At 40.7% G+C, this 144179-nt stretch overlaps 1 protein-coding gene, 1 non-coding gene and 2 pseudogenes across 4 annotated transcripts; 2 read left to right on the top strand and 2 right to left on the bottom strand.

Moving 5' to 3' along the window:
* Window positions 1-29974: 29974 nt before the first annotated feature.
* On the top strand, window positions 29975-110620 carry AEBP2 (AE binding protein 2). 3 transcript variants are annotated; one of them, XM_024257201.3, is made up of 9 exons: window positions 29975-30862; window positions 52915-53122; window positions 63640-63747; window positions 84221-84407; window positions 90510-90634; window positions 102787-102854; window positions 105038-105151; window positions 108476-108502; window positions 109068-110620. In XM_024257201.3, the coding sequence occupies exons 1-9, from the start codon at window positions 30192-30194 to the stop codon at window positions 109111-109113; spliced, it is 1554 nt and encodes a 517-aa protein (XP_024112969.1). In that variant the 5' UTR covers window positions 29975-30191; the 3' UTR covers window positions 109114-110620. The 3 variants fall into 3 exon arrangements, with proteins under 3 accessions (XP_024112969.1, XP_024112970.1, XP_054382906.1); XM_054526931.2 differs by lacking the exon at window positions 29975-30862 and adding an exon at window positions 30876-31226; XM_024257202.3 differs by lacking the exon at window positions 105038-105151.
* On the bottom strand, window positions 36422-36525 carry LOC112135894 (U6 spliceosomal RNA). Its single transcript, XR_002917128.1, has one exon. It is a non-coding gene; the product is annotated as a U6 spliceosomal RNA (small nuclear RNA).
* On the bottom strand, window positions 46380-48100 carry LOC100444642 (elongation factor 1-alpha 1-like; annotated as a pseudogene).
* On the top strand, window positions 92253-99727 carry LOC129049072 (large ribosomal subunit protein eL34-like; annotated as a pseudogene).
* Window positions 110621-144179: the final 33559 nt, after the last annotated feature.

Here is a 144179-nt window from a genome sequence, read left to right on the forward strand (position 1 = left end):
TTAGGAGGCTGAGACAGGAGAATCGCTTGAACCCAGGAGGTGGAAGTTGCGGTGAGCCGAGATTGCGCCACTGCGCTCCAGCCTGGGCCACAGAGCAAGGAAAAAAAAAAAAAAAAGAAAGAGTTTTCTCGTATACACTTTCTGAATTTAATGTGAATGAATCGCCTATTTAAAAAATGCAAGGCCAGGCGCGGTGACTCACACCTGTAATCCCAGCACTTTGGGAGGCCAAGGCAGGTGGATCACAAGGTCAGGAGTTCGAGAGCAGCCTAACCAACATGGTGAAACCCCGTCTCTACTAAAAAAATGCAAAAAATTAGCTGGGCATGGTGGGGCACACCTGTAATTCCAGCTGCTCAGGAGGCTGAGGTAGGAGAATTGCTTGAACCCGGGAGGCAGAGGTTGCAGTGACCCGAGATCTCGCCACTGCACTCTAGCCTGGGTGACAGAGCGAGACTCTGTCTCAAAAAAATAAATAAATAAATAAAGTAAAAATAAATAAATAAAGCAAAACAGCAAAAAAAAAATTTTTTTGTTTCTTTTCCGGAAGATATTATTTTATGTAAATATAAGCAAACACATATATATCTTTTTTACCTGGAGTAGAGTTTGGCATAGAATCGGGGAAAAATTGGGCAAGGGAAGTCAGGTACCCCCAGAAGAACCCAACTTGACTACAAAAGCTTGCAGCCTTCAACTAGTGATTTTTTAATTAGTTTATTTAATTTTGCAACACCAAAACAAAAAAATTTTTCCTGTATCATTTAATCTACTTGCATTAGTGTTGCCCTGGGAGGTGGCTGCAAAATCATATTAGTTCAATTACAGAACTTCCCATTATATTAGGCATAACTATTTCCCTTGGGTCCTAATTAAATAAGGTTGAATCAACTTTCTGCCTTCAGCATTTGTGCTAAAAAAAAAAAAAATCCCTATTGCATTATCCTACATACCCTTGGAAAAATAAAAAAAGAGAGAATGAATATCTTGTCCCAAAGGGTTAAAACCTCGGAATCATATTTTTTTAACTCACTGGAAAATGGCTTCCACATTCCACAGGATAAGGAAGGAAAACTGTGAAATCACTTTGAATGGATTTGTTCAGCAGGGGAAGAGCAGGCTCATTTTCCACGTGGGCTGCCAAGTTCACCAGCCGTGGGGGGAAATGATTTTAGTCTTACTTTCTTACTTCACATACATTTTTAAACTGCAGTCTTATGAAAATCCCATTTGGAGATCAGATTCTTCAGATGGATTTAATTTATATACCATTTGACCAAGTCAATCAGACCAGCTTAGTAGAAGGCTTTTTTCATTATAATGTGGGCTTTGCCTATGAGTCTTCTTTTCTAAGTTACAGAAAGTCAATTTAGCAAGTACAGCATCTAATTTAGGCTTTGTACTTAATTACCTTGGGACTGCATTAAAACTTTCTTCTGAGCAATAATTACATTGCTTCTCCTTAAAATGCAAACTCTCTGAATCATAGTCTGATTTAACCTTCCAAAAGCTAGAGTTTCCCTAGGTTGACTGGTAGCTAAAAATGCTCCAGGGACCTGATTTCAACCCATAGCTTTTTTGTGTAGTAGTTATAAAAGTGCAAAAATGGAGCAGACCAGGGCAAGAAAACAGAATATGTAGGGCTTCTCTCTCAAGAAATTAGAACCTCTCTCACTCTAAGATAGGGCCAGCGCCCTAATCTTCACTGCTCAACCTCCTTTTTCTCATCCCCCACTATGGTTGGAAAGTATAAATGAATTAATTTACTCTTATCTGACAGAGCTGGAGCCTGTTGGATTTAACAAAAACTGCAAACCAGCACGTGCACCCACTCTTATATGTGTACCCTGGGGTTCACTGAAGAACTTTCTGCCACTATTCTTTGCCTTCAAGAGAAGCTGGAGTAAACACACTTCCTGCCACTTCATTACATCAGAGGTTTGTCTCTCCCATTAGTAAATCCACAGAGAGTAGGGACTTCCTGTCTGCCAAATGGTGTAGATGGAAGAGATTCAAATATTTGAGACAGAACCTGCATTGTGTCTGGCCCTTTATAGATGTTTTCTCTAGCTGAGACAGCCAATTTGAATACCCTGCGCTCTCCCTAGCTTCCTTGTGCCTCTAGGAACTGCTTCTCTCCTGTTACGTGACCTTCATCTACCCCCTTCCCCAACCAAACGATTTTTGTATTCTTTACCGGAGACCCTACAAAATCCTGGTACATAGTAAGTGTTCAGTAATTATTTGTTGAGTAAATTAAAATACTAAATTATGACTATCTAGGACCTGTTTTCCAGGCTTCTGGAAATAATCAGGATGGTTTCAGCCCATGCGGATCTCAGTATCTAAGAATTCTGGAGCAGGAAACATTTGGAAGACCGTTCAATGCTTGAGCTTGAAGAGACCTGTCAGTGAAATGCTAATAAATGTAAATAGCTGTGTCTGAGGAAGGAGGGACGGCTTAACTTGCATTGCAAGTGCTAAAATGCGTAATTGGTTTTGGGTAAACTAATTTTACTTAAACTAAACTTAACTTCCATATCAATGGCAGAGAAATTGCTGATGTCAGCAATGATTAAGTTCACTGGCTGTGAAGGGGTCACGGCAAGAAAACATTCATTGAAAGCTTATACGGATGTTAACAGATGTGGAACAACACCCATTTTACTGACATAAACTAAAGAAAAGGCAAAGCCATTAGCAAAAGTCACTTGGAAGCTTGGACTACAATTTGAGAGTGGATCTCCTGAAATTATTTAACTCTGTAAAACAAACAAATTAGCCTATTATCATCTATAATCCTTGTTCACTTTTAGCTGGAGTGTTAGAACAACTATCCAGCTGATTTGCTAATTCACAATATTATAGGAAGCTTGGTTCGGAGGGAGGATGTAGCTCACTATTTCAGCCTGGGAACCTCCTCTACCACATCCCGTGCCCTGATGGGGAGACCCAGCCTTGCCAGAGAGCCACACAGACTGAAAATGCAGAGAGAATTTCCTCTTCTGTCTTTGGTTCTTAGCTCTTACTGAGCCAGAGGAGCCCCAGGACTTTTTGGCCAGGGCCTTTTTGCATCTCTAAAAGGGGATTTTACAAATTCCTGCTTCTTAGAGTTGGGAGGATTAAATGAGTTAATCCATGTAAAGTTCTCAGAACAGTGCCTGGCACAAGTAAAGACTTATAATACATACTTGTTATTACTGCTATTATTATTCTTATCTCAGGTTCTGGCACATCTAAGACCTCTACAGTGCTGGAACATCGCCCGAAGGAAACAGATTCATTCAAATTTCTATTAGGCTCTTCCAGGGAAACTAGCATTTAATGAGCAGCAACTATACGACAGAAAGAAAGCACTTGACATAGATTGACTCGTTTACTCCTCATAATAACTCTAAAAATTATTGTGCACATTTTAGAGGTTGGAGAACAGACTCAGTGAGACCATGTATGGTGAAGCTCAGAATTTCCTGGCATAAGGCTGGCTTGGAATTGAAAAGGTATGTCTGACTCTAAATTGGGTCCTCATTCACATCACCCACGTGAAAGGCATGAATCACCAGACTCCTGTCCGTAAGTGCTGCGCAGGTTCTGTACTGCAAGGGCACTTGTGGAGACAGCAAAGCTGAGTTCTTCTTATTCTGCAGCTGCTCTCAGCAGGGCTGTATCTGTCCGGAGGTAGTGCCTTTTCCAAGTCACACAGAGGTGTTCTGTGGACTCTCAGAGGACCTGGAATCTTGTATCTTAAGATTCAAAATTGAAGTCACATACGAACACTAGAGCTGATGTGAAGACTGCATATTTTGATTCCCAAAGTTTTTTATTTTTTTAATTTTTTTTATCTTTTATTTTTGAGACAGAGTCTTGTGCTGTCGCCAGGCTGGAGTGCAGTGATGTGATCTTAGCTCACTACAACCTCCACCTCCTGGGTTCAAGCGATTCTCCTGCCTCAGCCTCCCGAGTAGCTGGGACTATAGGCACACGCCACCACGCCCAGCCAATTTTTTTTGTATTTTTAGTAGAGACGGGGTTTCACCATGTTGGCCAGGATGGTCTCGATGTCTTGACCTCTTGATCTGCCCACCTTGGTCTCCCAAAGTGCTGGGATTACAGGTGTGAGCCACCGCACCCAGCCTCCGAAGGTTATTATTATTATGATTTTTTTTAATTTTATGGAGACAGAATCTCACTATGTTGCCCAGGCTAGTCTCAAACTCCTGGCCTCAAACAATCCTCCTGCCTCGGCCTCCCAAGGTGCTGGTGTTACAGGACAGAGAAATATGTTATGGAAAGGGGTCCCGAACAAGACCCTAAGAGAGGGTTCTTGGATCTCGTGCAAGAAAGAATTCAGGGAGAGTCCGCAGTGCAAAGTGAAAGCAAGTTTATTAAGACAGTAAAGAAATAAAAGAATGGGGAGGCTCTGGGCGCCTCCCCGGGGGCCCGGTCCCTGGTGCTGCCCTGGCGGCCTCATGGCCGGCTCCGAGGTGGCCTCACCGCTTTCCCCGTCACGAGGGGCCCAGGAGGCTTGCGGTGGGGGCCGCCACATGTGGGACCTGCCCTGGCGTTGCAGTGTGGGGTCCCCTGGCCTGGAGCGGGCTCGTCCTGGCAGGTCTGGATCCAAGCACAGTCTCAGCTTTTGGAGCCAGCAGCAGCCGGGCCGAATTCAGTTTTTCCAGAATTCATTTGTTCTGACCCAAGTTTAGCTGACAGGATCCTGGCGATGCAGCCCAACAGGAAGCAAAGCACAGGGAAGCAGAAATGAGAAACAGTATCTTAACCCAAGTTCTGGATCAGTCGGCCGGGCCAGGTTAAGTAACTTAGCACTTGTAAAGCCTGAAAAAACTAAAGCAGTAGAGAATTACCTTATACAGATGGCAAGATATGGACAACTGAGAAGGTGTCAGAACAAGGTTTAATAGAAATCCTTTAAAAAGTAAGCCAACAAACAGAAAAGACAACAACAGTGAAATTCAACAGAAGAAAAGTAATGGACTCTGATGAAGAAGACGATTATTGAACTACAAGTGCTCACAGACTAGAACTTAACGGAACAATTCTAGGACAGAAGTTAAGATCTGATTAAATATTTACTTTGTTTACTGTCTATATGCCTTTTAAAAAATAAACTTGTTATGCAAAATAAAAAAAAAAGAAATAAAAGAATGGCTATTCCATAGACAGAGCAGCCCAGAGGGCTGCTGGTTGTCCATTTTTATGGTTATTTATTGATGATATGCTAAACGAGGGGTGGACTATTCATGCCTCCCCTTTTTAGACCATATTGGGTAACTGCCTGATGTTGCCATGGCATTTGTAACCTGTCATGGTGCTGCTGGGAGTGAGCAGTGAGGACAACTAGAGGTCACTCTTGTGGCCATCTTGGTTTTGGTAGGATTTAGCTGGCTTCCTTACTGCAACCTGTTTTATCAAGGATTTTTTTTTTTTGAGACAGAGTCTCACTGTGTCACCCAGTGCAGCGCTGCCATCTCAGCTCACTGCAACCTCTGCCGCCTAGGTTCAAGCGATTCTCCTGCCTTAGCCTCCCGAGTAGCTGAGATTACAGGTGCCTGCCATTGTGCCTGGCTAATTTTTGTATTTTTAGTAGAGATGTGGTTTCACCATGTTTGCCAGGCTGATCTTGAACCCCTGACCTTGTGATCCTCCTGCCTCAGCCTCCCAAGTGCTGGGATTACAGGCGTGAGCCATTGTGCCCCGCCAACAAGGTCTTTATGACCTGTATCTTGTGCTGACCTCCTATCTCATCCTGTGATTTAGAATGCCTTAACTGTCTGGGAATACAGCCCAGTAGATTTCAGCCCCATTTTACCCAGCTCCTATTCAAGATGGAGTTGTTCTGGTTCACATGCCTCTGACACTGGCATGACAGGCAGCCAGCATACCTGGCCAATTCCCAAAGTTACTTTAAGAGGGCATCTCAAAATCAGTGGGCTTTCAGGATGCCCTGAAATTGTATGTGCATGTGAAGTGCCTAAGATTTTCAGGGAATAGGCCTGTCACTAGGATGAGGTGAGAGAGGCACCCAGGTTGCAAAAGCTAAGGAGGCATCACTCTCAACGTGGGACAAGTGCAGGCTCAGCACTGGAGGGCGATGTCTTTTTCCATTTTGTGCTCTAGGCACCTCACTCTTCTCACCCTAGTCCCAGCTTTATCTGAACAATGAGGAGCTTGGGGACCAGCACAGATAATGTAGGAAAGTGGTTTGAGATCACTTGAGGTCAAAAGTTCGAGACCAACCTGGCCAACATGGTCAAACCTCATCTCTACCAAAAATACAAAAATTAGCCAGGTGTGGTGGTGGGCACCTGTAATCCCAGCTTCTCAGGAGGCTGAGATAGGAGAATTGCTTGAACCTGGAAAGTGGAGGTTTTAGTGAGCCGAGATTGTGCCACTGCACTCCAGCTTGGGCAACAGAATGAGACTCTATCTCCAAAAAAAAAAAAAAAACAGTTTGAGTCCAAATCCCAGAGAACCTTCAGAGTCATACCTGAGAGTTTGCATGTTTCATTATACTAGTCTCTGTACTTTTCTATCTCTATGGATATGGGCCAGGTGTGGTGGCGCATGCCTGTAACTTTGGAAGACTAAGTGGTCTCTGTCTCTACAAAAATAGAAAAGTTAGCTGGGCGTGGTGGTGCGTGCCTGTGGTCTCAACTACTTGGGAGGCTGAGGTGGAAGAATCACTTGACCCTGAGAGGTCAAGGCCGCAGTGAGCCGTGATAGCGTTGCCGTACTCCAGCTTTAGTGACAGAGTGAGACCTTGTCTTTAAAAAACAAAACAAAACAAAACCCAACTTTGGTTACTTGTATCTACCAAACGGAATTTATCTAAAAGTCATTCATGTCCAAATTGGTTCAGGTTAGTTTGGAATAATAGGATTTGCATATAATTGGTATTCAATATTGCTCATTACTTCCATTTCTAAGTTTTGAGGTTTTTGCTATTATAAATAATCTGAGATACAAATGGTCTTAGCTATCTTTTCTTTTTTTTTTTCTTTTTTTGAGACGGAGTTTCACTCTTGTCACCCAGGCTGGAGTGCAATGGCGCCATCTTGGCTCACTGCAACCTCCGCCTCCCGGGCTCAAGCGATTCTCCTGCCTCAGCCTCCCGAGTAGCCGGGATTACAGGCACACACTACCACACACAGCTAATTTTGTATTTTTAGTAGAGATGGGGTTTTACCATGTAGGCCAGGCTGGTTTTTTTTTTTTTTTTTTCTTGAGACAGAGTCTTGTTCTGTTGCTTGGGCTGGAGTGCAGTGGCATGATCTCAACTCACTGCAGCCTCTGCCTCCCGGGTTCAAGCAATTCTCTGGGTTCAGGATTTCTCCATGTTTGCCAGGCTGGTCTTGAACTCCTGACCTCAGGTAATCAGCACACCTCAGCCTCCCAAAGTGTTGGAATTACAGGTGTGAGCCACCACTCCTGGCCTATCTTTTCTTTTCTTTCTTTTTTTTTTTTTTTTGAGATGGAGTCTCGCTCTGTCACCCAAGCTGGAGTGCAGTGGCGTGATCTTGGCTCCCTGCAACCTCCGCCTCCCAGGTTCAAGTGATTCTCCTGCTTCAGCCTCCTGAGTAGCTGGGACTACAGCCATGTGCCACCATGCCTGAATAATTTTTTGTATTTTTAGTAGAGATGGGATTTCACTGTGTTAGCCAGGATGGTCTCGATCTCCTGACCTCATGATCCGGCCCACCTCGGCCTCCCAAAGTGCTGGGATTACAGGCGTAAACCACTGTGCCCAGCCCCTATCCTTTCAAGATAAAAATGCCTCATAATTTCCTTTTACTTACCACACACTCCAGCTAAAGTGATTATTCAAACTACTACCTAGATCTTCTAAATACATGCCATACAACTTTCCTTTCTTTGAAACATCAGACATAAAGTAAACACCAATAAATACTGTGATGTTCTTAAAGAATCATTCTGTATGTATTTCTTAGAAGTTGATGTCATGGATACATGTTACAGTTTTTTTATGATTCTTTCTTTTATTGAGACAGAGTGTCACTCTGTCATCCAGGCTGGAGTGCAGTAATGTGATCTCGGCTCACTGCAACCTCCGCCTCCTGGGCTCAACCGATTCTCCGGCCTTAGCCTCCCAGTGTAGCTGGGATTATAGGCATGCACCACCACACCTGGCCAATTTTTATATTTTTAGTAGTGACAGGGTTTCTCCATGTTGGCCAGCCTGGTCTCGAACTCCTGGCCTCAAGTGATCCTCTTGCCTCAGCCTCCCAAAGTGCTGGGATAACAGGTGTGAGCCACCGAGCCCAGCCTCTTTTTTTTTTTGAGATGGAGTCTCACTCTGTTGCTTAGGCTGGAGTGCAGTGGCATGATCTCGGCTCACTGCAATTTCCGCCTCCTGGGTTCAAACGATTCTCCTGCCTCAGCCTCCTGAGTAGCTGGGACTATAGGCATGTGCCACCACGCCCAGCTAATTTTTGTATTTTTAGTAGAGACGGGGTTTTACCATGTTGGCCAGGATTGTCTCGATCTCCTGACCTCTGATCCACCTGCCTCGGCCTCCCAAAGTGTTGGGATTACAGTCATGAGGCACTGCGCCCGGCCTAAGAATCTCTATTAACACAACTAGATCTTTCCCGTTCCAGGCCCTCCCAATCCTGAAGCGAACGGAGAGTCTAGCTTCTTTTTAAAGGTCTAAATAGGAAACATTTACCATCTGTTGTCTCTAAGGGTGACCCTCTATGAGACTTCATCTACATAATAAGAGCCTTGGTCTGTCTCTACAACCGCTTATCGTAACTGAGACACTCCTTTCTATTGATTACAGGTCTTTATTTTATTTATTTTTTGAGACAGGGTTTCACTTTGTAGCCCAGGCTAGAGTGCAGTGGCACAATTATGGCTCACTGCAGCCTCGACCTCCTGGGCTCAAGTGATCCTCCCACCTCAGCCTCCTGAGTACCTGGGACTACAGGTGCATGCTACCATGCCTGGCTTTTTTTTTTTTTTTTTTTTTTTTTTGTGGATATGAGGTCTCACCATATTGCCCGGGCTAGTCTTGAACTCCTGGGCTCAAGCAGTCTTCTTGCCTTGGCCATCTAATATGCTGAGATTACTGGCATGAGCCACCATACTTGGCCCCAGATCTTTATAATTTAACTCTTTGAACTAACTGCCAATCAGAAAATATTTGAATCTACCCCATATGACTCTATAAGAATCCCCCCACTTTGAGTTGTCCTGCCTTTCCAAACCAAAACAATGTATACATCACATGTATTGATTGATGTCTTATGTATCCCTAAAATGTATAAAGCCAAGCTGTAACCCAACCACCTTAGGCATGTGTGGTCAGGACCTCTTGGCACTGTGCCTCGGGCCATGGTTTCTAGTATTTGGCTCATAATAAACCTCTGTAAATATCCTGACAGGGGAGGATCACTTGAGCCCAGGAGGTTGAGGCTGCAGTGAGCCATGATAGTGCCACTGCACTCTAGCCTGGGTGACAGCCTCTGAGCCAGCCTCTGAGCCAACCTCTCCTACATTGAGCACAAGACAATTTTCATCAATATCTCAAAGATGTGCTTAGTGTAGGAGAGGTTGTCTTTGTCTGGCTAGTGGCTCTTCAGGAAGCTAAACCAGACATCGACAGTAGTGATCTCCTCAGTCTTTTCACTGGGGATGTCCTTCGTACAGGTTGACTTGTGCTGTTTCAGATCTTTAAGGGTGATATTGTTGGTCAGATCCTGGAGGAGGGTCCCGTACCCAGCCATCATGCCTCTGGAGCTGAACACTCAGGGTGCAGGCCCTCATGGGTCCCCAGTTCCTGAGCAGCACCCAGAGCCTCCTCCTCGGCTCCCAGCGCCGCCGCTTCCACCTGCCTCAGTTTCCTTGTAATGATAAGCTATGGCAAATAGGCCGGGTGCAGTGGCTCATGCCTGTAATCCCAGCACATTGGGAGGCCCAGGCTGGCGGATCACGAGGTCAGGAAATCGAGACCATCCTGGCTACAACGGTGAAACCCCGTGTCTACTAAAAATACAAAAAATTAGCCAGGCGTAGTGGCACGCGCCTATAGTCCCAGCTGCTCAGGAGGCTGAGGCAGGAGAATCGCGTGAACCCAGGAGGCAGAGGTTGCAGTGAGCTGAGATCGCGCCACTGCACTCCAGCCTGGGCGACAGAGCGAGACTCCGTCTCAAAAAATAAAAAAACAAAAAGATAGGAAAAACATCTTTGCGTTAAAGTAGCAGTCGGCCGGGCATGGCGGCTCACCCCTGTAATCCCAGCACTTCGGGAGGCCGAAGCGGGCAGATAGACTGAACTCCGGAGTTTGAGACCAGCCTGGCCAACATGGCGAAACCCTGTCTCTACTAAAAATACAAAAATTAGCCGGGCGTGGTGGTGTTGCGTCTGTAATCCCAGCTACTCATGAGGCTGAGGCAGGAGAATCATTTGAACCCGGGAGGTGGAGGTTGCGCTGAGATCGCGCCACTGAGCTCCAGCCTGGGCCACAGAGTGAGACTCCGTCCTCCCAAAACATCAGATTATTCTTGGTACGGTATCTATATACTTATATAAACTGACCATAACCTAGGACGATAATTTCAAGTATGCATTAATAGGTTTTTTTTTTTTTTTGAGATGGAGTTTTGCTTTTGTTGCCCAGGCTGGAGTGCAATGGCACGATCTCAACTCACTGCAACTTACGCCTCCTAGGTTCAAGGGATTCTCCTGCCTCAGCCTCCCCAGTAGCTGGGATTACAGGCACCCGACACCTTGATTGGCTAATTTTTTTTTTTTTTTTTTTGTATTTTTAGTAGAGACAGGGGTTTCACCACGTTGGCCAGGCTGGTCTCGAACTCCTGACCTCAGGTGATCCACCCGCCTTGGCCTCCCAAAGTGCTGGGATTACAGGCATGAGCCACCACGCTGGCCATTTTTTTTTTTTTTGGAGAAAGATTCTCACTCTGTCACCCAGGCTGGAGTACAGTGGTGCAATCTCAGCTCACTACAATCTCCACCTCCCGGGTTCAGGAGATTCTCCTATCTCAGCCTCCTCCCAAGTAGCCAGGATTACAGGTGTGCACCACCTAATTTTTCTATTTCTAGTAGAGACAGGGTTTCACTGTGTTGGCCAGGCTGGTCTCGAACTCCTGTGATCCGCCTGCCTCTGCCTCCCAAAGTGCTGGGATTACAGGCTTGAGCCACTGCGCCCGGCCAATAGCTCTTTTTATGTAAGTAAAATTGTCTATTACACATAATTTAATAAAGTCCTGTTTTTACTTCCCTTTCTATCCAACTTACGTTCCGTGTCCACTATCCTGCTTACACCTTTAACTGTTTTGGTTCTTTGCCCTCTTGATTTACCTTCCTGGCAAAATGCTGACACTGGGGCAATCCAGTAACCCTGCCATGGACACCTGCAGATTGTCTGCAAGCATCTCCATCACCCCACCCCACAAGCAGCCTCCCATGTCAAGGTCCTGTGGCACAGCCAATCCTAGTACATTTTGGCGTAAGTCCCAGGCCCAACCTGGGATGGTGAAAATTTCTTCCCCAAGGTATTTAAGGTTGAGATTCAGAAAATCTTCTCAGTTTCTTCATGGCTGAAGATTTGAGTAAGAGTGCTATTCACTAATTAGAATGGCTTGAGAGGGATTGGGCGAGGTGACTCACACCTGTAATCCAAGCACTTTGGAAGACCGAGGTGGAAGGATCATCTGAGGTCAGGAGTTCGAGACCAGCCTGGCCACATAGTGAAACCCTGTGTCTACTATAAATACAAAAATTAGCTGGGTGTAGTGCTGGACACCTGTAATCCCTGCTACTCAGGATGCTGAGCCAGAAGAATTGCTTGAACCCGGGAAGTGGAAGTTGCAGTGAGCTAAGATTGCACTACTGTACTCCCGCCTGGGTGACAGAGCGAGACTCTGTCTCAAAAAAAAAAAAAAAAAAAAAAAAAAAGAATGGCATGAGAGGGCCCAGTACTTTGGCAGGCTGAGGTGGGTGATTGCTTGAACCCTGGAGTTTGAGACCAGTCTGGGAAACATGGTGAAATGAAACCCTGTCTCTACAAAAAAAAAAAAAAAAAAAGAAAGAAAAGAAAAATTATCTGGGCATGGTGGTATGTGCCTGTGGTCCCAGCTATTTGGGAGGCTGAGGTGGGAGAGTCACTTGAGCCCAGGAGGTTAAGGCTGCAGTAAGCTGTAATCATGCTACTGCACTCCAACATGGATTACAGAGTGAGACTCTGTCTCAAAAAAATAAAACAAAAAAGAAACATTGAAAAAAGAAAACGAAACATTCAGAATGGATGCAAACCATGTCACATAGCAAGGGGGCCTGGAGGCCCCTGATGTGCATGTTGTTGTTCCTGTAGTTAGTTGTTTGATGGTGGGGAGGCTAAGGAAGCTATTTAGGCATGAGGAGGGTGTTCCAGGAACTCACACAGTATAATTTACCTGCAGTACAAATATCTTTCAGTATTTAAAAAACAGTATATCAAGGATAGGTGTGGTGGCTTTTGCCTGTAATCCCAGCACTTTGGGAGGCTGAGACAGGTGGATCACAGGAGCTCGAGACTAGCTTGGCCAACATGGCAAAACCCCACCTCTATTAAAAACACAAAAATTAGCTGGGCGTGGTGGCTCGCACCTGTGGTCCTAGCTACTTGGGAGGCTGAGGCAGGAGAATCCCTTGAACCTGAGAGGCAGAGCTTTCAGTGAGCTGAGATCGCGCCACTGCACTCCGGCCTGGGTGACAGAGCAAGACTCTGGGTGGAGGGGGGAGGGGAAAGAAACTTTATAAAACCGGTATGTCATACTTGGAAGATTTGGGCAACCGTACTTCCTGTCATGTTGTTACATTGCCTTTGTTATAATTTACTTTAAAATACCTACTTATAAACACTGTAATGTACTCGTGTGTAAATTAACTTTAATCTACACTCGAAAGGAAGTTAGCTATTATTAGAGATACCCTATTAGGAATTCACACCCTGGGGCTGGTTGGTTATAGTTTGAAATGCCCTAATCAGAAAATCCATACTCCCCAGGTGGCTACTTAGGCATTTCAAGGATTTTTATTAAAATTTATACCGGAAGGTTCAGTAATTAGCAAAAAGGATGCTAGAAATACATTTTTTTTTTTTGAGACAGAGTTTCGCTGTTGTTGCCCAAGCTGGAGTGCAGTGGTGCAATATTGGCTCACTGCAACATCCACCTCCCAGATTCAAGCGATTCTCCTGCCTCAGCCTCCTGAGTAGCTGGGATTACAGGCATGCGCCACCACGCCTGATTAATTTTTGTAGAAATCCGTTTTCATTGGTGAAATGTATGGTGTTCCAGATATATGGGAGGGTAGCAAGATTTCACAGTCTGATAACTCTTGTGTGAAAGAGCTGTAAAAATATCTTCCCAGGCCGGGTGTGGTGGCTCATGGCTGTAATCACAGCACTTTGGGAGGCCAAGGCGCGCAGATCACCTGAGGTCAGGAGTTCGAGACCAGGCTGGGCAACTTGTTGAGACCCCATCTCTACTAAAAATACAAAATATTAGCTGGGCATGGTGGTGCATGCCTGTAATCCCAGCTACTCAGGAGGTTGAGGCAGGACAATCACTTGAACCCGGAAGGCAGAGGTTGCACTGAGCCGAGATTGTGCCACTGCACTCCAGGCTGGGCGACAGAGTGAGACTCTGTCTCAAAAAAAAAAAAAAAAAAAGAACATCTGACCAGAGTATAAGTTTCATGAGAGCAGAGTTATTAATTGGCTTTATTCACAGCCATATGCCCAGTGCTAAGAGCAGTGCCTCATACATAGTAGACACTCAATTTATGGTGAATAAGCTGCTAGAAAACCCAGCAACCTCCTGCTTTCCAGGTCTAAGTTCTATTTGATTTTATAGTGTTCATCCCTCCTGAATGCCTTCAATTCGGTTTTTGGAAGCCTCTACTGACAGATCTGAATAGAAGATTGGCTGATCCTGCTATTTGGCTAGTGCTGCAGCCACGTCAGAGTGAAGCTCCCATACAAGATGCTTTAGGCATGCTTGAAGACAGAGTGAGGATTTCCTCAAGCGTACATGAGCAGATGAGATTAGTTTTTTTGGGCCCACTTGCTAATACAAGTTAATACATTTGGAATAATTTGGACTAAGACTAACTTGCATGGTAATCTACTACCTGATATCAAGGTCGCAGGGGCAGGCATGTTTAGCTTCCACTTATATAAATCAGTGGGTGCTATTGATCTTTACTAAAATAATCTGACAGCTGCTGAAGGGCCACATAGGCTGAGGTTAATGTAAAATACATGAGAGGGGCCAGGCACCATGGCTTATGCTTGTAATCCCAGCTACTCAGGAGGCTGAAGCAGGAGAATTGCTTGAACCCCAGAGACGGAGGCTGCAGTGAGCCGAGATCGCGCCACTGCACTCCAGCCTGGGCGACAGAGTGAGATTCTGTCTCTAAAACAAATAAATAAATGAATAAATAAAAAATAAAATACATGAGAGGTGTCCAGTCCTCCTCATGTTATGTGAGATGGAAACACATAAAATGTTATATATTGGTCCCAGTATAATTAAGGGTCCCATATCTCAAGGAGGCATCAATACTGTATGGCAGCATGGAGGATGAATCTGGGAGGCTCTCAGCAGAGATCAGCATCATGAGAATGGATGTTAATTACCGGGAAGACCTTGTAGAATAAGAAGAGAGTTGGGCCTAGTAGGTAGACTTGGAAATCAATACTTAAAAAGCAAGGAGATCAAGAAGAAACCATTAAAGCTATAGATCATTGAAATGAGTGTGGTATCAGAGAAATCAAGAGAAGAGTGGCAAGGAGGGAAAAGGAGAGAGGAAAACGTGGCAAAGCATGCAACACAGAAAAGACTTGATCATGCTCATGAACAGCAGAGAAGGAGCCAGTACAGAGGACAGTGTTGAACACACAGTAGAGGAAATGAAAGATGATGGGATCAAGATGCAAAGTAAAGGTTTGTTGAGTAAAGGCTAAGATGTCATTTTTTTTTTTTTTTTTTTTTTGAGACGGAGTCTTGCTCTGTCACCCAGGCTGGAGTGCAGTGGCACGATCTTGGCTCACTGCAAGCTCCGCCTCCCGAGTTCACGCCATTCTCCTGTCTCAGCCTCCTGAGTAGCTGGGACTACAGGCGCCTGCCACCTCGCCCGGCTAATTTTTTGTATTTTTAGTAGAGACGGGGTTTCACCGTGTTAGCCAGGATGGTGTCGATCTCCTGACCTCGTGATCCGCCCGCCTCAGCCTCCCAAAGTGCTGGGATTACAGGTGTGAGCCACTGCGCCCGGCCTAAGATGTCATTTTTTAAAAAAGGACGCTAGCTGGGTGCAGTGGCTCACACCTACAATCCCAGCACTTTGGGAAGTCGAGGTGGGTGGATCACTTGAGGTCAGGAGTTCAAGACCAACCTGGCCAACATGGTGAAGCCCCATCTCTATTAAAAATACAAAAAATTAGCCAGGCATGGTTGTGTGCACCTGTAGTCCCAGCTACTCAGGAGGCTGAGGCGGGAGAATCACTTGAACCCAGGAGGTGGAGGTTGCAGTGAGCTGAGATTGAGCCACTGCACTCTAGCCTGGGTGACAATGTGAGACTCCATCTCAAAACAAACAAACAAACAAACAAAGACCCTAAAATATAGTAGCTTAAATAAGATAGAGGTTTATTTTTCTCTGTCATGTAACAGTCTAGCCACTAAACTGGCATGCAACTTTGCACCACAAGTCACTCAGGGACCCACCTTCCTTCCATATTGTTGCTTCACCATCTCTACATGTTGAAGGTGGGTCAATGACATAGTCCTGTTCCAGCACATGGGAAAGGAAGTCAAGCCAGCATTACATCAGAAAGGCACCATACACAGAGATTACTGCTAATAAATTCTTCTACTGTTAATACCTCTATGACATCATGCTAGCTGGTGTTTTGAATGTAAAAATGTGTTTTGTATTGGTGAAGCTAGTGATTTGTTAAATAGCATGATGAATATTAGAAATAGTGGAATTAGGCCAGGCATGGCAGCTCATGCTGTAATCCCAGCACTTTGGGAAGGCAAGCTGGGTGGATCACCTGAGGTCAGGAGTTTGAGAGTTCGAGACCAGGCTGGCCAACATGGTGAAACCCTGTCTCTACTAAAAATACAAAATTAGCCAGGTGTGATGGCACACCCCTGTAGTCCCAGCTACTTGGAAGGCTGAGACAGGAGAATGGCTCGAACCTGGGAGGTGTAGGCTGCAGCGAACTGAGATCCTGCCACTGCACTCCAGCCTGAGTGAGACAGAGTGAGACTCTGTCTCAAAAAAAAAAAAAAAAATGGTGGAATTAAAGGTATTCAAGGTATGAGGATTATCTATAATAGTTAGGAGACTTTCCTTATGTTTGCATGAACAGCAAATTTTGTTATCTGATATCTTAGGATGCTTTCTGATGCTTGATTCCCAAACTGTCCTGTGGTGGGATTTCTGTTTTTCTTTTTGAGACGGGGTCTTGCTCTGTTTCCCAGGCTGGAATGCAGTGGCACCATCATGGCTCACTGCAACCTTTGCCTCCCGGCTCAAGCGATCCTCCCACCTCAGCCTTCCGAGTAGCTGGGACTACAGGTGTGCACCACCACAACTGGCTAATTTTTATATTTTTTGTAGAAACGGGTTTCACCATGTTGCCCAGGCTGATCTCAAACTCCTGAGCTCAAGTGGTCACCCACTTCAGCCTCCCAAAGTGCTGGGATTACAGGCATGAGCCACCGCAGCTGACCCTATGTTGGGATTTCGAATTCAATGATGGTGACTAGAGGGCACATGATACTGCTCCTGAAATGTGTTTGTCTTGAGTGCATCTGTCATTCAACAGCACCTAAAAGGACAGAGGAGACAGCTGAAATTCCACTGACTTTATGGAATCGGTTATATTCACAATTCTTTGGTAACTACTGTTATCTACCTAAAAAATTCCAACACTTAGATTAACTAAATATGCTTAGGTTAATTAACTGGGTGTAACACAGCATAAAAGAGTCTGGGAAATGTGGTCTCCAGCTGAGCTGCCATATACCGAAGAAGAGAGGTGTGATGGTTAATTTTATGTGTCAACCTTGAATGGACTAAGGGGTCCCCAGATAGCTGGTTAAACATTATTTCTGGCCAGGCGTGGTGGCTCACGCCTGTAATCCCAGCACTTTGGGAGGCCGAGGAGGGAGGGTCACCTGAGGTCAGGAGTTCAAGACCAGCCTGGCCAACACAGTGAAACCCCGTCTCTACTAAAAATACAAAAATTAGCCGGCTGTGGTGTGCACCTGTAATCCCAGCTACTCAGGAGGCTGAGGCAGGAGAATCGCTTGAACCCAAGAAGCGGAGGTTGCAGTGTGCCGAGATCATGCCATTGCACTTCAGCGTGGGCAACAGAGCGAGACTCAAAAACAAACAAAAAAACCCAAAAAACATTATTTTTGAGCCTGTCTGTGAGGACGTTTCCAGAAGAGATTAGTGTTGGAATCTGTAAACTGAGTAAAGATCTACACTCATAAATGTGGGCAAGCATTATCCAATTGATTGAGGATTCGATAGAACAAAAAGGCAGAGGAAGGTCGGGCACGGTGGCTTATGCCTGTAATCCCTTTGGGAGGCTGAGGTGGGTGGATCACATGAGGTCAGGAGTTTGAAACCATCCTTGCCAACATGATGAAACCCCATCTCTACTAAAAATACAAAAATTAGCCGGGTGTGTTGGCATGCGCCTGTAGCCCCAGCTACTCCGGAAGCTGAGGCAGGAGAATCGCTTGAACCCGGGAGGCAGAGGTTGCAGTGAGCCGTGAATGTGCCACTGCTTTCCAGTTTGGCCAACAGAGTGAGTCTGTCTCAAAAAACAAAACAAAACAAAAACGCAGAGGAAGGGTGAACTCTCTCTCTCTGTTCTTGAGGTGGGACATGCATCTTCTCCTATGTTTGAAACTTCTGGTTTAGGCTCTGGGACTTACACCAGTGACCCCATCCAATTCTCAGCCTTTGACCTTGGTCTGAATTACATAACCAGTTTTCCTGGTTCTCTAGCTTGTAGATAGTAGGTTGTTGGACTTCTATGAGCGAATTTCCATAATAAGTAACATCTCCTATTGACCTTGTTTCTCTAAAAATCCCCAACACAAGGAGGCAAAAAACCATACATACATACATACATATGTAGTATTTTTATTATTTTTTTTAGAACACCTAAGAGTCTGTCATAGTAGAAAGCTTTGGCTTTTATAGTGAAGGAAACAATAGGCAAGGACAGAGATGAGTTTGTAGATAGTGGGGTAGGAAGGACAGGAAATTGAAGGATTTTACTCCTGAGAGCCTCCGTTTTCTGGGAATTTAAAAAAATCACATTTGTCTGTTTATTTTACCTGCATTAATTAGGATTTTTTTTTTCTTTTTTTTGAGACGAAGTTTCTCTCTTGTTGCCCAGGCTGGAGTGCAATGGTGTGATCTCCCGTAATCCCAGCACTTTTAGAGGCTGAGGCTGGTGGATCTCTTGAGCTCAGGAGTTCAAGACCAGCCTGGGCAACATGGCAAAACTCTGTCTCCACAAAAAAATACAAAAATTAGCTGGCATGGTGGCATGTGCCTGTAGTCCCTGCTACTTGGAGACAGGCGGGAGGATCACCTGGGTCCTGGGAGGTCAAGGCAGCAATGAGCCGAGATTGCACCACTGCACTCCAGCCTGGGTGAAAAACCAAGACCCTGTCTCAAAAAAATAAAAGAGACAAACTGGATAAAATATTTCTTTTTCCCTTACAAAATATCTGAGTTTTCAGTCCACGGGGTGGATGGCATTGCAAAATGAGGTCATCTAGACGTCCACATTTCTTTTGTGGTTCTGTCCTTCTCCAATGTGGTGATGGTATGCATGGCTGAGGCTGCTTCACCTTCACCACCATGTCTGTGTCCCGGCCCATGAACAGGAAGGAGATAGGAATCAGATACATGTGGTGTTAGGGAAGAGGAAGGAGGATTAGCAGGTTCTGCAAAAACAGAAACAAAAGGCTGGGTGCGGTGGCTCACGCCTGTAATCCCTGCACTTTGGGAGACTGAGGTGGGTGGATCACCTGATGTCAGGAGTTTGAGGCCAGCCTGGCCAACATGGTGAAACCCTGTCTCTACTAAAAATACAACAAATTAGCTGGGTGTGGTGGTGCACACCTGTAGTTCCAGCTACTTGGGAGGGTGAGGCAGGAGAATCCCTTGAACCTGGGAGGCGGAGGTTACAGTGAGCCGACATCACACCATTGCACTGCAGCCTAGGCTATAAGAACGACAGTCCATTTCAAAAAAAAAAAAAGAAAGAAAATTTACTTTAAAAAATCATTTAGGTGGGGCCTGGTGGCACATGCCTGTAATTCCAGCACTTTGGGAGGCCAAAGTGAAAGGACTGCTTGAGCCCAGGAGTTCGAGCCCAGCCTGGGCAACATGACAAAACCCCATCTCTACACATTTTTTTTTATTATACTTTAAGTTTTAGGGTACATGTGCACAACGTGCAGGTTTGTTACATGTGTATACATGTGCCATGTTGGTGTGCTGCACCTATTAACTCGTCATTTAACATTAAGTATATCTCCGAATGCTATCCCTCCCCTCTCCTCTCACCCCACAACAGGCCCCGGTGTGTGATGTTCCCCTTCCTGTGTCCATGTGTTCTCATTGTTCAATTCCCACCTATGAGTGAGAACATGCGGTGTTTGGTTTTTTGTCCTTGCGATAGTTTGCTGAGAATGATGGTTTCCAGCTTCATCCATGTCCCTACAAAGGACATGAACTCATCATTTTTTATGGCTGCATAGTATTCCATGGTGTATATGTGCCACATGTTCTTAATCCAGTCTATCACTGTTGGACGTTTGGATTGGTTCCAAGTCTTTGCTATTGTGAATAGTGCCACAATAAACATGTGTGTGCATGTGTCTTTATAGCAGCATGATTTATAGTCCTTTGGGTATATACCCAGTAATGGGATGGCTGGTTCAAATGGTATTTCTAGTTCTAGATCCCTGAGGAATCGCCACACTGACTTCCACAATGGTTGAACTAGTTTACAGTCCCACCAACAGTGTAAAAGTGTTCCTATTTCTCCACATCCTCTCCAGCACCTGTTGTTTCCTGACTTTTGAATGATCACCATTCTAACTAGTGTGAGATGGTATCTCATTGTGGTTTTGATTTGCATTTCTCTGATGGCCAGTGATGATGAGCATTTTTTCATGTGTCTTTCGGCTGCATAAATGTCTTCTTTTGAGAAGTGTCTGTTCATATCCTTTGCCCACTTGTTGATGGGGTGGTTTTTTTCTTGTAAATTTGTTTGAGTTCATTGTAGATTCTGAATATTAGCCCTTTGTCAGATGAGTAGATTGCAAAAATTTTCTCCCATTTTGTAGGTTTCCTGTTCACTCTGATGGTAGTTTCTTTTGCTGTGCAGAAGCTCTTTAGTTTAATTAGATCCCATTTGTCAATTTTGTCTTTTGTTGCCATTGCTTTTGGTGTTTTAGACATGAAGTCCTTGCCCATGCCTATGTCCTGAATGGTATTGCCTAGGTTTTCTTCTAGGGTTTTTATGGTTTTAGGTCTAACATTTAAGTCTTTAATTCATCTTGAATTAATTTTTGTATAAGGTGTAAGGAAGGGATTCAGTTTCAGCTTTCTACACATGGCTAGCTAGTTTTCCCAGCACCATTTATTAAATAGGGAATCCTTTCCCCATTTCTTGTTTTTGTCAGGTTTGTCAAAGATCAGTTGGTTGTAGATATGTGGCATTATTTCTGAGGGTTCTGTTCTGTTCCATTGGTCTATATCTCTGTTTTGGTGCCAGTACCATGCTGTTTTGGTTACTGTAGCCTTGTAGTATAGTTTGAAGTCAGGTAGTGTGATGCCTCCAGCTTTGTTCCTTTGGCTTAGGATTGACTTGGCAATGCGGGCTCTTTTTTGGTCCATATGAACTTTAAAGTAGTTTTTTCCAATTCTCTGAAGAAAGTCATTGGTAGCTTGATGGGGATGGCATTGAATCTATAAATTACCTTGGGCAGTATGGCCATTTTCACGATATTGATTCTTCCTACCCATGAGCATGGAACGTCCTTCCATCTGTTTGTATCCTCTTTTATTTCCTTGAGCAGTGGTTTGTAGTTCTCCTTGAAGAGGTCCTTCACATCCCTTGTAAGTTGGATTCCTAGGTATTTTATTCTCTTTGAAGCAATTGTGAATGGGAGTTCACTCATGATTTGGCTCTCTGTTTGTCTGTTATTGGTGTATAAGATTGCTTGTGATTTTTGCACATTGATTTTGTATCCTGAGACTTTGCTGAAGTTGCTTATCAGCTTAAGGAGATTTTTAGCCGGGTGTGGTGGCGCATTCCTGTAGTTACAGCTACTCTGGAGGCTGGGGTGGAAGGATAGCTTGAGCCCCAGAGGTTGAGGTTGCAGTGAGCTACCGCACTCCAGTCCAGGCAATAGAGCCAGACCCTGTCTAAAAAAAAAAAAAAAAATTATTTAAGGATTATTTAAGGTAGTTTACCAAGATGTAGACATGACAAAATAGATATACAGGCAAGTAAAGAAATAAGGGAAAAAGTGAAAAAGGAGGAAAAATAGGGGTATGACTAAAGCTAGCAAGGAAAATAGCTGCCATACATACTTAAGAAAGGAGGGCTGGTTGCTTTATTTTGGCTGAAGTCCAAGTTGATTTATCCAGACTGCTGATAGACTTTTTATTTTATATTTCACTTATTAAATATTAAGTTTATGTTTTTCTTCCCTACCTTCCCAGGGATTTGATGGATAAAGTACTAACTGGTATTGTGATTTGTATGTTACAATAAGCAATCTGTCAATTTCAGTTTTTTTTTAATAATCAAGAGAGTTTTGAACATCGAATGAAGTTTTTTGGCAAGTCAGATATAAAATACACGAAAAGACAAAAAATGTGGCGGCTATGCTATTCACCTTTCACATTTGCCTATCTTTTTATCCGAAGTTTATAGAAAAGGCATTTTACTAAATTCAAAGTGAGAACTACTAATACCACACCTACATATGACCTCCTTATGGTGGACAGTTGTCAGCCAAAGCAGTTAAGTTTCAAAATGGCTATACTGATAGACTTTAACTCAAAAACTATAATCATTATTTGGTCATGTTTTGATTGGATTACAATCTACAGAATGGGAAAACTTGCATGAGATTTCTAGTTCTTTCCAGCTTTAAGATGCTATCATTTCCATCATCCTGTAAGATGTTATCTCTTTTTATGCATACTTTCTTTAAAGTCCAAGTCACTCAGGGAATGAGGTCATTATGCTGCTATTGATCTTGCTCACCATGGCAATATCAACATACAGAACCTAAATAAAGGAGCCTAAAATAAAAGTGCAAAATGTAACACAGCTGCCGATTTTAGAGAATTTTTCAGAAGTATCTCATTTGTAGTATAGTAGGAATCTCAGCTCCGGTCTAAGCTGGGTCTGTTGCTGGGCTCAAGCATGTCTGGGCATGTCTGGCAAACTGGCGAGGCAGGACTACAAGAAACCTGCTGCCATGGGGGCTGAAGCTGCTTCCTGGAACAGAACTCATTTTAGTGGAAGAGAGAATTAGAGAAGCCCTACAAGAAAGACTTAGTCATTGGATGGAGAGTAATAAATGCAGTGTGGGGTAGCTGTTACTCAAATCTGTCGCCAATCTAGGCCCATGAAAGCATGTCTGGATCCCTAAGAGAAACAGAGCTCTGAGTAAAAACATAAAGGGCTGTTTTACTGAAAACCATATGATATTGGGCACAAGCAGTCTGCTTCGGGGTTCCCCTAATACAGTGATCTCCATTTCTTCTGACTGTACTATGACTTTGGCTGTTTTGTTTGTATCCCAAATTTTGGCCGGGCATGGTGGCTCATGCTTGTAATCCCAGCACTTTGCTAGGCCAAGGTGGGCGGATCGCTTGAACTTGGGAGTTGGAAACCAGCCTGGGCAACATGGCAAAATCCCATCTCTACAAAAAATGCAAAAATTAGCCCGGCATGATGGCATGCGCCTGTAGTACCAGCTACTCAGGGGGCTGATGTGGGAGGATGGCTTGAATCCAGAAGGTTGAGTCTACAGTGAGCTATGATCGCGTCACTACACTCCAGCCTGGGCAATAGAGCAAGACCCTGTCTCAAGAAAACCCGGAAGACAAAGTAAACACACACACACAAATCCTGGTAGGTGTCTGCAGTACCTAGAATAGCAGAGCAGAGGAAGGGGTCCTGGGAGAGGAGGATTTGAGTGAGAGACGTTGCCCTTCTGGGACTCCCAGAAGGCTGGAGGTGTCCTGACTACCTTAGTAGGCTTGGTAGGTAGACAAACCAATGAAATTCAAACTATTGTTGCTAATTTGACCCCATCAGTGCTGTGGTTGATGAGTTTGAATATGATTCCTAATCAAATAGCCCTTATGCAGTAGTGTGTTATTGGGCAACTTACAATTACCTGTAGCATCACACATTCACCAAGCTGGAAAAAAAGAACTGTAGAACAGTGATTCTCAATTTGTGAAAGACCAGTATTAAAAAAAAAAAAAATTTCTGGGCCGGGCACAGTGGCTCATGCCTGTAATCTTGGCACTTTGGGCGGCCAAGGCGGGTGGATCATTTGAGTTCAGGAATTCGAGACCAGCCTGGCTAACATGGTGAAACTTTGTCTCTACTAAAAATACAAAAAAATGAGCCAGGTATGGTGGTGCATGCCTGTAATCCCAGCTACTTGGGAGGATGAGGCAGGACAATCGCTTGAACCCGGGAGGCAGAGGTTGCAGTGAGCCAGGATCTCCCCACTGCATGCCAGCCTGGGTAACAGAGTGAGACCCCCTTCTCCAAAAAAACAAAAAATTCTAGTGGACCGGTACTTTTGTAAAATACAGTAAAAATGAATTCCCAGTGTAATAAAATAACTGATGACATAGAAAGTATAAACTCTAAGGCCAGGCACGGTGGCTCATGCCTGTAATCCTAGCACTCTGGCAGGCTGAGGCAGGTGGATCACGTTAGGTCAGGAGTTTGAGACCAGCCTGGCCAACATAATGAAACCCCGTCTCTATTAAAAATGCATAAATTAGCTGGGCGTGATGGCAGGCGCCTGTAATCCCAGCTACTCGGGAGGCTGAGGCAGGAGAATCACTTGAACCATGGGTGGAAAGGGGTGGGAGGGTGGTGGGCGGAGGTTGCAGTGAACCGAGATCACGCCACTTTGCTGTAGCCTGCGTGAAAGAGTGAAACTCCGTCTCAAAAAAAAAAAAAAAAAAAGTATAAACTCTAGTTTTTAAATTTTTATTTATTGATTTATTTGTTTGTTTATTTGAGATGGAGTCTCGCTCTGTTGCCTAGGCTGGAGTGCAGTGGTGCGCTCTCGGCTCACTGCAACCTCTGCCTCCTGGGTTCAAGTGATTCCTCTGTTTCAGCCTCCCTAGTAGCTGGGACTACAGGCACACGCCACCATGCCCGACTAATTTTTTGTATTTTAGTAAGGACAAGGTTTTACCATGTTGGCCAGGATGGTCTTGATCTCCTGACCTTGTGATCCACCCACCACGCCCTCCCAAAGTGCTGGGATTATAAGCATGAGCCACCGCGCCCAGCCAACTCTAGTTTTTTTATCGTTAGATTAGTCATTTTTTTTTGTTTTTTTTGAGATGGAGTTTCGCTCTTGTTGCCCAGGCTGGAGTGCAATGGTGTGCTCTTCGCTCACCATAACCTCCACCTCCCGGGTTCAAGCGATTCTCCTGCCTCAGCCTCCCGAGTAGCTGGAGTTACAGGCATGTGCCACCATGCCTGGCTAATTTTGTATTTGTAGTAGAAATGGGGTTTCTCCATGTTGGTCAGGCTGGTCTTGAACTCCCAACCTCAAGTGATCCACTCACCTTGGCCTCCCAAAGTGCTGGGATTACAGGCATAAGCCACCGTGCCCGGCCCTTAGATTAGTAATTTTATGCAGACATATAACTACTCTGTCAAGTTGTTATAAAAGTTTGTGAAAGCTACTTTTAGTACCTATGTAGCTACAAACTAGGAATGCACAGTTTATGAATGGGTACTGAGCTGGGGAATGACTTTGGTCCTCAGGATCATCAAACCTGTCACCTGATGCTGCCAAAAGAAACTGTCACACAGAGGTTCTGCCTCTAGTTCAACACTTCAGTTATTTACATTTTGAGAGTGAAATAATGACATCCTGTCACTGTGGTTATGGAGGAGTGTGGCCTTGTTCTAAGGAGATGCATGCAGAGCAGTGATGTCTGCAACTAAACCAAGAGGATGACAGGGAAACTCTCCAGTGATGGGAAACACAATTTTCTCCAAAATGCCAATTCCGAGACAGTTCATTTTAGTCTTCAAGTATAAATACCACAGCTAAAATATTCGTTTGTGGCTTTGATACTTGCCATTTCCATGTGTCTAATCTCCATTCACTTTTGACACTTTTTTTTCCCTTAATAAATCCTTCACTGGAAACTTTCACACTTTTCATCCTATCTCCTATACATTAGATTCTACAGATGTACAATATAATCTAATCATATCATACCTTTATTAAAATATCTCAGTACCTACCTGTCAGAACTTTTTTTTTTTTTTTTGAGACAAGGTCTCACTCTGTCACCCAGGCTGGAGTGCAGTGGTGCTTGGCTTACTGCAAGCCCGGACCTCCCTAGGCTGAGGTGTGCCACCATGACTGTGTGTGCCACCATGACTGGCTAATTTTTTTTTTTTTTTTCTTGAGACGGAGTCACGCTCCGGCACCCAGGCTGGAGTGCAGTGGCGCAATTTCGGCTCACTGCAACCTCCACCTCCCGGATTCAAGCGACTCTCCTGTGCCTGGCTAATTTTTTTATTTTTTATAGAGATAGGGTTTTGCCTTGTTGGCCAGGCTGGCCTTGAGCTCGTAACCTCAAGTGATTTGTCTGTCTCAGCCCTCCACAGTGCTGGATTACAGGCATGAGCCACTGTGCCTGGTCCCCAACATCAACTTTTTATTCATGTCCTTCTTCAATCTAATATTTAACTATTTTTAGCTTTCTTGCCATGATTTCTTATGGTTAATTAACCTTGTCATGAATCAATGTTGATACTTTTCCATATATTGCTTCTCAGTTTGAGTTCCCCAACACAGAATTCTGTTCACTCTTCAAAATCCAGCTCAAATTAATGAAACCAGATATAGTTATTGTATGTCTTACTATACACTTTGTTGAAATCCCACATTTTTCATGAAGCTTTCCTTGATTAACTCAGCCAAACGTGAACCGTAATCTCCAGGGCTTAACACAGTGTCTGGCACATACATTTGTTGGGGCTCAGAAAATGATACCCCAAAGTATGGTGCTTTGGCATGCTGAATACTTTTGTCAGAGGTGTTCGAACCACAGCGACTCCCATCTTGAATATGGGCTGGGTAAAATAAGGCTGAAACCTACTGGGCTGCATTCCCAGGAGGTTAGGCATTCTAAGTCAGGATGAGATAGCAGGTCAGCACAAGTTACAGGTCACAAAGACCTTGCTGGTAAAAGGATGTGGTAAAGAAGTTGACCAAAACACACAAAAACCAAGATGCGATGAAAGTGACCTCTGGTCATCGTCACTACTCATTATATGCTAATTGTAATACATTAGCATGCTAAGAGACAACTCCCACCAGTGCCATGACAGTTTACAAACGCCATGGCAGTGTCAGGAAGTTACCCTATGGTCTAAAAAATGGAGAAACCCTCATTTCCAGGAACTGCCCACCCTTTTCCTGGAAAACTCACGAATAATCTACCCCTTGTTTAGCATATAATCAGGAGATGACCATAAAAGTGCCCAGCCAGAAGCCCTCAGGGCTGCTCTGTCTATGGAGTAGCCATTCTTTTATTCCTTTACTTTCTTAATAAACTTGTTTTCACTTTACTGTATGGACTTACCCCAAAATCTTTCTTGTGTGAGGTCCAAGAACCCTATCCTGGGGTTGGGATCGGGGCCCCTTTCTGGTAATACTTTGTGTTTTGTTTTCTTTTTTTTTTTTTTTTTTGAGATAAGGTCTTACTCTATTGCCCAAACTGGAGTGCAATGGCTCTTGATCACTCACAGTTCACTGCAGCCTCAATCTCCTGGCTCAAGCTGTCTTCCCACCTCAGCCTCCCAAGTAGCTGGGACTACAGGTGCACACCACCACACCTGGCTAGTTAACAACAAAAAAAATGTTTTGTAGCGATGGAGTTTCATCCCATTGCCCAGGCTGGTCTCGAACTCCTGGGCTCAAGTGATCCCCCTGCTTCAGTTTCCCAAAGTGCTGGGATTACAGAAGTGAGCCACTGCACCTGGCCCCCATGCTGAGTACTTTGAACTAAAGGAGATTGGAAAGCCTGAGAAGCAAAGTCTCTCACTGAACTTCTGTCCTGCTGTCTCCTATCCCTGTTACTCACCCTAAGCTAGTCATATAAACCAGAACTCCTTTCCCCACAAAGTAAGCCATGAAACCAAGAAGGGTCACTCTGTCCCTTCTCATTTGAAGACTCTCATTCCAGAGAAGTCTGCTTTATACCTGGGTGGAAGGAATGCTACACAGAGAGGTCAAGAAGAATCTGAACAGACAGGCCTTGCTGGGTTTCCACACTCAGTCTGTTACTATTAGTTCATTCTCTTTTTGTACAATCACATTTCTACATGGATGTCCACTCTTTGTTGAATCTAAGCATACAAATGGACAGCTTTCTCTGGGTCTTTACTTCTGAAGGCTCCTGTGTCACATAAGACTTCCATTAAATTAATTTGTTACACTTTTCTCTTGTTAACCTGTCTTTTGTTGTAGAAGTGTTGGCCATGACCCTTATGATGGGTGAGGAAAGGTATGGAGTGCAGTGGCATGATCATGGCTCACTGCAGCCTCAACCTCCAGGGCTCAAGTGAACCTCCCACTTCAGCCTCCTGAGTAGCTGGGACTACAGTGTGCCGTAGAGACAGGGTCTCGCTATTTTACCCAGGTTGGTCTCAAACTCCTGGGCTCAAGTGAGCCTCCTACTTTGGCCTCCCAAAGTGCTGGGATTACAGGTATAAGCCACCCTGCCGGGCTTCTGATAGTTTTTAATTTACAGTTTACAGTGTATTTCATTTTAATACATTCCTTATCTAAGATTGCCTTTGAGGTTTAAAATGTTGGAAGTTAATACCTTACATTGTATGTGCCTCTGAAGGTATCTGTAAATGATGTCTCATGTTATTTATTATTTTTGCATTCCCTTAGAGGCAACATTTTACATAACAGCTGTCCAAAGGCCTAAGGCAGACGATGTAATACTGGGTACTCATGGTATATGAAGACTTTCCCAAATGGGAAATGAGCATGGAGGCTCTGTTTTCAGGCAGTCAGTTCTATCCTCATTTTCCTTGAGTAGAAGCATCCCTAAAATTGGCCTGAAAATGTGTCCTTGGGTCAGGGTGTAATGTGGGCTCTTTTCCAGTCTCCTTTCTTCCAGTGACCTCTTCCCTACTTTACAAAAGAAAGGCATAATTCTTCCTCATGCTAAATCTTAGTAAGGTGCAATACCCGGGTATGCAAAAACCTCCAGGACACCAAAGAAAGGCACAATTGACTGGTGAATAAGAATGGGTAACACATCCTTTCACAAGTCGGGTGGTTTTCAGTTGCTTGCTTTCAACAAGTTGAAAGAGAACCTAATCAGAGTTGTCAGCTGACAGATCATTAAAAGTATTTTTTCTTTGTTAGATCTTTATGCGATTTTTGGGCATATAATTCGAAAGGCATTCAAAGAATTGTGTGGCATTACTATAACAAAACTCCATTCATTCTCATCTGCTTTTTTATGCGAACAAGTTTTCTCAACACTTATATCCATGGAATTGAAAACTTGGAATAGAACTGATGCTGAACTATTTCTCAAAAAAATCCATCCACTGAAGGTCATAATGTATATTAGAAAAAAGTCCACCCAAGTTCATTTCTGCAAGATGCATTGCCAATAAAATTCTGCTTTTGTGTTTAGTACTTACAAACACTTGAAATAGATTTGTTTTGATCGGTTGAAATAAGAGCTTTATGATCACAGAAAATATAAAAAACAACCCAGATACTTCAATTTATGTTCACATTTTTATTACAAGTAAGACGTTCAAAATAGTTCAAATATAAAATATATTTTTAGGATAAAATTCTAGAGGAGATATGGAACGTCAATATGAGTTCCAGAAGACAATATTTGGAAATTGTATTTTCCAAACTGTATTTAAAAAAAATGGATATTAGTGGGTATTAAATCCCTGTGGTATTTAGAATCCATTGGCTATACAGTATTTAAAAAATGCGACAGATGAAATATTTATAAGCCGGAAGAAATGTAGCTGTCATTCTAAACTGTATAAGAACATACACAGCTTTACAAAATTGTTTTAGAAGGCTCATGAAGTAAAAAGTTTGAGGACCTTGAACCAAGATGTTTGCTCTGGGTTCAGGATGTCAACATCCCCAGGGGTATTCAAACATAGGGTGTATTAAAACCTGTCGCCCTGTGTTGCGCATAAAAATTTAGTACCTTACACCGTAGTGTTTTAATTTTTGCCCATTTTAAACGGCTCTCTTCGTAGACTGTAGGCTCGTTCTATTCCTGGCTCAGCGCCTGTACAGAGGGGACACTCCCCAAACACCCCCGGAATGAATGAGTTTATCGTGAGAACTCGGAAGGCTGCTAAAATCCCCGGCCAGCGTTGGAGTTTTCAGTCCTCGTGTCCCTGGGCTTCGAAGCCCGGCAGGGCGTGGGAAGGCCCCAAGGAAACGCTGAGCACTTGCCGGGGCCGGGGCCGCGGGGGGGCGCGGGGCAGCGGGGCGGGCGCCGGGCGGGGGCGCGGGCGCAGAACCCGCAGCCGGGGGAGGTGCCGCCTCGTGCCGCCGCGCAGGCGCGCAGCCGTCTCCGTGTGAGTGCGCGTAGTCGCGCGCCTGTCCCCGCGCGGGCTCCGTAGCGCGTGTGCAGGCTGACGCAGCCCGCGGGCCCTCCTCCTGCTCTGCAGCGGCGTCGGCGGAGTTTTGGGCGTTTGGGAGGGGGGCGAGGGAGCGAGAGTCGAGAGAGGGAGGCGGCGGCGGCGGCGGCGGGGAGGAGGAGGAGGAGGAGGAGTAGGCGCCGCCATGGCCGCCGCTATCACCGACATGGCCGACCTGGAGGAGCTCTCCCGCCTGAGCCCTCTGCCCCCCGGCAGCCCGGGTTCGGCGGCGCGGGGCCGGGCTGAGCCCCCCGAGGAGGAGGAGGAAGAGGAGGAGGAGGAGGAAGAGGAGGCGGAGGCCGAGGCGGTGGCGGCGCTGCTGCTGAACGGCGGCAGCGGTGGGGGCGGCGGAGGCGGCGGCGGAGTGGGGGGCGGCGAGGCAGAGACGATGTCGGAGCCGAGCCCCGAGAGCGCCAGCCAGGCCGGGGAGGACGAAGACGAGGAGGACGACGACGAGGAGGAGGAAGATGAGAGCAGCAGCAGCGGCGGGGGTGAGGAGGAGAGTAGCGCCGAGAGCCTGGTGGGCAGCAGCGGCGGGAGCAGCAGCGACGAGACCCGCTCATTGAGCCCCGGCGCCGCCAGCAGCAGCAGCGGGGATGGGGACGGCAAGGAGGGCCTGGAGGAGCCCAAGGGACCGCGGGGCAGCCAGGGCGGCGGCGGGGGCGGCAGCAGTAGCAGCAGCGTCGTCTCCAGCGGCGGCGACGAGGGCTACGGGACTGGGGGAGGCGGAAGCAGCGCGACCTCCGGGGGCCGGCGAGGCAGCTTGGAGATGTCGTCGGATGGGGAACCCCTGAGCCGCATGGACTCGGAGGACAGGTCAGTGCTCTGAAGCGTTTCCCCTTCCCTTCCTCCTCTTGAACTCCCGGGCCCCTCGGAGGGGGGGACCAAGGCGACTTTTTGCCGCGGTCCCCCTGCTCCCCGAATCCTCGGCCCCTCCCCCAGACTCTCAACTCGGAAATCTCTCGCCGTCGCCGCCGCGCCCCTCTCGCAGCGCATCGCGGCTTCCAACTCTCAAACCGTTCCCCCCCCCCCACACTCTCCTTTCCCCGCCCTCTTTCCCCTCGGCGCTTCGCTCCTCACGGACCTCAGGACGGCTCTAACTCGGAAACAGTCCCCAAACGGGCCCAGATCCTCTGGCGGAGCAGAAGAGGGCCTTGATGTACACACGTCGGTACTCAAGGTTAGCTTCTTCCAACCGTGTTCGGGAACACTTGTCAGAACTATAATTGACAAGTGTTTCCAATATGGCTGGTCTCGCCTGGATTTAACAGAACTTCCTTGTCCAGGGGGGAGACCCCAGCTATCACTTTTCTCTACTTAAACAAAAAAAGGACTGTTCTTTTATATGAAATCATTGCCTCCCAGATCCCTCATTTGTAGTCAGTCATGTGGTTTCCAACGTGATTTTAACAATCTTTTCTATTTGTTTTGGGAGCATAGCTGGGAAAAAGTTTTAAACACGTATAGATGGTTGTGGAAAAGAATAGTGAATTGATGGCCTTTTAAGATAGCGGAATCAGAGAGTTGGAATCGTAACAAAATACAGTCTTGAAGGTGCAACGTAGTTTGCGGCTTTATAGTAGTGCTTAAACGTGAGAGTCATGATTTTAAATGATTTAAGTCATGCATTGGAGAGGTCTCGGAAGGAATGAGTATTATTTTTCTTACTAAAGCTTGTTAGAAGTAACTGGAGAGTGACAAAAATGCGCATTTTTTCAGAACATTTAAAAAGTGTGATAGTGTATGTTTAATTGTCTTACCATTACTTTTGATCTGTTTGGGTTAGTTGGTTTTTAATGTACTTTTTAAAAAACGAGAATCATATGCATATTATGCCACTTCTAAAGTGTATTAGCGTTTATTTTGACCATCTGCCTATGTTTTGACAATCAGATTTTTTTTTAGACATGCTCCCCAGAAAAGTTTAGCAATGGAAATTTTAGTGGTCGATAGTGATTTTCATTTAAGAGTTTAATATTCTAAAGTTCTAGGAATTCTGATTAATTGATTAAAAACGAACATCTTAGTATTTACATGCTACAAGTAATACAGAGTCCTGGGTATTTTGAAAATCTGGCATTAGATTGTGTTTGACATTAACGTCTAGTTAAGAAAATATCTTCGGGTAAAGTAGACTGTACAAACCTTAGACAGATTGTGTTGAACTGTGTAGGCATGGGTAGGAAGGAGAATGCCTTCAAGAAAATTAAAAATCGACGTAAACTGCACAATGAAGCATGTGCTATTTTTACCATTTTATTCTCCTCTAATACCATTACATATCTGAAAGTTGACATTAGTTTATAAAATCAGCGTTTTTCATTTACTCAGTATACACGTATTATGTTTGCCTACCGCTGTACAAATTAGATGTCTTCCATTTCATTCCCACAACTATGGTGCAAGATAGGTATTATTTTGACTTCGGTTTAACAGATGAAGAAGCAAGTTGAGTATCTTACTCAGGACAGTAAATACAGCATGGAAATGGTGGGCTGGATATGAGCAAAGGTTCTCAAGTCCCCTATTATTTCCACTTAAGAGTTAGAATAATTCGCCTTAAGTAAGTTGAGGCCGGGCGCGGTGGCTCACGCCTGTTAACCCCAGCACTTTGGGAGGCTGAGGTGGGCGGATCACCTGAGTTGGGAGTTTTTGAGATCAGCCTGGCCAACACAGTGAAACCTTATCTACATTAAAAATACAAAAATTACCCGAGAATGGTGGCCCGCGCCTGTGTTCCTAGCTACTCGGGAGGCTGAGGCAGGAGAATCGCTTGAACCAGGGAGGCAGAGGTTGCATTGAGCTGAGATGGTGCCACTGCACTCTAGCCTGGGCGACAGAGCGAGACTCCGTCTCAAAAAAAACCAAGTGATATGTGTCAGAGTTTTGTTTTTAGTTAGTGTCTATTTACTACATCACTTCAGGAGACGAATTATTGGTTAAGTACATTTAGGAAGTGGAGTTGTGGCTTTCATTTGACATTTATGAGATATTTACTTGAGTATATAATTTTTACATCTTATTTCAGAATAAGAAGTAAAATACGGGTGTCACAAATCCAACTACAGTTAAAACTTGATAACCAAGCAAACTTGGTTTTCTTAATGCTTAATTTTAGAGACTACAAAATACTGTTTTTAATGTCACCATTTCAGGGTAATAGATTTGTCACTTATATGAAGAAGGCTTACTAGTGAAACTGGCTTGGGGTCTTAATAATCTTAATTCTGAAACATCTTCTTGTTGCCTTTGAGATTTTTCTCCCAGTTATTTTGAGTTTGGAAAGGATCCGTAATTCTTATAAATTACTGTAGATTACATCAATCTATGGATTTTATAGATTGATTTCATGGTAAGAAAACATTTTTGTAACTAATGGAAGGATAATCTTAGTTTTAATATGCTCTATAACATTTTTAGGCATTCCTGTTACAAGGATTCTATTATAATGCCCATTTACCTTTCCCATCGTTTTGATTACGTTGTACTTTTTAGTTTATCTGATATGCTCTAGAATTTGATGAACATCTTTGTTAAATATCTTTTTCTTTTTTTTTTTTGAGACGAGTCTCACTCTGTCGCCCAGGCTGGAGTGCAGTGGTGCGATCTCGGCTCACTGCATCTTCTGCCTCGTGGGTTCAAGCGATTCTCCTGCCTCAGCCTCCTGAGTAACTGGGATTACAGGTGAGTGCCACCACCCCTGGCTAATTTTTTGTTTTTAGTAGAGATGGGATTTCACCATGTTGTCCAGGCTAGTCTTGGAATTCCTGGACCTCAGACGATCCTCCCACCTCGGTCTTTGAAAGTGCTGGGATTACAGGAGTGAGCCACCACTGCAGGCCATGTTAAATATCTTAAGTGCTACTTTTAAAAAGATAATTAGGCCAGGCATGGTGGCTCACCCCTGTAATCCCAGCACTTTGGGAGGCCCAGTTGGGCGGATCATTTGAGGCCAAGGAATTCCAAGACCAGCCTGGACAACATGGTGAAACCCCATCTCTACTAAAAATACAAAAAAATGAGCCAGGCATGATGGTGCAGGCATGTAATCCCAGCTACTCAGGAGGCTGGGGCAGGAGAATGGCTTGAACCTGGGAGGCGGAGGTTACAGTGAGCTGAGATTGCACCACTGCACTCCAGCGTGGGCGGCAGAGCAAGACTCCATCTCAAAAAAAGATAAAGACATAGATATTAGAGGTTATGACCTGAGATGTCATTTATGGTATTGGAAGGTTTTGCGGTAAAAAGTGACTAATTTATGAAATGATTAAATACCACTTGGTACAAAAAGTTGATTTTTTTCCCCCCAGAAGAAAGTTGTTCAAAACCAGTGTAAGTTTATAGCGTGTTTATTTTAGTAAATTTAGAAAATCTTGAAATTTATATGTAATTTTATTTTTACTTTGGTTATAAAGATAGGAAGAAGTATTTTGGTTATAAAGATAGTAGGGAGAAGTATTTAGCTGTGTGAAACCACTAAAAACTAGCTTTTTTTTTACTTTGAACTTTTTTTCTCTTCAGTGAAGCTGAAGTACTCTTTAAAAATTATGCTCTTAGGTTAATTTCAGAGGCTATGGTAACTTTAAAAAATAAAAATAAAAAAATTTTTAAACATAATTTTATTTTCGTTCTTCCAACACAGTATCATGTAAAAATAGTTTAAAATATAGTTGAATGAATGAGTCATCCAAAAAGTGATCAAATGTCAGCACTTGTTACTGAACGTGTATTTATGCTAAAAAAGTTAATGCCAAGAAAATAGAAGACAGTCTCAAGTTCAAGTAGTAAATTAGCTTTTAAATGGAATTTTAATATTTAAAATGCCTGTGGAGTTAGTTTACAAATTAGTACTAGCTATTGAATCAGTTAATATATGAAAGTAAGTACTCTTGGCCAGGCATGTGGCCCACACCTGTGATTCCAGCACTTTGGGAGGCTGAGGAGGGCAGATCACATGAGGTCAGGAGACCAGCCTGAGCATGAACCACCACACCTGGCCTAAATCTTAATATTACTACCTATATTTCGATTTTTGAGTAGTATCTTTGAACTTTAGTTCCTCAACCACGAAACAGGTATTACTCTGAAGTGTTGTTTTGTGGTTCAAGTGAAATAATTTCTGTTAAAGAGTGCTGTGAACTGTTTTGAGGAATCCATCCACGTTGCTTGAATGTGTGCATCTTTTCTGTTGTAGAATGGTATTTTGGAGGGCAGGGACATTTTTGCTTTTTTAGGATCTTTGTAAGTATCTAACATAATATCTTGGGTGTGGTGAATACTCCATTAATTACTAGCATTAAATTGAAAATACCAACAGTAGTATGTATCTATGCATTTATGTATTTATTTTGGGACAGAGTCTTGCTCTGTCACCCAGGCTGGAGTGCAGTGGCGCGATCTCAGCTCACTGCAGCCTCTGCCTCCCGAGTAGCTGGGACCACAGGCACCTGGCCCAACAGTAGTATTTATTTAACGTCTTACTACTTCAGGTCTCTTGTCTATGAAAGGGGGACAATAATGGGTTCCTATCCTGTAAGATTATGTGAATTGTAGAGCATTTGGTACACGTTTATTAAGTGTTTACTATGTGATGGGTATATTCTACAGATGTATATAGAATCCCTGTTATGTGACAGGTGCTTTATTTTTTTTGATATAGGGTCTCACTCTGTCACCCAGGCTGGAGTGCAGTGGTGCAATCTTGGCTCATGGCAGCCTCTGCCTCCCGGGTTCAAGCAATTCTCCTGCCTCAGCCTCCTGAGTACCTGGGATTACAGGCACATGCCACCATGCCCTGCTCATTTTTTTTTTTTGTATTTTTGGTAGAGAGGGTTTCACCATGTTGGCCAGGCTGGTCTCAAACTCTTGACCTTAAATGATCCACTTGCCTCGGCCTCCCAAAGTGCCGGGATTACAGTCATGAGCCACCATGCCCGGCCTCATGCCAGGTACTCTTCTAAATGCTGGGAACACAGCAGGGTATAAAACAAAACCCTTACCTCATGAGTGGCAGAGAGAATCACTGCACAAATGAATTGATAATAGCTAGTAACGTCCATTATTATGAAGTGCTGTACAATCTGGAATGCCCAAAAGTACTGTATCAATCAGGTGTTAGTTGTATGGCAAGAGTCTGCAAATGAGTGTTGCAGAAATTTGCAAAAGGATATGGTAGACTGAAATATTTGATTACAGCATGTACATTTTAATCAGTTTTCTATGACTGTTCTGTGGTGGGCCTAAAAGCCTTCATATGAAACCTTTCATTTTAAATTGTTTTTAATATGTATGTGCAGCTAGTTATAAAAAAAGATAACTAGTTTTCTTCTTTTTTAGACGATAACTAACTGCACGTACATATTAAAAACAATTAGAAAAGAAATGGAATGCTTCATGAATGTGCATGTCATCCTTGTGCAGGGGCCATGCTCATTTTCTCTGTATTCCAAGTTTATCATATATGTTGCTGAAGCAAGCATGCCAGTTATCTATTGGTAAAAAGTTTTGGAATAAGTTTTCTAGTAATGGCAATGCATAGCAGTGGTCTAACCTATGATTAATTTATTTTTGCGGTGAATAGTTTGCATTTGTGAAAGTAGTAATTATATTGGTCTTAAAAACTAAGACCCAATGCGCCCCATTTAGTGATAAGAAACATGACGGTATCACCTCAGATACTTACTTTTTAAAGAGCAGGCTAAAGAGATTCTTGTATTCTGTTTTTTCTGTAAATTGCGACATGGTGCATTCAAATTAGAACTGGAGGCAGGTATGGTTAGTCACACCTGTCATCCCTGCACTTTGGAAGGCCAAGGTGGGAGGATCCCTTGAGCCTAGGAGTTCGAGACCAGCCAGGACAGTGTAACAAGATCCCATCTACAGGCAGGGCACAGTGGCTCACGCCTGTAATCCCAGCACTTTTGGAGGCTGAAGCAGGCGGATCACAAGGTCAGGAGATCAAGACCATCCTGGCTAACGGTGAAACCCCGTCTCTACTAAAAATACAGAAAAAAATTAGCTGGGCATGGTGGCGGGCACCCGTAGTTCCAGCTACTTGGGAGGCTGAGGCAGGAGAATGGCGTGAACCCAGGAGGTGGAGCTTGCAGTGAGCAGAGTTTGTGCCACTGCACTCCAGCCTGGGCGACAGAGCGAGACTCCGTTTCAAAAAAAAAAAAAAAAAGATCCCATCTACAAAAGATGAAAAAATTAGCCAGATGTGGTGGCACATGCCTCAATTCCTAGCTACTTGAAAGGCTGAGGCAGGAGGATCACTTGGGTCCAGGAGTCTGAGGCTGTAGTGAGCTGTGATTGTGCCACTGTAGTCAAACCTGGGTGACAGAGCAAAAAAAATACCAAAAAACCAAAAAACAAATTAGAGTTGGAACGTGTTGTATAGTCAGTGACTAAAGATTTTGTGTGGGAAGGGGGACAGATTTTAGGCTTGGGTAAATGATGAAGAGAGAATTCTAGAAAGCCTAACTGAAACATGTAGGCAGGAATGAGCGTAGCATGCTCAGGAGACTTCCTGCCAACATCTAAGGATGCGCCACTGGACCTGGGAAGTAAGAATTAATGGTGCAAGTGAGGCCTTTTATGCCAACACAGGTGTGTACGTCTCTCAGTATAGGTTTGTGAATCAAATTCTTTTTATTCTCTTCACTTTCTGGCTGCATAATTCCCTAGTTCACATTGAAGTCTTACCTTAAACAGGCTGGTTCCTTGTTAGACATATTGTCAGCATTCCGAGTTCTTTATTGCCCTCACCCCAGTGTGGGTAATTGTTTACCATTTGTCTCCACTGCTGAGTTGTGTGCTCCCTGAGAAGAAAAACCATGTCTGTCTTGATTGGCACTTTATCTGTAGCACCTGGCTATGTAAATGTTATTTATTTCTGAATACATTTTCTTGAGGATTTAATTTAAACAATAGTTCGCATTGTTTTTCCAGACACAACCGTCACTAGAATAACTAAAGGAACGTCGAGTAGTGAAAGAGCATGGACGTAATCTAACTTCTCGGAAGTTGCTTATCTGTAAAATAGGAGCAGTGTTAGGATTAAGTGAGATGACATGCAAAGGGGTTATGTATTTACTTCACAGAGTCATTTATATCCCCATTTCTCATGCAGAGATGGTGCAGTGGAAAGAATACTCCAGTTGAGGATAAGTGATCAGTATTGTAGTCTTGACTTTATTGCTGTCAGGAAATGTGGCAAATTGTTTATTTCTGTGAAGCTCAGATTGATTCTTTTCCTTAAAAATGAGGGTTTTTGACAAAACAGTATAAAGTAATTTGGAGCTCAAATGCGAGGGTACTGCTGTAGAGTTGGCAAGTACTTTAAATACAATTAAACAAATAGATAATATATTATCTTCTTTAAACAAACTCGGAATATTGCCGTGTGTGGCTTTGTTATATCCAGGATCTCAAGGATATTTTAGGTAGGTTCTTTTGGGTTTAAAAATCACCGTATTTCTTTTTTAAAAATTTTTTTATTTTTGAAAATAGAGACTAGGTCTTGCTATGTTGCCGAGACTGGTTTTCAACTCTTGGGCTCCAGTGATTCTCTCTCCTTGGCCTCCCAAAGTGCTGGGATTACAGGCGTGAGCCACCGTGCCTGGCCAGAAGTCATCATATTTCTACTTTATATTTATGGTGTTGTATTGAAATATCCATTTGTGTTTATTTCCTCTAGGCTATAACATTTTAAAAGTAAAGGTCAGGCCGGACATGGTGGCTCACACCCGTAGTAAAAATACAAAAATTAGGCGCATGCCTGTAATCCCAGCTACTTGGGAGGCTGAGGCAGGAGAATAGCTTGAACCCGGGAGGTGGAGGTTGCAGTGATCCGAGATCGTGCCATTGTGCTCCAGCCTGGGCAACAGAGCAAGACTCCATCTCAAAAAAAAAAAAAAAAAAAAAAAAAAGTAAAGATCAGGTCTCATTTATACTTGCAGAACTTGCCTTCTGCACTCACTTAGTATGTCGTAGCCTGTATTCATTCTCAGTAATTGTTGAATTCAACTGAATGTGGAAATACCTGATTGCATATTTCTTTCTCAGTTTCATTAGTGTGGCTGATGAAAGAAAAAGAGAACAGTTTTTTTTGTTTTGTTTGTACTTCGAGACAGGGTCTTGCTCTGTCACTCAGGCTGGAGTGCAGTGGTACCATCACAGCTCACTGCAGCCTCAAACTCCTGGACCCAAGTGACTGTGCTGCCTCAGCCTTCCAAATTGCTGGAGCTACAGGCATGCAGTACCATGCCCAGCTAATTTTTTCATTTTTTGTAGAGATGGGGTCTCCGTGTGTTGCCCAGGCTGGTCTCGAACCCCTGAGCTCAAGCAGTCCTCCCACCTTGGCCTCCCAAAGTACAGGGATTACAGGTGTGAGCCACCACACCTGGCCATCATTACTTTTCATAAATATTTTTTAAAGTACAAAGAGTAGATGAATTGGCAATAGATTTTTTAGTGTTATAAATTAATCTTGGAAATTGTTATTTCAACATGTGTTTTGAGGTGTTGAGTCAAGAATGACAGTAGTCATTCTTGTCAGAAATGCATACTGAAATCATCTGATTTTTTCCTCAGAATTTCCTTAGGAAAGATCTTTTTGTGATTTAATACTAATTAAACCTTCAAATGTAATTGCTTCTTTATTAAATGGGTGTTGTTCTTCATAGTGGATTTTTTTTTTTAAACATACCATCTTTGTGTATATACATTTCTCCGGAAATGTTTGTGAAAAGGTAAAGATAACTTCCTTAGTGTAATTGTGTTGAAGTGGAATGTTTCTAGTGTTTGTGAAGATGTCAGTTGCTGGCTGATATTTTAAGCTGGATGAAAAATGTGGGTGAAGTAATCTTAAAGGGTGATAGATTTGATATGAGAAATTTAAAGTAATGTGCTCAGTGCATAGTGGTGATAAAAGAATGTAGCCTACTTGTTTTCCATAGACTATATTTCATCATTGTTGCATAAAGTCCCTTTTGGCCAATTTAGTGAATGCTGCTGGGTCTTCCGGAGAGAAAATCGTTTGTCTTTAACCAGAGAAATAATTGTGGGGATAGAAAGTAGTCTTTTTCTTGATGAAAAAAAATTCATTTTAGCTTTTTAAATTACAGTGATAATAGCTTGTAGTAATAGTGATAATATCTTGGTTTTGGCTAATGATTTTTAATGTGCTTCCAGTTAATTTTTTAAAAAATTTTTTTAGTGTGACAAAGCCATATATTTTACTTGCCTTAAAAAATACTACTTAAGTTTCTCGCTAAAAATGGTGAGCATTTACTATGTGCAAGGCTCTGACTAGGTTTGGGAGTTTACTCTGAATAGAGGTTTATAGGTGACAGTACAAATTAACTGGATCATATGGGAGCAGAATTCCTTCCACCTTAGGTGAATAGGAAGGGCCTTAGGGAAATCTGACTTATTTATAACACACACATGTAATAAAATAGGCACTTGTCTTTACTTTTTTTTCCTAATTGAGTTTATAGACCAAAAAGCCTACAGCACCACCACAGTTTTGAAAGCAAAATCAGGTAGCCTTACAGAATCTGATGTGTCTAAGTTCCTTAATCCTGTTTAAGACCAGTTTTATAATTTGCTCTTTGTCCTTCGTAAGTAGAAAAAGTGACTACCCCATTGCCCTGGGAAGGAATGTTTGGAGTTGGATTTGATGTTGTCATTGTTAGGCTCAAATCTGTTTCAGTGGCCTAAGTTCTAAATTTGGGACAATTTCTTTCTACCCTCAGTGTTGCTTTCTATGACTGACCTTGAATTTTTATGAAGCTAATTGACTTGTAGGAATCAAATTTAATAGTTTTATCTTGTTAGTAAAACTATCTGCCTGAATGGGTCAAATTTTATGTAGATGTTAAATATCTCTTTTGTGTTATGCACTATGAATGTACAAAACCAAAGAACTTTTGCTTGTGTGCTACACTAGATGAAAGTTTTGCATACTAGATGAAAATGTCAGCCTGGCACGGTGACTCATGCCTGTAATCTCAGCATTTTGGGAGGCTGAGGAGGGAGGATAGCTTCAACCCAGGAGTTTGAGACCAGCCTAAGCAACATAGTGAGATCCCATTTCTACCAAAAAAAAAAAAAAAAAAGCCAGATGTAGTGGTGCATACTTGTAGTCCCAGCTACTCAGGAGGCTGAGATGGGAGGATCGTTTGAACCTGGGAAGTTGAGGCTGCAATGAACTATGATTGTGCCACTGTACTCCTGCCTGAGTGACAAGAGTGAGACGTTGTCTCAAAAAAAAAAGGGTCATTTTTTTTTTAGTTGCACTAAAGGAGTGTTAGTGCCATTTTGATGTATACTGTAGGCTGTATTTCAATTGTTTCTTGAATCAGTAGTTCATTCAAGTTTCTCCTTTGAATGTATACTAGTATGACAGTTTTTTTTGGCATTACTGTTTTGCACTTGTTTGACTATGGGCAAATCTTAGTTTATCTGAAAGAAAAGGATACGAATAACAGTTTATTAGAGTTGTAAGCATTAGAGTTAATACACATCAAACATTGTTGCAGTTATTATGGCTGCATGACAGCCCTTTTCCAATATTTAGTAGTTTAAAACTACAGCATTTATTTTATTTATGAATCTATGATTTGGGCCGGGTTCTGCAGGGTCAGCTCATTTCTGCTCTACTTGGTATCAGCTTGTGGAAGCAGCTTAAAGATGGGGGACTGGAATCAGAATGCCCACTGACTCATGTCATGTATCTGTCACATGTCTGGTGCCTGGACTGGGAAGACTCAAAACAGATGGGGGTCAGAACAGCTGGGGCTTCTCAGGCATCCCTCTCTAGCTCTGTGTATGTTCTTCACGGGATCTCTTCAACTTTGCGGCTTCAGGGGAGCCAGATTTCTTAAATGGTAGTTGAGGACTTCCAAGCTGAGTGTTCTGAGAGCGAGCCAGGCTGAAACTGTGTTTCCTTTTATGACTTAGCCTTGGAAGTCTGGCAGCATCACTTCTGCAGTAGTCTCAGGCCTGATCAAATTCAAGGGCAGGTAATACAAACCACACCTATAGTGCTGTATAATAAGAAGAGGAGTTAAGGATGGGGTCTTTCAAAAGTGACCATTTTTTAATTTTTTTTTTTTTTTTTTTTTTAAGAGACAAGGTCTCGCTTGCTGGGTTGCCCAGGCTGGAGTGCAGTGGCTATTCACAGGCACAGTCATGGCATAGTGCAATGTTGAGCTCTGATACTCAAGCCATCCTACCACCTTAGCCTCCTGAGTAGCTGGGACTACAGTTGTGCATCACTGCACCTGGCATAAAAGTGGCCATCTTTTATTTTTATTTATTTATTTTTGAGATGGATTCTTGCTCTCTCACCCAGACGGGAGTGCAGTGGCACAATCTTGGTTCACTGCACTTCTGCCTCTTGGGTTTAAGCGATCCTGCTGCCTCAGCCTCCTAAGTAGCTGGGATTACAGGCATGCGCCCACACACTCAGCTAATTTTTGTATTTTTAGTAGAGGTAGGGTTTCACCATGTTGGCCAGGCTGGTCTCAAACTCCTGACCTCAAGTGATCCGCCCACCTCACCCTCCCAGAGTGCTGGGATTTTTATTTTTATTGAGATGGAGTTTCACCATATTACACAGGCTGGTCTTGAACTCCTGGATTCAAGTGATGTGTCTGCCTCGACCTCCCAAAGTGCTAGGATTACAGGCAAGAGCCACTACTCCTGGCCAAAAGTGGCCATCTTTAAAAAAATACGATCTGACACAAGCACATAGAACAATGCAGGATATATAGCAAATGCTCAGTGTTAGCTGTTAATATAAAAAGTAGAAAGAAGATTTAGAGTGCCTTTTGCTATTTTATATAGTAGTTTACATAATTGCTTTTTTTTTTCCTTAATAGTCATAACCTGTAACAGGCAAGGTTGTTAATGGTTTTCTTTTTCTTTTTTTGTTGTTGTTCATGGTTTTCTTGAAGTACCTGTTTCATTTGGTTGTTTTAGCTTTTAATCCCTTTGTCAAGCCTAGACTAAATATTAGGGCAAATAATTATAATCTGTTTCAATGAATGAAGATGAGAAATGGTAACTCAAGTAAAGAATTTTTACTCTTAGAGTTGTGCATTAGGTGTACAACTTCAGAGTTCTTAAGATATAGGGGATTCTTAAATGCTTTTGCAATGTTTTGAATTTTACTCTTTAAGAAATTGATTATAAGGGCGGGAGAGACATACTGTAATCTTTCTAGTGTAAGTGGCAGTTTTGTAGATGAAAGGAATATCACCTGGTAGCTGAATGATAGTTTACCTGTTAATATGATTAGATTAGGATTTCCTTTGTATTGTTGTAATGTTTACCTAGTTTGATAGACTTTAAAAAACTATATAGACTTACTTTTTTTTTTTTTTTTGAGACGGAGTCTCACTTTGTCGCCCAAGCTGGAGCGCAGTAGCATGATCTCGGCTCACTGCAAGCTCCGCCTCCCAGGTTCATGCCATTCTCCTGCCTCAGCCTCCTGAGTAGCTGGGACCACGGGCGCCCGCCACCACGCCCGGTTAATTGTTTTGTATTTTTAGTAGAGATGGGGTTTCACTGTGTTAGCCAGGATGGTCTCGATCTCCTGACCTTGTGATCCACCCACCTCAGCCTCCCAAAGTGCTGGGATTACAGGTGTGAGCCACCGTGCCCAGCCGACTTATGTTCTTTCTTAAAAGTTTTTTTGTAGAGATGGGGTCTTGTCATGTTGCCCAGGCTGGTCTCGAACTCTTGGCCTCAAGCATTCCTCTCACCTTGGCCTCCCAACATGTTGGGATTATAGGCATGAACCACTGTGCCTGACCTATATACTTTTTTTTTTGAGAAGTAGTCTTGCTCTTTTGCTCTTTTGCTTGATCGATCTCAGCTCACTGCAGCCTCCACTTCCTGGGTTCAAACGATTCTCCTGCCTCAGCCTCCTATGTAGCTGGGATTACAGGCACGCAACACCATGCCCGGCTAATTTTTGTGTTTTTAGTAGAGACGGGGTTTTGCCATGTTGGCTAGGCTGGTCTCAAACTCCTGAACTCAGGTGATCCGCCCGCCTTGGCCTCCCAAAGTGCTGGGATTATAGGCGTGAGCCACTGCACCCGGACAAATGAATTTAAATTTGAAGTGAGTGTTTGTGGATGATACATGTTTATGTCAGTTTTAGCATCCAGTTTCTTTCTTTCTTTGTTTTTTGAGACAGAGTCTTGCTCTGTCACCCGGGCTGGAGTGCGGTGGAGGCGGGATCACAGCTCACTGCAAACTCCATCCACCTCCATGGCTCAAGTGATTCTCCCTGCCTCAGCCTCCCAAAGTTCTGGGATTACAGGCTTGATCCACCATGCCTGGCCCCCAATTTATATCTTTATTCTGTTTTGGCTGCTTGGTTCTGCAAATCTGATTTGGAGATATGGACAGTCTCCATGTCTCCATGTGTACCTTAGTTCTTTTTTAAATAGAGATGGGGTCTCGCCGTGTTGCCAGGCTGATCTCCACCTCCTGAGCTTAAGCGGTTGGCCGCCTCTGCCTCTCAAAGTGCTGGGATTAACAGATGTGAGCAACTGCGCTGATGACCACATTAGTTCTACTGATTTAGGAACAGGGATTAGTAGTAAGGACATTTTATTTGGAAGACAACATTGTTTATTGACTTTAATTGTTTTCACTTCCTGTCACAAATGCAAAAGTGACCAGAACCTCACACTGAACTCTTAATACTGTTTTATGTCAACTTTTAATTGTTACCACACACACACACACACACACTTGGCTAGACCCGTAAGTGAGGGGAAGATTCACAAAGTAATTGTGGGGAAAGGTCTTTAATTGGTTAAGGTATAAGGTATACGATTTGCAGGCATGATTTTATGTGAATGAAGATGTGAAGGCTTAAATTAGGGTGGTAGAAACACCAGTGCAGCAGAGCCGTAGCCTTTTTACTCAGTGATGTATTCATAGAAAATTCTGAAATTCGTAGATTTTAGTTTTTTTGAATGTCAATAAATTATGCTTGATTTCAGGTTATATACTCTCAATCCTTCAAGTCCTTGTCCTCTACCTTCCTTTAAAGTTAGACATTTCAGTGCTTGCTTTGGCAGCACATATACTGAAAAAAATAAAGTTGGACATTTCAGTAGGCTAGACCTCACCAAAGATACGGCAGGTGGGTGGAGGGGGGAGAATGACCCAAAGTTACCAAGGAAAATCTACAACACAAATGAATTTGCTCACAGAACCGAAAAGAAGACTGCCGATAAGGCTTGCCCCTATCCATTTGACCTCAGACTGAATTTCAAATTCAGCAGTTAACCTCAGAATAAAATAAAGGTATTCCCATTTAGAAACATATTCTTTTGCTCTGTTTTAGGGAGGTACTCAAGCTTTGGTGGTTCTCAGTTTTTTTTTTCATGAGATAGAATCTTGCTCTGTCATCCAGGCTGGAGTGCAGTGGCACAATCATAGCTCACTGCAGCCTTGGACTTGTAGCAATCCTCCCACCTTAGCCTCCTGTGTAGCTGGGATTATAGGCACGTACCAACATGCCCAGCTAATTTTTTTTTTTTAAGAGACAAGGTCTTGCTATGTTGCCCAGGTTGCTCTTGAACTTCCAGCCTCTAGAAATCCTCCCGCTGCAGCCTCCCAAGTTGCGCCTGGCGGAAGTCATATTTCAATAGCCCTTTAAGATAATTGTGTTGCAATTTGGTAATAAGACAACACTTGGCAAGTGGTAGTTTCTTAAAGATTATTTGCAATGTGCAATCAGAAACCATATTAGTGAACTTTTCTCAGTTACTTTAAGACCGTAGTTTTGTCCTTCTCAGTCATGGTAACATAAGCATCCATGTATTGCTTCCTATGCTCATGCACCTTGTCATTTAGCAAAGTGATCTTTATAACTTCCTCAGTATTGGCAACCGTGTCAGCCCTGGTCATGTCCACCAAGCAGATACTTGCCTGGAAGCAATTCGAGTCTCAAAGTTGGGGCTGTTCTGGATATATGAGTGAGACAGGCTTCGAATTTCCAAAGGAAACCATTTTTATAAAATCATACAGTTGGTCGCTCTAGCTGTTGGGTGGAAAACTGGTCTGCTAGGTAGTTTCTAAACTAAGGGAAAAGAGAAAAAGGAGAATGTTGCTGATGTTGAAAATATCTCAGGTTGCTCCCTAAATATTCCATTGACATCTCTAACAACGTGTGTGTAGGTGTTTTTTAAACTTAAAAATTTGGTTTACCATTTTACCATATGAAACAATTTCTTAGATGGTCTCGTCAGTTTCAGTTAGGTAACAATACTAGTCAAAGAGATCTTTTTTTTTTTTCCTCATTAAACTTTTTTAATGGCTCTCAAAATTCTTTGACAAATATTTGGTCAAGTTGTTTCCATTAAAAAGTACTGATTTTAAAAACTAATAACTTAAAACTGCCACACACAAAAAAGAAAACCAAAGTGGTCCACAAAACATTCTCCTTTCCTTCTGAAGGTTTTACAATGCATTGTTATAACCAGTCTTTTACTACTAAACTTAAATGGCCAATTGAAACAAACAATTCTGAGACCATTCTTCCACCACTGATTAAGACCAGGGTGGCAGGTATTAGGGATAATATTCATTTAGCCTTTTGAGCTTTTTGGGCAGATTTGGTGACCTTGCCAGCTCCAGCAGCCTTCTTGTTCACTGCTTTGATGACATCCACCGCAACTGTCTGTCTCATATCATGAACAGCAACGCGACTCAGAGGTGGGTAGTCTGAGAAGCACTCAACACACATGGGCTTGCCAGGAACCATACCAACGTTGGCAGCATCACCAGAGTTGAAGAAGTTAGGGCTGTCTTCCAGCATTTTGCCAACATGGCAATCCATCTTTTCCTTCAGCTCAGCAAACTTGCATGCAGTGTGAGCTGTGTGGCAGTCCAGTGCCAGGGCATAGCCAGCACTTATTTGGCCTGGATGGTTCAGGGTAATCACTTGAGCAGTGAAGCCAGCCGCTTCCATTGGTGGGTCGTCTTTGCTGTCACCAGCATCATTGCCATGACGAACATCCTTGACAGACACATTCTTGACATTGAAGCCCGCATTGTCCCCAGGAAGAGTTTCACTCAAAGCTTCATGGTGCATTTTGACAGATTTTACTTCAGTTTTAATGTTGACTGGAGCAAAGGTGACCACCATACCAGGTTTGAGAACGCCGGTCTCCACTTGGCCAACAGGAACAGTACCAATACCACCAATTTTTGTAGACATCCTGGAGAGGCAGGCAAAGCGGCTTGTTAGTTGGATGAGTTGGTGGTAAGATGTAGTCCAGAGCCTCAAGCAGCATGGTTCCACTGGTATTGCCATCCTTACGGGAGGATTTTCATCCCTTGAACCAAGGCATGTTAGCACTTGGCTCCAGCATGTTGTCACCATTCCAACCAGAAATTGGCAAAAATGCTTCTGTGTCGGGGTTGTAGCCGATTTTCTTAATTTAAGTGTTGACTTCCTTAACAATTTCCTCATATCTCTTCTGGCTGTAGGGTGGCTCAGTGGAATCCATTTTGTTAACACTGACAATTAGTTGTTTCACACCCAGTGTGTAAGCCAGAAGGGCATGCTCCTAGGTCTGTCCATTCTTGGAGATAACCAGCTTCAAATTCACCAACACTGGCAGCAACAAGCAGGACAACACAGTCAGCCTAAGATGTCCTGTAATCATGTTTTTGGTGAAGTCTCTGTGTCCTAGGGCATGAATGATAGTCAGGTATCACTTGCTGGTCTCAAATTTCCACAAGGAGGTATCAATGGTGTTACCACGTTCACGCTCAGCTTTCAGTTTATCCAAGACCCAGGCCTACTTGAAGGAGCCCTTTCCCATCTCAGCAGCCTCCTTCTCAAATTTTTCAATGGTTCTTTTGTCTATGCTACCACATTTGTAGTTCAGATGGCCAGTAGTGGTGGACTTCTCTGAATCTACGTGTCCAATGACGACAATGTTGATATGAGTCTTTTCCTTTCCCATTTTGGCTTTTAGGGGTAGTTTTCACGACACCTGTGTTCTGGCAGCAAACCCGTTGTGAAAAGAAAAAAAAGCTAGTCAGAGAGATCTTTTCGGTTCCTTCTACTCAAAATGTCACAGCAGTATCAAGCGGGCACTTGTTAGAAATGCTTTAACTCAGGACCTACCCTAAACCTACTGAATCAGAATCTGCAGTTAATAAGGGCCCATTTGATTTGTATACACATGAAAGTTTGAGAAACACTGCTTTAGATTATCTAAGCTGTCTGCATGGTGTGAGTGTATTGTCTGGCTTAGGTATTCTTCCAACTGTCAGGCTGTGTAGGTCTTCACATTTCATGAAATCAGTAGGTGTTCGTTGAAAAGGAGAATTAACTGTGTGAAAAAATTTAACATATGTATGGTCCTAGAAATACTATAGGTGGATTGTCTCTTGTTACATAACGTATTATAGGAGGAAGGGCACTGCTTTCTGTGAAATTGCTATGTAGCTCAGGGTCCTGTCACAATCAGAAGTTACCTGTCATTTGTTTTCTGTCCTCTACTGTTGCATCAGGTCTGTTGCCTTCATCAGTTGAGAGAATGGAGAGGACCACTGGTGGCAGCATGGGTCTGGGGCCAAAAGGGAGCCTGGAGGCTTAGGATTGGATACTTTCTAGAAGTTGGAGGAGCCTAAGAGGGGTTGTGAAGCAGAACTTCTGTTGGCCCTGTTCAGCTTGGGGGAGACTCTGTGTGGGATGTCTTGAGTGTCCCAGGACCTGCCTCTCACCTTGTCTGCCATTATATTCACAGCTTAGTCTCCAGTGGTAGGGAAAGCTCATGCTCTTAACATTTATATTGTGCTGTCTTTATGAGGAGCTGTATCCACATGAAGTATTGTTTCAAGTATGTGATATCACACATAGACTCAACAATGCTTACTGTTAACAGATTTTGGACTTTTTTTATATGGTTCCTTTTCTTTGGTAAAGGTAATAAGCAAAAGTACATGAAGGACTATGTAGATAGACAGATTCCATAATGATGTTTCGCAGCTGTATAAATCTCTCTTAATCTTACTTTGTCCAGTTAAAAAAAAATTGATTTGGTTTTCAACTAATTTTGGACTTTTTAATAAAAGCAGTATAGGTACAACATGGTTAAAATGGTATAAAAGGGTATATACAGTGAAAGATAAGTTTGTCTCCCACTCTTCCCTTCCCCCAAATATTTACTAGGTTTCATATATCTTTCTGTGCCTTTGGAGACTAGCTGTATCTCTGTCTCCCTCCCCCACTTAGGTATGCAAATTGGATCATTACTACCCTGCACTTGTGTGTGTTTTACTTAACTATACCTTGGAGATTGTTCCATGATAGTTCATTGAGTTTTTTGTTGCTTTTCCTGAGATTGTTTATAAGTTGGTTATGATTGGTTGTTCAGTTAGAATTATTAGTATTTGCCTTGGAGTTAAATTAGTATAGTTTATGTAAGTATGTGCTTTACAGTTGAATGTTTTAAAATATATAAAGCAAGTGATAGGGAAAATAGGTAACCATTTCAGGGTTAAGGGCCTCATGAGACTTGAATTTCTTTTTTTATTTTTATTTATTTTTTTTGAGACGGAGTCTTGCTCTGTTGCCCAGGCTGGAGTGCAGTGGTGCGATCTGGGCTCACCGCAAGCTCTGCCTCCTGGGTTCATGCCATTCTCCTGCCTTAGCCTCCTGAGTAGCTGGGACTGCAGGCGCCTGCCACTATGCCTGGCTAATTTTTTGTGTTTTTAGTACAGACGGGGTTTCACTGTGTTAGCCAGGATGGTCTCGATCTCCTGACCTTGTGATCTGCCCGCCTCTGCCTCCCAAAGTGCTGGGATTACAGGCGTGAGCCACTGTGCCCGGCTGGGGGAAACTTGAAATTTCTAGGGTTTAAATAAAATATGTATTTCGGTATAGAAAAACCACCATACCCAAGGCTAGTCTTGCAACAACAAACAATATATGCATATTCAGATATTCAAGAGCTGATTCACATTTGAGAGTTTACAGAGATTACAGAGTTTTAGAATGAAGCCTTAGAGTTGCAATTTAGAATCTATATTGACTAGGCAGGTAAATATATATTTATTGCATTTAACTAACTAGGTAGGTAGATAAATGAGTTTAAATACTAGAATATCCTTTAAAGGAAAACCTGAGACATTTTTCATATCTGAAGCATCCTACAAAAATATCTTTGCTTTTAAAAATGGATACGTTTCTAGCATGGGCAGCAAAACAAGACTCTGCCACTACAAAAAATAGAAAAATTAGCTGGGTGCAGTGGCCCATGCCTGTAGTCCCAGTACTTTGGGAGGCCAAGGCAGGAGGATTGCTTGAGCCCAGCCTGGGCAACATAAAGAGACCTCATCTCTACAGAAATTAAAAAAATCTAGTCGGCCGTAGTGGTGCACACCTGTAGGCCCGGCTACTCAGGAGGCTGAGGTGGGAGGATCACTTGAGCCTGGTAGGTCAAGGCTGCAATGAGCCGTGATAGCACCACTGCACTATAGGCTTGGCAACGGAGTGAAGACCCTGTCTTAACATCCCCCCACCCCCTACAATGGGTACATTTGATGTTAGACACAGATCATTGTAAAGCTTACTTAAGCTAACAAAATTCATGTAAATTTTCTCAGGTGTGAGTGAATAGGTTGTATTGGTATATAGGTGAATGTTCTTTTTATTTTTTGAGACAGAGTCTCGCTCTGTCGCCCAGGCTGGAGTGCAGTGGCGTTACCTTGGCTCACTGCAACCTCCTCCTCCCAAGTTCAAGCAGTTCTTTGTCTCAGCCTCCCGAGTAGCTGGGATTACAGGTGTGCGCCATCATGCCCAGCTAATTTTTGTATTATTAGTAGAGACGTGGTTTCACCATCTTGACCACGCTGGTCTTGAACTCCTGACCTTGTGATCCACCCACCTCGGCCTCCCAGAGTGCTGGGATTATAGGCGTGAGCCACCGCGCCGGCCTGAATGTTCTTTTTTTTTTTTGAGACGGAGTGTAGCTCTGTCGCCCAGGCTGGAGTGCAGTGCCGCTATCTCTGCTAACTGCAATCTCCGCCTCCTGGGTTCACACCATTCTCCTGCCTCAGCCTCCCGAGTAGCTGGGACTTGCAGGCACACACTACCATGCCTGGCTAATTTTTTGTATTTTTAGTAGAAACGGGGTTTCACCATGTTAGCCAGGATAGTCTCGATCTCCTGACCTTGTGATCTGCCTGCTGCGGCCTCCCAAAGTGCTGGGATTACAGGCATGCACCACTGTGCCCAGCCTGAATGTTCTTTTTTTAAGAAGGTATATGCTGTGGTTGACTGTCATGGTGCCTGCAATTTTAAAATGATTCAGAGAAACAGATTACAGATAGCAAATAGGGTAAAATGTTAATTGAATTCAGATTTAGCTGTATTTTGTGTCTTTGAAATTTTCCGTGATAAAAACTTCGCGGGAGGGAAGCATACCTCTTTAAAGTTAATATAATTTTCACAACTTGACTTGTGTTGTTTCTTAAATAGCAAGCAGATACACACCTTTTCATAAATTTAGTCTGAAAACATTCTTTCTCTTGACCCTTATGATTGAAGTGACTTTAATGTAATTTATTTATTGAGAAGATTTTGGAAAAAGAAAATAAGTGAATTGCTTTTAAAATGGAGGCGGAAGTGTGGTACATTTTATTAAGATGTGAATTTTTGAGCATTTTGACCACTGGTATATACTTTTTTAGTAAATAAAAGAGTTACTACTGTGTAATACTTTATTTTATTTTATTTTTTGAGACGGAGTTTTGCTCTTGTTGACCAGGCTGGAGTGCAATGGCATGATACTTTATTTTATTTTATTTTATTTTTTGAGGTGGAGTTTTGCTCGTTGACCAGGTTGGAGTGCAACGGTGCGATCTCGGCTCACTCCAACCTCCGCCTCCTGGGTTCAAGAGATTCTCCTGCCTCAGCCTCCCGAGTAGCTGGGATTACAGGCACCTGCCACCACACCCGGATAATTTTTTGTATTTTTAGTAGCAGTGGGGTTTCACCATGTTGGCCAGGCTGGTCTCGAACTCCTGGCCTCAGGTAGTCCACCTGCCTCGGCCTCCCAAAGTGCTGGAATTACAGGAGTGAGCCACCACATCCAGCCTTATGTAATACTTTAGTAAATAAAAAGTAAAAGGGAATTATTGGCATTTTCAGTCTTTTTTTTTTTTTTTTTTTTTTTTTATGGCTAGAGATGAGTTAAAAAAATAAAATAAAATTTTAGGGCTAGCAGAAGATTTTTCGGTTGGACTTTAGAAAAATCAGAGACCAGTTTTCTCTCTTCTGCTTTTTTATTTAGCAGGGAAAATACTGCAAAATTTCCCCAATTCTCTGACATGGAAAGAAGTAGGATGTGGCAGCAGTTATATTTTCAGATTAATGAATAGAAGAGATTTCAGGTCAACAAGTGATTTGCAGAGCCATAAAGATAATGCTTTGATTGTGAATTATTTACAGCTGGAAACTCTTACTTTCTCATGCTTCTTTGAACTGTGGAAGGGATGAGATGTGATAAGCTGTGTGTGTGGGGGTGTGGGTGTGGTTTGTTTTCTGTAAGATATAGTATTGAGTTCATGCCTGCCAAAAGTTGCTTGAATTATTCCATATCTGATTTTGAGGTACTGTCGTGTTTCTGTCTTGATTTGTACTTCATTGCCAACTAATTAATTTAAAAGCATTGTTGTTTTCTAATGGAGAATATGGTTACTGTGCTTTGTTCACATGGAGCAGAATGTCAAGTGGTAATCTTAATTAAATATTTATAAGATCATATTCATGTTAGTGAATTTCTAGGAATAACACAGCCTTTTTTCTTCTTTTGTAGCATAAGCAGTACTATAATGGATGTAGACAGCACAATTTCCAGTGGGCGTTCAACTCCAGCAATGATGAATGGACAAGGAAGCACTACTTCTTCAAGCAAAAATATTGCCTATAATTGTTGTTGGGACCAGTGCCAGGCTTGCTTCAACTCTAGCCCAGATCTGGCAGATCACATCCGTTCCATACATGTAGATGGTCAGCGAGGAGGGGTTGGTTTTGTCATTTCTTTTTTTCACTCCCTGTTTTCGTTAGTTTTATTAATTTATGATTGCTAGTTAGGCTTTTTTGCTGAAAGTAATTTGGGATTATTTTTACACAGGCTTAGTTTTTTCAAGTGAATTTTTAATAATTATTTCCCATATACTTGATAGAATCAAATAAAAATAGGGTATGTGCTGGATTTTAGTTTGCTTTTAGATACGTTATTTTGAAGAAATTAGACTTTTAAAAGTATAGTAAGTGACAGTATTATAAATGAATACGGTGTATTCCAGGGTTCTGCTGTTTTGAGTTGAGAACATTTAGAATTAGCACTGTCTTGATTTTCCTTTGTTAGAGGATCCTAAATTATTCCTGATGCTTAAATTAACTGGGGAGACTGTTGGTACCAGGATTAGTATATGCAATTCTATTAAATAACAACCTGAACTCATTATTTGTGAGTGAGAATTGATCATCTTTCCCAGGTCTTGTCAGAGCTGATTTAGATGGAAAGTTCTGATTAGTCAGTATTGACCTATGTCCTTTCAGGAATACATTTAATTGTGTCAGTTCATGTAACTTCTATTAGGTACTGAATAAAAAGAGCTAAGCAAATTGGGTAAGCCAAAAGTAATGTGCCAAAATATTAATTTATACATTGTTTCAACTTTACCTAGATTTTTGTTGAATAGTTATCACACTTAGTGCATTTTTCAGAAATTGATGTCACAGTGTAAGGGCAGGTAATTTATTAATATTAGGCCACACATTTCCTATCAACCTGGCATCACTATTGAAGAACAGATAGCTAACACAGTAAAAATCATCATGGTTTAAGTTAGTGGGTAACTGTTTCCAAGGTTCTGTTGATATTTATAGTATTGATCTTTTTTTTTTAAACATCCAACCAGGTCAACGTTTCTAACATTTTAAGCAGTGATGTCATACTTGAATTTTTTTTTTTTTTTTTTTTTTTTTGAGACGGAGTCTCACTCTGTTGCCCAGGCTGGAGTACAGTGGCGTGATCTCGGCTCACCGCAGCCTCTGCCTCCTGGGTTCAAGTGATTCTCCTGCCTCAACCTCCTGAGTAGCTGGGATTACAGGTGCCCGCCACCATGCCTGGCTAATTTTTGTATTTTTAGTAGAGATGGGGTTTTGCCATGTTGGCCAGGCGGGTCTCGAACTCCTGAACTCAGTTGATCCGCTCGCCTCGGCCTCCCAGAGTGCTGGGATTACAGGCGTGAGTCACCGTGTGTGGCCGAAATTTCTTTTAAGACATATTCATCCCTGTCACAATATATTGTAATGTGTCAGCAGTCTTTTGATTACTCAAACTTGATAAGTATAGCACTTGTACATTTGTCTTCTTGTTAGAGTTAATATGTATGATGTCTGAGTAACCAGTAAAATGTTATACTTACCTATGATCTGTTAATTAACTGTGTCCATCATATGGTATTTTCAGGGTAAAACTCAGCTCAGTGGTTAGGCTACTTTGGTAACCCAGTCTTCTCCCCCAAGCCATATGTCAGATACTTAGTGTGAAGTATCTTAGCAAGTTGGTTTTCTGGCTTTTGTAGATCTGCTTTTTGTGAGCCAGTGCTTGATGTCACTTGGTATATACCATTTTTGAGCATCATGGCATGATGCTTTTTTGTCACTTGACTTAGCAACTGTGTATGGAATCATGAGCTATTTGGAAGATCACTGGGCTTCTCTTAGTAGATGTGGAAGCGGGAGAATTTCACATTTCTGAGTCTTGGAATCCCGCAAGTTGAGTTGGCATACAACCTGATGAGAATTTCAGCCCTTCCCAGATTTGTAGAAAAAATGCAGTTACAGTCGGATTTTTGTTTTATTTTTATTTTTTTAAAATTAATTAATTAATTTTTTTTTTTGAGACAGAGTTTGGTTCTTGTTGCCCAGGCTGCAGTGCAATGGTGCGGTCTGAGCTCACTGCAACCTTTGCCTCCCGGGTTCAGGTGATTCTCCTGCCTCACCCTCCCGAGTAGCTGGGATTACAGGCATGAGCCACCATGCCTGGCTAAATTTTTTTGTATTTTTGGTAGAGACGGGGTTTCACCATGTTGGCCAGGCTGGTCTTGAACTCCTGACCTCAGGTGATCCACCCACCTTGGCCTCCCAAAGTGCTGGGATTACAAGTGTGAGCCATCGCACCCGGCCAAGACTGATTTTTAAAATAATTAAATATATCATGTAATCACAGTAACTATATACCTGTACCTTATTGATATTATAGAATTAGACATGAAATGTTGGCATTTGTCCCGTTAAGTGTAATATTGAAATGAAAAATCTCCCATGTTATTTCTTGAACCCTTATTCAGAATATCACTTGATTACCAATAATAAGATTCTCTAGCTGATTTTAAGAGTAATGCTGTTTGGCCAGGGGCGGTGGCTCGTGTCTGTAATCCCAGCACTTTGGGAGACTGAGGCGGGTGGATCACGAGGTCAGGAGTTTGAGACCAGCCTGGCCAATATGGTGAAACCCCGTCTCTACTAAAAAATACAAAAATTAGCTGGGTATGGTTGCGTGCCCCTGTAGTCCCAGCTACTCAGGAGGCTGAGGCAGAAGAACTGCTTGAACCCGGGAGGCAGAGGTTGCAGTGAGCTGAGATCGCGCCACTGCACTCCAGCCTGGGCGACAGAATGAGACTCTGTCTCAAAAAAAAAAATAAATAAATAAATAAAATAAAACAAGTAATGCTATTTTGATCAAAGAAAGGAGTCCTGATCTTTGAAGGACATTATTTGCTAAACTATAAATGTAAAGGATCAAATAATGTAGAAAATGCATCCCAGTTTTTTCCTACATACGAATCATTAGAATATAGACTATGGTTTGTTTGTTTGTTTGTTTGTAGAGATGAGGTTTCACCATGTTGCCCAGGCTGGTCTCCAACTTCTCGACTCAAGCGATCTGCCTGCCTTGGCCTCTGAAAATGCTGAGATTACAATAGACTATGTGTTTTGAATGATAAAATATGAATGAGAGTTTGAAAACTTGGTATTACTCTAAAAGACAAGAAAACTCGATCTGATTTTGTGCTTTGAGATTGGCTTTTGTGTTTGTTTTTTCTTTTCTTTTTTCTTTTTTTTTTTTGAGATGGAGTCTCGCTCTGTTGCCCAGGCTGGAGTGCAGTGGTATGACCTCAGCTCACTACAACCTCTGTCTCCTGGGTTCAAGCAGTTCTGCTGCCTCAGCATCTTGAGTAGCTGGACTTACAAGTGTGCACCACCATGCCCAGCCAATTTTTGTATTTTTAGTGTAGATGGGGTTTCACCATATTGGCCACGCTGGTCTCGAACTCCTGACCTCAGGAGTTCCTGAGGAGGACCTGATCATCCTCCGCAGCCTCCCAGGGTGCTGGGATTACAGGCTTCTGAGCCACCATGCCTAGCAGGTTTTGTGTTTTGAAGAGTGGTTGTTGGTTGGAACATCAGATTTTTTTCTTTGAAATGAACTTTAAAAAAACAAAAACATTTTCAGCTGGGCACAGTAATCCCAGCACTTTGGAAAGCTGAGGTGGGTAGATCACTTGAGCTCAGGAGTTTTGAGGCCAGCCTGGGCAACGTGACAAAATCCTGTCTCTACAAAAATCAGCTGGGTGTGGTGGCGCACGCCTGTGGTCTTAGCCACTCAGGGGGACGAGGTGGGAGAATTGCTTGAGCCCAGGAGGTTGAGGCTGCTGTGAGATCGTGCCACTGCACTCCAGCCTGGATGACAGAGTGAGATCCTGTCTCAAAAAAAAGAACAAAAAACATTTTTAATGTGTAGTTCAGGGGCTTTAAGTACATTCACCTTATTGTGTAATCGCCACCCACTCTTTGTCTCCAGAACTTGTAAATTAGCATCCCAAATTGAAATCTATACCCATTAAGCAAACTTACTCTCTGCTCCCACTAGCTCCTGGTAACCACAGTTCTACTTTCTATCTCTGTGTGTTTGACTGTTGTAGGTATCTAATATAAGTAGAAAACACCTGATTTTGTTGGCCTAATTATTTTTTTAGATTTCTTATTTCTTCTTTCTCTCTTAAGTGTTAAAGTGTCATCATGGAACAGAAACAGATGAGGAAAAAATTGGTAACCCTAGAAGATTTTATGCTTCTGATTATTGAAAGATGACAGTTTTACTGGAGCAGTAAGTTAGCAAGATCTAAACTATATTAATTTCTGTTCTTTTTCTCATTCCACTATAATCTTTGCCCTGGGGAGAAAAGCAAAACCATTATATATCCACTTAGCGTTGTTTTTTTCCCCCTTTTAAGCTGTTTATGTTGCTGTGTTCATGTGGACTTCTTTGGAGGCTGAAGTCAAGTGGAGTTTAGATTTACCTGGCCTGATTTCTACATTAAAATTAAACTAATCGTTTAAACGCCAAATTATGAATACACTTTTTTTTCTTAAATGGAGATGAGGTCTCACTGTGTTGCCCATGCTGGTCTTGCCTTGGCCTCCCAAAGTGCTAGGATTACAGGCGTGAGCCACCATGCCCAGACCAATACGCCTTTTTTTTAAAAAAAATCATGAGAGTACTTTCTGCAATTTCAAAAATAAAAACAAAACAGGCAAAAAGAGAATCAAACCTATCTCTAGTGTTAAGTATGACAGAATTTTGTTATTGTTGCCCAGGCTGAAATGCAGTGGTGCAATCTCCACTCACTGCAACCTCCCAGGTTCAGGTGATTCTCCTGTGTCAGCCTCCTAAGTAGCTGGGACTACAGGTGTGCACCACCACACCTGACTTACTTTTGTAAGAGATGTATTTTTAGTAGAGATGGGGTTTCACCATGTTGGCCAGCCTAGTGTCGATCACCTGACCTCAGGTGATCCACCCGCCTCTGGCTCCCAAAGTGCTGGGATTACAGGCCTGAGCCACTGTGCCCGGCCTAGGTCCGTACTTCTATGTGTGGCTGGTTTCTGAAGATTAGACTCTGAGTTATCTTACTAATCAAATTTCAAATCCCAGTGTCCTCTTAGTATAAGTCTTGCAAAGTGGGGAACTTGTAGGACTTTAGAGGCTCAGTGTAAGATATATTACTGTTCTTTCTTTCTCAACTATTTCTCACATAAAAACAATTTCTGGAAAGAAAGCCGTTTAGGTTTCTTGGTATAGGATTTATTTTCTGTGTCATTTGAGGTTTACTTTTGCATATATTCTTTGGTGTGTTTTTTTGTTGAGAGGCAAAGCGAGGAGATTGTGGGCAAGGGAGGAATATGGTACGGTATTATTGGAAGGCTTGAATGAGTCCAGTTAACTATAGCGCTCAGGAGGTCAAGGTTGCAGTGAGCTATAATTGTGCCACTGCCTTCCAGCCTGGATGATAGAGCAAGACCCTGTCTCATTAAAAAAAAGAAAAAGAAAATAAAAATTGGGCTTGATAGTACCGTGGAATCATCCATCCAACCCCTCTGCCTGACTTGTGTGTGTGTGTGTGTGTGTGTGTGTGTGTGTGTGTGTTTGTAATGAGACAGTCTTACTATGTTGTCCAAGCTGGTCTTACTATGTTGTCCAGCTCCTGGGCTTAAGCAGTGCTCCCATCTCAGCTTCTTGAGTTCCTGGGATTCCAGGCATATACCACCACACTCAGCTGGCCTATTTGACTTTAGATGGTGTCTCTCTTTTCTTTTTGTGTAATTTTACTGAAAACAAGATCATTTACTCAGTATAATTAGGACTTTATTTTGGCATGTAGATTATTCTGTTAACTTGCTCTGCATTTAGAATATATTTGGCTGATTTTAATTTACTGGTAATAACTGAATTTCCTTGTGCATACTTACTCTGACAGATTAACATTGCACTTTTTTGCAGTGGATTTTTCATTTATTTACAGAAAGATTTCATGGATTCATTTGTGTTCTTCAAGTGCATAGGTGTTTGTGCATTTATCTATATTATCATACAAGCCATTTTAAGTATAGGCCATTCAAATACATTCAGATACATACACTGGTAAAAGGATACACTGGTTCATACACTGGTTCAAGGATAATGACCAAAGTGAAGGAGACTCAGACTACCCTTGGCTCCTAGGTTTATACCATCCTTATTCACTTTGGGCATTTTGGAGAAGATTCCTGAAGGTAAAACCTGTTCTGACAGAAACCAGTACTTTGTAGAGTTCTCAACAGAAAGCCGAAACCTCCCTGTGACACTGAAATTTTGGACATCTACATCTTACGTGTAAGGCCCTTGTAAACTTGAAGATTTCTTTGGCAGTCCAAAAATGTATGTATGTTTTTTAAGATGGAGTCTCACTCTGTCACCCAGGCTGGAGTGTAGTGGCGCCATCTCAGCTCACTGCAACTTCCACCTCCCAGGTTCAAGCGATCCTCCTGCCTCAGCCTCCCAAGTAGCTGGGATTACAGGCATGTGTCATCACACCTGGTTAAGTTTTTGTATTTTTAGTAGAGGTGGGGTTTTGCCATGTTGGCCAGGCTGGTCTTGAACTCTTGACCTCAAGTGATCCACTAACCTCGGCCTCTCAGAGTGCTGGGATTACAGGTGTGAGCCACTGCACCTGGCCCAAAAATATTCTTTTAATGGCTGTGTGGGTTTAAAATTTTTTTTTCCTGGACATTCTGGCAGGAAAACCTGATGGCAGTTATTTTGAGAAGGAACCTTTGGTGTCTAATACAAACCCAGTTATTTCATTGACTGGTCTTTCTGAGATAATATAACATCTTATATTTTCATAGTGTTTTGGACTTACCGCATGTGTGCTCAGAGTATTTCTGATGAAAAAGGAAGTAGATGATTCTTCCAAGATTACATAGCTGCAAAGTGAAAGAACTGTTTAGCAGTGGCATGATCTTAGCTCACATAGCCTCAAACTCTTGGACTCAAGCAATCCTTCTACCTCAGTGTAGTAGTTGGGACTACAGGCATGCATCACCACGTCTGGCTAATTTAAACATTTTCAGAGTTGGGATCTTGCTGTGTTGCCCATACTGGTCTGAAATCTGTCTTCTAGCCATCATCTTGCCTCAGCCTCCAGAGCAGCTGGGATTCTAGGCACGAGTCACTGTGCTCAGCAGGTTGTTTTCTATTTCTGTTATGTCTGATACAACCTAATACAACACAATTTGCTGTATCATGAGAGACTGGACTTTGGACCCCTGTGTCTTATTCTGTTAAAATAGCCAGACCTTAATTCATTTTAAAATAGAAGAACCATGGCAAATTATATTCTTGAACATACTTCTTCCAAATTTGGATATAATTGGAATCCTATGGTATTTGATTTTTCAGGGTTAATTTTAACAGTAGGAGAGTTTCTAAAAATAGTATAAAAATGTTTTTCAGATATTATACATTAAAAAGTCGCAGATTTGAGGAAGACCCTTTTGTCAGATTTGGGAGTATTTTTATCAAAACGTCATCCTAATATAGGCTAGGAAAGGAAATACAGCCTCGAACAGTTTTGTTTATTTTTGTGGATCTTTCTTTTTTCTTTTTTTTTTTTTTTTAAGATGGAGTTTTGCTTTTGTTTCCCACGTTTGAGTGCAGTGGCGCAATCTCAGCTCACTGCAACCTCCACCTCCCGGGTTCAAGCAATTCTCCTGCCTCAGCCTCCTGAGTAGCTGGGGTTACAGGCGTGTGCCACCACACTCGGCTAATTTTGTATTTTTAGTAGAGACATGGTTTCACCATGTTGGTCAGGCCAGTCTCGAACTCCTGGCCTGAAGTGATCCACCCACCTTGGCCTCCTAAAGTGTTGGGATTACAGGCATGTGCCATTACACCAGGCCTTTTTTGGATCTTTCTAAACATTTCACCGCAATATAGCTAAACACAGTTGACTTTGATCTCTTTACGCCTACTTCATTTGGTATAAAATTCACTAGGTTGAAGATTTTGGTTTTTCTTTGAATCTGAAGGTGTCGCATTAATTGTGTTACTAGACATTATTCCATGTAGTCTAAACCATACTTAATAAGGCTGTATCAGATGTAATTTCAGACCTGGCATTATCTCTATAGTCATGTTTGCTCATAGGAAAGAAAAAATTAGAAACCAGATGCTGCTGTTTCTACCAAATCTGGTGATTGAGTATTGTTAGGTAGAGGCAGTGCTTATTTCGAAGGAACTAAATCTTATCTTTAAGAGTATTTCAGAGTGGGGCGGGGGGTCACTTAAGAATCCTTTTAACATTAAGGAGAATCCTTTTGTCACAAAAGTTGTTACAGGAATGATGTTGTTATTGTTCCCAAATACTTTCTTTAAGGCATTTCTGTTTACGTATTAGGTTGGTGCACAAGTAATTGCGTTTTTTTCACTTAATGGCAAAAACGGCAATGACTTGTGCACCAAACTAATAATATGATTTCTGAGAGAATTTTAAACCAACCCCTGATTCCTCCTCTTTGTTACTTGGATTGAAAAATAAGACTTTGAATCTAGTAGTAATTGTGTTTTTTTTTCTTGAGATAGGATCTATCTCTTACTGCCCAGGCTGGAGTGTAGTGGCATGATCATAGCAGTTCACTGTAGCCTTGCCCTCTCCGGTGCAAGCAATTCTCCCACCTCAGCCTCCTAAGTAGCTGGTACCACAGGTGGGTACCACCATGCCTGGTTAATTTTTGTATATTTTGTATAGACAGGGTTATGGCATGTTGCCCAGGCTGGCCTCATTCCTGGGCTCAAGCAATCCTCCTGCCTTGGCCTTCCGAAGTGCTGGGGTTAGAGGTGTGAGCCACTCTGCCTGGTGAGTCTAGTAGTGTTGATTTCAAAAATTGATAGCATTAATTACCCATGTGTGATTATTAAACAATATTGAATTAATTTCTGTAGCATTTAAGTTTTTATTTTTATTTTTGGAGAGAAGGTCTCATTCTGTCACCTACACTGGAGTGCAGTAGTGCCATCATGGCTCACTGCAGCCTCCGTCTCTTGGGCTTAAGGCAATCATCCTGCCTCAGCTGCTAGCCCTATGCCCCGCCACCACCCCCGAGTAGCTGGGACTATGGGTGCATATGCCATTATGCCTAGCCAATTTTTTTTGTTACTTTTGTAGAGACAGGGTTTCGCTGTGTTGCCCAGGCTGGTCTCGAACTCCTGAGCTCAAGCCATCCCCCTACCTCGGCCTCCTAAAGTGCTGGAATTGCTGGTGTGAGCCACCACATCGGGTGCATATAAGTATTGCTTTGTGTTTTTTTTCTGTTCCTAGATTTATTTTTAAAAGTTACTTTTAACTCTGAGAACCTTGGCCATTAGTTTATAAACATGTTCTAGGGTTGGGAATTTTGAGTATGAAGGAGGAAACGTTATGACTTCCTTTATCTCATACTTAAAGAAACTAGCAAATTCGTTGTGGAGTCAGGATATGCAGTAACTTCTCTAAACAGTCTTGTCAAATGGCAGTGGTAGTCTTGCCTTGTTATACCTATTTGACGTAAGATGGTATTGTTTTTGAGTAAAAATTGACCTCAATTATTTGTTTATAGACTGTCAGTTTTTCTAGTCTATTAAAAATTTTATTTAAGGCTGGCTGAAGAAAGATTCTTCAGTTCTTTGTATATCTTTCTTGTGTTCTATATGTATGTAGTATATTACAGTCTTCAAAGTGTGACTGTAATTGTTCTTACCTTAGAAAAGAACAGAGCCTTTAAGTGGTTCTTTCAAGATAATGATTGTGGTAGACCCTTCTTTTCCTGATGTTGGGAAGCAGTTTTCAGTGTTTGGTTTGATGGAAATAGCATCAGTTAGGAAACTGACATGTCACTGGTAGGAAGATGATAAAGATTAGTTTGTTAGTTTTGGTGCTTTCCACACCTAGTTATACTTAGTACCCTGAACCTAGAATGTGGATCTATTATGAAAGTAGGGTAGCTCATGTCTGTTGTTTTTATTACTATATTCACTTAATATTTTGTATTCTATCTGTTTCATAACAAAATTTCATATTCCAGACAGGGTCTCAAGTATCTCTCTATGTCATAATCGAGATAGAAAGAATTCTTCATGGTTAGAACAGTATAAGAACAAATATTGTTAGTATGCATGTGAGACCAGGATATCACCAGTGAAAGATTGTAATTTGATAATTTTCATTCATTCTTTGAAGTTGAAAATATCAGTATCTTCTAATTAACATTTATTGGTCATTTCATTAATGTTTTTATGCCTTTATATTTTCCTGCTATTTAAAATTAATAGATGTTTGTTCTTTTGGGCAGTAAATACAAAAATGTAAATAATGGCCCATGGTCTCAGTTCCGAGGGATATATTGCTAATATTATATATATTTCCTTCTGAATGGTATTCTGTGATCGGTGTGTTAATTCTTTATTGAAGGTGTAGACAGTAGCATTAAGGGTGGCTTATACTAGGATGTTTTGACAGTTTCTCTATATTAAGCATTTTGATTGGCTTGTACATTCAGTAGCTCTTGTCAGTTGAAGACTTGTAACATGTTAATTTGAATGTATGAGGAATCAAACACTTCTTGAGATAAGTCATGAAAATTAATATGGTTCTGTTTTTCTTAACAGGTATTTGTTTGCTTATGGAAAGGTTGTAAAGTATATAACACTCCATCTACCAGTCAAAGTTGGTTACAAAGGCATATGCTGACACACAGTGGAGACAAACCTTTCAAGGTAAGGATGTATGTATATAAATTTTATTTATTTATTTATTTATTTATTACACAGAGTCTCACTCTGTTGCTCAGGCTGGAGTGCAATGCTACCATCTTGGCTCCCTGCAGCCTCCACCTGCTGTGTTCAAGTGATTTTCCTGCCTCAGCCTCCCGAGTAGCTGGGACTACAGGCGTGTGCCACCACACCTGGCTAATTTTTGTACTTTTAGTAGAGATGATGTTTCACCATGTTGGCCAGGCTGGTCTTGAACTCTTGACTTCAGGTGATTCTCCCGCCTCAGCCACCCAAAGTGCTGGGATTACAGGCGTGAGCCACTGGGCCTGGCTGTTTCTTTCTTTTAAATGTTAGCTTAAGCTGACGTGTTTCCTAATAGGCATAATTTTGCTCCTCTAAATTTTTTTGAAAACAACCATTTGTTTTAACATTCTTGTACATGCTTTGAATTTCAAAAGTAGATGGAGATAAAGCTCATTTGATCCATTTTTTTCCATTTGAAGTACAGGAGAAATGTTGCTGTTGGATTAGGGTCTTGAAAATAGCTAGTGAGTAGACTAATAACTGGAAGCCATGTTGGTTTTTTTAATACCTTGTGGTCTGATTATGTTTTCTTATTGTTAAAGGTTTTGGCATTTTCGTTAGCAAACAACATTGACTATTATATAAAATAAATAAATTGTAGGACATTAAAGGATTTGATTCCTTTCACTCAGTTTCGAGGTCACACTACTGAGCTTAGTTGTAATTAGTTGTAAATCACTTTTGTCAAATTAGATGTATTCTGGGAAATCTTTATAAAGAGCAAGTTTCTGTAAAAATCTTTTCCATTTATCTTTATGAAAAATTAAATATTTTGGTTTCTATTTATGGAAAGCAGCATATACCATAGAGATTAAAAGTTTATGTTTAAAGGATTTTAATAGTTGTTAAAACCACATTTATTGGAATGAATACTGTGCCAGTTACTTCCCTTGGGTTTTGTAGAGAGTGAGGTAATTCTTGTGGAGTTGCTTTTAAAAACAACTTTTTTGGAAAAAGCAATCAGCAAGTTAAAACATTATAACAAAGATTTAGACTAAGAATTATTTGTCTCTCTCTTTTTCCTGTTTCCTCCCTTCCTCCCAAATATATAATTATTATTTGTTTCTTGTGATTTTTTTTCTAGTATTTCCTTATGCAGCCACAAGCAGATAAATATGTAGTCTCATTCTCCTTTATTTCTTACACAAAGTCTAGTAAATTAAATACTGTCTGTACCTTGCTTTAAAAAGAAACAAACTTAATTTTAGAGCAGCTTTAAATACACAGATGACTTGTTTTTCTATATACCAAGTTTCTTCCATTCTTGAAATATTATATTGTATATGTGTACCTTGCTTTTTTGTTTTAATTAGAATAGTTTTTTTTGCCCCCCAAGATGGAGTCTTGCTCTGTTGCCCAGGCTGGAGTGCAATGGCATGATCTTGGCCCACTGCAACCTCCGCCTCTTGGGTTCCAGTGATTCTCCTGCTTCAGCCTCCCGAGTAGCTGGGATTACAGGCATGCGCCATCAGGCCTGGCAAATTTTTGTACTCTTAGTAGAGATGGGGTTTCACCATGTTGGCCAGGGTGGTCTTGAACTCTTGACCTCGTGATCCGCCCACCTTGGCTTCCCAAAGTGCTGGGATTAACCACACCTGGCCCTAATTTGAATAGTTTTTGGGGAACAGGTGGTTTTTGGTTATATTGGATAAATTCCTTAGTGGTGATTTCTGAGATTTTGGTGCACCTGTCACCTGAGCTGTGTACACTGTACCCAGTGTGTAGTCTTTTATACCTAACCACCCCCACCCTTCCCTCCTAGTCCCCAAAGTCTATTATATCATTCTTATGCCTGCTCATAGCTTAGCTCCTAATTATAAGTGAGAACAAAACGATATTTGGTTTTCCTTTCCTGAATTACTTCACTTAGAATAATGGTCTCCAACTCCATCCAGGTTTCTGTGAAAGCCATTTTGTTCGTTTTTATGGCTTGAGTAGTATTCCATGGTACGTGTGTACGTGTATATATATATACACCACATTTTCTTTATCTACTTATTGATCGAAGGGCATTTAGGCTGGGTCCAGTTTTGCAGTTGCAAATTGTGCTGCTATAAACATGTGTGCAAGTGTCTTTTTCACATAATGACTTTTCCCAGTAGTCATTCGTATAATGACTTTTCCCAGTGTCATTCATATAATGACAATCCCAGTAGTGGGATTGCAGGATCAAGTGGTAGTTCTACTTTAGTTCTTTAAGAAATCTCTGTACGGTTTTCTATAATGGTTGTATTATATTCTCACCAGCAGTGTAAAAGTGTTCCCTTTTCACTACATCCATGCCAACATCTATTGTTTTTTGCCTTTTAAATTATGGCCCTTATTGCAGGAATAAGGTGGTATTGTGTTGTGTATCTTCTTTTGAGAAATGCTTATTCATGTAATTTGCCCACTTTTCGATGGGATTATTATTATTATTTTTTCTTGTTGATTTCTTTGAGTTCCTTGTCAATTTTGGACATTAGTCCTTTGTTGGATGCATAGTTTGCAAATATTTTCTCCCATTCTGTGGGTTGTCTATTTATTCTGCTGATTATTTCTTTTATGTGCAGAAGCTGATAATCTGCTGATTATTTCTTTTTATGTGCAGAATCTTTTTAGTTTAATTAGGTTTCATCTGTTTGTTTTTGTTCTTATTGCATTTGCTTTAGGGTTCTTGGTCATAAACTCTTTGCCTAAGCCAATCTCTGGAAGAGTTTTCCAATGTTATCTTCCAGAATTTTTATGGTTTAAGGTCTTACATATAAGTCTTTGCTCCATCTTGAGTTGATTTTTGTGTAAGGTGAGAAATGAGGATCCAGTTTCATTCTTCTGCATGTGGCTTGGCAGTTATCCCAGCAGCATTTGTTGCAAAGGGTGTCCTTTCCCCACTTTATGGTTTTTGTTATTATTTTTTTGAGACTGAGTCTCACTCTGTCACCCAGGCTGGACTGCAGTGGCGTGATCTTGACTCACTGCAATCTCTGCCTCCCGAGTTCAAGCAATTCTCCCGCCTCAGACTCCCGAGTAGCTGGGATTACAGGTGCCTGCCACTATGTCTGGCTAATTTTTATATTTTTAGTAGAGACAGGGTTTTACCCTGTTGGTCAGGCTGGTCTCGAACTCCTGACTTGAAGTGATCTGCCCGCCTTAGCCTCCCAAAATGCTGGGATTACAGGCGTGAGTCACCAATATTTGGCTTTATTTCTGGGATCTCTATTACATTGGTCTATGTGTCTGTTTCATTCCCAGGACCATGCTGTTTTGGTAAGCATAGCCTTGCAGTATAAAAAGTCAGATAATGTGATACCTCCAGATTTGTTCTTTTTGCTTAGTCTTGCTTTGGCTATCTGGGCTCTCTTTTGGTTCAGTATGAATTTTAGGATAGTGTGTTTCTAGTTCTGTGAAGATTGATGATGGTACTTTGATGGGAATTGCATTGAATCTGTAGATTGCTTTTGGCAGTATTGTCATATTCACAGTATTAATTCTACCCGTCCATGAGCATGGGATGTGTTTTCATTTGTTGGTGTTGTCGATGATTTCTTTCAGCAGTGTTTTGTAGTTTTCCTTGTAGAGGTCTTTCACCTCCTTGGTTAGGTATATTCCTAAGTATTTTATTTTTTTTGTAGCTTTTGTAGTAGGGGTTATTAAGTTCTTTATTTGTTTCTCAACTTCATCATTGGTGGTGTAGAGCAGTGTTACTAATTTACGTTGATTTTGTATCCTGAAAGTTTACTGAATTTATCAGATTACAAGCTTTTTGGATGAGTCTTTAGGGTTTTCTAGATATATGATCATATCGTCAGCAAACAGCGACAGTTTGATTTCCTCGTTACCTATTTGGATGTCCTTTATTTCTTTTCTCTGATTGCTCTGGCTAGGACTTCCAGTACTTATGTTGAATGGAAGTGGTGAGTGTAGACATCCTTGTCTTCTTCCAGTTGTCACAGGGAATGCTTTCAATTTTTCCCCGTTCAGTAGAATATGGGCTGTGGGTTTGTTTATTATGTGAAGGTATGTTACTTCTGTGCCAGTTTTGCTGAGGGTTTTAATCATAAAGGGATGCTGGATTTTTTTGTTATGTGCTTTTTCTGCATCTATTGAGATCACATGATTTTTAATTCTTTTTATGTGACTTGTTTTATTGACTTGTGTATGTTAAACCATCCCTGCATCCATGGTATGAAACCCACTTGATCATGGTGGATTATCTTTTTGATAGGCTGTTGGATTCGGTTAGCTAGTATTTTGTTGAGGATTTTTGCATCTATGTTATCAGGGATATTGGTCTGTAGATTTATTTTTTTGTTATGTCCTTTCCTGGTTTTGGTATTAGGGTGATACTGGCTTCATAGAATGATTTAGGGAGGATTCCCTCTTTCTCTGTCTTTTGGAATAGTTTCATTAAGATTGGCACCAGTTGTTTGAATGTCTCATAGAGTTCAGCTGTGAATCCAACTGGTCCCAGACTTTTTGTTGGCAATTTTTTTTATTACTGTTTCAATCTCACTACTTGTTGTTGGTCTGTTCAGAGTTTTTATTTCTTCTGATGTAGTCTAGGAGGGTCGTGTATTTCCCAGAGTTTATCCTCTCCTCTAGATTTTCTAGTTTGTGCATGCAAAGGTGTTCATAGCAGCCTTGAATGATCTTTTGTATTTCTGTGGTATTGGTTGTAATATCTTTTGTTTTGTTTCTAATTGAGCTTATTTAGATATCGTTCTTCTTTTCTTGGTTAGTTTCACTAATGGTCTGTCACTTTTATCTTTTCAGAGAACCAGCTTGTTCATTTACCTTTTGTATTGTTGTTCTTTTGGTTTCATTTAGCACCACTCTGGTCTTTGTTATTTCTTTTCTTCTGCTGGGTTTGGGTTTTGTTTGTTCTTTCTTGTTTCTCTAGTTCCTTGAGGTATGACCTTAGATTGCCTATTTGTGACCTTTCAGACTTTTCTTTTTTTTTGAGACGGAGTCTCACTCTATCGCCCAGGCTAGAGTGCAGTGGCATGATATCGGCTCACTGCAACCTCTGCTTCCTGGGTTCAAGTAAGTCTCCTGTCTCAGCCTCCCAAGTAAGCTGAGATTACAGGTGTGGGCCACCACACCCATCTAAGTTTTGTATTTTTACAGGGTTTCACCATGTTGCCCAGGCTGGTCTCAAACTCCTGACCTCAGGTGATCCACCTGCCTAGGCCTCCTAAAGTGCTGGGATTATAGGCGTCAACCACCTTGCCTGACATTTGATGTAGGCATTTAATGCTATGATCTTTTCCTCTTAGCACCGCTTTTGCTGTATCCCAGTGGTTTTGATAAGTTGTGACACTATTATTGTTCAAATAATTTTTTAATTTCCACCTTTATTTCATTGTTGACTCAAGGATCATTCAGGAGCAGATTATTTAATTTCCATGTGTTTGTCTAGTTTTGAGGGTTCCTTTTGGAGTTAATTTCCAGTTTCATTCCACTGTGGTCTGATAGGATACTTGATATAATTCAGATTTTTTAAAATTTATAGAGACTTGTTTTTGACCTATCATATGGTCTATCTTGGTCTATCCATGTCCTGATGAAAATAATGTATATCCTGGCCAGGCATGGTAGGTCTCGCAGTTTGGGAGGCCAAAGCAGGTGGATTGCTTTAGCTCAGGAGTTCGAGACCAGCCTGGGCAACATGGCAAAACCTTGTCTCAACAAAAAATAAAAGAATTAGCTGAACATGGTGGTGCACACTTGTAGTCCCAGCTATGCGGGAGGCTGAGGTGGGAGGATTGCCTGAGCCTGGGAGGCAGAGATTGCCATGAGCCAAGATTGTGCCACTGCACTTCAACCTGGGTGACAGGCCTCAAAAAAAAAAAAAAAAGTATATTCTACAGTTTTTGGTAGAATGTTCTGTAAATACTTGTTAAGTTCATTTGTTACAGAGTATAGTTTAAATCCATTATTTCTTTGTTGACTTTCGGTCTTGATGACCTGTCTAATGCTGTCAGTGGAGTATTGAAGTCCCCCACTATTATTTGGAAAACTTACTTAAGGGGAATAACTGAGGAAAACTCTGGCCTTGCTAGAGATGTAGATACCCAAATACAAGAAGCTCAAAGAACAGCTGAGAAATTCATCACAAAAAGATCATCACCTAGGCACACAGTCATCAGGTTATCTAAAGTCAAGATACAATTATTATTACATAATTATGTTGCTAGAATTGTTATTATTTTACTGTGTTTATTGTGTTGCTGTCTATCCTATTTCTTAGGTCTAGTAATTGTTTTATAAATTTGGGAGCTCCAGTTGGGTGCATATATATTTAGGATTGTTATTTTCCTGTTGGACTAATTCTTTTATCATTATTTAATGTCCCTTTTTGTGGATTTCTTTTTTTTTTTTTTTTTTTTTTTACTATTGTTGCTTTAAAGTCTGTTATATTTGATATAATAATAGCTATGCCTGCTTGCTTTTGGTTTCTATTTGCATGGAGTATCTTTTTCTACCCCTTTACCTTAAGTTTATGTGAGTCCTTATGTGTTGGGTGAGTCTCTTGAAGACAGCAGATACTTGGTTGGTGGAATTTAATCCATTCTCCCATTCCATACCTTTTAAATGTAGCATTTAGGCCATTTACATTCGGTGTTAGTATTGAGATATGAAGTACTGTTGTATTCATCATGCTTGTTGTTGCCTTAATAGCTGTTTTTTTTCTTCATTGTGTTATTGTTTTATAGGTCCTATGAGATTTATGCTTTTAGAAGATTCTTTTTTGTCTTGTTTTTGTCATGGAGTCTCACTCTGTTGCCCAGGCTGGAGTGCAGTGGCACAATCTTGGCTCACTGCAACCTCAGCCTCTTGGGTTCAAGCAGTTCTCCCTGCCTCACCCTCCCAAGTAGCTGGGATTATAGGTGCCCACCACCACGCCTGGCTAATTTTTGTATTTTTTAGTAGAGACAGGGTTTCTCCATGTTGGCCAGGCTGGTCTTGAACTCCTGACCTCAGGTGATCTGCTCACCTCAGCCTCCCAAAGTGCTGGGATTACAGGCATGAGCCACTGTGCCCGGCCAAGGAGGTTCTATTTTGGTGTGTTTTGAGGTTTTATTTCAAGATTTAGAACTTCTTTTAGCGTTTCTTGTAGTGCTGGCTTGGTAGTGGCAAATTCTCTTAGCCTTTGTTTGTCTGAAAAAGACTTGATCTCTCCTTCATTTATGAAGCTTAGTTTTGCTGGATACAATATTCTTGGCCGGTAATTATTTTGTTTCAGGCAGTGGAAGATGGGACCACAGTCTCTTCTGGCTTGTAAGGTTTCTGCTGAGAAGTCTGCTGTTAATCTGATACGTTTTTCTTTGAGGTTATCTGATGCTTTTGTCCCACAGCTCTTAATATTCTTTACTGTGTCTTGACTTTAGATAACCTGATGACTGTGTGCCTAGGTGATAATCTTTTTGGGCTGAATTTCTCAGCTGTTCTTTGAGCTTCTTGTATTTGGGTGTCTACATTTTTAGCAAGGCCAGGGAAGTTTTCGTCAGTTATTCCCCTCGAGTAAGTTTTCCAAACGTATAGATTTCTCTTTTTTCTCAGAAACACCAGTTATTCTTAGGTTTGGTTGTTTGATGTAATCCCACATTTCGTGGAGACTTTGTTAATTTTTTTTTTAATTGTCTTTTCTTTGTCTTTGTCTGATTGGGTTATTTCGAAAGCCTTGTCTTTGAGCTCTGAAGTTCTTTCTTCTACTTGTTCTAACCTGTTATTGAAACTTTCCAGTGCATCCTTTTTTTTTTTTGAGACCGAGTCTCACTCTGTTGCCCAGGCTGGAGTGCAGTGGTGCTATCTCCACTCACTGCAACCTCCGCCTTCCAGGTTCAAGTGATTCTCTTGCCTCATCCTCCTGAGTAACTGGGATTACAGGTACCCACCACCATGCCCAGCTAAGTTTTGTATTTTTTTAGTAGAGACAGGGTTTCATCATGTTGGCCAGGCTTGTCTTGAATTGCTGACCTCAGGTGATCCACCCGCCTCTGCCTCCCAAAGTGCTGGGGTTACAGGCATGAGCCACTGTGCCTGGCCTCCAGTGCATTTTCTGTTTCTCTAAGTGTGCCTTTTATTTCTGGAAGTTGTGATTGTTGTTTCTTTCTTTCTTTCTTTCTTTCTTTTTTTTTTTTTGAGGCAGAGTCTTGTTCTGTCACCCAGGCTGGAGTACAGTGGTACAGTCTTGGTTTATTGCAACCTCCAACCTCCACCTCCTGGGTTCAAGTGATTCTCATGCCTCATCCTCCTGAGTAGCTGGGATTACAGGCACGTGCCAACATGCCTGGCTAATTTTTGTATTTTTAGTAGAGACGGGGTTTCACCGTGGTGGCAAGGCTGGCCTTGAACTCCTAACCTCAGGTGATCCGCCTGCCTCAGCCTCCCACAGTGCTGGGATTACAGGCATGAGCCACAGTGCCCAGCCTCCAGTGCATTTTCTGTTTCTCTAAGTGTGTCTTTTATTTCTAGAAGTTGTGATTGCTGTTTCTTTATGATATTTTTTCTCTGGAGAATTTTTCATCCATATCCTGTATTGTTGTCTTTAATTTGGTTTTCATCTTTCTCTGATATCTCCTTGAGTATCTTAATAATCAACCTTCTGAATTCTTTATCTGGAAATTCAGAAATTTCTTCTTGGTTTGGATACATTGCTGGGGTTATAGAACCCTGTTTTGTCATATTACCAGAATTACTTTTCTGGTTCCTTCTCATTTGTTTAGACTATTTCGGTGGAAAAGACTGGATCTCAGGGCCTGCTGTCTCCCACTTCCTCTAGGGATGGGGCTTCCTGAGAGCTGGACTGCAGTGATTGTTATTGCTCTTCTGAGTGTAGCCATCCAGCAGCAGGGCTACCAGGCTCTGGGATGGTGCTGGGGAATGCCTACAAGGAGTCTTGTGATGTGATTCATCTTCAGGTCTCCAAGCTCTGGAGGTGGCAGGGGAGTGAAGTGGACTCTTTGGTGGTCTTCGGTTGTAGATATGTTGAGTGTACTTGCTTTCTTGATACTGGTTATGCTAGCAATGAACTTGTAATGTGGACACACTCAGGACCTCTGGTTGGCCAGGATGTCACAGGCAGTGGAATTAGCTGTTGTTCTCCCCTTCCTGGGATCCGGGTTATTCTGTCATGAGTTGCTCTAATGGCCTGAGTTGGTTGGCCTCCAGCCAGGAGGTGACACTTTGAAGAGTGCACCAGCTGCAGTAGTAGTAAGTAGGGAGATTGCTTGCCCTAAGTTGGCCGGGGCAAGTATTTTGGTTTCTCGGGAGATGGGTGGGGCTATGTTTCCTGTTCTGCTAAAGGGGCAGGTAGAGAAATAACCATCAGGTGGGAGCAGGGTTAGGCGGAACTGGGCTCAGACTCACTTTCATTGGGCGGGGCTTGCCACAGCCGCTGTGGGAGATAGGGTGTTGGTTTTCAGGCCAGTGGGGTTATGTTCCATAGGGGATTTTGGCTGCCTCTGCTGTGTCATATAGTTCGCCAGGGAAGTGGGGGGTTGTGAGAGTCCTGGTTGCGAGAGACCTCATTCAGCTCCCACGCAGTGGGTGAAGCCACTCTCACTCCCTTGGTGTACCACTCAGACCTTGCCCCAGGCTTCCCTGCTGAGAAAGCAAGGCCTTCAGACCTCGCCCCTCCCCATCTGCCTACTCTGTCAGCAGCTCTGGGCTGTATCTGCAGCAGTTCCTGTTCCCTCCCTACCTCCCTTTTCTGCTCAAGAAAATCCATGTCCAGCTGAAATTGTTACTATCTCATTTAGAAGCTTCTTTTGCCCTGTTACCCTTCCCTAATTCTACTGGCTGTCTTCTGCTAGTACCCTTGTGAGATATAGTCGGGGATGGCTTCCCTGGGCTCTAGCTAGAGGCTGGGAATGCTTACAAGGCATTTCCCACTGCTGCTTCTACTTTTATATTTTGCACGGTTCCCTTAAATCTATCTCAGCCCTAGGTAAGGTTAAATCCGTCTCGTCTCCCATGATCTGGATTTTCAGATTCCCCAGTGGGGATGTGTGTGTGGAGGCAGGTTTTCCCTCTCTTACACTTTGGGAACTCAGCAGTTTTTTACCTGTCTCATGGAATTTGCAGCAGTGTACTGCTTCTTTGAAAGGATCTGTGAATTTTTTCGGTTTGCCTGGTATATTCCTGGGGTGGTTCTTGAAGCAAAAGTTCATGGTGTGAGTCTCCACATGGTGTTCTTTCTGCCATAGTGGGAGCTGCATGTTAGCCCCTTTCTCCTATCTCTATCTTCCTCCTCCCGATTATACCTTGCTTTTTGAATATACTTTATGCTAGGATCTTTTCATATCAGTTCATAGTGAATAGTCTCATTTTTTCAGCTTCATTGCCTTCCATTGTGTAATATTAGCAGTTTAACCAAACTTTGTAGATACACTTGGGTTGCTTCTTGTCTTGTTGTTACAAATAGTGCTATAGTGATGAATCCTGAATATGTGTCATTTTGTACATGTATAATTATGTATGTAGGAAAAATCCCCTAAAATGATGTGAGTGGGTGGATCAAAGGTTAATGTAAACATTGGTAATTTTGATAACTTGCCAAATTGTCATTCCCTAGAGCTAGTGCCATCATCAGTAATGTTAGAGTGTCTGCCTAATGTTGGAGTGTCTCCAAGGCTTTGCTGAGAGGATTGTCAAACTTTTGGATTTTTGCTAATCTCATAGGTGAGACATTACATCTTCTTGTTTGTTTGTTTGTTTTTTGTTGGGATACAGAGTTTGGCTCTGTCGCTCAGGCTAGATGGAGTGCAGTGGCACGATGTCGGCTCACTGCAACATCCACCTCCTCAGTTCAATTGATTCTAATGCTTCAGCCTCTGGAGTAGCTGGGATTACAGGCAGGCACCACAATGCCCAGCCAATTTTTTTTTTTTTTTTTTTTTTTTGGTATTTTTAGTAGAGATGGGGTTTCACTACATTGGCCAGGCTGGTCTTGGACTTCTGGTGATCCGCCCCCACTTGGTCTCAGAGAAGTTACATCTTAATAGTTTTTTTTTTTTTTTTTGAGACGGAGTCTTGCTCTGCTGTGTTGCCAGGCTGGAGTGCGGTGGCGTGATCTCGGTTCACTGCAACCTCCGCTTCCCAGGTTCAAGTGATTCTCCTGCTTCAGCCTCTCGAGTAGCTGGGACTACAGGTACCTACCACCACGCCCAGCTAATTTTTGTATTTTTAGTAGAAATGGGGTTCACCATGTTGGCCAGGATGGTCTCGATCTCTTGACCTTGTGATCTGCCTGCCTTGGCCTCCCAAAGTGCTGGGATTACAGGTGTGAGCCACCGCGCCTGGCCCATCTTAATAGTTTTAATTAGTATTTCTTTCATTATGGATTAGGTTGAACATCTTTTCATATGTTTAACCCTTCAGATTTTTTTTCTTAATTTTTTTTTTTTAAATAAGTGGTCTGAAGAAAAAAAATGAAGGAGGTAGTAAATGAATAAATGAATGAATAAATAAGTAAACAAATGGTCTAATCAATTTTCTGGGGCACAGGTCCTATTACTTTAACACCCCAGTGTTTCCTGTAGTCATACTACAGATCTTGGCCGTGACATTTGCTGGAAATGTGACTGTGAACTGCTTTCTTAACTTCCTGTCTAATGTGTAGTTGGTAGTACTAGTTACCTCATGAAGTTCTTATTCAGTGTGTGCCCAATAAATATGAGATTATTTATTAAAGTAAAAGAATCATTTAAATCATTTACATCTTCATTGTATTTCCGTGTGTATGCATGTGTAAGTATATTTTAAGGCAGCCATTCTGCTGGTTGACAATGATGTGTATGCAGATTAATTTCAAAGCCTATACCAATGTTTTGTGTTTTTTGTTTTTTCCAAATCCTCTTCTTAGAAACTGTAGACGTTTCCTATTGGAGAGGGGAAAGAAATTGTCTTTGAAAGAAAAAAAGTTAAGGTATATGATTTAGTGAGGTATTGTTCCATACATGAATCATAGGAATTATTTAAATCAACAAAACATTGATGTCTAAAGTACCTGGCACTATGCTGGCATTATGGAAACCAGGTAATGAGAAAAACAGAGTAGGCCGGGTGTCGTGGCTCATGCTGTAATCCCAGCACTTTGGGAGGCTGACACAAGCAGATTGCTTAAGCCCAGGAGTTTGAGACCAGCCTGGGCAACATGACGAAATCCTGTCGGTACAAAAAAAATACAAAAATTAGCCGGGCGTGTTGGCATGTACCTGTAGACTCACCTACTCAGGAAGCTGAGACCCACCTACTCAGGAAGCTGAGGTGGAAGGATCACTTGAGTCTGGGTGTTTGGGGCTGCAGTGAGCTGAGACTGCACTCCAGCCTGGGTGACAGAGAGAGACCCTGTCTCAAAAAAAATAAATAAATAAAAAAGAAAAGCAGGCCTCTATACTCAGGGAACTTGTAGTCTCTGGGTTTATACAGATCTAAAGAAACTTAAATAATGAAATGTAAGTTCTTCAATAGCGACCTATGAGATTCTCTGGGTTAGGGATCAATTAAATTATAACGGGCTGGGAAAGGATAGTAGAAGATGAATGGCAGGTGACTATAGAGAGAGGAAGTGATAAGGTGATGTTTGAGGTAAGCCTCTGCTTTTTTTTTTTTTTTTTTCATTTTGTTTAAAGGTCTGATATAATGTATAGTTGTGTCTAATGCACACTTGTTTAACAGTTTAATGATTTGTTTCTTATGTTTGTATGCACATTTGTAACTACCATCCTGATGGAGAATATTTCAGTAAGACAAGATTTCTAATGTCCTTTTCTGGTCTGTCTCTTCTCCTGCCCTCCACCCATCTGCCCAGACTATATTCTAATTTCTTTCATACTTTATGAACTCTTGTGTCTGGCTTTTTGTTCACTCAACAAAATATCAGCGAGATTTGTACAAATTGTATGAAGCAGTCATTTAAAAACATTGCTCTGTAGTATTCCACTGTACAGATAAATCCATTCACTTCCTGTTGGGCATTTGGATTTTTTTTCAATCATTGGCTGCTATTTTTTTGTTTTGTTTTGTTTTTTGAGACGGAGTCTCACTCTGTCACCAAGGTTGGAGTACAGTGGCCTGATCTCTACTCACTGCAGCCTCAGTCTCCCTGGCTCAGGTATTACTCATACTACAGTCTCCCAAGTAGCTGGGATTCAGGCGTGTGCTACCATGTCCAGCCAATTTTTTGTAGAGAGGGTTTTGCCGTGTTGCCCAGGCTGGTTTCAAACTCGCAGGCCCAAGGGATCCTCCCCCTATGACCTCCCAAAATGCTGGGATTACAGGCATGAGGCACCATGCTCGACCATCTTTGGCTACTATTAACCAAGTTGCCCCATGGACATTCCTTTACATGTCCTCTGATTACACACACATATTCATTCCTCTTAACTATATAATATCTTAATACTACCAGTCCTTTCTTTTCTTTTTTTTTTTTTTTTTTTTTTGAGATAAAGTTTCTGTAACCCAGGCTGGAGTGCAGTGGTGCGATCTCAGCTCATGTAAACCCCACCTCCTGGCCTCCAGCGATCTACCCACCTCGGCCTTCCAAGGTGCTGGGATTACAGGCATCTACCGATCCTTTTAATTTTGGCCATTCTAGTGGATGAGTAGTGGTATCTCATTGTGGCTTTTTGTTTCATCAGTTTGCAATGATGTTGACCACATTTTGTGCTATGGGTATCTGAATATTTTATTTTGGGTGAAGTGCCTATTCAAGTCTTTGCCAGTTGTGTTAATTGGGTGGTTTGTCTTTTATTATTGAGTTAATAGAAATTCTTCAGAAATTTTGAATATGTCTTTTGTTAGATATATGTATTGTAAATAACCTTCTCCTAGTCTTTGATTATCGTTTTCCCTGTTTCTAATGGAGTCTATTATGTTATGGTGAAAAGGGGGATCATTTCAGGTATTTTTTTTAAGTACATAATTTATATATATAAAATTTAACACTTTTAAGGTTACTATAGTTCAGTGATTATTTAGTATATTCACAGTTTTGTAAAATTATTACCACTGTCTGCTTACAGAAAGTACGTATGCTTTTGAAAGAGAAGAAAGGGGCCAGGTGCAGTGGTTCACACCTGTAATCCCAGCACTTTGGGAGGCCAAGGCAGGAGGATCATTTGAGGTCAGGAGTTCGAGACCAGTCTGACCAACATGGTGAAACCCTGTCTTTTCTAAAAATACAAAAATTAGCCAAGTGTGGTGGCACGAACCTGTAATCTCAGGTACTTGGGAGGCTGAGGTAGGAGAATCACTTGAAGCTGGAAGGCAGAGGTTGCAGTGAACCGAGGTCACGCCACTGCACTCGTCTGGGTGAGAGAGCGAGACCCCACCTTAAAAAACATAAAAAAAAAAAAAAAAAAAAGCTTAAAAAGGGAGCATTTAAAAAAGTAAACTATGTAGGGAAGAGCATGTACTTTCATATATGTAAGCAATTATTGTAGCAATTTGAAAATATTTAAAAACAAATATTTCTGATTAGTGAGCTTTGACTATCTGGAAGTTAAATGTTAATGCAATTGGTGAAAAAAGTTTCTCATGTTTGTTTTGTGGTGAGCAAGATGAAGTAAGGGTCAGAAAGAATTACAGCAAAGACTCGATTGATGCATTGCAGAGCCTTGCACATTGCCTATGTATATTATTATATTACATATTTTAACTAAATTAATTCTTACAATAATTCTTTGAGTTAATTACTGTTGTTGCCCTCATTTTTTAGATAAGGAACTGAGGCAAGAACAGATTAAATTTTTTTTTTTTTTTTTTGAGGCATAGTTTTGATTCCGTTGCCCAGGCTAGAGTGCAGTGGTGTAGTCTGAGCTCACTGCAACCTCTGGCTCCTGGGCTCAGGTGATCCTCCCACCTCAGCCTCCAAAGTAGCTGGGACCACAGGCACACGCCTGGCTAATTTTTGAATTTTTTTTTTTTTGTAGAGACAGGGTTTTGCCATGTTGGCTAGGCTGGTCTCAAGCTCCTGGGCTTAATCGATCCACTCACCTCTGCCTCCCAAAGTGCTGGAATTACAGGCGTGAGTCATGGCTCCTAGCCATATTAAATATTGTTTGTGGTCATGGTCAGTGGCAGATTCCGAGTTTCAGAGGCAGAAAGAATCCGGGGTCGTTAATTATGTTACTCTGGTGTATTTGTCGAAACCAAGAAATCAACATTTCTATTTGGAATTTTTCTTCCTTTAGATCACCTCCTCATTATCTGTAAGACTGGTGCTTTCTGATTTGTGTTCTGATAGCCCCTTTTTGATCTTCAGAAGGACTTCTGGGAATATGAATAAAATGATCTTAGTACTAACAAAGACAGTCTTAGTATTGCTTCGTCCAAATAAATTTGTTCGGAAAAAGAAAAAAAAAATTCGGTAATTCCGTGTTTCAAATTTTAGAAAAGCTACTTGGCCACCAACATATTTTTTTGTTGTTGTTTGAGATGGACTCTTGCTCTGTCACCCAGAGCAATGGTGCGATCTCGGCTCACCGCAACCTCCGCCTCCCAGGTTCAAGCTATTCTCCTGCTTCAGCCCCCAAGTAGCTGGGATTACAGGCATCTGCCACCACGCCCGGCTAACTTTTGTGTTTTTAGCAGAGGCATGGTTTCACCAAGTTGGCCAGGCTGGTCTCGAACTCCTGACCTCAGGTGATCCACCTGCCTCGGCCTGCCAGAGTGCTGGGATTACAGGCGTGAGCCACCATGCCCGGCCAACATACATTAATATATAGGGTATTTCAGTGGGAGACCACATTTAAAACAGTCAATGTTTGTATTCGTCCGTTTTTCACACTGCTATAAAGATACTACCTGAGACTTAGTAATTTATAAACAAAAGAGGTTTAATTGACTCACAGTTCTGCATGTCTGGGGAGACTTCAGGAAAATTACAATCATGGTGGAAGGTGAAGGGGAAGCAGTATCTCTTCTTCACAAGGTGGTGGCAGAGAGAGTGCAGGGGAACCTGCCATTTTTAAAAACCATTAGATCTTGTGAGAACTCCCACACTATGACAAGAACAGCATCGGGGAAACTGCCCCCCATGATCCAGTCACCTGGGAGGTTTCTCACTCAACACATAGGGATTATAATTCAAGATGAGATTTGGGTGGGGACACAGCCAAACCATATCAGTGTTCAACAACCAGCTTTTCCTCATCATTGAAATTGGTTTCTTTTTCATCAGAACACCATGTGTAGTGGCTTGAGTTCAGTGATGATATATTTATGAGTGAAAATATAAAACATATTTGAAAACTGAAACCACACTCAGCAACATGAAATGCTCATGTAAAGAGGATGGTACTAGACTATTTGAAGCAACAGCAGATTTGTCTCTGCCTCATATTCTGTAGGATGTTGATTAGTTGATGCCTAAAATTATTTTTTCCTTTAGCGGAGAAGTTTCTATTTAAGTGAAATATGTGTGATTCTATTATATTTTTGTTTAATGTAAGCACTCTTTAGTTCTAAATTTTACTTCTGTTTTTTTTAGTGATTTTTGATTGATAAATGACCAAAATCAAAGATAAAACAATTCTCTGTTAGAATTCTCATTACTGATTTCATTTCTAGAGACTGAATCATTGATGATTAAAATAAACTTTTTTTTTTTTTTTGCGTGGGGGAGGTTAGAGATGGAGTCTCCCTTTTTTGCCCAGGCTAGTCTCAAACTCCTGGGCTCAAGTGATTTTCCCACCTTGGCCTCCCAGAATGTTGGAATTCTGCGTGCAGTTGGACTAAAATAAACTCTTGATGGTAACATTACTCTCTGAGTTCTAGATGCTACTAGGGCCTATTCTTTGCTGTCTGGAAGGATGCTGGGACAAAATGACTCTTAAGACTTATAACATTTCTCAATTCAGACTAGCCACATTTCAAATGCTTAGAAGTTACATGTATCTAATGGATATATGTATTGGACGGTACAAAACTAACCCATTAGGGTAATTAAACACTCTCAATTCAAGTATCAAGCAATTTTGAGTATCAGGTTTTATATGTTTATTTTTTCCTTTTTTTTTTTTTTTTACTGTGACTGAGTCTCACTCTGTCGCCCAGGCTGGAGTGCAGTGGCACGATCTTGGCTCACTGCTCTGCGTCCCAGGCTGAAGTGATTCTTGTGCCTCAGGTTCCTGAGTAGCTGGGTTACAGGCTTGTGCCACCATGCCTGGCTAATTTTTTTTTTTTTTTTTTGAGACAGAGTCTCACTCTTCTGCCCAGGCTGGAGTGCAGTGGCATGATCTCAGCTCACTGCGACCTCCCTGGCTAATTTTTGTATTTTTGTTAGAGACAGGGTTTCACCATGTTGGCCAGGCTGGTCTCAAACTCCTGGCTTCAAGTGATCCACCCACCTCAACCTCCCAAAGTATTGGGATTACAGGCGTGAGCCACTGTGCTTGGCTCAGGTTTTAAATTAAAAGTTAAATTGGTCATTACGGAAATGCAGTTGAAAACCACAAGATACCACTTCACACTCACTAGAATGATTTTAATAAAAAAATGGAAATAGTGTTGGCGAGAATGTGGAGCTGGTGATTATACAACATTGTGAATACACTAAATTCCACTGAATTGTACACTTTCAAATGGTTAATTTTATGTGATGTGAATTTCACTTTAATGAATAATATTAATTTAAATGAAATAAAGTTAAAAATTCATTTACTCAGTTACAATAACCATATTTAAAGTGTTGAGTAGCAATATTTGGCTAGTGGTTTGTAGGTTTGCAGTGACCTTGGCAGTGGACCAGATAGTTCTGTGGCAACGTGGTACTCTACAGAAGAGATGGCAGCTTTAAAAAGCGTTATTATTTCTTGGTACTCAAAATATGTGTGGCAAAATTTTAAATTTTAAATATAGCAATCATTAAATGCTGACTTCTCATGGTCAGAGTCTGTAGGTGAAAATTCTTGATGCAGCCTATTTGAGGACCATGCCATTCATAGGGTTGTTGTATGAATTAAATACTAATTTCAGAGCAATGAATATGGCTGCCAATTGCCTCTATTCAGGGTTTCCCATAGCCCTGTGCTTTAATTAGGACTTACTGTACTCCTTTGAAGTTATACTGCTTTATATGTATGTTTTGGTGAACATATAGAAGCTCTTTTGGTGTAGTATCTGTATCTTATTCATCTTTATCCTTCTAGCATATTATGTAATACTGGACATAGATAAGTATTTGAACTAAAGTCTTGAATAATTTCTACCTCTTTTTTAACTTAGTATGCACCATAGAGTAAGTAAACATTTTTCATAGAGACGCTGAGGGCCATAAGGAGCCCCCAAAATATATTTGTGTGTCAAAGTAAAGAGAGTAATTATTAATGGATACCATATAAGAAGAATGTGTGATTTTTTTTTTATCAGCATCAGTAAACATATAGCTGTTTAGTTCTGCTAATATACTTAGTAATATCTATGATTTGCAAGATGCTTCTGGGAATATAAATATTCATAAATATTTATCTCTGTGTTCAAAATGGAAAGTGTGAGTTGGGATAAGTATATAGGTATGCAGTGAAGTGTGAGGACAGCCTCAAGGGAGAATTAGCTCTTGTCCATTTGGGGCAGATTTAGAGAGAATTTATGAGGAAAGTTATGATTTTTACAAATAAAGGGCTGTGTTGTGATTTTAGCAGCTTACAATTGGTAGAGGTACCTCGACTGAAGGAAAGAGCCTGAGGCATGTGATTTTTTTTTAATGCTATTATCTAGATGAACTTTTACAAGATGAACCGCCTGGGGATAACATGATGAATATATTTGGTTTTTAACATGACACATTTATATGCTTAGAGTTTGGTAAGTCAAAAACTAAGTAAATCGGTTAAATGACTAATAGAAAAATCATTATCCATCCAACTGTGGATATTTCTGTTTTGTTTTGTTTTAATTACCACGATTCATTTGTTAGAAGACCTGCAAATTTTTCCCCCCAAGATATAATTAGAAATCACGCACTTATACTGTAGTTAATTTGTATAAATTCTGGTGCTACCTGGACATTCTGCATTCTTTGTTAAAATAGCACATCTGTCAGGTGACTCGGGTAGTTAACCTTTTGATTTCTTAATATTGCAAGTACAGAAGGCTAAAGAGGCAGTATTTAATGGATATTGTAGAGAACTGCATATGACCAACACTGAGCATGTCTGTTCTAAGAGAGAGGCTAGATCTGATTGTTTAACAAATTAATTTTATTTATTTTTAAAATATTAAATGTAGTCCGTATGGGTTTTCATCTGAAGTTTAAGAAATTTGTAAGAAAGTAATTTACAAAGACAAGGCAGGTGTGGTGGTGCACACCTCCTAGCTCTGTGGGAGGCCGAGGCAAGTGGATGGTTTGAGCCCAGGAGTTCAGGACCAGCTTACCCAACATGGTGAAACCCCCTTTTGACAAAAAATGCAACAACAACAAAATATTAGTAGTGTGGTGGTGTGTGCCTATAGTACTGCTACCTGGGAGGCTGAGGTGGGAGGATTGCTTGAGCCTGGGAGGTCGAGGCTGCAGTGAGCCGAGATCATGCCACTGCACTTCAGCGTGGGTGACAGACTGAGACCCTGTCTCAAAAAAAACAAAACCCAAAATACAAAATACATTAAAAAGTCAATATTGAACTCTTCTCTCACCTGTTTTAATAGTGTATAACACTAGGAAGTCTTCTGAAGGTTTTGAAGTAGCATGTATCGTAAAAAAAAAAATACTTTAAAAATCCAGGAATCCAGCTGGGCAAGGTGGCTCACACCTGTAATCCCAGCACTTTGGGAGGCCAGAGCAGGCAGATCACATGAGGCCAGGAGTTCAAGACCAGCCTGGCCAATGTGGTGAAACCATATCTCTACTAAAAATACAAAAATTAGCCAGGCATGGTAGCACACACCTGTAATCCCAGCTACTCGGGAGACTGAGGCACAAGAATCACTTGAACCCAGGAGGCAGAGATTGCAGTGAGCGGAGATCACACCACTGCACCCCAGCCTGGGCAACAAGACTCTGTCTCAAAAAAATAAAAATAAAATTCAGAAATCCAGTCATTGCTAGGATATCTAATTCTTTGTTGCAAAAACAGCTTAGTGCTTCTGCTATAAAAATGATTAATTCAAAACCAGATTTTTCTGGGAAGAAGATCCCATTATTTTTGTATTGCATATAGTGGAAATAGTAAACTGGGAGGTCGTGAAACTTGTTGCATTTTCAAGCTTTGTCTAATGTATGTCATCTTACTTGGCAACTTACTTCATAAAGTGAAAAGACTACAAGTCCCTTATGCTTCCTTTCTGGAATTAGTTCTATTGTACTACTTATTTATTTCCGAAAATACTAGATATTCACTCATTTATATTCTTCTCCTGCCCTACACAGCATGCCTGACATTATTTCTGTTTTATTTTCTTTCAGTGTGTTGTTGGTGGCTGCAATGCCAGCTTTGCTTCTCAGGGAGGGCTAGCTCGTCATGTACCCACACACTTCAGTCAGCAGAACTCCTCAAAAGTTTCTAGCCAGCCAAAGGCCAAAGAAGAATCTCCTTCTAAAGCTGGAATGAACAAAAGGAGGAAATTAAAGAACAAAAGACGACGCTCATTACGTAAGTGTTACACTGAGAAAATCTGGTGTATTTGATGATTTTGAAAGATATCTTAGACTTTTATGCAAATCCACTTTGAACTTCAACTCCTCTTCTATTGAAAGTAATAAACAGGTAGGATGTCTGTCTGTCAGTGAGAGAGAGAATTCAGTGGCACATGTTTGTAGTAGCTAAGGGAGTATATGTGGCCTTCAAATATAAACTGTATAAAATTAGATTTGGGGGCTACTCTGATTCTCTTCTAAAATAACATTTAAAATATAGTAACATTGGTATTTCTAGAAATATTTTAGAAAATTTGAACATGTTAAAAGTAAACATCCAGTAAAAGTTAAGTAATCTATCTACTCCAAAGTAGTATGTGTACCTGAGCTGGGAGGTAGAGGCTGCAGTGAGCCGTGATCACGCCACCACACGTGAACCTGGGAGACAGAGTGAGACCCTGTCTCAAAAAACCAACAGCAGAAAAAACCACCACAAAGCTATGTGTGTGCATAACAAAGCAGTGTTGCTTTTTTTTTTTTTTTTGAGATGGAGTCTCGCTCTGTCTCCCAGGCCGGAGTGCAGTGGCGTGAGACAGGGTTTCACTATGTTGGACAGGCTGGCCTCAAACTCCTGATCTCATCAGGTGATTGCCTGTCTCGGCCTCCCAAAATGCTGGGATTACAGGTGTTAGCCACCGCACCCAGCTGATAGCAAAACAATTTGAATGTAATGGGTGTCATAGTACCTAGTCTATTGTAACATATATGTACAATGTTTATGTGCTTACTTACCAAAATGTATCCTTGATGTTTAGGATAGAAAATAAATAGATGATAAGGCTTGTAAATGCTGGGAGCAGGAACAGACTTTGCAACCTGAGAGTGTAGCTGGTCACTGCTTCTTTGTGTCAGCTGGTTAGTTTGTAGCTTTATTTTTTTTTTTATTATTATTTTTTTTGATAGAGTCTCGCACTGTCGCCCATGCTAGAGTGCAGTGGTGTGATCTCGGCTCACTGCAACTTCCGACTCCCGGGTTCAAGCAATTCTCTGTCTCGGCCTTCCGAGCAGCTGGGATTACAGGCACCCGCCACCATGCCTGGCTAATCATTGTATTTTTAGTAGAGACGGGGTTTCACCATGTGGCCAGGCTGGTCTTGAACTCCTGACCTCGTGATCTACCCTCCTTGGCCTCCCAAAGTGCTGGGATTACAGGCGTGAGCCACTGTGCTTGACCAGCTGGTTAGTTTTAACTGTATATCCTCAATGAAGAAACACCGGTGGGTGAATGAGTGAATAAAGCTGTCATTGAAAGGGAGTCCACTCCAAAGGTGAATTAGAAAGAAAAAATAGATTGTACTTTACCCTTTTTCTCTGGGGATTGATTAGTATAGACAAGACTCCAGACACTAATTCCAGACTATGAAATTAGTCTGTAAAACATTGAAATCTTTTTGTTACTACAGATTTATAGCGGACAAATGAACAAACCAGAAAACTTTATATTTCGTTTTTTTTTCTACCTCATTAACTGAGAAAAGTAAACTTTCTTAAACTCTCTTGAGTTTCATTCTTGCTTTTTTTTTTTCTTTTTTTTTGATACAGGGTCTTACTCTTGCCCAGGCTGGAGTGCAGTAGTGAGATCATGGCTTACCGCAGTTTCAGACTCCTGGGCTCAAGCAGTTCTCCCACCTCAGCCTCCCAAGTAGCTGGGACTGCAGGCCTGAGCCACCATGCCTGGCTAGTTTTTATTTTTTGAAGAGATGGGGGTCTCTCTGTGTTCTCCAGGCTGGTCTTGAACTCTTGGGCTCAAGTGATCCTTCCACTTCACCCTCCCAAAGTGCTAGGATTACAGGCATGACCCACCACACCTGGCCTTAAGTTTCTTTTTGTTAAAGTAATCATGTTTATTTTTAATCAACGTTGGCTATTTATGGTACCGTTTTCATTTTGACCTCTTTTATAAAAACAGAAATTTAACATTGCGGTCATTTTACTTGTGTTAATATCAAGTAGCTTGCAGTTGCACACAGAAAATTGCTAAATATGTATTATGGTACTCAAAAACCAGATGACTTTTCCACCAGTTTCACCTGTTCTCATTATTATTTTAGTCTCAGTGTATACACAGTAATCATTTAAATTTTCTGACTTTTCACGTTATATACTTGGCAATATCTATGCAATTTGCTACTCTTTGTCTTGTAAAGAGAAGAGAGATTCAGTTAAATGCCCAGTTCTTGCTTAGAAACAAAGTACTGGTGCCGACTTACGTATATGTTTCTTTTGATGGTGGTGTTTTTCCTCATATTAACTTAGCTAGTAAGGCAGGCTGCGTAGGGAGAGTTGGCAGAGAGAGGTGGTGGATGAAAATGCCTTTTTGTCATCTGTTTTATTGAGGAGAATGGGGTTAGTCCTGAATATATTACTTTATGAACTTTAAAAAGGATCCAAGGCCTTTTCACTGTGGGGAGCCATTGTTAAGACAGCTGTGATTTGAATTAGCATGGTTACAGCTGCTGCATTTCACTCTTTCTTTAAAAGCATACATACCTATAGCAGTTAACTTTACCTAGTATCTTCCTCATGTAATTCAAGAAGACAGTTTTTACGTAACTGTGGAAAACATACCTTATAAATAGCAGCACTGCAGCAAATGTAATTTTCTGTTTGATAAAATTTGTTTTTTTTTTAACCTTTTTTTTTTTTTTTTTTCTGAGACAGGGTCTCACTCTGTCACCTAGGCTGGAATGCAGTGGTGCAATCATGACTCACTGCAGCCTCGACCTCCTGGGCTCAGATGATTCTCCCACCTCAGCCTCCCAGGTAGCTTGGGCTACAGGCACACACCACCAAACCCAACTAATTTTTGTATTTTTTTCTGGTAGAAATGGGGTTTTGTCTTCTTGACCAGCCTGGTCTTGAGCTCTTGAGCTCAAATGGTCCACCCGTCTCAGCCTCCCAAAGGGCTGGGATTACAGGTGTGAGTCACCGCACCCGGCCTGATAAAATTTATATATATATATATTTTTAATTTTTATTTATGTTTTCATTATTTTAAAAAATCTTTAAAATATATTTTTAGTGCTTTTTAAATATACTTTAAAGTGGAAAGAATAGTATAATAAATACTTGTATTGCTCTTCACTGAGAGATTTACCAATATGGTGCATTTGTTTTATCTTCCTACCTGTATACTTTTTTGGTCATGGACCCAAAATTCTTAAGATGCATCTCCTAAGAATAAAGATATTTTTCTACATAACCCCATCATCATCATTACACCTAAGGAGAAGATAAATCATACAATATATGTAATTTTGAACCATGGGAAAATAGTTTCTATTTTTGTGGTTTCCAAAGGTTTTTTTTTTTTTTTTTTTTTTTTTGAGACAGAGTCTCACACTTACTGCCCAGACTGGAGTGCAGTGGTGCGATCTTGGCTCACAGCAACCTGTAATGTTAGGTTGTCAGTTTGTGATCTTTCAACCTTTTTGTTTTGTTTTGTTTTTTGTTTTTTTGAGACAGGGTCTCACTTTGTTGCCGAGGCTGGAGTACAGTGGTGCAATCTTAGCTCACTGCAACCAGTGCTTCCCAGGTGCAATCGATTCTCGTGCGTCAGCTTCTTGAGTAGCTGGGACTACAGGCACACACTACCATGCCCGGCTAATTTTTTTATTTTTAGTAGAGATGGGGTTTTACCTTGTTGGCCACCAAGTCTCAAACTCCTGGTATCAAGTGATCCTCCTGCCTTGGCCTCCCAAAGTGCTGGGATTACAGGCATGAGCCACTGTGTCCAGCACCAAAGGTTTTTGATTATATATCTTATTAGTTAAAAAAATACTGAGTACACAGTCTTAATGTATGTAATTTATACATTGTATATGGGTAATACTACTAATGTACATTATACAGAATTGCCAAGAAGGATATTGAAAAAGAATGAGATGAAGAGATGAACAAGGGTATTCTATTCTTTACTTACTCTAATGGATCATGACACACACCTACTTTGGAACTACTGTTCTAGTTTGGTATTCTTGATATATACAATGGAGATAGTGTGGTTAAGGTCTGAATGCATAGGCTGAAGATTGAGGACTCCTTTCATTATTGTGAATTTAAGTGATGGCTTCAATGTTTAAATTTGAGTGAGGAGTGGTTAATTTGAGTGATTTAGAGTGATGAGTTATTATTTTCCCCAAGTGTTTATTCTTCTTAGGAAAAAGCATATATTTGGAGAGCTTGGAGAAAGTACACATATTTTTTCGAGTAGCCACTGATCTAACAGGAAAGTGATATATTTCTCAGAACTCTCCCTTGCTTACCCCTGCAAATGTCAAGTACTTTTTTCTTTCTGATTTCCCATTGTCACTGCCTTCTTAGTCTTTTGGCTTCTGCTCGTTTATTACTAGTTGGTGTTTTGTTTATTTTCTCTTGAGGAAATACCTAGAGAAAAGAGCTGTTAGTTTAGTTATGTTCTATTTAATGTGCCAACTGGTGAAAATATTCCCCCATAAAAGCTATGGTGGATTTGTGTAGATGTTTTGAGACTCTTTGAATAGCCATAGTGTGGGAAATCAGCATATATGTAATTCAGAATATGCTGTACCAGGGAATCAAGCCAACTCTTTTATTAGTGAAATTGAATTTTCAATTACAGATCTTGAAAAATTACATGTATTAGTAAGCTCCACAAATGTAAAATAATCAACTTATTTATTTTGAGCAACTTTCTTATTAGGAATAAGAATAGAACAATTTATTATAATTAGTGAGATGAAAATTGAAATTTGAAAAATGTTCTTACCAAATTAAATCTTCAGTGTATAATTTTTTTGATTACACTAAAATATTGCCTACTCTATATTTGTGAAACGGTTTATCCTTTAAAAAAAATTCCGTGGTGGAACATGCCTATAGTCCTAGCTACTCAAGAGGCTGAGACAGGATGATCACTTGAGCCCAGAAGTTAGTTTGAGGCTACAGTGAGCCATGATCACACCACTGGACTCTAGCACCTTGGGCAGCAGAATGAGACTGTGTCTGAAAGAAAAAGAAAAAAGCCAGTTATATAAGCTTATTAATATAAATGGCCTTATGATTTATAAGGCATTTTTATATGCATTTGTTTTATTTAATTACAATTGAAAATTGTTATGATAATTTACATTTTACAAATAATCCACAGTGTAATGCAGGTTAAGTAGTTTGCCCACAGTCACACAGCTGATAACTGGTGGAGTTGATTGGCAGCTTTGGTGGACTGATCGGCGTCCAAAAATTTGTTTGTAATTTTATTAGATCATTGTTCAAATGTTGTTCATAATCAAGAAAATACTTGTCAAAAACCTCAAAATAGGCTGGGAGCAGTGGCTGACGCCTGTATACCCAGCACCTTTGGAGGCCGAGGTAGGCAGATCACATGAGGCCAGGAGTTCAAGACCAGCCCAGCCAACATGGTGAAACCTCAGCTCTACTAAAAATACAAAAATCAGCTGGGCTTGGTGGTGTGCGCCTCTAGTCCCAGCTACTCAGGAGGTTGAGGCATGAGAATTGCTTGAACCTGGGAGGCAGAGGTTGCAGTGAGCTGAGATGGAGCCACTGCACTCCAGCCTGGGTGAAGGAGTGAGACTCTGTCTCTAAAAAAAAAAAACCTCAAAATAATATTATTGTATTGTCAGATTTGTACAATTTGAAATTACATGGTAATACAAAATGTTCATGAAATTTATTTTGTATGTTTGGCAATGGTGAGTTTGAGATCCTGATACATAGATGATGTTCCTCAGATTGCTGAAAATACAGACCTTATGCTGAGGAGAGATGTTGGAGTAAAAGATAACATTTTATGAAAAATGAAGTAGCTGAGATGTGGAATCATGAGGTTTGAGGTTAGAACTTAACTCACCAAGGGTCAGAATTAACCCACATTCACTCATTTGTTGAAATAATGCTTTTGCATATTAGTCTTCTTATCTAGAGTCCATGTTTTGTAAGCAAATAATATCTTGAATTTAAATACTATTGATAGATACGTATTTGTTAATTGTTTCAGTCTTTATTACTTATTACTGTTATGTTTTTCTAAATATTCTTTACTTTTTATGTTGACTTTTAGCACGGCCACATGATTTCTTCGATGCACAAACACTGGATGCGATAAGACATCGAGCCATATGCTTTAACCTCTCAGCTCATATAGAAAGTTTAGGGAAGGGACACAGTGTTGTTTTTCATAGTACTGTAAGTATTCTTTTATTTTTTCAAATTAAATATAAAGCTTTGCAAAAATATATTTCCACAATCATTTCTAAATCTCTCAAAATCTAAGAAAATACAATTTAACAGAAATCACAAAACGTTTTGTTTTATCAGTATTTAAAATATTGTATTATTGGTTATAAAGCACACGTTTCCTATAATTTTACGTTTGTGATTAAACTGAATATGTTAGCCTTTAGTTTGAGCTACTTAGGGATAATGGGATGACACACCATACAGTGCTACTAGGCATTACTGGGCTCTGACATTAGGTAAACCAGGTGTCTTTTCTCACCTGGTTTTCTCATTTGCAAAATTAGAACATGAGACTCCTTTTACCTCTAAAAAGTTTCATTCATGTTTCTGCGTACTGCATGGAGCCACCCCTTACCCCACGCACCCATCCAAAGTTTATGTTAAACAGAATATAAGATTATATTTGCTATCAGGGCTTCATGAAGGATGGGATTTTAGTCTCTTTTGTTCCACTGATTTATCCCAAGTGCCTAGAATTTTGCCTGGCACATGGTAGGCACTCAGTATAGTTGTTGAATGACTATGTTGTCAACAGAGAAGAAGAAAAGTACCAAATTTGAAAAAGAATAAATTCAGTTTATTTTTTGCTTAATTAGGAGTTGTAATAGAGAGTTGTTCTTTCTTCCATGCCTCTTTTCATTTTGTTTTTCAGTAATTTTTAAATTGGTGTAGTTTAGTGTAATTAAGTTAATAAATGTACATTGTAGATCATACTTTTGGTGATTCAGATCTCTGAAAAGTATGTGTTTAATTTTGGCTGACAAAATACAGGCTGGGCGTGGTGGCTCATGCCTGTAATACCAACATTTTGGGAGGCCTGGGCAGGCGGATCACCTGAGGCCAGGAGTTCGAGACCAGCCTGGCCAACATGGCAAAACCCTGTCTCTACTAAAAATACAAAAAAATTACCTGGGGTGGTGGTGGGCATCTGTAATCCCAGATACTCAGGAGGCTGAGGCAGGAGAATTGCTTGAGCCCAGGAGTTGGAGGCTGCTGTGAGCCGAGATCGCGCCACTGCATTCCAACCTAGGCAGCAAGAGCGAAACTCCATCTCAAAAAAAAAAAAAAAAAAAATACAGCCAGGCTTGGTGGCTCACACCTATAATCCTAGTACTTTGGGAGCCCAAGGCAGGCAGATTGCTTGAACCTAGGAATTTAATACCAGCCTGGATAATATGGCAAATCCCTGTCTCTACAAAAACACGCAAAAAATTAGCCAGGCATAGTGGTGTGCACCTGTAGTCCCAGTTACTCAGGAGGCTGAGGTGGGAGGATTGGCTGAGCCCAGGAGGTCAAGGGTTCAGTGAGCTGTGATCGTGGCACTGCACTGCAGCCTGGGCTACAAAGTGAGACCAGAAAAAAAAAATTACAAATACATTAAATTTGGGTTACTTTTATTTTTTATATTTCAATTGAAAAATGCATGAAAATTGAAATACAAAAGGTCGTTATTGATATCAATATCTTGTTTGGTTTGAACCTCTATTTCCATCGTCTCCTGTAAAAATTAGTTTTTTTTGTGTTTGGTGTTTTGTTTTTTTTTTTTTTTTTGCATTTTCGTGTTTTCTTCTACACGCAGTCATCCCTCTGTATCCACAGGTTCTGTGACCGTGGTTACAACCAACCACAGATTGATAATATTTGTGGGGACAAGGACCACAGTAAAAACCATACAAATTAAAAAGTACAGTGTACCAGCTATTTACATAGTATCGACTTAATTATATGGGAGGTTTTGCATAGATTATATGCAACACCATGTTATTTTATATAAAGGCTTTTTAGAGCATCCTTGGATTTCACTATTCAGGGCAATTGGAGATGTCCTTACTTACTTCCCAATTATATATAGTTTCCTGTTATTTGTACCTATTTTTTTTTCTTTTGAGACAGAGTCTTGCTCTGTTGCCCAGGTTGGAGTGCAGTGGCATGATCTAGGCTCACTGCAACCTCCACCCACTAGGTTCAAGCGATCCCCCTCCCTCAGCCTTCCGAGTAGCCGGATTACAGGTGCATGCCACCAAGCCCAGCTAATTTTTGTATTTTTAGTAGAGATGGGGTTTTGCCAAGTTGGCCAGGCTGGTATTGAACTCCTGACCTCAAGTGATCTGCCTGCCTCGGCCTCCCAAAGTGCTGGGATTACAGGCATGAGCCTCCATGCCCAGCCCATCTTGAGTTAATTTTTTATATGGTGAGAGCTCAGTAGAGGTCCAGTTTCATTCTTTGGCATATGGTTAGCCAATTTCTCCAGTGCCATTTATTGAATTAGGGAGCCCTTTCCTCACTGATTTTATTTTTGTCAACTTTTTTGAAGATCAGTTGGTTGTAGGTGTGCAGTTTTATTTCAGGGGCTTCTATCCTATTTCATTGGTCTGTTTGTCTATTTTTTTTTTTTTTTTGAGATGGACTTTCGCTCTTGTTGGCCAGGCTGCAGTGCAATGACATGATCTCGGCTCACTGCAACCTCTGCCTCCCAGGTTCAAGTGATTCTTGTGCCTCAGCCTCTCGAGTAGCTGGGATTACAGGCGTGTACCACCACGCCTGGCTAATTTTGTATTTTTAGTAGAGACGGGGTTTCTCCACGTTGGTCAGGCTGGTCTCGAACTCCCGACCTCAGGTGATCCACCTGCTTCGGCTTCTCAAAGTGCTGGGATTAACAGGTGCGAGCCACCACTCTTGGCTGTTTGTCTGTTTTTGTACCAATACTGCACTGTTTTGGTTACCGTAGCCTTGTAGTGTAGTTTGAAGTCGGGTAAGGTGGTGTCTCCGGCTTTGTTCTTTTTGCTTAGGATTGCCTTGGCTCTTTGGGCTCCTTTTCATTCCATGTGAATTTTAGAATACTTTTTTCTAATTCTGTGAAAAAATATTGGTAGCTTGATAGGAATAGCATTGAATCTGTAAATTCCTTTGGGCGTTGTCACCATTTTAATGATACTGATTCTTCCAATCTGTGAGCATGGAATATTTTTCTATTTTTTTTGTGTCATCTATGATTTCTTTTAGCAGCCTTTTGTAGTTCTCCTTGCAGAGATTGTTCACCTCCTTGGTTAGATGTATTCCTTGATGTGTGTGTGTGTGTGTGTGTGTGTGTGTGTGTTACGGTAAATGGAATTGCATTCTTGATGTGGTTGTCAGCTTGAGTGTTATTGGGGTATAGAAATGCTACTGATTTTTGTACATTGATTTTTTTTGTATCCTGAGACTTTGCCAAAGTTGTTTATCAGGTTTATGAGGTTTTTGGTGAAATCTTCAGGTTTTTCTAGGTGTAGAATCATATTGGTAGTGAAGAAAGTAAATTCGATTTCCTCTTTTCCTATTTGGATGCCTTTTATTGATCTTACCTGATTGATTGCTCTGGCTAGGACTTCCAGTACTGTGTTGAATAGGAATGGTGAGAGGGGACATCCTTGGGTTTTTTTTTTTTTTTAAACATTTATTTTTATAGAGACAGGATCTTGCTGTGTTGCCCAGGCTGGTTTTGAACTCTTTGCCTCAAGCAGTCCTCCTGTCCTAGCCTCCCAAAATGTCGAGATTTACAGGTGAGCCACCACGCCCTACTGATATCCTTTGTCTTTCTTTCCCTTTCTAAGACAGGGTCTTACTCTGTCACCCAGGCTGGAGTACAGTGGCACAAACATGGCTCACTGTAGCCTCAATCTCCTGGGTTCAAGAGATCCTCCCACCTCAGTCTTCTGAGTAGCTGGGACCACAGGCATGAGCTACCCCACCTGGCTAATTTTTTTTTATTTTTGGTAGAGGCAAGGTCTCACCATGTTGCCCAGGCTAACCTTGTCTTGTTTATGGACTAAATTTAAATGGAGGCATGCTTGACATAATGTAGGTTATTAAATGTATCATGTAAATTAATTTATGTTTTTAGTTACTGCATAACCAATGTTGTCCCCTAACTTGAATTTTTCAGATAATGAAACTAGGGACTAAAAAGGTTGTATTATCTTTCCTATTGTGATCTAGTATAGTTGTGTATTTTTTTTTGAGACGGAGTCTTGCTCTGTTGCCCAGGCTGGAGTGCAGTGGCGCGATCTTGGCTCACTGCAAGCCCTGCCTCCTGGGTTCACACCATTCTCCTGCCTCAGCCTCCCGAGTAGCTGGGAATACAGGCGCCCCCCCACCACGCCTGGCTAATTTTTTTGTGTTTTTTTAGTAGAGATGGGATTTCACTGTGTTAGCCAGGATGGTCTCGATCTCCTGACCTTGTGATCCGCCCACCTTGGCCTCCCAAAGTCCTGGGATTACAGGCATGAGCCACCGCACCTGACTAGTTGTGTACTGTTATTACATAGGGTTTATGGACCTTTACCCCCACCCTATTCATGGATTCCAGGATGAGAACTCTTGTGGTATTTAGATTGATATGTGTGATACTACAGGGAAGACAGATCCTGCTTGGGCCTGGCATGAGACCCTGGTTAGGAGCTCACCCTTTTGTTCTTCCTTGTGTTGCCAATTTATTGACAGCAAATATACCAATGAAATGGACACTATTAAATAACTTTATTTAAAAAAATGCAAGCTAGAAAATGGAGCAATAGTTAAGTATCAGTACATTCCACTCAAGTTTTAGAATATTTAAGGGTAGAATTGTATATTTTGGAAATTAGTTAAGGATATAAAGGAGAGAGTGATAGAACAAAATTTGGAGTCAAAGGCAAGAAAGTGGAAAATTAGATGCAAAGGAAAGGAGACTTTTTCTGAGATTGGAAGACACCAGAGACATAAATTTGAGGAAAGGTGTCCTTATTCTCTTTTAAATAACATAGGAAATACATTTATCTAAATAAGGATGAAAGAGTTGGGGGGTAAAATACAGGATTTGGAGACCAGAAAGAGTTAATATGGCTGCTCTGGGGACTTTTGGGGATTCAGCAAGGTTAGAGCCTTGCTCAGCAAGGCTGGTTGAAGTCCTCCTTTGAAATTTGGGAACATAGTTTTATGATATGGTAGGTCTGTAATATAGATTTTTTTTTTTGTTAACAGGTCAGTAAGATGTTGTCACCATGTCCAGAGTGTGGCATTAGAGCTAGTTTGTTCATTCACTTATTAAACTAAGTGTTTTAAATATTAAGGAGATCATTAAATATTGAGCACCTACAGTGAGCCAGGTACTAATGTAATGACATAGCAGTGAACAAAACAGATTAAAACCAACCAACCAAACAAAAAATACCATGCAGCTACTCTAATGGAAGAGACATGATAAAACAAGATAAATTAGTAAAATTGTAAAAACTTGTAATGAGGGCATAAGCCATTCAATTATTAGTGGGGGATAAGCATTTTAGCCAGAGGGAAGATGAAGTGTAACATCTTGAGGTGGGACAATAGGGAGCAGGCAGAATAGGCAGTGTAGCTGGAGGGAACAAGGGAAGAGGAGAGAGTAGGGGTTAAGTTTGAGAGGTAATAGGGAGAACCTTGGTGGACTAAGACCTTAGCTTTTATTCTGTGTGAGATGGGAAGCCATTGAAGGGGGTCGAATAGGCATGGTCTGATTTTGTTTGTTCGTTTGTTTTGTTTTTTTGAGTCAGAGTTTCACTCTGTCACCCAGGGTGAAATGTGGTGGTATGATCATGGCTCACTGTTGCCTCAAACTCGTGGGCTCAAGCAGTCGTCTCTCCTCAGTCTCCCAAGTAGTTTGGTCTGTAGGAGCACACCACCATGCCTGGCTAATTTTTTGAGTTTCTTTTTTTTTTTTTCTGTAGAGATGACGTCTTGCTATGTTGCCCAGGCTGATCTCAAACTCCTGGGCTCAAGTGATTCTCCTGGCTTTGCCTCCCAGAATGCTGGAGTGAGCCACCGTGCCTGGCCTAGTTTTTGATAATATTTTTTTGAGACAGAGCCTTGCTGTGTCACCCACGCCAGAGTGCAGTGACACCATACTGGCTCACTGCAACCTCTGCCTCCCAGGTTCAAGCGATTCTTGTGCTGCAGCTTCCCACGTAGCTGGGAGTACTACTAAATTAGCGTCCCCATGCCCAGCTAATTTTTGTATTTTTAGTAGAGATGGGGTTTTGCCATGTTGGCCAGGCTGGTCTTGAATTCCTGACCTGTAGTGATCCACTCACCTTGGCCTCCCAAAGTGCTGGGATTACAGGCATGAGCCACCGTGCCTGGCCCTTTTATAGGAAACTTGCTGTCAGTAATTTTTATGGAGGTATAATTCATATATAATAAACTGCGCCCGTTGAAAGTATACATTTCTACGAGTTTTGAAAGTTGTCCCCACTGAGGCGAGCCGCCACCACAGCTAGGGTAGAATGGCGCCAGCGCTCTGCAGTTTTCTGGTGTAGCTGCTGTGTAGTACATTCCCACCCGCACCTCCTGCCCTAGAAAACCTGCTGCTGTTCTTTTCCCTCGTGCAGGCTTTAGCGTGTTCGCTTTGCTTTCTGTGTTGAGAACAAATTGGAGAAGGTCAGATTTGTCTTTTCAGTATTTCAAGTGAGAATGATAGTGGCTTAGACTGGAATGTTTGCAGTGGAGATAAGGGTTGGATTCTGGTTATCTTTTGGAGTTACGATGGACAAGAATTATGGATGGATGAGATACTGGGTTTTAGAATAAGAGGTAACAGCAACTCGAAGGCTTTTTGGCCTGGGCAGCTCCGTGGCAGAGCCATGGAGGCTCTCAGGCAAGCAGACTGGGGAGGGAAGTATCAAGAGGTCTAATTTGGACATATTTAGAGGCCTATAGAGCATTCAGTGGCTCTGTCACTTAGGCTGATGGCTATAAGTTGAGAGCTCAGAGGAGAGAGGTGTGGCTACAGATAGAAAATATGGGAATTTTTAGTGTTTTTGTGGTATTTATAGGTATCAGACTGGATGAGATTACCTAGGAAATAAGTGTAAATAAAGAGAAAGTTAGCATAAGGATTGAAGTGTTTGGGGCTCACCAAACATTTAATGATTTAAAGGGCAATAGATTTGGTGAAATGGTGGTCTAGTAATGAGCTAGTGTCTCTACAGATAAGGGAGTAGTGATGTAAAAGGGAAGCACTAACTTGCATATGCTTTCATTAGAGCAGCTCCTTTTGATGAAATCCTTAGCTTCACCATGGGAGGAATAGAGATGGCTCCAAAAAAAGGAAAATGAAGGAACCAAAAATAGTGGTAATAATATTGGAAGTCTAGAAAGAAAATAAAAAATTTGCGCAGAGTCAAAATAGTCCATGAAAATGAAAAGTTTTTGAGCTATAGAAAACATCTGAGAGGGCTTAAGAACATTGACACTTACATATATTGTAAGCTTAAAAACCTGGGAATGAGTGATGTCCACCCTTAAGTCACAGTGAGGAGGCAGAGGTACCTTAACTGAGGAGAAGTCACAAAGGTGGAATGTAATCTGAAGAATGATTTTTTTCCTGGGGAAGGAAAGTGGAAGGAAGAGACATCCATAATGAGATAAGGTCTTCGTTGGACACAATAGAAAGGAAAGGAGCTAGGTGAGCAAATTCTCCAAACTTCTATAACTGGGAAGGTTTTGATGGAGGCAGTACATGTTAAACAGAATCAATTCTGTTAGTAGTAAAAAACATTCAGTACTAACTGCAAATTTAAGTTACTTTGTTATCAAATTAACTTTTATAGAAAATAATACAAATAATGAAACAATTGATTAAAAGAAGGATATGAGGTACTATACTGTTTGGTTTGCCTAATTTGCCTTATTTCATTAATTGAAATGTTTTCTTTCGAGCCTTCTCCAGAAGAGGTCAGCAAAATCCTAGTTACCAGTCAGTTGGCTTGCTGTGCTTGGTTGGCTTGCGTTGTTTTTATGTATTATTTCATTGTAGAGGTATTTTGTTTTAGCAGCTCCAGACCTGTGAATGGGCTTTTAAATTTTGTTGCCAAGTCTAGAATCAGAGTATTTATTTGACTACAGACTTTTTTTTTTTTTTTAAACATATTTTAAAAAATAAAAACTAGAAACGGGGATTCACCATGTTGTCCAGGCTGGCCTCGAACTCCTGGGCTCAAGCAGTCCTCCTGCCTCAGCCTCCCAAAGTGCTGGGATTATAGGTGTGAGCCACTGCACCTGGCCTGACCATAGATTTTTATGTAGTGGAGACAGTGTTTTGTTTTTGCTTAAAGCTCTGCTTTTACTCAGTCCTAATATGTTTTCAGGATTACATTATAAGATTATTTTGTTTGGGTGGTTGGAACTTGATTAAAAAAATTGAGGTTAAGATTATTAAAACACTAAAGTTCTAATTTTGTTTATATGGAAATTTTAAGAGTTTGACGTTATTGTTTTGCTTGATTTTATTTTATTTAAGCATTACCTTAATTTTCAGAATCTGGTAATGAAAGGAAAGTATATTGCTTTTCTTATACTTTTTTAGGTCTTTCTGTTCAGATCGATGTTAACTTGCATAGATTCCTTAAGCTTAAACCTAGACTGATTGGCCTACCTTTCATTTAAAATAAAACCAACTACAGCAAAAAACTCCAGGAGATAACAAGTGCCTTAAGTTGTAAATTAGAGACTTTTCCTTCTCATTAGTATTTTTTCTTTACTGTTTATTCATTTAAAAATATTTCAAAGGCTTTCTTCTTCCTCTTCCGGGACGTTGTCTGCAGGCACTCAGAATGGTCCAGCATTTGACATAATGTCGTAGGCTTTTCTACAATACAGCCTCTAACAAAACAAGGCTGTCCCAGACCCTTGGTAATAGAGTTGTTTACCTTTTTACTAAGAACGTTGGGAAAGCACCAAAATCTGCATGTGGCATGTGCCCAGGCAGACATGGAGGGGTTCGTTCTGTAAGACCTAAAGTTCTTAATGAGATTGTCCAAAACAAAGAACATGTCAGCAGGGCCTATGGTGGTTCCATGTGTGCTAAATGTGTTTGTGACAGGATCAAACATGCTTTCCTTATTAAGGAGTAGAAAATTGGTGTGTAAGTGTTGAAGGCACAAGCACAGAGTCAGCTAAATTAAAAAATGCAACTTTTTTAAGTAATAAAAATGAAAAGACTTGAAAAAGTTTCATCTACTGTGAATGCTTTTGATTGGCTAAACTAAGCCACATACTTAGATAGTAAAACAAATGGCATTTTCATTCTCTTAATTAATAATAACATGGCTTTGGCTTGATTACTTAAAGCTTCTTTAATTCACATATATTTGTGAAAATATATGATTAAAACTGAAGTTGAGGCTGGGTGCTGTGGCTCACACCTGTAATCTCAGCACTTGGGAGGCTGAGGTGGGCAGATCACCTGAGCTCAGGAGTCTGATACCAGCCTGGGTAAAATGGTGAAACCCCGTCTCTAGAAAAAATAAAAAAGACATACCTAGGCATAGTGGCTGCGCCTGTGGTTCTGGCTACTCAGGAGGCCAAGGCGGGAAGAATACTCAAGCCTAGAAGACAGAGGTTGCAGTGAGCTGAGATTATGTCACTGCACTGCCTGGGTGACAGAGTGAGACTTTGGCTTGAAAAATAAAAGTGAAATTGAGACAGGGTTGTTGAAAAACCTTTTGCTTCGATAATATTAGTACCATTGCTACTTTCTTTTTTTTTTTTTGAGACGGAGCCTAACTCACTTTGTTTCTTGGACTGGAGTGCAGTGGCATGATCTCGGCTCACTGCAGCTTCTGCTGCCCAGGTTTAAGCAATTCTCCTGCCTCAGCCTCCCAAGTAGCTGGGATTACTGACGTGCACCATCACGCCTGGCTAATTTTTATATTTTTAGTAGAGATAGGGTTTCACCATGTTGGCCAGGCTGGTCACAAACTTCTAACCTCAAGTGTTCCACCCACCTATCACTTGTTTTTATTAGTGTGTGTGTAAACCCAATGTTAAATGACTGCATAGTATTCCATTATATTGCATTGCATTCTCCATTTATTGGAAATGTTTGGGTTAGTACCTAAGGTAGAGACTGAGTTGTCTACCATATTCTACATTCCACACTCAGTGAGGGAAGGTAGGCACATAAAACAATGGCAGTATGGTGTAATACATGCTAATGTTGAGTAAACACTCAGCATTTTGAAGACATGGACTAGAGACTTTTCACCCATTATTGGAGTTGTGGGGGAGGGGCAATGCAGAAAAGGTGATAATAATGCATGTGTCTTATGTATAATTGTGTATGCGCATGGGCAGACACGGCATATGCCAGGCAGGAAAGTGTTGGGATGGTGGGAGTAAAAATTTGATATGAATTTTATTTGACTTAACTGAGACCTATAGTTGCCTAGGTTAATTGCCTGAGTTAAAATGAGTAATCAAAAAATGAAGCGTACGTAACTTAAACATTTTTGTTGAATATGTAAATGAATGTTCAGTAATTTGTTTTATATAGAGCCAAAGTCATACTTTGGAGTCTAGATATGTTAATTGGGGTTTCTGGTCACATTTCTTGAATAAAACACATTTAAATATGTACATAATCTAATGGTTTGCAGCTTTTATTTATTTAAAGCAGAGCCAGAACTTGTAGACAATTGAAAAGCTATTAGAGATACCCTAATGAGACATGTTACAGTTTTTGTTCTCAATTTTTTACTGTAATTCTGCAGTACATCGCTTTTTAAGGAAGTGACTTTTTTTTTTTTTTTTTTTTTTGAGATGGGGCCTCTGTTGCTCAGCCTGGAGTGCAGTGGCACAGTCACAGCTCCTGGGCAGGTGATCCTGTCACCTCAGCCTCCCAAGTAGCTGGGACTACAGGCAAGCACCACCATACCTGGCTAATTTTTTGTATTGAGACAGGATCTCCCTATGTTGCCTAGGCTGGTCTAGAACTCCTGGGCTCAGGTGATCCTCCCACCTTGGCCTCCCAAAGTACTGGTATTGCAGGCATGAGCCACCGAGGAAATGACCTTTAGTAAGCCTTCCAAAAGCTGTGAACTCCAGTTTTCATATAAATAAGTCTTTAGTTTTAGTAGAGTGGGATTTGTTTTGTTTTACTGTTGTGTGCCCAGCACTCTAAAATGGTATCTGAATGTGATAACTGTTCTTCTGTAAAACATTAATGCTGCTGGTGCACAGAAAGCCCCAGAGAGTTGATTGTTCCATTAAGTTAGAGATCAGGACAATATTTCTATTATATGTTCCATAGTTTGGCAGTATGAGGCTAAAGGAGTTTAAGGCAGAAAACCATGAAATAGCTGAGGCCTAGAGAGGCCAGATCCTGAAGAGTTTTCTGCACCATACTAAGAGTGACCCTTTCCTAAGTGCTCGGGGGAACTGTTGAAGAGTTTGTCAGGAAGGTGATGCTACTGAATTTGTACTTTGGAAAAAGCCTTCTGGGTAGTGAGTGGAAGGTAGCTTTGATGACTTGAGGAGGTCCAGAAGAATGGAGACCTGAACTTGGGTTATGGCAGCTTGGATGGAGAGAATGGGTATTAATGAGTACAGTTCCTAGATCTTAGTGTTGGAATATTTGCTGCCCCCTTTTTGGGCCTGAAGTGCTCGAAGGTGTTCACTGTAACACAAACATCCTTCGCCTCAGAGCTTTTACTGAATCTAGGTTTTTTTTTTTAGGATAGATTTCCAAACAATTAATTCATTTTATACTAAACACTACTGTAGGTGGTATGACACAAAGGTTCATAGGATAAGAAATATTCCTATGTCATGGAGTTTTCAGTCTTGTGGGAAGGACAAAGGTTTGAGTGCTATAAGGCAGGGAAGAACTACAAATCAGGCAGGATTACTGTCTCTTCCAGGGTATGAACACTGAAGTTGTTGATTAGGGGTGAAAGTTTTTTTTTTTCTCTGAGATGGAGTCTTGCTCTATCGCCCAGGCTGGAGTGCAGTGGCACGATCTTGGCTCACTGCAACCTCCACCTCCTGGGTTCAAGTGATTCTCCTGCCTCAGCCTCCTGAGTAGCTGGGACTGCAGAAGCCCGCCACCACTCCCGGCTAATTTTTGTGTTTTTAGTAGAGATGGGGTTTCACCATATTGGCCAAGCTGGTCTCAAACTCCTGACCTTATGATCCACCCGCTTGGCCTCCCAAAGTGCTGGGATTACAGGTGTGAGCCATCGCGCCCAGCCCCAAAAGTGTTTTTTAACAATACATGAAAATGATGTTTTACACATTGTTTTTATGATTTCTTTTCATGTCATTATCAGGTAATAGCTAAGAGAAAAGAAGATTCTGGGAAGATCAAACTTTTGCTTCATTGGATGCCTGAAGACATGTAAGTATTTGAAATACTATGCGTAAGTAATAAGTTCATGTTTTATTTTTGTTAAAATCTTACGCACAAAAATTATTTATTAAATTCAAATAAAAAGAAATTACATTTTACAACGTTTTGAGGTCAGGATTAAAGAGATAATCTGAAAGGTCTTAGACTATCTTGGCTCACGTTTTACGCTTCAAAACTTAAGCCCCCCCCTTTTTTTTTGCTGGAGGCGGTGGCTCACGCCTGTAATCCCAGCACTTTGGGAGGCTGGGGGAGGCTGGCAGTTCGAGACCAGCCTGGCCAACATGGTAAAACCCCGTCTCTACTAAAAATACAAAAATTAGCCGGGTGTGGTGGTGCGCACCCATAATCCCAGCTGCTCGGGAGGCTGAGGCACGAGAGTCACTTGAACCCGGGGGGCAAAGGTTGCAGTGAGCCGAGATCATGCCACTGCACTCTAGCCTGGGCAACAGAGTGAGACTGTCTGAAAAACAAAAACAACAAAACAAACAAAAATCTTAAGCTTTTTAAATCTTGTGTGGTGTTTTTTTTGTTTTTGTTTTTGTTTTTTGAGATAGAGTCTCAACCTGGGCATCAGTGAGATGCTGTCTCAAAAATAAAAAAAGCAGTTCTAGAAATTTTAAATCATTTTTAGCATTTTTAGTGACCTCCAGGCAGTATACAAACAGCCATAGCTGTGCCTTTGTTTGAATCTTTTATTTAAAAAATTTGTAAATGTTCTCTAGTGCACAGTGAATGGTATTTTATAGAAAAAGCAATTGACTAATTTTCTAGCAGTGATTACATTTTTCTTTAAGTTTTAGTGTCCATTTAGAGCTTAGTTCAGATATTTCATGTAATTTTCTTATCTTTTTTATTAAAATTTTCTTCGTATAAAAGGAAATGAGGGTATATTATAGATATATTGGACAAAATTTATAAGTGTCAAGAATAGAATAAATTTCATTGAAGCAGATTTCATTATGTGTACCTAATTCACATATGTGGCCAATGGCTGGGCCCAGTGGTTTATGCTGGTAATCCCAGTGCTTTGTGAGGCTGAGGCAGAAGGATTGCTTTTAGGGCAGGAGTTTGAGATCAGCCTGGGAAGCATAGTGAATCCTCGTCTCTACAGGAAAACAAAAAAAGAAATTAGCTGGTTGTGATGGTGTCGCCTGTAGTCCCAGATACTCAGGAGACTGAGGCGGGAAGATCGATTGAACCCAGGAGGTTGAAGCTGCAGTGAGCCGTGATTGCACCACTGCAACTCAAGCTTGGGTGACAGAGTGAGACCCTGTTCAAAAAAATCAAATTCAAATGTGTATATTCCTAATGTTTTGGAAATTGATTAATCCAAATATCAAAATACATTCATTTGAATTTTCTTGTAGAGTTGAATTTCTTTGAATTCAGTGTTATGGCCACATGCATTTTTTTTTTTTAATGGAGTTTAATCTTACAGGGTTTTTCTTTCTTTTTTTTTTTTTTTTAAATGGACTTTAATCTTACAGGTTTTGTTTTTGTTTTTGTTTTTTTTTTTTTGAGAGACAGTCTTGCTTTGCCGCCCATGCTGCAGTGCAGTGGTGCACTCTTGGCTCACTGCAACCTCTGCCTCCTGGGTCCAAGTGATTCTTGTGCCTTGTTCTCTGGAGTTGCTGGGAATGCAGGTGTGCGCCACCATGCCCAGCTAATTTTTGTATTTTTAGTACAGATGGGGTTTCACCATGTTGGCCGGTGTGGTCTTAAACTCCTGGGCTCAAGTTATCTTCCCCCCTTGGCCTCCCAAAGTGCTGGAATTAGAGGAAGGAGCCACCGCACTGGGCCTTTTCATTTCTCTCTTAGTAAAGAAACTTGCTGTCAGATTTCCAACAAGTCAAAATCAAGTATGAATTTCACTCATTGAGTTGAAAGCTAGCCAGTGTGTTCTGACAAATTTCTAATTTGTTAAGATGTTGCCACTGAAAATGTTTAATTTATTCCTGAATTCATGTTTAAAATTTAACACTGCCATTTCTTATCTGGGACTCCAAGTCCTGCTATTAAGGTTGATAGCTGAGCTTCCCTGGCTTCGGGAAACTTCTTCACTTAACGTGGACTGATCAGAGTAGCAGAAAATGCCAGAATGTTGAAGGCACATGGAAGTGTAAATCTAAAATTAATGTTATTTTATTATTGACTTGTTTTTTAATTCATAGTCTGCCTGATGTGTGGGTGAATGAAAGTGAACGACATCAGTTAAAAACTAAAGTAGTTCATTTATCAAAGCTACCCAAAGATACTGCCTTGCTTTTGGATCCAAACATATACAGGTAATTTAATTCTTGCCTTTATGTTTTACTTTTTGATTTGTAGTTTTCTCTCCCCAAAGTTTGGATAAATTAGGACTTAGTTTTAAGTGCTGAATTTTAATACCAAGCATATCTCATTACTTCCTGGCTTTTTTTTTTTTTTTTGGATGTGGACTCACAAGGAGTTAAAAATTGTAGAATCCAGAAAAACAGTATTTTGCTAATAAAGTTTATGTGCTTGTTTAATCCCAGATTTATCTTATGTTAGATTGTAATATATATAGTAATTTGAAAATAAGTGCCCTTTAACAAGGTAATTCTTTTTATAATAACAGACTTTTGTGGACCTAAGAATATGTTGCATGAGTCTGAAATACCAAAATTGTTTGATTTTTTTTTAACTTACCCTTTCTCCAAACTTTCCAAAAAGCAATTCAAATATTATTTGTTTTTTAAGACATAGCTTAGAGTGTTCACATTTCTAGTAATTTTATGTTTTGAGCTTTTTTTAGTGTGCTGTGCTTATGAAGGTATGTGGGGGAAGGAGAAGAGACCGACATTTCTCTTTTATGTGCTGAGTCACTTTGCTAGGTGCTTTGCATATACGTCATCCTCACGGCTGCTCTGTGAAGTAGGTTTTACTATCTCTGCTTTACAGATTGGAAAACTGAGGCAAGAGGTTAAATAGTTAATCTGCCCAAGTTTGCACGAATGTGGTTGAACTCCATAGTGCCTGTATCCAAATGATGTACATGAGAGTGATTAAAAAAGTGGTGGAAATGCTTAAAACCAGCTTTTAAAAGGCACTCTTATTGAAAGGACTTTATATCTTTTTTCAATGAAACTTTGTAAATTTTAGCTGTCATAAAGATAGCTAATTTTATATTAATTAAATACTTTGAAGGATATATTCATTCCACGATGCACCTTTTTGGAGTGCTATTCACCTGGAGATTTCCTGTAATTTGAGACATTATTCTGTGAGTGAAATTCTAACATAATGGGCATTGCCATGTAGAAGCATAGTTTTCCCTATTTCAAAAAAGGCTTTTTTGGCTGGGCCCAGTGGTTCATGCCTATAATCACAGCATTTTGGGAGGCTAAGGCAGGCAGATCGCTGAAGTCTAGGAGTTAAAGACCAGCCTGAGCAACATAGTGAGACCCTGTCTCTACAAAAAATACAAAAATTAGCCAGGCATGGTGGCACATGCCTGTGGTCGGTCCCAGCTACTCAGGAGGCTGAGGTAGGAGGATTGCTTGAGCCTGGAAGTTCGAGGCTGCAGTGAGCCAGGATTGCGCCACTGCACTCCAGCCTGGCTGACAGAGCGAGAACCTGTCTCAAAATTTTTTTTTTCTTCTCAAACATCTTTTGGTGAAAGTGCTAATTAATACAATAAAACCTATTCTTTGTGGAATGAACTAGATCATCAAGGAGAAGAAGATTGAGAGTAATCTACCAAAAATTTGGGAAGGTTACGAGTTACCTGTCTCTTTATAAAGAAAAATAATTGAGTGTTCTTGATTTATTTGTACCTAATTTAGAGTTATTTCTGTTTACTCTTTGGAGAGAGGAATTAAAATTAGCATCCTAAAAGAGTGATATTTTGGGAGAGCCACTCTGCCTTTTAGAACTAGTTGTAAACCTCTCTTAGAGAGTTGTCAAAGGGGCATGAATCTTAAATTAAGATTAATCTGTGTTTCTGCCTGCATCCTGCTTCCTTCTTTCCAAGAATCTTGCTTTCTCACCAAACCAGCTCATTTTTTTTCTGTTCTTGTGCTATATAGGAAGCAATTTAGATATTTTAGTGAAAGTGACTTAAAATTTAAGCTTAGAACTGATGTTCTGAAGTGCATAGGAACAATGTTGCATATTCTCAAATTTATGTGTGTGATTCCACAAGTCTTGCTGATTTTATTCTTGGAAATGAGGATGTTCTTAAGATATATTAGGTGCGTCTGTGGATTTAATTTTCCTCACCTGTATCAAAAAAGCCATCTTGGCCTGGTGAGGTGGTTCACGCCCGTAATCCCAACACTTTGGGAGGCCAAGGTGGATGGATCACTTGAGGCCAGGAGTTCGAGACCAGCCTGGCCAACATGATGAAACCCTGTTTCAACTAAAAATGCAAAAATCAGTCGGACGTAGTGGGTGCACGCCCATAGTCTCAGCTACTCGGGAGGCTGAGGCACAAGAATCACTTGAACCCAGGAGGCGGAGTTTGCAGTGAGCCGAGATCACGTCCTACACTCCAGCCTCGGCTACAGAGCAAGAGTCTGTCCAAAAAATAAAAAAGGCCATCTTAAAACTTAATTTTGACTCTAAACCTCTGTGCTTTCACTGTTCTGGAAATCAGAATTGAGTGTACTGTAAAGTGGCATAGAGTCATAGAAGCCCCTACGTTTGTCCTAGTGTAGCAATCTTTTCTTAAATTTCTAGATTTTGACTGGGAAAACTTGTGAAATTAATTAAAAGAAGAAAAACAATTATTCTTACTTGTTTTTAGGAGGAATAACTTCCTGCTTGTGCACATGTCAAAATGAAAGTATGGCAAACCTTCTGCAAAATAAATATATTCCTTCAAAACGAGTCTAACAGGAATATACAGTTGGTCCTTTGTATCCACAACTTCCACATCGATGGATTCAACCAACTGCATATCAAAGCTATTTGGGGGAAAAAGATAACAATACAACAATAAAAAATAATACAAATAAGACCAATATAGTGTAACAATGATTTACATAGCATTTATATTAAGTATTATAAGTAATCTAGAGATGATTTAAAGTATACAGAAGGATGTATGTAGGTTATTTGCAAATACTGCTATTTCCTTGGATTTTGGAATCTGCAGGGGATTCTGGCGACCCCCAACTCCCACTGTGCATGCCAAGAGACAACTGTATTTATTTGGGATTTAAGCACTGGGGTTTGTTGTTGTTTTTGAGACCACTTCTCTCTATGTTTCTAGGCTCATCTTGAACTCCTGGGCTCAAGCTGTCTTTCTGCCTTGGCTTCCCAAAGTGCTGGGAAGATTACAGGCATGAGCCTCTGGGACCCAGCCAAGCATCAGTTTTAAAGTATTAGTTGGCTAAAATATATGTATTACACATGGAATTCTTTCTTAGAAATGCACTAGCAGGCTAAATTTAAAACTTTTATTAAACAGCTATATTATGTAACTAAGTATAGATCCATATGTATAAATGTTTTGGAAATACATTTTTATTATAATCTATGATCATCACATTGCCTGTATCTTATTAATATTTTTAATGTCTCTTGAAGCACTCAAATGTGTTTGATTCAGTTGAATAAAAGGATTTCTTTTTCTCTTTTTCTAGAACAATGCCGCAGAAGAGGTTGAAGAGGTAAAAAATAAATAAATACATAAAAAGCAAACAAGCGGGGACACCTGCAGTCTTAGTCACTGACAATGGGTTTAGGAAAAGTTGCACATTAGAGTCAACCCCTTCCTTTTTTTTTTTTTTTTTTTTTTAAACCCAGTATTTAGGATAATATTTATGCTTAGTGTAAACATTCTGTGAATGAAGTAGACTCTTCGGTGGAATATATTAATATATTACTGTATATCCACATTTTCATGGAATGGTACTGTGGGAGACTGAGCAAACACTCTTTTGGCAACTTAGTAGAACAGCTTCTTAAAGGCTTTGCATGCTTGCTGCTTTAAGCTGCTTTTTTTTTTTCTTTTGTTCCCTTTAGTGATTTCAGTAGTTTATATTGGAAAGAAAAACAATTACAACATGTGCCCTTACAAATACCAAAAGCACTGTAAGGATATTTGTCTTGACAGTGTTTATTGATTTGAAGTCATATTAGGAAATATTTAGACAATGAAAATTATCAAGAGATAATTTACCTTTCAATTATGATAAATAGATGTGATTGGTTGCCATTTGTGTTCTTTTGCAGAACTCTGATAAGAAAAGTGTTCAATTTGTATTTAAGCAAACAGTGAACGACGTTTGCAATCAACTAAAAATTCGTCTATCGAATTAGGGCTGAAAATTACTGTTAAAGAGTGTTGCAGTATGTCTGGTGGCTCCCTTTTCAGGACTAGGGCTTTCTCATGGAGTACAGTATGTTAATATTTACCTATATAACTAATCTGTTAACGGTTTTTGAAAAACCTTTCAAATTATTTGAATAATCTTCATATTTTCATTTAACATATATGACTCTAATTTTTTTTCTGAGGAAATCATTTGGTTTTTGAGTTTTTTCTTAATGTAAGAAAAATTGTATTTTTTTTACAAGTATCTTCAAACTGAATCTTTTATGCACCAAAGTTGGTCTTGAAAAGGAAAATAAAATCACTTTCTTGCTTGGTAAGCAAGAAGCCATATCGATTTTTTTTAACTTACAGAAATGGAAATATGTGTAACTTGTTAGTATTGTATTAAACAAATGTTGCATAGAGATAATAGAACATTGCTTGTAAATAATTCAGCAGATTTGTAATATATTTTTATATTTTGAAATGTACTGTAGATGTTTTTCTAGAGGCATGAAAGTTAAATGTATATATTATGGTAGAAATAATATTGGAGGATATTGTAATTCACTAGTGCTGCCAGAGGAATTGTTAATAAAAGCACCTTCTTTAACAATAAATGTCTTTCACAGACTTAAGGGGCTATGTACTACTGTTAATATCTATAAGAACAAAACACATTGAACATCCTTCCAGAAAGTCTTTGAGGGAGGACCTATACCCATAATAGAATTATGGCACTCATTTCTGACAGTGATCAAGAAATCAGTTATTTCCTTACTGTTGGAAGGACATTGTAAAGTATGTGGTTATATGCAGTGAAACTGCAGAAAATACTCCTGATTGAGGAGTTTTCACTTTACTACAGTGATATAAAAACCAGCAGTTTTTACACTAAATTTTTTAAAGAAATATTAGACAAAAATATAGAATTAAACCTTTGGTTCCAAAATGGGAAAGGTTCCACGATACATAAATCATTTCTCATTTGCTTTAAAAAATTTAAAAATGTAAAAGTTATGAGAGACTTTATTCGTTAACAGTGGGGTAAAGAGCTATATACATGAAATGAGTCTTATAAAATTAAGTGAAGTGCAAATACAAGCACTGCTACTATAAGACATTCTGGAATGGTTGTTTAATAAAGGTATTATCCATTTGATCTATAGCAATGTGATTTTATTTTTAAAAAGAAAAGCAGTGTGTTTTCTTTTTTTGTTGTTTTCTTTTGCTTAAGCACTTCATCAATTGCTTTATTCTGTATCTGCGAAGTAATCTGCAATCTCTTTTGTTCTTTTTAAAATTTGATTTGTTATAAAATTGCCAAATAGAAGTGTTTCAGATACATAGTTTGTACCTGTATTTTTATTTTATTGCCTCATGTTCTTGTAAGTCATTCTTGACCAATGATTGTAGACCTTGCTTGAGTATTTTTTCTAATAAAACAAAGCAAATCACATTTAGCTTCAAATTGTAACAATTCAATTGAATTTTAAAATGACACCTGAAAAGATACATCTGATATTTTCTATATAGAGCGCAGTAAATAAGTTTTTTCATTGTGTAGAAATACTTAGATGTCAAAACCAGATTTCGTAATCCTTGATTAACTTCTGAGTACTCAATCATAATCTTTTTGCTGCTTATCTGATGTTGGTTTGATACTGTTGATTAACACACCAAAAAGAATATGGAATTGAAATGAGCTAGCTTTATAACTTGTATGTATACATATATACACATAACATCCAATTATGACTGGGTAATAAGTGTGAAAATTTTAATTTGTGGTTTTCATTTATTAATGTCTGCCCATCTGTATTGTTGCTCCTACCTTCAAATATGACATATTTGTAATATGACACCTGAAATAATAAGTCTGTTGTCCAGAATTTATGTATTGTTCAGCATCAAGCAAACTGTAGCTCACAAGCATACCCATTTATATGTTGTCTATGCCTGCTTTCTCCTGCTGTGGCAGAATTGAGTGGTGAGACCTTAGGTCCTGCAAGCCCCCAATTTTTACTACAGGTTGGCAATCCCTAATCCAAAAATCTGAGATAAAAAATGCTCCAAAGTCCAAAACTTTCTGAGTGCTGACATCATGCCGCAAGTGGAAAATTCCACGCCTGACCTCATGTGACTGGTCATAGTCAAAACATAATTAAGACTTTGTTTCATGCACAAAATTATTAAAACTGTTGTATAAAATTACCTGCAGTCTGTGTGTATAAGGTGTATGTGAGATATAAATGAACTTAATGTTTAGTCTTGGATCTCATTTCTGAGTCTCATTATGTATATGCAGATACTCAAAAATCTGAAAAAATCAAAAATCTTAAATACTTCTGATCCCAAGCATTTCGGATAAGGGATACTCAGCCTGTCTTTGGTCCTTTAAGAAAGTTTTCAGTTCCTTTGTCTAGTTGACAAAAAGTTTGGAAACAGAAACTTAGACCACACAACTTGCATTTCAATATGACAATGTTGATCTTGGTAATAAGCCAGTACATTAAGTTTTAGTGAAAGCTGTTTCTTGTATTTTACAGTAAATATTGCCATATTAGGTACCTACAACAAATGGTGGTTTTTGGAAACTTTTACATTGGGTTTTTTAAGTTATTAATAGTCCATCATTTCATCATTTGTGTTTCTGTATTTATTTTACTAAGAACTAAATAAGATTTTGTACATCAGATTGTGTTTGAACCATAAGGCACATCTGCTTTGCCTAAAAGAATCTTAAGTTGGAAATAGTGTAAAATTTAAAATTTTTTATATTTCTAATAAACTTTTTATATATAAATGTTACCTAAAGTGGACACACGTTACTTCTGAATTTCACATGAAAGGAAATTAAAGATGGACAATAATTATCTCTCAATATTTTAAGATTTGTTTTACTAATTGAAAACAGTATGTCAGTAAATCTTTGGCCTTAGTGCTTTTTTCCCCTTTTACACATTAATAAAATGTTTTAAATATGGTAATACTCTTAAAAAGGTAGAATTTGCCACAGTTGTTTAAAGCATTTTTATTTTTTCTTTGAATTCTTTATTCATGGTGAACAGATGTTGGATTATTAAAATATAAAAATGGGAAAATAGGTATTAAAAATACTTGATGGAGGGTTTTCTCTTTAATCACAACTTAAAAATAGAAACCTTTAATACCTGTGCGTAAGTTCTCTGAAAGAACTTAAATTCTTAGTTTATATGAAAACTGATATGTATGTCTGTATAACAAAGCCTGTTGGGTACAGGTCTACAAGGAGATACTTTGTTTCTAAAAAAGGAGTTATATCGTGTCATTTGAAATTTTTTTTTGAGATAAGTGGACATTTTGGGGATTTTGGTTAAAACATATTTCTCTATTCTAAAAAATATAGAATATTCATAAAAGGGAAGAAATTGTTAGAAAATTTCCTGTGTACATAGTTTGTTTTTAAAGAATCTTGTGACCTGGTGTAGGACATTTTGCATTTGTAACACTGCAGTTTTAATATATTTGCTGTATTTTTTTAAATTAGAATATGTTTAAAATTTAATGGTTATGAGGCTCTGTAGCCTTAAAATGTTTTATAGTAGTAAAATGTATTATTTTTATCTTAAAAAAACTAAATATTTACATTGCATAATTTATTTATTGAATCAAGTTTACATGGTCTAACACATGGTTCTGTTAATCTGAAAATTAAAAAGGATTTGTAAGCAGGTTAGAGCAGGAATTGCAACCCAGATTTTTTTTTCTAGGTCAGAATTCTTTTCACCATACCAAACTGCTGCTCACAGTGTGAGAACATGAATGTACACTGTGATACCACTATAAAGTTGTGTCCGGTGTTTCTGCCACAGCCAGTCTCTAGCATGATCATTCATGGCACAAAATAGTCTGTAAAATTTGTTAAATGAGTATTATAGGTGAGTAATTTTTATAGTAGAATACTTTGGAGAATTAACAGTGATGAAACAGTAGTAGGGTTGAAGTGACCTGGCTTAAGCCACATTCTGTGATAATGTCAGGTACCTTTTCATAAGAACCTTATATACTGGATATAGTGGCTCATGCCTATAATCCCAACTACTTGGGAGGGTAATAAGGGAGGGTTGCTTGAGGCCAGGAGTTCCAGGCTACAGTGAGCTATGATTGGACCACTGCACTCCAGTCTGGGTGACACAGCGAGACCCCACCTCTTTATTTTTTGCTACGGAGTCTTGCTCTGTTGCTGAAGCTGGAGTGCAGTGGTGTGATCTCAGCTCACTGCAACCTCTGCTTCCGGGTTCAAGTGGTTCTTGTGGCTTAGCCTCCCAAGTAGCTGCGACTACAGGTGTGTGCCACCATGCCCAGCTAATTTTTGTATTTTTTAGTAGAGACAGGATTTTGCCATGTTGGCCAGGCTGGGCTTGAACTCCGTACCGCAGGTGATTCTCCCACCTCTGCCTCCCAAAGTGCTGGGATTATAGGCATGAGCCACTGTGCCTGGCCCCTGCCTCTTTAAACAACAACAAAAATCCTAATAAAAGGAACTGTGCTTCAGTTTGTTTAAACATTCTTAGTGTAAAGGGTTATTGATGTTATGTTTTTACATACTTGAATGTAATATTTTGGCTTATTTGATTTTATTTAAAAATGTTCCTTTTTGTCAGAGTCCTGTTTTATGATATAAATAACTTTTTTTTTTTTTTTTTTTTTGAGACAGATTCTTACTCTCTCGCCCAGGCTGTAGTGCAGTGGCGGGATTGTAGCTTACTGCAGCTTCAAACGCCTTGGGCTCAAGTGACCCTGTCGCCTTGGCCTCCTGAGTAGCTAGGCCTCCAGGCACGCGCCACCACACTGGCTTTTTTAATATATTGCCCAGGCTGGTCTTCAACTCATGGTATTACAGGTGTGAGCCACTGCATCTGGCCCAACATTTTTTTTAAAAAACACTATTTTGAAGGAGCTACCCAGTATTTGGTTTCCTGTTTTTTGAGATGGAGTCTCTCTCTCTTGCTCAGGCTGGGGTGCATTGGCACAATCTCTGCTCACTGCAGCCGCCGCCTCCTGGGTTCAAGCGATTCTCTTGCCTCAGCCTCCTGAGTAGCTGAGATTACAGACGGACACCACCACGCCCGGCTAATTTTTGTATTTTTAGTAGAGACAGGGTTTCACCATGTTGGCCAGGCTGGTCTGGAACTCCTGACCTTGTGATCCATCCACCTCAGCCTCCCAAAGTGCTGGGATTACAGGCATGAGCCACCATGCCTGGCCAGTTTTCTTTCTCCCTTCCTCCCTCCCTGCCTCCCTTCCTTCCTTCCTTTCTCCCTCCCTCCCTTCCTTCCTTTCTCCCTCCCTTCCTTCTTTCCTTCCTCCTTTCCTTCCTTCCTTCCTTCCCTCCCTCCCTCCCTCCCTCCTTCCGTCTTTCTCTCTCTCCTTCCTTCTTTCCTTTTTCTTTCTCTCTTTCTTCCTTTTTCTCTCTTTCTCTCTCTCTCTCTTTTTTTTTTTTTTTTTTTTTTTTAAACAAAGAGTTTCACTCTTTTGACCAGGCTGGAGTGCAGTGGCACGGTCTTGGCTCACTGCAACCTCCACTTCCCAGGTTCAAGCGATTCTCTTGCCTCTGCCTCTGAGTAGCTGGGATTACAGGCACATGCTACCATGCCGGGCTAATTTTTTATTTTTAGTAGAGACTGGGTTTCGCCAGGATGGTCTTGAACTCCTGACCTCAGGTGGTTTGCACCCCTCTGCCTCCCAAAGTGCTGGGATTACAGGTGTGAGCCACCGTGCCTGGCCTGGTTTCTTTCTTTGAGTGTTTTGTCTTGATCCCAGAGCGTTGCTGCTTTCAGAGGACCTTTTTTCCTCTTCAGTGTTCAGATGCTCCTGCTAAAGAATACCTATGTTTAACTAGTCTTTAAGTTTATTATGAAATTGCAATGGACTTATATATTTCTGTCAAAAACTGAATTTATATTTGGATGCCTAATGCATCTTGTGTGTACATAAGATTATTATATTTTGGGGGCCTTTTCTTTTGTTAGAAAAACTTTTTAGAGGAAGGTGTGTAGCTAGGAAATAGTAATAGATTGTAAAACTGTGATAGCTTACTCTTGAGAGCTGGGCTCAGTGCAAGTAATTTAGTATAGACATCGTCGAGCTTTGCAGAAGAATGGGTCACAAGGTTCCCAGCTTATGTCCGCTTGAATTTCATAAATTAAAAGAGAGCCTAGTTATTTTTTTAATGCCCGCATAGTAAATATCAGTCTTTGTAGAAGTTAGCTTATTTAAATTTCAGACTTTTGTCTTCTTATGTAGCCTCCCCAAATCTGAAAGATCTGATTTCTTTTTAAATGTAATTCAGAAGTCAGCAGTGTTTTCAGAATTTGTCCTAAGGATGAATAGCATTTTTTAAAGTAACTTTTTATATTAAGTTATAATGACCAAGTTGAAGAAATCAGAATTATAGAAGGTAGGAACAAAATGGAGGTCTTTACTTTCAGTTAACCACACCTTCCTGGTCTCCTGATTAATATTTTTCTTTTGTGCTTTTTAAAATTGTTAAATACTCAGTTCTATGGTTTGGCCTTTTTTTTTCTTCTTTTCTTTCTTTCTTTTTTTTTTTTGCGACATTCTTGCTCTGTCGCCCAGTCTGACTCGGCTGTGGCTCGATCTTGGCTCACTGTACTCTCCGCCTCCTGGGTTCACAAAATTCTCATACCTCAGCCTCCCGAGTAGCTGGGACTACACGCACGGCTTACTCAGGTCATTCGCATAGATCTTTCTTCCTTTCCTTTCCCTTTCCCTTTCCTTTTCCTTTTCTCCTCCCCTCCCCTCCTTTCCTTTCCTTCCTTTTTTTTTTTTTTTTTTTAAGATACTGTCACCCAGGCTGGAGTGCAGTGGCGTGAATATGACTCATTTCAACCTCCACCTCCCTCATTTAAGTGATTCTTGTGCCTCAGCCTCCTGTGCCTTAGTTGGGATTACGAGCATGTGTCACCATGCCCAGCTAATTTTTGTATTTTTGGGAGAGATGAGGTTTCACCATGTTGCCAGGCTGGACTTGAACTCCTGACCTCAGATGATCCGCCCGCCTTGGCCTCCCGAAGTGCTGGGATTATAGGGGTGAGCCACCACGCCTGGCCTGAAAATATACTTTGATATTTGTGTAGTTTAATTTCCTAGAAGACACTGTTAACAGAGTTTTGTTCATTATAAGTTGTGAGTTGCATTGTAAGTTTCGGCATTGCCAAAATGTTTTCCTTAAAAGGTGGTACCAACATAAACTTCCATCGACTGAGTGTGAGTAAATATTGTTGCTCACACTGTGTTAATATTACTCTAGTCAGTCTAAGGTGGACAAATGACATAAGTATCTTTCAGTCCATTTAAGTTGTACAGTTAGATGAGTTTTGACAGATGTATATGTAATCACCAAACAAGATACAGAACATTTCCATCACCTTTCATAGGTTCCCCCATGCTTCCTTCCCTCCATCCTCAGCCCCAGACAACCACTGATCTACTGTGTGGCACTATAGATTGGTTGCATTTTCTAGAATTTTATATAAATGGAATAATACAGTGTATACTCTTTTGTGTATGTTTTCCAGCATAAATGATTTTGAAATGCATCAGTAATACTGTAAAAAATATTTACATTTTTTACTTCTCCAGTGATATTGAACATATTTTTTTCTGTAGCTTTTAGTTATTTATACTTGAAGTAGATACTAGAGACACTAAAAATTATCTAAACTCTTCTGACTTCAGATTGCCCTTTAAGATTTACTAAATAAATAAAAAAGACTTCTTGTTCTGGAGTATGGCTGGGCAGCATTAAAGACATTAAAGCAGCTTAAAAAATGAATTTTTGTCTGTTTAATCAGTTTCAATTTATTATCAGTTTTTAAGGTATTTATGTGGCTTATGATGGGGGTCTTTATGTTTCTATATGCTGGAGATGTTAAAACAAGTATAATTTGTTACTGTTGTACTAGCAATGTTATTAAGTCAACTTTTAGCCTACAAAATAAAAATCATATTAATAGAAAGCAAAATCTTACAGGACTTAGAAATACATTTAAAGACTTTCCAGAAAGATAATCCTCAAACTACCCAAATGGTATAAATTGAAATATATATAGAAAAATGTACCCATTCAGTATCAAGCATCTGCAAATTGCAAGGCACTGCTCTAGATGGTACAGATTCAGCAGTGGAGAAAATATACATTCTTGATCTCATGGACCTTAGAATTGTGTGTATGAGAGATGGCAGACAATATGCAAGTGAGTGAAACATGTATGGTGTAAATGCTATGAAGAAAAAATGGGGACAGGGATAGGGGAAGTGAATTTGTGATAGAATTTTAAGTAGGGTGCTCGGTCAGGCCTTACTGAGCAAAGCCCTGAAGGAGCCGAGTGAGAATACATGCAGGTATCAGAGAGTAGAGAACCCCCAGCTAAGAGAACAGCAACTATAAAGCCCCTTGAAGCAAGAGCATTTATTAAAATGCTTTATGCTTGCTGTTCTCTTACACTGTCCCAAGCATGATTACAGGTGCTGGAGATGCTGCACTGAACAAAATGTTAAAAAACAATTCCACCTTTTTGGAGCTTAACATTTCATCATGCTTGGTGTGTTTGTAAAGCTAAGGTTGATGTGAAGAGACTGAGGAGATGGAAAGCCTTAGAGTTTTGAGGAGAGAAAGGTTATGATCTGAACTATGTCATAAAAGGATCACCGATTACTCTGAAGAATTAACTAATAGGAGCAAAGGCAGAAACAGGAAGAGCAGTAAAAAGTCTCTTATTTTTAAGTCATTGATTTTTTAATCAGTAGTTTGAACCAGAATGGATGGTGGTAAATGGTTGGTTTTGCTGTGAACCTAAAACTGCTATAAAGAACAAAAAGTGATTGGGATTTGGATTTTCCTTTGAAGGTAGATTTGTTGATAGCGTGGTTATAGTATGAGAGAGTCAGGGTGGACTGCAGCGTTTTTGGCTTAAACTACTGGTAGGATGGAACTGCTGTGAGATAGTGATGGCAAGGACTGCAGTGTGGAGCAGGTTTGGGGAGGGATGAGTTTCGGAATTAAGCTTTGAATGTTTTGTGATTGGGATGCTTATTAGATATCCACGTGGGGGGTATCATGAGTCAGAGATGTATAATGGAAATGATGTCAGGAAGGCTGAGGATGTAATTTATATATATTTTTGAAATCTGTGGTAAGTTATTACACATGCATAAAGGTAAGTGTATCATTTCACCTCCAGTGAACAGTTTTAACTGCTTGGGATGAGCTTGAACAAGAGCAGGACGCTGGACACTTGAGTTGCAAGCAGTACGGATTTAACCTAAGACCTAGTAGAAATATACTTTTGATAAGCTATCAGCTGCCACGTGGTGGTCAGGAATGATTGGTCCGTGGTTCAAGTTGCTGGTGATTAAAAAAAATAAAAAATTAGAAAACTGCTTAGCTTTTATTTCCTGTGTACTAAATACCAATTTAAATCAGCCATCCTGCCAGGCGCAGTGGCTCATGCCTGTAATCCCAACACTTTGGGAGGCTGAGATGGGTGGATCACTTGAGGTCAGGAGTTCGAGACCAGCCTGGCCAACATGGTGAAACCGCGTCTCTACTAAAAAATACAAAAATTAGGCTGGGCATGGTGGCTCACGCCCATAATCCCAGCACTTTGAGAGGCTGAGGCGGGGGGATCTGCACTTTGAGTGGTTTACAGGTGCCTGCCACCACGCTAGGCGTGGTGGTATTTCTATTTTTATTTTATTATTTTTTTGAGACAGAATCTCACTCTGTCGCCCAGGCTAGAGTGCAGTGGCGCGATTTCGGCTCACTGCAACCTCCGCTTCCTGGGTTCAAATGATTCTCCTGCCTCAGGCTCCTGAGTAGCTGGGATTACAGGCATGCGCCACCATGCTTGGCTAATTTTGTATTTTTAGTAGAGACAGGGTTTCTCCATGTTGGTCAGGCTGGTCTCGTACTCCCGATCTCAGGTGATTGGCCTGCCTTGGCCTCCCAAAGTGCTGGGATTACAGGCGTGAGCCACTGCACCCGGCTAGCAGGAAGTGATTTTTCAAAAGATGTAGGAAGAATAAAGTGAAATTTGCAAGAGGAAACAGGAAGTGTAAAAAAAAATAAAAAGTTTACTACAATTTTATGAATTTTTAGTACCCAGCATATACTTGGTACTTGGGATATAAATGAGTAAGTAAGGTGTTTTGTTCACACTTTCCAGATGTGGGCACAGGAAGAGCATAGTGACATTAGCGTAATTTCTGTACCGTGTGAAGTGCCCTGTTGGAGGTACGCCTGGAGTAATGTGGAAGCACAGAGAGCACTTGACCCACCTCTAGAGCATTCAGGCAGGCTCCCCTCAGAGGTTACCTTTGAAGTAATGCCTGGGGCTTAGTGATGGAGAATGGAGGGGAAGATGGAGGCGTTTAAGATGGGGATTTCTGTGAGCTGTAGAGTGGAACAACAGCTTTGTGTCTAGGTGAGCTAAGTCTGAAGAGGTAGAGAGGACCAGTTGTTGAGGGCCTTGTGTTCCATAAGCTAGAGCTTGGGCTTTATGTGAAAGATTTACTGGTAAGATAACTGTTTTGATGTACCTACGTGAGTGGTGATGGGGAAACTAGCCCAAAGGCTGCTGTTCTGCCCTGCACCCCAGTGAGGGAAAAACATAAAATAAATCACTTTTTGAAAACATTCAAGACTTACTGAAGAGTGAGATTTGAAAATATTAGAATTCATTACTGGGGGAATTAATGTGTGTTTTTTTTTAAACAGTTCTTAATATGTTACCTATTAAATCAGTTCCAACTTCCTTGGATATGGTGGGGAGTACCTTAACTTACTCATGAAGGTGGTGGCCTTTCTAGCTATGTATTGGTCCTGTAGTAGCCATACATGTTTTCTTTTTATGTGGGATGTAAAAGCAGTAGAATAACAGTACTAGAGTAAATTTCCCATTTTATCTTTGTGAGAAATAATAAAACACCAAAAACATCCTTAAAACACTAAAAAATACAAAAATTATGGTATGCCATTATGTTATTCATATTCAGACTGGTAGAGAAGACCAGCCCGTACCTATTTCCAAGTTGGGGGAAAGTAGGCTCATTAACATGGGACTGAGCCAACAATTATTTTTTTCCTCCAGCGTGATGGATGGTTTATTTTGTGACATTGTGTAGATTTTATAGGAACTTAGCAACATAGGAGTTATTTCCTGAAATAGAGAATGACATTTGGTGTAGACAGTTAGTTGATATTTACTGTTTATAAGGAAATGTGAACATTAGACATGTATTCCAAGCAGATTGTACAAACAGGAAATAATTGATTTTTTTTTTTTTTTTTTTGCCAGAAAAGGGAAAAAGTGAAAGTACAGAAACGAATCATATAACGTGTGTACCAGGCACTTCCTGTGGCTGGGAATATGGACTAGCAGGCCTGCATTGGATACTTGATTATGAAGATTAGAGGTTGAGATACTTATAGAAGCCTGTTTCTGGGATTGTTTCATCCATCTCTTGGAAAAAATATAAAACTATTAGTTTGGCATCTTACCTTTTAATCTTCTCCCACCCCTAATTCAAAAAGGTTTCATGATACGGCAAGATAACAATTTAAAAAATGAATAGAAATAGGAAAAATTTTAAAGTAAGGTGCAGCTGGAGTGATCTCCACGAAATGCATGCTCTTAAATTTTATATGCTTATCAGAGGTTGGCCATAAACTTGCTAGCTTTGAGCTAATTTATGAAGGAGTGCAAGAGGATGTTGCAAGATTCATGGCATTTATAACTGGGTAGTAAGCATTTAGAATTAGCTGGACAGTGGGCTAGGGGAATTTGTTTAGCCTTCACATTTAGTCCTTACAGTTAATGTATGAAATGTGGTTTTTACTATTTTTGTTTTACAAATGAGATACTTGGGTAACTTGTCCAAGACATACAGTCAGCAAGTGACTGAGCCTGGAGTTTGAACCAGTTCTGCTTGACTATAAATCCAGAAATCTTACTAATGTGCTACTTTGATAAATAGTTAATTATTTGAATGTATTTTGCAAGGCTGTGTTAAAAGAATAAGCATCTTTGAAAGAAAATATATTAATCAGTGTCATACACATTCTAACCAAGCTTTGCTCATCTCTCTGCATGCTTTGAAACTATTTCCAGTTGTTATGCAACTGATTGCCTAGGGATTGAAATGACTTTTAGATGATGACAAACAACAAGATAAATATGTTGCACAATCATTAAAAATACTTCACCTTCACTGATTCCTTCTCTACTGCTCTTTTTTCCTTTATATAGACCTGAGTATCTCACCTGTATCATTATCCTTCTCTCTGAGAAACTTCTTTTAATATTTGTTGCAAGGCAAGTCTACTGGCAACACATTCCCTCAAATTTTGTTTGAGAAGGTCTTTATTTCTCTGTAATTTCATAGGATATAGGATTCTAGATTGGTGTTTTTTTCCCCCCTCTCTCAACACTTTAAGCATCTCACTCTCTTCTTGCTTACATGTTTTCTGAAAAGGATGATGTTATTCTTATCCTTGGTGCTCTATAGATAAGGTGGGTTTTTTCCTCTAGCTTTTTCCGAGATTTTTCTTTATCTTTGATTTTCTGCAGTTTGAATATGAAATGCCTACTTACAAGTTTTTTGCATTTATCCTGCTTGGTGTTCTCTGAGCTTCCTAGATTTGTGGTTTGTTGTCTGATATTAATTTTAGGAAATTATCAGTTATTATTGCTTCATATATTTCCTCTGTTCTTCTGTCCTTGTATTCCCATTACATGTATTTTACACATTTTTAATTAGGTTGGTGCAAAAGTAATTGCGGTTTTTGCCATTACTTTCAATAGTTGTCCCACCTCTTGGATATTCTGTTTCCTTTTCCTTTTCCCTTTTCCATTCCCCCCCACCCACCCCCGCTGCCCCGCTTTCTTTTTCTTAGTTTTGGAAGTTTCTTTTGACATATCCTCAAGTTCAGAGATTTTATCCTCACCTGTGTCCAGTCTCCTAATGATCCCATGAAAAGCATTCTTTATTTCTATTACAGTGTTTTTTGCTTTCTAGCATTTTTTTATTCTTTCTTAGAATTTCCATTTTTCTGCTTATATTACCCATCTCTTCTTGCACATTGTTTACTTTTTCCATAAGAGCCCTTAGCATATTAATTATAATTATTTTAAATTCTTGTGTGATAATTCCAATGTCTCTGCTATATCTGAGTCTGGTTCTGGTGCTTGTTGTGTTTCTTTAAAAATTGTGCTTTTTGGCTGGATGTGGATGTAGTGGCTCACACCTGTAATTCCAGCACTCACACCTGTAATTCCAGCACTTTGGGAGGCCGAGGCAGGTGGATCATCTGAGGTCAGGAGTTCAAGACCAGCCTGACCAACATGGTGAAACCCCGTTTCTACAAAAATACAAAAATAGTCATGATGGCGGGCGCCTGTGATCCCAGCTACTTGGGATACTGAGGTGGGAGAATTGTGTGAACCCAGGAGGCAGAGGTTGCAGTGAGCCGAGATCCCGCCATTGCACTCCAGCCTGGGCAACAGAGCAATGCTCTGCCTTAAAAAAACAAACACAAACAAAAACTGGTTTTTGCCTTTTGGTTTGCCTTGTACTTTTTTGTTGAAAGGTGGTCATAAATAGGCCCTTAATAAAGTGGTGGTGAAGTGTTGGGGGTGAGGAAGCATTCTATAGTCCTACAATTATGTCTCAGTCTTTCAGTGAACTTGTGCCCCTGGGCTGTGACCTTTACAAGTGCTTTTCAGTTTTTCCCCCTCTTTAATTGGGATAGGATGGCTAGAGGGGGCTGCGGTTTAGATGGCCGAGTTTCGGTGTTCCCATCTACAGGGCCTTTCCCAAGTTGGTTGGTCTCTGATAAAATGTTAGTAAGTTAGGCTCTGGTTAAGTAGTTTCCCTTGACGAATTTGTTTTCTTTGAGGGCAGGCCTTATTAAGAACAGAATGCTCTGGGTATATTCCAAATGGCTGGTTTTCTTATCCCCCTGCTGAAAACGTGTGGGTTTTTTTTTTTTTTCTGTCTTCACTGTGAGAACCTGGTAGAACTTCTGGAGATGAACTCACAAACGTATGTGGGTAGAGGGGGATGGTAGGCACTAAGACTGGGCCCTTTGGATTTTTAAACTTTTAGACTCGTCCACATTGAGCCTCCAGCAATTTGACAGATTTAAGAAGAGTTGTTGCTGGACGTGGTGGTTCTCGCCTGTAATCCCAGCACTTTGGGAGGCAGAGGTGGGTGGGTTACTTGAGTTCATGAGTTCCAGAGCAGCCTGGGCAACATGGCAAAACCCTGTGTCTACAAAAAAAATACAAGAATTAGATGTGGTGGCATGTGCCTGTAGTCCCAGCTACCCAGGAGGCTGAGGTGGTAAGGTGGCTTGAGCCTGGGAGGTAGAGGTTGCAGTTAGCCAAGATTGCGCCACTGTACTCCAGCCTGGGCAGTAGAGCCAGGCCTTGTCTCAAAAAACACAAAAAGAGTTATTGATTTTCGGCTCAGTTTTTTACTTGCTGGGATGGATTGATGACTTCCAAGTTCCTTACATGCTGGACTGGGAGCTGGAAATTCACACCATTAGAAATAAACAGTAGTTTGTTAGCATCCATTGCTGTGGCTTCACTAGTGTGAATGAGAGTTAAGCAGATACAAGGATCAGGGATGTATTCTCAGACTGTAAGTTATGCAGTTTATATCGGCTTAGATTAAGCATTCTCAGGCAAAATTAAACTACAGTGTTTCTGTTTTTATGATTAATTGTTGTCCACTCTGTTTAAAATACAGGAACTCGAAGAAGAAGGAGGAGTCAAATGAGGAAAAAGGAGAAATCAGCTATCTTAGGCAGTTTGAGCTGCTAACAAAGTAGCATAGACTGGGTGGCTTATAAACAACAGAAATGTATTTCTCAGTTCTGTAGACTGAAATTCTGAGATCAGGGTGTCAGTATACCCAGGTTCCGGAGAATGTCCTCTTTCAGGCTGTCTTCAGACTGCTGTCTTCTTGTAGTCTCACATTCTAAAAAGCTTATGGGAGGAGAGCTCTCTGGGGTGTCTTTCATGACACTAATCCTACTCATGAGGGCTTTACCCTCATGATGCCTCCCAAAGGCCCCAGGAGGGCCTTACTGTCTTATTACTACTACATTGTGGGTTAGGATTTCAACATGGCTTTTGGGGAACACAAACAGTCTATATCATCCCACCCCTCCCCCACAATTCATGTTCTTGCGTGCAAAATACATTAATTCCACCCAGCAACCTCAAGTATCTTAACTCGTTCCAGCATCAGTTCTAAAGTCTAAAATCCAAAGTCTCATCTAAATTAGATGGTAATCAGGTGGTAATGTCGGAGCAGCGACCTGAAGAGCATGAGGGAGCTAGGCCTGGGCTACGTGGCAGAGTGTGTTCCAGGCAGGTGGTGCAAGCACAAAGGCCTGAAGCGTGGGGGCGGGGGGGCAGGGGCGGTGGCTGGTGGTGTGGCTGGAACACAGCCAGTGAGGCACAACTAGGGGCACACCATGAAGGGCAGGGGTTGGCGAAACTTCTCTGCAAACTTTTTTTTTAAAAATGTATTTTTTTTATTTTTAATTTTTTGCCAGGTATGGCTGGCGGGTAGGTTGTAAAAGGGGTCTGTCTCCACTACTCATCTCTGTTGTAGTGGGAAAGCAGCCATAGATGTTATATAGAAAGATGGACATGGCTGCATTCCAGTAAAATTTATATTTACAAAAGTAGAGAGTGAGCCAGATTTGGCACATTGGCCATGGTTAGCTGCTTGCCGATATAGGGGCTCATAAGCCATTGGAAAGCACCTTGGATTTTATTCTAAATATGATCAAAGTTTTTGGAGGGTTATGAACAAGTGAGTGAAATGACAGGATTTATTTTAAAAGGATTACAGGCGAGGCACAGTGGCTCACGCCTGTAATCCCAGTACTTTGGGAGGCCAAGGCAGGAGGATCACTTGAGGCCGGGAGGGTTTTTTGTTTGTTTGTTTGTTTTTTGAGATGGAGACTCACTCTGTCCTTCAGGCTGGAGTGTGATGGTGCTATCTCAGTTCACTGCAACCTCCACCTCCTGGATTGAAGCAGTTCTCCAGCCTCAGCCTCCTGAGTAGCTGGGATTACAGGTGCACACCGCCGTGCATGGCTAATTTTTTTTTTTTTTTTTTCCAGTAGATACAGGGTTTTGCCATGTTGGCCAGGCTGGTCTCAAACTCCTGATCTCGGGTAATCCACGTGCCTTGGCCTCTTAAAGGGCTGGGATTACAGATATGAGCCACCATGCCCGGCCAAGGCTAGGAGTTTGAGACTGCAGCGGGCCATGATTGTGCCACTGGACTCCAGCCCAGGTGACAGAGCGAGACCCTGTCTCAAAAAAAAAAAAACAAAAAACCCAAAAACCCAAAACCAACAAAGGATTACAGGTTGCTTTGTGGAGAACAGAACATATTCTCCACACAAATGGAAAGAGGAAAAGCTATTTGGGGTTTTATATGAATCTAAGAAAAAGACCATGGTGACTTGGATTCCGGTAGTAGCAATGGAGTTGGCAAGAAGGGGTAACAGTAGATATATTCGAGATGAAGTGTGTGTGTATGGGCTAGCTAAATATGATGCTAATATTAGTGCAATTGAGTGAAAGATGGAGCATCTTACTAGTTTAGAAAAGACTTTACAAGAATGAGCTTTGGTGGAGAAATTGAGTTTCGTTAAGTTTGAGATGTCTATTAAGCATCTAAGTGACAAAAGGGAGCATGCAGTTGGGTGTATTCCAGTTTCCTCTCTTTTGGAGAAAGAGGAGAAGGTATGAAAGATAATGATCTGGAAGAGTGAATGGAATAAGGAAATCTAATTGAAATATTGGACAGTTCTGAAATAACACACGAGGTTTGCTGTCAAATTTAGAGTGACAGCAAATACCATTGTATGTTTTTCCCCTAGTTATAATGAGCTGTGTGGGTACAGGTATGGAGTAGGTGGAGAGCTGAGTTTAACTGGAACTGAGGTTTTATTAGGTAGATAGAGTGAAGGGAAAGAGGTCCTAGGAAAATAGGTGGTTTGTACCAATTTGGATGAGGAAGGAAGTGAGGTCATGATAGTGAGACTGAAAGATTGAGAGATCTTAGGTACTGATGGGGTTGAAGAACTGCTGGACTTACTGTTACTAGAGGAAGCGAAATGGAAAGTCAGAAGTTTGGTCAGAGATGCTTAGAATTAAGTTTTGCTCGTGATACATCAATTGCCAGCACAAAGATCCAACATATGACCGTGAGAAGGGTGATGGTGGGGGATTGAGGCTGTGATCAATGGATTTAAGGGAGTTGAGTAACTGAGAGGTTAGAGTGTGGCATTAATCCCTTTAACATGCACTTCAGAATCAGCAAAAATGATTGTTAAGAGTTGTAGAGATCAACACACGAAGCTTGGAAACAAGTGTAAAATCTTCAGTGAATATGAATGATGGGGAGTGAGCAGGAAGATGGCTGTAAATGCTAATTCCAAGCGGCCTTGTGACTTTAGGCCAAGTCACTTAACCACTCAGGTGTCCATTTCCTCGTATGTATAAATGAGTGAAGACCCATTTTTTAAACCTGAAAACCTGGACTGTAGTAGGTATTGGAGGAAGCAAGAGTGGGTTGGGAAGGGAAAGATGGGGGATTTTCTTCTAGGGCTGTGATTACCTCTGCTCATTATTTACCTCTGGCATCAGTTTAATAAACTCTGATCCAGGATGTTCTTCAGTGGCACAGTCACAAAATTATCACCAAAGTCAAAAGACTACTAGGCAAAATCACAAATACTTTTCTGTTATTATAACCAGCTGTTGTATCCCATGTTAAATTTGTCTATATTATTTGGTCTTTACTGTAATGTTATATTTTAGCAGATCTTTACTAAATTGAGTGAATATAGTGAAGACTTTCTAAAATAGCTATTTTTAAGAATGAATTGATCACCCTTTATGCAAATATGGCATGATGAAAGTAGAAATTAGTGGTAGTAATTCTGCATATTAAGCTTAAAGTGTGGGGCATTTACTATATTTTTTAATGCAAATAATTCTAATGGTTATAAAGTCAGTTGTTAAGGATATTGTAATCGATTGATCAAGCAGTGTGTGTTTTAGCTAAGGTTTATTTATAACAGGATATGATAGTAGGAAAATGAATCCATTTCTGATGAGATTTTTGCAATTTGTCCTTCACTCTTTAGAAAAGATCACAATCTCTGATATAAAGTATTTCTTCCTTTAAGTAGCTTCTAAAAAGTGATCTCTAGCTGGGTGTGGTGACTCATGCCTGTAATCCCGGCACTTTCGGAGGCTGAGACAGGTGGATCACCTGAGGTCAGGAGTTCGAGACCAGCCTGGCAAACATGGTGAAACCCTGTCTCGGGTGTTCTTGGGGGGTGTTGCTTGAGCCCAGAAAGTCAAGAATGCAGTGAGCCACGATCACGTCACTGAACTCCAGCCTGATCAACAGAGCGAGACCCTGTCTCAAAAAAGAAAAAAAAAACTGTATAAAAGTAACAAAAGTTAGACAAATATTGTTTGCAACATGTGACAGAAAAAAAGGATTAATACACTTACATAGGGCCGGGACGGTGGCTCATGCCTATAATCCCAGCGCTTTGGAAGGCCGAGGTGGCTGGATCACCTGAGGTCAGGAGTTTGAGACCAGTCTGACCAACATGGTGAAACCCTGTCTCTACTAAAAATACAAAAATTAGCTGGGCGTGGTGGCGGGCGCCTGTAATCCCAGCTACTCAGGAGGCTGAGGCAGGGGAATTGCTTGAACCTAGGAAGCAGAGGTTGCAGTGAGCTGAGATCGTGCCATTGCACTCCAGCCTGGGCAACAGAGCAAGACTCTATCTCAACAAAAAAAAAAAAAAAAGAAGAGAAATACACTTACATAGATGAATAATAAAACCAGGCACAGTGGTTTATGCCTGTAATCTTAGCACTTTGGGAGGCTGAGGCAGGAGGATGACTAGAGCTCAGGCGTTCATGACCAGTCTGGGCAACATAATGAAATCTTGTCTCTACAAAAAAATTTTAAAAAGTAGCCATACGTGGTGGCACGCACCTGTAATCCCAGCTACTCGGGAGGCTGAGGTGGAAGGATTGCTTAAACCCAGCAGGAGGAGGCATATATATATATATGTAATTGGCCAATAAACAATATATCCAGCCTTTGTTGTAATAAAATAAACATAAATTTTAAAAATGAACTGCCCTTTTTACCTATTGATTTTTCTCTTTAATGGTAATATTCAGGGTTGGAAAGGGAACTTAAAACAATGCTGCAGAACATTTCTAGAAAGGAAATAACAAAAGACACAAAAGACTGAAAAATGTTTCTCCTCTTTGAGTAAATATTTTTCATTGTAGGAAATTACATAAATACAAATACAAGGATGTTTATTAAATCTTTATTGATACTGGGAGACACTGGAAACTATAATATTCAACAATAGGGAACTGGCTAACTGTAGCACACACACGCACTGGAACACCTCATGGGTATCAGGAGTCCAGTGACGTGCTGATGCTCAACACATTATATGTTATGAAACCAGTCGGGGAGAAAAAATCTTGTCTGTACATAAAAGGAAATATCCTAATATATCACATACTAATATATTAATGTTTATTATTAAAACGTGATTATACTTTTTTTTTTTTTTTTTAAGACAGAGTCTTGCTCTGTTGCCCAGGCTGGGGTGCACCATCACTGCTGTCTGCAACCTCCGCCTCCTAAAGTGCTAGGATTACAGGTGTGAGCCACCGCACCTGGCCATCTTTATGTGTTTCTATGCATAGAGTTTTGTTTGTTTGTTTGTTTATAAACAGGGTCTCACTCTGTCACACAGACTGGAGTGCAGTGGTGCAAACACAGCTCACTGCCTTCTCTACCTCCTGGGCTTAAGTGGTCCTCCTGCCTCAGCCTCCAGTGTAGCTGGTACCACAGGCATGCACCACCACACTTGGCTAATTTTTTTATAATTTTAAAGACAGGCTCTTATTTTGTTGCCCAAGCTGGTCTTGAACTCCTAGTATCAAGCAATCCTCCCACCGCCCAAAGTGTTGGGATTACAGGCATGAGTCACTGAGCCCAGCCTATAGAGGTATTTTGAAGAATACATTTTAGAAGTGGGATTCCTGGGTCAAAATCGATACATACAGTGCTGGCAAGTTACCCTCCCAAAGGGCAATACCAATTTGTAGTCTCAGGAAAGGGAATATTTATTTTTTTACACTTTCATCAATCTTAGATACTATCAGTCTTTAAAAAAATTTTTTTGGTAAATATGAACGTCAGATTTTTACTTCTTAAAGTCTATGAAAAAAAAAACACCTTAAAAACAGTCACCATGGGCAGGAGGATTGTAATAATCAGCTGTGATCATTACTGTTGCTGCTTGATGTTTTTAAAATAAATTCTGTTACAGTCATCTCCAGGCATTTTTCCAGTTAGATAGGCTATGTATTCATCTCTTTTCCCGATATCCCTCCTCAAAATTAGAGATTCAGATCATTTAGCTTCATCTGGGGAGTGTCAATTATCCCGGTAGGCTTTCATTCATTCCCATGATGAATGCATCAACCAGCACAGTGCCGCTTTGCAGGAGGAGGACTTGAAGGGGATTTTGGCCTCCTCCCCATTTAGGCTAGGCCTGCAGTCAAATTCAAAGTACAACTGACAGAAATTTCTTGGATATTTAAATTCCAGGCCTTGTGCTAGACATTAGGGTTATGGAAGTAAACAAAACACACCATACTGCCTTCACTGGAGTTATAGTCTAGCTAGGAAGACATGCATACTTAAGTAATTAAAGTTGGGTGAGTGTGAACAAAAGGGAAATTAGCAAAAACAACTATGGAGTTACAAAGCAAGGACAATAACCTAGTCTTTGATGAAGGGATTATCCAGGCGAAAAAGCAGTGTGTGTGAAAAGATGGGAGTGACCGTGGCAAGAGGGAGAGTGGCACAAAGCAAGGCTGGAAAGTTAGGTGCTAGATCCGGCAGGGCTTAGAGGTCACAGGATTTCATCCCGAGACAGCCATTGCAGGGCATTTAGTATGGTAGCGCATGATCAGATGTTACTTTATAATGTTATGAGAATAGATAAGAGGAAGTGTGTGGATACAAGGAGGCCTGTGGGATGACCATTGCCATGGGCCAGGTGAGGGAAGATGTTAACTTAGACTGGTAGCAGTAATGAAGAGAAGAAATGAGTGGATTTGAGAAATACTTGGGAAATGTATCACTAGGATTAGGTGAGTTTTCTGGCTTGAGCAACTACATGACTTGGTCTCATTGTGTTGAGATAGGGAAGCGAGCTCCGGAGGACTAATCCCTAGGTTTGGCCTACATTGATTGTTTATAAACAGTGACGAAGAGACAGACTAGTTGGAGTATTTTTTTCCATTGTCCCTTTGTTCTCTACTTAAGGCAGAGAATCTTAATCACCAATCAGATATTACCTTATGTGCTTTTCAGCTCTCTGACAAAGATGTGTGTGAATTACAGAGTGGATATTTTTGTTTTGTTTTTTTTTACATTTTGTCCCATTTGTTTCTTCTTTCTCTCTGACTCAGTTCCCCTCATTATAAAAAATTTTGATTGATACTCAATAATTGTACATATTTATGGGGTACAATGTGATGTTTTGATGCATGTATACATTGTGTAATGAACAAATCAGGGTAATTAGCACATCCCTCACCTTAAACATTTATTTCTTTGTGAACATTTGAATAGCTCTCTTCTAGCTGTTTTGAAATATATCATGCATTACTGTTAACTCCAGTTACTCTACTGTGCAATAAAACTCCAGAACTTATTCTTCCTGTCTTACTGTAGCTTTATACCAATTGACTAACCTTCCCCCTGCCTCCCTATCTTCTGGTAACCACTATTCTACTCTGTACTTCTGTGAGAACAACTTCTAAGATTCCACACATGAGTGAGATCATACAGTATTTGCCTTTCTGTGCCTGGCTTATTTCACTTAATGTAATGTCCTCCAGATTCATTCATGTTATCACAAATGACAGGATTTCACTCTTTTTTTTTTATGGCTGAATTGTATTCCATTGTTATTTTCTTCATTTATCCATTAATAGACATTTACTTTGATTTCGTATCTTGGCTATTGTGAATAGTGCTGCAACAAACATAGGAATGCAGATATCTTCTTACTAATTTCATTTCCTTTGGCTATTTATCCAATAGCGGGATTGCTGGATCATGTGGTAGTTCTAAGTTATTGAAGAATCTTCATATTGTTTTCCATAATGGCTGTATTAATTTACATTCCCACCAGCAGTGTGTAAGTGATCCCTTTCCTCATGTCCTCACCAGCACTTGTTATAGTTCATCTTTTTGATAGTAGCTATTCTAACTGGAGTGAGGTGGTATCTCAGTTGTAGATTTGATTTGCATTTCCCTGATGACTAGCAATGTGAGCATTTTTTCATATATCTGTTGGCCATTTGTATATCTTTTGAGAAAAGTCTATTCAGGTCTTTTGCACAATTTTAAATCAGGTTATATATTTTTTTGTTGCTGAGATGTTTGAGTTCCTTATATATTTTGAATAATTAACCCCTTATCAGGTGTATAGTTTGCCAATATATTCTCCCATACTGTAGGTTGTCCCTTTACTCTGTTGATTGTTTCCTTTGCTGTATAGAAACTTTTTAGTTTGATGTAATCCCACTTATCTATATTTGCTTGTGTTACCTATGCCTTTGAGGTTTTATTTAAAAAAATCTTTTATGCAGATGGACTAAAAAATAAAAATAAAAATAAACCCTTGCCTTGATCAATGTGATGGAGCTTTCCCTTTATGTTTTCTTCTAGTAGTTTTATTGTTTTAGGTCTTACATTTAAGTCTTAAATCCATTTTGAGTTAATGTTTTTTAACATGGTGAGAGATTGGGGTCTAATTCCATTCTTCTGCATGCCCTCCCACATATTTTGTTGAATAATTTGAGTGCTAGTTATAGATATCACTCCTAAATACTCCAGCTTGTAACTTGTAAGAACAATTATCACATTCAAAACATTTAATATGAATACTGCACATATCTAGTGAGTAGCTCATGTTCAGATTTCCCCTTCTTGTCCTAATGACCTTTGTAGCTGTTTCCCCCTTTATTTTTTTGAGACAGGGTCTCACTCTGTCACGATCTTGGCTCACTGCAACCTCCGCCTCCTAGGTTCAACTGATTCTTGTGGCTCAGCCTCCCAAGTAGCTGGGACTACAGGTGCGTGCCACCACTCTCAGCTAATTTTTGTATTTTCAGTAGAGAAGGGTTTCACTCTGTTGCCCAGGCTGGTCTTGAACTCCTGACCTCAAGTCATCCACCCACCTTGGCCTCCCAAAGTTCTGGGATTACAGGCATGAGCCACTGCCTCTGGCCTATAGCTGTTTACAAAATGAGGACCAAATCAAGGAGCAAGTGGTATATTTATTTATTGTATCTCTTTAAATCTCTTTTAATTTATCTAGGACAGTTCCTTAAACTAATTCTTTGTCTTTTATGACATTGACAGTTTTTGAAGTATCCAGGCCAGTTGCTTTACAGAATATCCCTCAATTTAGTTTTGTCCAACAGCTTTCTCATGATTCAGCTAGTAATACATAGGCGATATTTTAGCCATTTCAGTGTAATGCAAGAAGAGGCACATGATATCAAGTTTGCCCAGTTATTGTTGGTGCTAGGTTGATCATTTGGTAAGCTGTTTTCTGCCATGATTCTCTATATCCTGTTCTCCATCAAACTTACATCCAGCAGTTTTAGTATCCATTGATAATTATAGCCTGAATCAGTTATTATTTTTGTGGTTATAAATGGTGACTTTGTATTTCTATCATCTTTCTATACTTATTTGTTGGTGTGCTTTCATCTTCCTTTCCCCCTTTCTGACATGTCCCCATTAGTTTTTTGAGCACTTCCTTTGTGGCACAAGCTTTTCTAGGCCTACTGTCTGCTTTCCCTCTTCATTTTTACACGTTACCGAATATCTCTCTATAGAGCCTGAGATAAGAAGAAAGGACAGCTGGGACTGCATCTCAGAGGCCCCTGATGTAATGGTGGGCAGTGCTTGTAGTATCTTCAGGTGCGGGAGAAACAATGGTAACCGTGACAACCACCACAGTCCCTGATTTTCCAAGCACGACGAACTCCCCAAATTGTTATATGATCCTGGACAAACAGATGGGATGACCTTACTCCAAATAACAAGAGGGAGAACCAAATTGAATTTTCCATTAACCCTACTAGCTAAGGGTAGATTGGGACCAAAGTTAATTTGACTAATAAAAATACAGAAATGAAACATTGTCTTATTACCAAATATCATGAAGCAAATTCATACCTACTCACCAAACCTATGGGAGTCAATTGAAAACTGCTTTGCAAATGATGCTTTGCAAAGCACTTTGCTTTTGAAGTATTTTTGTAAATGATTAATTTCTCTCATTCCCTAATTAAGAAAAAAATCCCACCCTCAAATATATAACATATTCATTAATTTTCAGCCTTATAGTGAAACCAGATTATTCTGGTGTCTTTTTGGAAATATATCTTTTTTTTTTTTTTTTTTTTTTTTGAGACAGGGTCTCACTCTGTCGCCCAGATTGGAGAACAGTGGCACCGTCTCAGCGCACTGCAACCTCTGCCTTCTGGGTTCAACTGATCCTCCCACCTCAGCCTCCCAAGAGCTGGGATTAGAAGTGCGCGCCACCATGCCTGGCTAATTTTGGTATTTTTAGTAGAGACGGGGTTTCATCATGTTGGCCAGGTTGGTCTCAAACTCCTGTTCTCATGTGATTCGTCCGCCTCAGCCTCCCAAAGTGCTGGGATTACAGGCATTAGCCACCGTGCCAGGCCAGAAATCCAACTTTTGATAGAGGGGCTGTCTGTCATATTCATTTGCAAGGTGATGGCAGGTGACCTGGCTGAATGATGCCTGCCAGAAATGTATTTAGGTATTTCTTTATTTATTTACTTATTTGCACTTCTATAGCACTTGTTATGCTCCTTATAAAGTTGAAGATCTTCATATATCTTGGCATATGGGTTATGTGGGGATTCTTGCTTCTTCTTTTTGTCCTCCCTATATGAGTATTTAGCTAGTGGAGAGAAGCCATATTGGATTTGTTTCTGTTCTTCCATCATTTTCTACCCTTTTCTGCTGTTTTTCTTTTTTTTTTTTAATTTTTAAGAAAACACAATGATATGTGTTGATGGGAAAGACATTGTTATGCTTCTGCAGCTTTCAGCATGCTCTTCCTTCTGCCACTCTCCACAACCTTTCCTTCTGGAAACCTGCCCTTGATCATTCATCCTTCTGATCTTGGCTTGAGCGTCACTTCTTCAGAACGGCCTTCCTTGGTGCCCTTTTGTCTAGGTTAGTCCCTCCTGTTTTAGATTAATGTCCTGTGGCACCCAAGTACCTATCATGTTTGTTTGTATCTGTGTCAACAGTCTGAGCGGAAGAGAAAGCCCCCCTGGGCAGAAATGTACAACCATGGCTCTTTCTGGGCAATGTGGAGGACGTTGGGCTTTGGGCCAACATCCTGGCATGGCACAGTGAGCACGGCCTCTTCCCTAGACTGTAAGTTCCATGAAGCCAAGGGCCTGTTCCTCTTGCCCTCCCCACTCCCCTTTCCAGTGTTTGTGTTGTCTGACACTCAGTTGGCATAAAACAAACTGAAGTGAAGTTGCAAGTAAATGTTATTTTCACTGATATTCTTGCCTTTTATTATGGAGACCTTCAAAACTCAGTTTTCAGTTACCACAATAACAGATATTTTTTGACTCATAAGACAAAGCTGGAGATAGGTGTGACCTGGCCCTTGTTCATAAGCCTGGGATGCGATTTGATTCTTAGCTCATTGCATGTGGAAAGTTCATTGATGAGGTAATTGGAGCTCAACTCCCTGATCACTTGAGCAAAGATAATAACACTGTTGAGAATCTGTTATTAGTTGGTTGCTGTGGTGAGAAAAACCAATTGTGTCTAACTGGTGTTCAGGTTTTACTAGGGTAGAATATATTTTGGTGTCTCTTGAGTATCTAAAGAACTGGTCTATTTCTAGATAATGGGATCATCTAGGAATTCAGTCAAAGTATGGTCAGCATGGTCTGGGAGCTTATTAGAAATGCAGAATCTCAGACCCCACCTCAGACTTATTGACCCAGAATATGCGTTTGTTTGTTTGTTTGTTTTTGTTTTTAGGCAGGGTCTCACTCTGTTGCCTAGGCTGGAGTGCAGTGGCACAATCATAGCTCACTTCAGCCTCAATCTCCCAGGCTCAAGCGATACTCCCACCTCAGCCTCCTGAATAGCTGGGACTACAGGCATGCTCTACTGTGGCCAGTTAATTTTTTAAAAAGTTTTTAGTAGAGATGAGATCTTCCTATGTTGTCCAGGCGAATTCCTGGTCTCAAGTGCTCCTCCCACCTTACCCACAGAGTGTGCATTTTAACAAGATTTCCAAGCGATTAATGTGTGCCTTAAAGTTTGAGAGGCACTGCTTTAGTATATTGATTTTGTCACAGGCAATTGAGGGTCCCTAAGGAGAACTGTTGGTAAATATTCATTAATTCATCCACAAAGCAAATCTCTTTTAAGCACATAATTTTTATTAGGCATTAGTAGTACTGGTCATCATAATAACAACAATAATACAAGGAGAGTAATCTAATGAGCCAGGCATTTGACGCAGTATATTATTTCTAATTGTCACACCAACCTTGAAAGCAAGGTGGTATTAGTTTTATTTTACGGTGAAGTTCCTGGGGGTTAAGTATGCATGCCCATAACTCAGCAAGTGCATGACAGAGCCATGATTTCAGCCCAGTCCCATCTGACATGACCCCTGTCTTTCCACCAGTTTTGTCCTAGAAACAGAGGGTGTAAGATCTTATGCTGTGAATTCCTTGATAAGCACACAGCTCATTTTTGGTATATATATATATATGTATATATGTGTGTGTGTGTGTGTGTATATATATATATATATATATATGAAACATGATCTGTTTACTTATGTTCCGGGCTAAGGCTTCAAATGGGAAGGAAGCAGAAAGGAGAAAGCAGAAACTCCTGTGTAAAAATGTTAACACTTCTGTGTCCACACCAGATATAATAAATGGCACAAAATACCCATTTGCCTCATAATCTTTTTGTGGAGGAGTAAATTATTTCAAAATGTTGCACCTGAAAAGTCCCTAGAGAACTTTGCATTTCTCAATGTTTTGCAGAAAATCTTTTGTTTGACCTCAAAATCTCAGTGGTAATTTCAGGTGAAAATCAGAATAGAGAGCAATGTGATACGTGATATATTCATCTGCATGACTATGAGCTGGTTGCTGATTTCTCTGGCTGGTCGCTGATTTCTCTGGCTCTCAGCGCATATCATTCACTAGGAGGTAAATAGAGAACACTGCTTTGGATGCCTCTCCGTGAGGTAAATAGAGAACACTGCTTTGGATGCCTCTCCGTGAAGTGAGGCAAGATAATACTTTTTATTACCAGTCACAAATCAGCTTGCTTCATGTCCTCAGAATGCTGCCTGAGGTCCTGCTCTGTGTCTTCACCTTCTTGTTTGCCTGGAGAGCTTCCAGCTACAGGCCATTCAAACAATGAAATGCCTTTGATTTCTATTCCAGAGTATTGGGACATGCATGTGTACTGGGCAGTAAACATAGTTTTCACAGTTATAGTCATATTTTCCAATGCTGCAAGAAAGACCATTTATGATTTTAGCACCAAAAACCCAAGAAGATTGTTTTCTTATTAGCCTTAGTAGCAAAAAGAAAAAAAAGAAAGAAAAGAAAAAACCATTACAAAATATTGGCCAGTTCAGGTGAAGCAATAAAGATGTTTGAGGTAAAATGATTCTAATCGTTTTAAAGCTAAAGCTGAGGAATTGGGCTATCTAAATGTAGCTTTAGGATTGCCATCGGTTGCACGAGCTTGCTTTCTGTTTGTGAAGGAGAACTTGCCTGTTGAAGAAATGCGGCGCACAAGCTGTAATATAACAGGAAAGGAAGGCTTTTTGTGCCAAGAAATCACTCACGTGAGCTGGGATCCTTTTAACAAATCTGGTGGCAAGCTCTTTCTGAAAGCTTGAATGAAGGAGGAGATAATCTAAAATTGTGTTCATGGCAACCACCCTCAGCCTTTCATATGGAGTTTGCAGAGCCTGTCTAAAGCACAAATTCAGCCCTTGCCGTTCTGCTTTTGTGCAGCCGAATGGTGCACAAAGACGGCTTCTCTGGCTAATTGGAATAGCTTCCAGTGGGTGGTGATGGTTTTTACATTTATAGCAAGTTCTAGATCTGACTAGAGATACAGCACACCCCCAAAAATGATCTGTCAGTACTTCTGGGGTGGAGTTAACCAACCAGTGCCCCTCAGAGTAAGGTTCAAGTTCAGACCTGAAAGGGCATACAGTTCAAGGAGGGGAACAAGCTCCTTCAGAGTTGTTTCTTCCCCCTATAACCAAGGACTGAACTTTTTCCTTTATCACATTTCGCTCCATACCTTTTTCTTAAGTAGTGGCCCCATTTGCAAATAATGTTTTACTTAGGATATTTTTATGTTACTGAAAACTCAAAAGCTTTCAGCCTTCAACTCCCTGAGCCTGGGTAAAACTCCACCCTTCTTCATATTTGTAAGTCTGTTTTCTCATCCTGTTAACATTCCTCTTTAAAAGGGAAACACACTGTTTCCATCTCAGGCCTGCATACTTGACCTTCCATATCACTGATGATTTGAGAAATAAAAAAGGAATTGCTGCCCCTGCATTCTTTTCCCAATTTGAGTCCTTTCTCAGTGAGGTCCCTTTGACCTTGACCTCTGGAGAGAATTCAACAAAGGCAAGAACTGGGCCAAGAATTAAGTTGGATGAGACTTCTGAATAGTGTCCAAAACACTATACTGGGGCTTCTAACATCCTGAATAAGGACCAAAATGACCCCTAAAATTTACTGTCCTCAGCAGCACAAGCATGATAGGAAATACGGGGGTTGTTACTACTTTTTTCTTCCTTTTAAATTAGTATAATATCCCAGGGTAAAAAAAAGTATTATTTTGTTCATATAGAAAGTGGTAGACATAAATCCTCCATTTCTTCCTCCCTCCCTCCCTCCCACCCTTCCTTCCTTCCTTCCTTCTTTCCTTCCCTCCCTCCCTCCCTCCCTCCCTGCCTTCTTTCTCCCTTTTTTCCTGAAGCAACAGAACAGTTTTGTTTGAAGTTTGCTTTTACCATCATGAAAGGCAAGAATTTAGCTCTTCATCTGAATAAATAATACATAATTTTAGATTTATGATAAATTCTAGACCTGTCTAGGATAAAAAAATATATTTTTATTTAAATATGAAAGGCAATCTCTTGAGAGCATTATGTGGGAACCATGCTATTTAAATATCTTTATGCTGGAAAGAATGTCTTCTTAAATAATTCTAAGCTTCCAACCCTGGAGAATGAAGCCTTGTCACAGGGTCAAGAAAAAAATACTGAACTAGAAATCAGGAGATGTAAAAGTCCTAGCCTCAATCTTGATGGCTAATTACTCCTTTCTCTTTCTTTCTTTCTTTCTCTTTTTCTTTCTTTCTCTCTTTCTTTCTTTCTCTTTCTTTCTTTCTTTCTCTCTCTGTCTCTCTTTCTTTCTCCTTCTCTTTCTTTCTTTCTTTCTTTCTCTCTTTCTTTCTTTCTCTCTCTCTCTCTTTCTCTTTCTTTCTTTCTTTCTTTCTTTCTTTCTTTCTTTCTTTCTTTCTTTCTTTCCTCCCTCTCTCTCTCTCCCTCTCCCTCTCTCCCTTTCTCCCTCTCTCCCTCTCTCCTCTCTCTCCCTCTCTCCCTCTCTCCCTCTCCCTCTCCCTCTCTCTCTCCCTCTCCCTCTCCAAGTCTCATTCTGTCACCCAGGCTGGAGTGCAGTCGCATGATCTCTGCTCATGGCAACTTCTGCTTCCCGGGTTCAAGTGATTCTCCTGCCTCAGCCTCCCAAGTAGCTGGGAGTAGAGGCATGCACCACCATCCCTGGCTACTTTTTGTATTTTTAGTAGAGATGGGGTTTTGCCATATTGGCCAGGCTAATCTCAAACTCCTGACCTCAAACGATCTGCCTGCCTAGGCCTCCCAAAGTGTTGGGATTACAGACATGAGCCACCACACCTGGCTTCAAATTTTCTTTGTTGTCTTGGGCAAGTCATTTTCTCTCCCTTTACACCTTAGTGAACTGATAGGTAAAATGAGGTGGTGGAACTAAGGCAGTGTATTTATTTATCTATTTTGAAATTTCCATTTTTATTTTAGGTTCAGAAGGTGCACCTGCAGGTCTGTTACATGGGCGTATTGTGTGATGCTGTGGTTTGAACTTCTATTGATCCCTTCCCAGAGATAGTGAACGTAGTACTCAATAAGAAGGTTTTCAGCCCTTGGCCGCCTCCCTTCTTTCCTTTCTCCTTTTAGAGTCCCCAGTGACTATAGTTTTCATCTTTATGGCCATGTATGCCAAAGATTTAGCTCACACCTGTAAGTGAGAGCGTGCGGTATTTGGTTTTCTGTTTCTGTGGGAATTGGCTTAGGATATGGCCTCCAGCTGCATCCATCTTGCTCTAAGGCAGTGAACTTAAACTCTCTTTTTTAATTTTATTTTTTCCATTGTGATGTCCTTTTGTCAAATGCAATTTTACGTAAACTCTAGTATGTAACAGATTAAAAACTATATTTTATTAGATAATTTATGAATTCAAAATTATAATCTTTATCCAAAAGTTAGGCAATGAGAACAGAGGCTGTTTTGGTGTTCATAAACAATTGAAATGGGAGTTGCATTCGTTTCCCAGGACTGCCCTAACCAACTACCACAAACTGGTGGCTTTAAGCAACAGAAATTTGTTCTTTACCCGTTCTGGAGTCTATAAGTCTAAAACCAAGGTGTTGCCAGGCCATCTGCCCTCTAGAGTCTTAGCGGGGAATCTTTCTTGGCCTCTTCCAGCATCTGGTAGTGCCAGGCTTGTCGTGGCATGTGGCAGCAAAACTCGAATCACTGCTTTTATATGGCTGCCTTCTCTCTGTGTCTGAGTTATCATGGCATTCTCTTCTCTGTGTCGCTGTTTTCTCTTTTTTTTTTTTTTTTTTTTTTTTTTTGTGAGACGGAGTCTCACTCTGTCCCCCAGACTGGAGTACAGTCGTGCAATCTCCGCTCACTGCAACCTCCACCTCCCGGATTCAAGCAAGTCTCCTGCCTCGGCCTCCCAAGTAGCTGGGTTTACAGGTGTGCACCACCATACCCGGCTAATTTTTGTATTTTTAGTAGAGACTGGGTTTCGCCATGTTGGCGAGGCTGGTCTCGAACTCCTGACCTCAAGTGATCCAACCGCCTCGGCCTCCCGAAGTGCTGGGATTACAAATGTGAGCCACTGCGCCCAGCCCTGTTTTCTTTTCTTATAAGGACACCACTCATATTGGATTAAGGGCCTATCCTAATTGACTATCACCTCATCTTTACTTGATTACATCTGATTCAAGTTAGGAATGCAACATATTGTTTTGGGGGACACAAATCAATACACAGTAAGAGTTATAGATAACAACTGCAGTGTTATACTAACATTATTATCTAACTTATTTTTGTATTTTGTTTGGTGGTACCATATGGAGAAAAATTTTGGCCCACACAGATAAGTAATTAAAAATGGTAGTTTTTTTTTTTTAAAACATTTAACCATGTCACTTTGCAATCTCAATTTCAATTCCTTCAGTCAAACTGATCCAGAAGTCTGAAAGAACAACATTAGGGAATTTATATACCAGTGTTAAATTACTGACAATATCTTTAAAAACACTCACCTTCCTTACTGGGGAGTATTCACTTTTTAAAAGGAGTTGATGAATGGACTCCCGGGGAAGCTTAAATCGTCATCATATTTGGCCAACGCTGTGTGTTCAAATGTCATAATAGCCTGAGTTATTCAATGATGACTTTTTTTTTGAGACAGGGTCTCACTCTGTTGCCTAGGCTGGAGTGCAGTGGTGTGATCTCGGCTCACTGCAAGCTCTGCCTCCCAGGTTCAAGAGATTCTCCTACCTCAGCCTCCCGAATAGCTGAGATTACAGACACATGCCACCATTCCCTGCTAATTTTTGTATTTTTGGTAGAGATAGGGTTTCACCATGTTGGCCAGGCTGGTCTCAAACTCCTGGCCTCAAGTGATTCACCTGCCTCGGCCTCCCAAAGTGTTGAGATTACAGACGTGAGCCACCGGGCCCAGCCTCAAGGTGACTTTTGAAAACATCTTGTTAGTGGCATGTTCTGTCAGATGTTCCCTCGAGATTTCAAAAGAGTAATAATAGTTTTGTATTTTAGTGTAACTTGGTTTCAGTTGTGTTGCCGACACATTCCTGCTGTTGTGAGCAGTGATGTGGAAACCATGTACTGCTGAATTAAAAATAGCATCTAGGTACTTTACCTGGTGCAGCTATGTTCCAGAGATGTTTACTTACTGGAGTTTTTTTAAAAACAAAAATGTTATTTATATTTTTATTTGAAATATCTGTACCAGAACCTTGTCTTGAAAGTATTAAAAACTTCAATGTTAAAACATACGTTCTAGAACTGACCATCCTTATCAGTATAAATAACTCTGAAAGGTGCTCAGTTTACAGGCAATGCCTTAATACATTTAACAATTATGAAGCTTTACCCAACATCTTTCAAAATGTTGCAGAGAAAACTATTAAGCACAAATACAATGACCATGAGCGTATTTCAGCAACTGCTTTATCTGAGCAACTCTTTTCACTCCACCAGAATAGACTTGGTTACATTTTCAACAAGTTACTCAATGGTGTATTAAAACTGAATGTAAGCACTTTTTCCCCCTCCAGTTGTATTTTAAATAATAACTCTTCTTTATGCTCATTTGTGTGGCTAAATATAAAAACAAGCAAAATACAGAGATCAGCAAATCCACATTTTCATCCAGGTGAAGTGTAATTTAAATTTTATTTATTTTTTGGAAAAATTTAAGTTTTAAAGGAATTCATTAGATACGTATTTTGTTTTGTTTTGTTTTGAGATGGAGTTTCGCTCTCGTTGCCTAGGCTGGAGTGCAGTGGCGCAATGTCAGCTCACTGCAACCTCCGCTTCCTGGGTTCAAGTGATTCTCCTGCCTCAGCCTCCCGAGTAGCTGGGATTACAGGTGTGTGCCACAATGCCTGGCTAATTTTTTTTGAGACAGAGCTTCGCTTTTGTTGCCCAGGCTGGAGTGCAATGGTGCGATCTCAGCTCACCACAACCTCCGCCTCCTGAGTTCAAGCGATTTTCCTGCTTCAGTCTCCTGAGTAGCTGGGATTACAGGCATGCACCACCACACCCAGCTAATTTTGTATTTTTAGTAGAGACAGGGTTTCTCCATGTTGGTGAGGCTGGTCTCGAATTCCTGAATTCAGGAGATCCACCCACCTTGGCCTCCCAAAGTGCGGGGATTATAGGTGTGAGCCACTGCACCTGCCCTGTATTTTTAGTAGAGACGGGCTTTCACCATGTTGGTCAGGTTGGTCTCGAACTCCTGACCTCCAGTGATGCACACACCTCAGCCTCTCAGAGTGCTGGGATTACAGGCATAAGCCACTGCACCAGGCAAATATGTATTTTGGATGTGTATTTTTGGATTAGATCAGTGATACCAGCCAGTATGGTATGGTCTCTCAAGGATATTTGCAGATATGTGGGGGCAATTTTGGTTGTCTTAATACCTAAAAGTGCAACTGGGGCTTAGTTTTCTGGCACCAAGGATGCTGGGTGACTTGTACCTGTCCCACCTTAAATGCCAATAGGGCTTGGACTTTATCAGAAAATGAGACTAATTATGTTTTTGTAAATGCCTATTTATTTAACATAGCCCAGACTTTAATAAGCTTTTTTTGATAGAATAAAGAGCTTTCATTTTCACATTTAAATTTTGTTCATATAAAATTTTTTCGATAACTCTAAGTAGTTCAATTAGGCAGGAACATCTGAGTTACTTACTTTTGAGCTTACTGTGTTTTGTTTGAAAATCATGTAATTTGGGAGGACTATGGAACTGTTGTGTAAGATTTCACTGCATGAAATACAAGTTGAGCAGTTTTAGTCACACTAAAAATGAAACTGGGTGACAGATCATTCCCACTGTATTTTCTTACCTTCAAAAGATTTTCTGTGAAACTTACAGGCACTTGCTCTCTTATCATATGCTGTTGTTAGAGCTGTGTGGTCGGCCAGTAATTGAATAACAATGCCAGATCGGCACTTTTCATCAGGAGGTGCGGTCTTGTTTTATTTATCATCATGTTTCCTCATTAAGTTTAATTTTCTTTTTCTTTTCTTTCTTTTTTTGAGATGGAGTTTCACTCTTGTTGCCCAGGCTGGTGTGCAATGGCGCGATCTTGGCTCACCGCAACCTCCGCCTCCGGGGTTCAAGCGATTCTTCTGCCTCAGCTTCCTGAGTAGCTGGGATTAAAGACACCCGCTACCATGCCCGGCTAATTTTGTATTTTTAGTAGAGACGGGGTTTCACCATATTGACCAGGCTGGTCTCAAACTCCCGACCTCAGGTGATCTGCCCACCTCGGCCTCCCAAAGTGCTGGGATTACAGGCGTGAGCCACCGTGCCCAGCCAAGTTTAATTTTTACACCAATGATTCATTTCTGCTTTCACAGGTGATTACTTTATCTCACTAGAAAAAGAAAAAAAAATGTAAAAATCTAAACAAAAAGTATCCAAAACTTACAATAAGCCTTAATCTCGAATAATTATCATGACATGTGTTATTTGTGTGCTTATTGCTGTACAGCCTTCTTTGGCTTTCTGACAAGAGCAACTGCTGAGCAGAAGCACTTGAGCCTCGTCTGGCATTTGATGAATTTGATTAATGTGTGCTATGGTAAGTCTACTCCCCTGTATAATTTTATGGGAGAGGC

The sequence above is a fragment of the Pongo abelii genome, chromosome 10 (genome assembly GCF_028885655.2).
Source record: "Pongo abelii isolate AG06213 chromosome 10, NHGRI_mPonAbe1-v2.0_pri, whole genome shotgun sequence".
NCBI lineage: Eukaryota > Metazoa > Chordata > Mammalia > Primates > Hominidae > Pongo > Pongo abelii.

What these genes read in the sequence shown, in the direction of transcription:
- AEBP2 (XM_024257201.3), top strand. Translation starts at nt 30,192, where the DNA reads ATGGCCGCCGCTATCACCGACATGGCCGACCTGGAGGAGCTCTCCCGC. An exon ending in CAAAAGACGACGCTCATTAC is followed by an intron (nt 84,408 to 90,509) that starts GTAAGTGTTACA and finishes GTTGACTTTTAG; the next exon opens with CACGGCCACATGATTTCTTC. An exon ending in CCGCAGAAGAGGTTGAAGAG is followed by an intron (nt 108,503 to 109,067) that starts GTAAAAAATAAA and finishes GTTCTTTTGCAG; the next exon opens with AACTCTGATAAGAAAAGTGT.